Source organism: Schistocerca cancellata, chromosome 2 (genome assembly GCF_023864275.1).
Source record: "Schistocerca cancellata isolate TAMUIC-IGC-003103 chromosome 2, iqSchCanc2.1, whole genome shotgun sequence".
In the NCBI taxonomy this organism is placed as follows: Eukaryota; Metazoa; Arthropoda; class Insecta; order Orthoptera; family Acrididae; genus Schistocerca; species Schistocerca cancellata.
In genome coordinates this window covers 685,549,990-685,694,168 of record NC_064627.1, presented here as the reverse complement: position 1 = coordinate 685,694,168, position 144,179 = coordinate 685,549,990, and the positions used below count along the sequence as shown (strand labels likewise).

The 144,179-nt window shown below is 40.6% G+C and overlaps 1 protein-coding gene across 1 annotated transcript; it reads left to right on the top strand.

The window, feature by feature from the left end:
* Positions 1 to 49,461: 49,461 nt before the first annotated feature.
* Positions 49,462 to 112,137, top strand: LOC126162425 (translational activator of cytochrome c oxidase 1). Its single transcript, XM_049918924.1, has 5 exons — positions 49,462 to 49,687; positions 53,717 to 53,829; positions 59,163 to 59,296; positions 93,556 to 93,709; positions 111,642 to 112,137. Exons 1-5 carry the CDS (start codon positions 49,504 to 49,506, stop codon positions 111,840 to 111,842), a joined length of 786 nt encoding a protein of 261 aa, XP_049774881.1. The 5' UTR covers positions 49,462 to 49,503; the 3' UTR covers positions 111,843 to 112,137.
* The last annotated feature ends 32,042 nt before the right edge of the window (positions 112,138 to 144,179 follow it).

The window sequence follows — 144,179 nt, the reverse complement described above, 5'->3', positions numbered from 1 at the left end:
TTGGTGTTCTGTCACCCACCCAACCTACACTACATCCTAGTCCATCCCTATGCCACTCCTAATCCAGTCCACTTGCCAAAGGGATCATACCCCAATGGAAGACCTAGTTGCAAGACCTGCTCAGCACTTTCTATTCCATTCCTGTCATAAACTTGGCCCACTAATTCATCAGAAGCCAGGTTACCTGTGAAAGCAGCCTTGTGATATACCAGCTCTGTTGCAATCGATGTACAGCTGTTTATGGATGTAACGTAAACAAGCTGTTCGCCTTGATGAATGGCCACATCTCAACTGTGGCACACCACGCCTGATTTCAATGGCTGCTTCACAACCCAGGATCTGCATCCTTCACTCCACCACCAGCTTTTCTGAAGTATGGAGATGGGAGTTACCATTACATGATGTTTATCTGCCTCAACCTACAATAACCTACAACACCACTCTCTCCACTCAACAGCATTCATGCCCTCTTTCCACCACCTCCTTCCAATTCATGTACTCTCACCCCAATGTGCACTGCTCTCTGCCAACACATCCACCAGTGTTTTCCCCACTCCACTCCTTTTCCATTCCCTTGTCTTGTGATGCAGTGCCTGTCAACTTTGCCCTGCCGACTTCTAGTCACTAAATGCTCTGCCAGACAGCACCCTCCTCTCCTCCCACTCATACCCTGCTATCTCTCCCTTTCCCTGCCCCCTTCGGACTGCTGCTTCATTCAACCCAACAGTTGCAGTCTGCCCAGAGTGGCTGGCCAGAGATGGAAGTTCTGCACATGAGTGTTTGCATTTATGGTAAGTCGCAATAGGAGTAAGCTATACAGTTCTTCAATTATTAAAAAAACACAGGAAGCATTTGAGTTTAAATATTTTATTTTTTCAAGATATACATTCACTTTACTTCTTTCACCTGGAGACCTGAAACAAAGAAGAAATACAAATAAGTCTGTATACAATGGTTATGAAAGCGTCAAATTTTATCCTGAAGATCACATTTCAAGACCATGCCACATTCAACTTCCACAGCACAGCCACCAAAACATACAGCTACACTTGCAGAATAGTAACGCAACACACTTCATTACGTATCTACCAACAATAAAACTACTGAAATGTTAGTAGAAAACTATATCAAAATTGATTAAGAATCTGGAAATGCAGTCTCTAAACATATAACAAACTTTCATTTATCCCTAATCCACATTCAAATGAGTATCTTCCAGAAGACAAATACAACTGAACTTACTGCAAGGGATAGATTTTTTTTTCAACAATAACAAGAAGCAGTGTATAACTACAACTGTACAAAGGCTTTGGAGAGGACAGTCTATACCAGACAGCCAAACTGTGGTAACCTTTGTAATTGTTCTCCCTGTGACCTATGAGCAAGCTCTCACTGGAGAGTTTCTCTCAAACAACACAGGGTAATATTGAGGCACTACAGTTTTGCTACAGAACTGCAGTTTTACACTTTGAATGACAACAAAGGGAATGAAAATGAGTCTATCAGAATTGTGTAAACACCAATAAGAATCCAGCAGCTACACTAAGCATGATCTCAAGAGATCATTTTGTTGAACTGCGCAGACATCAAGTAAGTGGAATGTTTATTTCATATTCTGAATTAATCTCTTATAGTAATTACAGTGTGTACAACTTGAACGTGACTCTGGATTTGACACTCTTAAAACTCAATTACACAACAGATAAAGAGTGTGTAGCATTAAAAGGAGATGCTCTTAAACTGTAACTGCAATAACTAGTCAATAACACACACCTATTGCTTGAAATTCAACAATATAATTCAACCATTGAGTTATATGGTTAGAACGTGCTGGTGCATATATGAAAAATGAAGAAACTTCTTATTTGCATATCTCTGAATCAATTCCTGATAATACGAAAAAAAAAATTATATTGCTTTTAAGGATTCATGCAAACCTTGTAAATGAGTGGCAATTTGTAATACAACTGTGTGAAGGTATGTGAACAAAGCATACATCTCAGTATGTCTGCTGTGATTCCTCACACCTTGATATTCCTGTGCATTACAAGACAGCCACCAAATAAAATGTGGTGTCCCAAACAGCACAGGCACATTCATTTGCATACTATTATAAACACATACCAACAAACGAGGGACAACAGCAGCTTAACATCATTACATAAACTTCTTTGGAGATGTGCAACAACACTCAAACCTACTGTTTCTCAATAAGTACATTAGCCATGTATTTTTGAAAGGTAAAAGCAGAAGGTAATTACATGGGCAATAGTGATAGTGGTACAGACTGGAAAAAGCACATCGCCTGCAGAACATGAATACTGGTATGGAAAATAAACAGTGGCACTGCAGCAAAAGCATAGAAGTAGATAAATAATAAAGTACAGCATCAAACAAGAAGATCAATGAAACCTAGCTGGTAATTCAGTGTGTGTCAAAGAAGTATTTTATGCTCTAGAACTATATTATTCTACTGGAAAGGACTGCTGTGACTTTTCAGTGCAGATTCATAGCCTACCTCCAGGGGATGGAGCTGATCAGGTTTTAGTCAAACATTTGATTAGTTGCCATTACATACTGTAAGTGGCAATGAGGAAGGGGAGTTAACAGGTAAGTTATGCATACTAGAGGTATTTAGTGCCCAGCATTTTATATATAAGAGCGTAAAGTAATTGCAAACAGACGAAAAAATTTCAACTGCAGACTATCATCAAAGTTTGCAGTCACTGAGGTCCTAGCTTGCACTATCACAAGGAAGAGACAATGAACCCAAATTCAAAATTTTATTTTTCTGCTAGTGAAAGCATGGCAGTAATACAGTCCTTACTTCTCAACAATGCAAACACCCTAATTATTAACACTAGTTAGTGGTTGGTAATACAACAGACGTGTTGACATCTCCTTGGGACCTTTTCGTGAGTAGACCCCATACATTTAGTAAATGTATACTAAATGACCATATTATGTATCCCTAGTATTGGATCAAATGTCTACCAAACTCTTTTCTATGTAATGGGTTTTAGATGTAATGAACTGGTCACAAGGTGTGAAATACAATTACTGATGCCTCTTAGATGTAAATATATATTAAAAAACTGGCTATAAAGAGGATGTGAGATAATCATTGGAACAATTATGAAGACAGTTCTATGAATCACTTATTCTGAAACAGACGACTAAAGTCTGAGCATAGGATTTTTTAATTTAGCTACATCTTCCTTCTTACCAAAAAAAGCACAAACTTGCAGCTTTGATACCCAGTTGGGCAGTGTCTTTCATACAACATTTAACCAAAGAGTAAGTTTTAACTGTCTTGTGTACTTTTATCACATTTGCCTACTATAGACATCCTCTAACCTACCTTCTGTGCCTCTGGTAGAACATAATGCAGTAACTACTATGAATCTACTCACAAACTGCTAGCCAAAACAATTTCAGGTAATTTAAGTGAACCATAATTCAAATCTCACCAATTTTACTTTGGTGGTGTTTCGCACTTACTATGCCATGCAAATAAAAAAGAAATGAGACAGCTATATTCATATCCCATCAGCAATTTTTCCATATTGTTAAATGACTAATATTTAGTGCTTGAGGATCAAAACAAACTTTCATAACTTTGTCCAAAATGGATGGTCATGAGAATTTACTCACCTGGTGGTAACGACTGTTTCAGCTTCTCAGCCTTTTCTTTGTCTGTAATGACAAGGGTGTACAAAAACCTCGAGCATCTGACCTTGAACTTCGTGTTTTCTGGATTCTTCTTTATTTTCACAGCTGGAAATCAAGAGCACAATTTGTGGTTTAAGTGAGAGGTGCATAACTTTAAATATCCAAGTTCTATCACATACCATTTACACAAGCTAAAAATGTGAAATGACAGGGCAAAATTTTGGAACACAGACACTGCTTAAAAGGTACAGTTTCTCAATTGTAAGACATCCCACACTGTTGCTGCCGACAGAATAAAAGCAAGGAAGTTTGGTGATCTTAGCAGTTATCTCCAGTTGCTATCAAAGTTCGTTAAATACTGCAGGAAGAAGAATCACAGCAGCCATTGTGTGTTTACTGTGTGCTGCACTGTTTTCTTGTTGGTTAGTCTTAAACACATTCAAAATGAGTTAAAGGGCACTCTTTTCCATCCCAGGATGTCTTCTATAGGCTCCAAAATGGAATGTTGAAAAAACATCCAATGATGCTAGCATTGTGAGAGGAATTTGCTGTGATTTCCCTCTGCACCATAACTCTCCCACTTGCACTCTTAGTGGGCTGAGGCAAATGCTTTTGCTTCCAGCAGCCTGTGAATGAGAGGTCGTCTCATTCAGCACACTTTGTATGTTACGTACTACTAACTGCAATGAAAGCTGCATGAATGAACTGGAACAAAGTTCTTCAGAGCTGCCAGGGGAAAACATGACTATCAAGACATGGCAGAAAACTGGAAATTTCTTAAATACTTATAAGGTGGACTTTATAACCTATGGAAACAAAACAATGTCATACCCACAACAGCCAATCAAACAGGAGTGAAAGATGTCTGCACCATTCCCACACTATCAACTGTCTTCTGTCATGGTCCACACCTCATTCGACTGAAGTCCAAATCAAGGCAAGTGGCAATCACAGCCATATTTCTCTACTGCTCATAGGATGGCAACTCATCATTTTCACAAAGACAGTGGTATGATACTTTCAAGTAACCAATGACAGACAAGGAAAAAGAAAATGAATTTCTAGCATCAAAGTCTAAACCATTCTCTCCTTTGCTGTTGTCACAAATTTTTGACTTTTCTTCCGAATACATTATGAATTTAAAGTTCATGGAGTGTATTCTCAAATGAACTGGTAGACCATCTCCTCCCAATTGTTCAGCTACATGGATCAATTTCAATGTGGATTTCTCCCAGTAATATCAGCAACAGATCTGAGATTCATCATAAGGCAAATTTTAGGAAAGACAACTGAATCTGGGATTGGTACACTTCACCTTTTTATCAACTACAAATCAGCATACGACAGTATAGGTAACAATACTGCACCTCAACTGAACTACTAACACCTGGAAAATACTAAGGCTTGTGAGGACGACAATCAATGAGATACACAACGGTATGAAAACAGGCGGAAGGGTGTCAGTTCCACTACATGCACTAGCTTGCGTATAGCAAAGAGATACACCGACTCATGAGGGACGCTAACCTGCTGGGCACGGGAATGCTCTTATGAATCAATGAGGGTAATAACTCATGCCGACAACAGAACTATCATGGCCGTGGAAGTGACATTCACTACACTTTACCAGCCCAGTCGAAATATGAGATCAATATCAACCAACAGAAATCAAAATGTATGGCTGCTGCGAAAGCATGCTCAGAAAACATGTCATCCTGAATTACATTGGGCAATATACTTCTGAGAGTATAAATAACCGATTGACGGTCACTCACTCTAATCACAACTACAAAATTTAGCATGTAATAGTAGCCAACAGAGCCTATGTTGCATTAAAAACTATTTTGGCAGCCCATATCAATTCACGACGCAGGCTAGGAAAAAAATCTTACCTTCATAGTATCGGATGTTATTGAATTTAGCATATGCTAAAAATGAAGAACTCAATTAGGAAAAAAAATTCTGCTCTGAGACAGCCCTCCAAAGATAACATTGAGCACACCATTTTGAAGACGCAAATTTTGGAAAAAATTTTAAAATCTCTGGTATAGTTCTAAATATTTTGTTGTTTTTTTTATTTGAAAGAAAATTGCTTTATGATTACAAAGAAGTCCTCCATTTGGGCTTATTTGTTTAAGTTCTTTTACTATAGTGTTCTGAACTTTTTATAATTTATTTTTTTTAAAAATGCCAATCAATAAAATTTTGATTCTTTTTCTGTTGATTAGCACCATATAGTTCTACATTCCCTGAAAAGGAGAGCTTCCACTTTTATGTTCAACAGGTTTTATAAACAATCGAAATTTTTGTCATACATAAAACCTGTTTTACTATATTATTCCATAATAGAATCATAAAAATCAAAACCTAGCATTATTTAACATAATTTTAGGTTTGAAAGTTGAGTAAGAGACTCAATTTTCAAGCATTTTAAATTGTTCCAATATGTATGTGAAAGGTCAAAAGACTTAAAGGTTTCAATTTATACAGGGTGCAGCAGAGTTCATAGCAGGATATTAAAAACACACTACCAGGCAGTAACTTATTTATTACCGCTTATGTCAATTAATAGTTCAAGGTATGCCATTTACTAATGCGTAAGCCGTTGTCCACTGCGTGGGTTACTTTTTGAATGACTCCTGTCAAATGATGCACCCCCTGCACAACACATTCATCTAGATGGGGTTGGAAGCTTTCCATAACTCAGCATTAACGTATTCCATGGGACATTACCGACGGCAGTTCTGATGTGATCCTTCTACTCTGAAATGGTGGCACTACGTGTTCGGAACACTTCTTGCTTTAGGTAGCCCCAAAGGAAAAAGTACGCACATGAAAGGTCAGGAGAGCGAGGTGGCCACGAAATGTCACCAAAATGGGTAATTACTCTACCAGGAAATGTCTGTCGCAAGAAATCCATGGAAACTGTGGCCGTATGAAAGATCGTCTCATCGTGTTGAAACCATAATTGTTCCACATCCACATTGACCATACCTAAATGGGGAAGAACAAAGTCTTGCAGCACCTTTAGGTAGTGATCACTGGCGACAGTTACAGCCACACCGCTGTCATCCTCGAAGTAAGGGCCAATAATCCCAAAGAAAGCAACCCCACACCACACTGTGACAAGAGCTGTGCAAGGGCTTGATGTGCAGTTCATGCAGGTTTACTCAACTCAAATAACGCATGTTCTGTTTATTCACTGAACCACATAACTCTAAATGTGCTTCACCAGACATCAGAATGGCGTGCAACATTTGTTGATTTTGGCGAAGGAGATCACGCATAGTTCAGCAGAATGTTTTGTGTGAAACCCAATCGTAAGGCCTAATTTCCTGAACAATCTGCAGCTTATACGTGTTACAATGGAGATATTCGTGCAATATTATCCTGAATGAGCAATCTGACATATGCACAGTCTGCACAAGACGACGAGCAGATCTTTTTGGGCTACACAATAATGCAGCATGAACATTTTCCACAGCTTCTGGTGTCCACACAATTCTTTCACTTCTTCCCAGTTTGACATTACAAACAGATCCTGTTGTTCAAAATGCACATACCCACCTCACAATTATCCGTCCATCTGCAACTTTCCCGTGACATCCCAAGTTGAAATGTTGTTGAAATAGATACTGGGCAGCAGTAACAGAGTCGTTATTCTTGAAATAACTCAACGATGCTGTGCACTCCACCACTCCATATCACCGTGTCACACTTGAAATGGCAGCTCATGAGTACACGAATGCAGCACAAGCTGGCGCACATTCCTACAGTACGTCATTGTACTACGCAAGTCAAATTACACTATGAATGCTGCCACACCATGTACAACTTCTATGCACTATGTTTTGTACTGAAATTAGCCAGCCAATGAAATAAAAAGGTATTCCACTGCTTCAGTGCCTTCCCTCGAAATAGTTAGATGCCTTCCTGTTGAACCAATAGGAACTGGAGCACTTTTCTTCAAAACATTGTGAACAGGAAGTGACCACTGATGGTGTTGCTGCCCTCCATCAGGTTCCATTCTAGCAGTTGGTCCATGTGGTAGCTTCAAATTCACTACAATTTTGTTAAACTCATATCTGGTGTCTATAATCTCTGCAATCCACTAGTCACAGACAAACACACCCACATCACAAACTTCCCCCTGCTCAGGTTGTGAATCTAAATATTATCCTGCCGTTTCTGAAGTGTTGGCCAAACGAACAAAATTTCTTTCTTGCTCTTTTATGTGTGTGCAATACAACTTCACCCATCACTTTGACTCCAAAAATGTGTCCTCTGAATTCGTTTCACAGGAGTAGTTTGTTCGGATCATTCTTTTTCTGCTCGTGGAATTCTTCGATTTCCCCTTTGTACAAAAGAATGAGGGCTGTGGATAAGAAAGATTTCAGAACTCTCGTAAAATCCTCAGCATTCTGATTGCAGCTGTATCTGGTCTGGAAAGATTATGTTCTGTAGCATGGTGCCTCATATCAGGCCTCTTACACCATCACAAGGTCCCTTCCCGTGACCAGTAGCACTGCATACCCTGTCAATTGGCACAAGTGACTTACGCAATTCAAACAGTTGGTAATGATTTTTAAAATGACTAGGAGCACGATCAGAAATAATGGTGATCCTCTCTGCCCCTGTTTGCACTTGAATTCTGCATGTTGCTGGAAAAGCATCTGCTGAGTAATGTCCTGTGTCATCATTTACAACTGCAACACTTGTGTTCTTGTTTTGAAACTATGTTACTCCTGTACAAATTTAAACCTGGTCATTACTACAATAATACCCTCGTACTTCTTGTGGGAGAATTTCAGACCAGTACTCAGCTAATCACAGTCAAGCACTAAGCATAATTCTTCAGCCTGTACACCCTTTCACTTATGCAATGTGTTACTGCATTCACTGACCATTTACCAAGTTCACAAATGAAACTGTCAAAGACAACGGTTTTCTTAATTAGTTTATTTCCTCCCGTGTCGCATACGTAATTTCTGCAGTTATCTGCTATGTATTCCAGGCCAAGTGTCTGAAGACAGTCCTCTCTTTCTAGGGCAATTACCACATTCTTGAAACAAACAAGTCTCTCAATGTCACAGACTACTAATGACTTCACACGCCCTACCAAGGTGTTGTACATACGTCACATGCTCCAGTAAGTTGTTCTAAGTTAGGAAACAAAGGTCAAAATTTGCACAAAACACACAGACATCTCTAGGTGGGTGTCAGATTGAGATGGGCAGGACCCATGACATGGATGGGTGGCAAAAGTAATGAAGGATACAAGAAGGAAATCTAGGGGGCCAAGGAGGATGAGGTCTACCACTAATCAGATGGTTACACGGAATCATGCAGAAGCTGCATGAATGGGATGTAGGGGGTGGAAAATAGTGTTGAATTCCGACAGCTGATAGAGAATTGTTGAAGAGGTCAAGTTCCAGAGTAAACTGTGCAGTCACAGGAAGGAAAGGAAGCAGAAAAAGAATCAACTGGAACTTAATAGCACAGTGTTAGTTAAAGTGAAATGAGCAGCAATCAAATTGCCACAAATATCTATTTCCAAACTGGTCACTAATTATTAAGTTATGGCTGGGTTGCAAATTAAAATAATAATCTTGGCTGTCAAAATATTTGCTTAATTCTTATAAATGTGTTACAATTTTGAAGGTGGTTGTATACTGGTTGGCGAATGGGACAATATTCCTTTGCTTCTTACTTCGAAAGACATTGTCTGTCCACTGCTCTCTCATTGGCTGCATAAACCCAGCAGCTAGCAATCACCTTTTCTTCCCAGCATGCCTCATAGCAAACACTATCAGTACTCCCTTGGCCTTCATCTAGACTTGCCTCCCACTCACATTTATGTAGGGGACACCATTATGCCAAGACTTGAGTTCTTACTTCTAACAACTGTAAATCATTGTTCTTACAATAATATGCAGAATTTTTAGTAATTACATTGTTCAAAGTGAATTAACAAATTGACAAACAGAATATCTTTCAGGCAGAATCGTAATTATAAGTGCAAAGCAATAGTTCAATGACAACCACCTAAGGCGATATGTAACAAGATGTTCTAAAATACTGTGAGAGGATTAACGGAGCACAGAAGCAGAGCAGCTTTTCAATGCACGGGATCCTCACTTTCAGTATGCTCTTCCTGTGTGCATCAAGATGTTGCTCATATTGGAGCAACCTCTCAAATATCACAGGTTACTTTCCTTACTCAAACTCCCATGAGAAACATTCAGTGACTAACATTACAGGCAGTATAAAAAAGAACAGTATTCTGTCAGCCTAATGTAAATAGTACATGCATTTATGAGTTTTTGCAGCTTAACTATCCAGCACATTATTCAGACAGATCAACTTTAAGCATTCTCTGGTAATGTGGAGGGGTTACTGATGCCAACTATCGAAAACATGTACACATCTGGTACATTTTGTAAAACCCAAACGTAAACCTTGTAAGATAATCTTACCTCTCTTGTGTATGTTAAGTATGTGATGTGACACCATATACAAATATCAGATTGGAATATTTCAGTGTTACAGAGCTTGACCATTTTATAACATGCTGTAAAAACAATTTCTCACCAACTTTCAAGAATTACAAACTAAGCTAAATAATCAGCCACAAAAAATCAATAGGCCCACTTTTCTGAAAAAGCATGGCACGCAATGACAAAATTGTTAGTGGACTAGGGGACGACCTATTTTTAACAATACAAAGTTTTTTATCAGTAAGTGGACCTAGGACATAAAATGACTTTGAAAAATTCGTTTCTTGCTATTTCAAAAAATGTATGCTTTACCGACACCTGCATTATTCTTGCAGAGCTTTAAGTACTATGACCAATACTTTCTATTTGGAGAGAAACATGGCAAGAGATTAAAACATCCTTGTGTTCTGACAATCACATCGTAAGATCATTTCCACAGTCACTCAAGAAGCTAGTGACCTGTGTAACTGTATCTACACACCATTCAATTACTTATTTTCATGAGTTAGATTTGGTTGTGTATGGCTATCAAGTATCACTTTATCACACATTTCTAATATTGTGTTACCTAATGTCAATTGTGGTTCGCATAAAACTGAAACATGCGAAGTTTAAAGTACTCTGTTCTCAAAGAATAATGGTACGAGAATGCTGACTTCATGTCTACTTAAACCACTTTTTAATACCCATCACATTTGTCCTAAATAACTTATAAAATAAAACAGCTAACCAGAGTGACACAGCAGAATCCTGATTATCCTTTCACCAGATTAAAAATTCAGCTTCCGTTGCAGTGACTTCTGCCACAAACAAGGAAATTACAATTGAAGGGAAGAAAGGGTCACAGTACCAGAATTATATAGTACAGTATTAATATAAATACCCTAGTCATTTTTTGCCCCACTTAGTCATGAATGGAACAGGTCAGAAAACCAATGACGTAATAATCAGGTCAAGAGGAATGTTAAATATGAGTGTCGGCTTTGGACAGTGACAATGTCACTTATTGTTTACAACGTGTATCACATGTTTCCCATGTCTGGTCAAAGCCAACTACCTGTATCAAACATTCCTCTACAGCCAAATACTTTCTGGCATACATTGTACAATAGCTTGCAGGGTCAAAAGTTCATAAAACATTTTTAGTCCAGATCTATTACTTCTGAACAGACTTTGAAAGAAAGGAAAGACATGTAATGGGAAGAAAGTTTAGAATGGAATATAATACAGTGTGTGAATAATATTCACAACTCCCATTCCTAGGGACACAGTATTAACTGTACATTACTCTCCTGAATTTTGTGTGTAGCCCATCTTCAATGGCTGGTACAATATGGATGCCTGGAAATACACAAGCGTCCGATCCCGCCCTTCTGCTTTGACCCATGATGTCACAAATATGGTGGAAACACAAACAAACACACTTTCCACAAGAAGCCTAATGACACTAACGGGACAAGCGCGGGAAATGGGGTGTTCAGGGTGGGGCAAACTAAATATAAACAAATTTAGACGCCTTGCGTAGCTACAACATGTAAGTGAAGACAGCCATGCATGAATACCCACCCACCTCCCCAGGGGTCGTAACCCCTGCAACCCATAGAAGATAAAGATGCTTCAGTAGCTGATTAGTGTTTTTTGTCTTTTTTTAAAAAATCTCACGGGATAGAACGAACAGATCAGAAAAGTAAATAAAATAAAACAGGAATGGAGACAGCCACACTCAAACCAAACTCCACACCGTCATGACGTCACACTCGACAACACCCTTATGTCACGGGTCAAAGCCGACGCGTCAGATCGGACGCTTCTGTCGACCTGGATGCACTTACAATTATACATAAACTGACTTGGGTTTACACTGTGCACTGTGGTACTACTGACCAGATAGGTGACAACAAAACACTGTTCGTTGTTAGGTATAGAGTGCTGCCAGAAATCTGTCGTGTCAACTAATAAAATTACATGCTCCTTGTACACATTAAGCCGAAATACAAGTAGAGTTAAACTGTAACGAAATATACAGCAGTTAATAACCAATTCAACAGTGGCAATTTTAGTCAACAAAATAGAAGGGCATTAAAAATTAACTTACATTTTGCATCTTTCCTCCTCGCTTTCAAAAGGAACTCCTTGATTTCCTTTATTTCTCGTGGCTGAAACCGGAAAAGATATATTTGTGAAATAGTAGTGCAATTTTGAGGAAACTGTGCTAGAAGTAGTATTTTTCATCATAGTCATGTCACAGATGGGTAATGAATTTTTTCAAAAAAATGGTCCAAATGGCTCTGAGCACTATGGGACTTAAAATCTGGTCATCAGTCCCCAAGTACTTAGAACTACTTAAACCTAACTAACCTAAGGTCATCACACACATCCATGCCCGAGGCAGGATTCGAACCTGCGACCATAGCGGTCACGCAATTCCAGACTGAAGCACCTAGAACCGCACGGCCACACCGGCCGGCAATGAACTTTTTTCCCTACATTAGAGATTAAGCAAAGATGAGTATAACCAAACCAACAGTAAAGTGAGTTTGCTGCATTTTAACATATAGTAGATAGGCACTTTCACAAGACATACCTAGATACACAAATGTTTCTGTGTCAATTAACCGGAAATGCACCATGTTCGTTAAATTGATTTATAGCAGATACACCCACTATAAAGACAATGCAACAGTTCTCGTAACAGACATGATTTGCTAGTAGATAAAGTCTCTAGCACATCAGTGAATATTCATTACTGAAGACCTCAAATTTCGAACTACACTCTAACGCAGCTAAGTGACAGATGCTCTTCATAAACATTAATCATTACACACTGTCTTACAACTTTCTGTATACTGACAATTTTAACAACTTCCTGGAAGGAAGTGATACAAAACCTAAACAGTGAATGTTCTAACATCTATAAGCACAGGCATTACATTTCAAAGTAATTCCATTCCCAAGAAATAAGAGCGGCTTAATGATTCAAGTATTAACTGTGAGAGTTATGCATTTCTGTAGAAAATGTTCGGAATGAATATTTTAAAGTATTTTTAACTTCAATCAGCTGTCTTATTTTGTACTGACCAAGTTAATACTCTTCAATGCTTAATTTACTGCTTACCCCCTATCACAACGATAAACAATGAAAGATTTCGTTATACTTATTACACAACCTTCAAAGATTTCAACAAAGTCAGATTTGGACAAAATTCTTACAAACGCTGGCAGCAACAACTGCTAAACCACCAAACATGAACTATGATCACTGAGCAATAAGTAAAGGCAAAACTATCAATTAGAGCTACACGAATGAGAATTTTAGTAACATTGAAAAGCAGCACGATACTCGCAATTTAAAAAAAGGAAATTTAACTCACCATTTTCGTCCCAGACTACAGGACCAGTTGCAAAACACCTGTGACATAAAAAGACGAATCAGCCATGGTCAAACTTCAATACTTTGCATACCGTATCTTTCAACACGGGAAAACAAATCACGTAAGAATATTAACAACAGATGCTTACCGATTCTTCACCTATTCACAGCAGGCTGACCACGCCGTCGACACACTAACTTCCAAAGAAAACGGAAACAAAACTCCAAAGAGTTTCCCACCACCAGAAAGAAATACTTCCGGGTCCTGCGGTCAAAGATCAATACTTAAAAGTCGATACCTGAGCGATAAACGCCACTTGTCCAACAAAACAAATGAGAAACTAATGCAAAACATACTCAATGAAATTTAAAAAACACGAAATTTAAGAAATATACTACGAGGAAAGCATAGGAAATGGTGAAATCTGAAACCTGACTAAATATATTTCATTTTGTTTCCTGCAAACATTCGTTTACTTTGCAGGTTGAATGTGTCCTATATTTCAAGTAGTTTACAATACGTACAAATCCTCCTACCTTAGCCTATTTCAATTGCTCTTCATTAATACTTCTACATTGCGAAACTGGTCAGGCATTCTATGTGACTGCGTGTGACTTGATTGTCGCCTAACCTAGAACTACTAGCTGTTTTATTAGGCGTGGCTTGACAATGAACGTAGTATTTCGAAATTAGTCGGCAGTTTGATAAAACGCAGCTGCGATGGAATTACAATAAAGAATTTGCTATCCAATTTGCTGACCCTGCCCTCACTTCATGTTGGAAATACCGCGGGTACATGATGTATAGTTTTAAATTCCTGTAAGTGAACGTGTGAGAACTATTTACTCATTGTTTAGCGACACAATATCCTTTGGATACTTCCAGAGAGTGTACCATTATTCACATAGTCAGCTGCGTATTCTTGCGTCCCTTAAGGTTTTTTTGCTCGTGAGTTATTATTTTCAGGGGACTTTTATTTTAGGCACCTAATAGTGGCAGCTCACCTGAGTCAGACGATATAACATCCCCAATCTTCAGACTTTAGTTCAAGTTACAACCTTTTTTCATACTTATTAGAGAAGAAAGCAGCTACAACATTCATGTTCCAGCAATAGTTCCAATGACACCATTGTATTTATATGTGATTTTAATTATTTCAAGAGTAACTTTAACTCTCTGAAGGCACAAATATTTAGTATTTCTATTGCATCGTAATACTGACACTAAGTGACTAAAGCAAAAAAATATTTCATTCCACTGAAATTAATATACCTCTACAATATTTTTGAGGATATGTGATCAAGGTACAAGGGGCGTTCAATAAGAAATGCAACACATGTTTTTCGAAGGCAATTTCTGCTGTAAAAATACGGAATTTGTTGTGTGACATAGTGAAAAATTTTGCACTTAAGCCCTTTTATTCTGGCTAAGTTCCGATAGGTGGCGCTTCTATACATAGCTTTCAAAATGGTGTCTGTTATGGGCATGTGTTCCAAGCAGAGAGCTGTCACTGAGTTCCTTTTGGCGGAAAACCAGAGCATTGGAAATATTCATAGGCGCTTCCAGAATGTCTATGAAGACCTGGAAGTGAACAAAAGCATGATGAATAATTTAATCAAGTGTCTGTCATCAATGCAACAAGATCGTGCAAACCTGTCCAGTCTCCAGTGTGGCGGCCAGCTACATTATTGTAACTCGTGAAATGTTAGAACATGTGAACATTCTCATTTGAGGTGATCATGGATCACATTCAAACATCTCGCTGCACAATTGGATGTCTCTATTGGTAGTGCTGACTCACTCGTCTATTACTTGGGGTACTCAAAGATGTGTACCCTCTAGGTTCCTCCCTGCTTAACAGAAGACCATAAGAAGTTTTTGTCCGTTTGGCACAATGAAGGATTCACTCCCTAGGAAGTAGTATGTGGATGATGCAACATCTACTAGAAGGGTGGTGCCATGCAGGCATACAGGCCCTTGTAGTAAGGAGACATAAGGCTGTTGCATTGAACAGAGATTAGGTTAAAGATAGACTTCTGAAGTCAAAAGAGTGGGAAATAATATGGCGTATTGTAATCCTGAAAAAGTCCAACCTACTTCCATAAAAAAGTGTTGTATTGCTTATTGAGCCCCCTCGTAATTCGTATGTGTGTGTTAGTCGCAATGTATTGCATAGAATGTGATAGATCTCTCTGACAGTGTTCTGTACACAGAGTAGTGTTGTCTTGGAAATATTGGATTATGTACATGTTCTATGTACTCTTTAATCGTAAAATATAGTTTTCCTTATTCCTACAAATTAATTTTCGGAATTACTTATTTCACTGCACTAGTACAAACAGTTTATGGGCACAGAATGATTTGAGATAGGTATTCTGATACAGTAAAGAAGAATTATGAGAATGGTCCTGATTAAGAAAGTGTAGCGGAGGATATTGGGATGAGCTGCTTGTGTAGAAGTTTGTGTAACGTAATATTTCCCTTAATACCATTAAAGGTAATTGCGAAAAATGAATGTTGTACAAATAGCACAATTAATGTAACTTGTAGGTCACAAATCTGTTGTAAAAGCACACTTACAATTGGATGACTATGACAATGGGATGTTGTGGATGGTAGACTCACGCCCAATGAGAAAAATTACGCAAATAAGGGCTAGAAGGCAAGATAAGAGTTGCTACTATTGGACAGACTGTTATCAAGTTATTGTAGTTCTAGTGCTTCAATAAAAAGAAAATGGCACTTCACATAGTAGACACAGAACAGACTCCATTAACAGTGATAATAAGGTAAAAAAATGTACACAAAGGAATAAAAGACAGTGTGTCAGTTGGAAGGAGCAAAGATATAAAAAATCAAATGCACTAATAAGGGATTGTGCATCTATACAAACACATTACAAAATAATCAGCACAGCAAACCAAATTATGTAACACTCCCGCTCCTGTTTACTGATTTCAAAGAGAGTTAGTTGGTATGGAACTTGTTTTAGCTAGTGTTTCTGTAAACACATCTTCCACCTGGAGTTCTAAATTGACTTAGTATACAAGAATAGTGCCATCATTTATCTTTTCATGAGTGTAATGAAACTCAGCACATTTAATCATTGTATTATGTTCATCATCTTTTAATAATTTAAATGCAATCGACATAAAAGTTTTCTGGATAAGGTACCGCATCATAATGTATAAAACTAGTGCTGGTTTTTCTCCAGCAACAGTAGGTCTACACATCATGATGCGGTACCATACCCAGAAAACTTTTATGTCGACTGATTCTGGCCGCAGAAGCTTACGCAATTAAATTTAAATGCACTCTCGTTGTCCATGTTAACACTAAGTTCCTGCAAGAATGCATGAGGCCACATTATTTCAGCAGCTGAATCAGATGCTGCAACATACACTGCTTCAATTGTGAATCTGGCAACACATCTTTGCTTTGAGAGGGCTAGATAACAGGTCCACTGGTCAATATACTGACGTAATCCGTTGGTAATTGATGAGTGACAATGTCTCCAGTAAAAGTTAAAAGAATAAAAATTGATTCATACCTAACAACAGTTAATAAAGTTTCTCCATAATGAAGTCAGTGGTTCTGGGAATATCCCTTTGCACATAATCTAGCTTTATACCTCATTATACTGCCATCTGGTTTACGTTTCCAACTAATATTCTAACAATCTGGATATGGACACACTAAATCCCAGAAATTACTTATTGCCGATGAGGACATTTCATCTTTCATTCTTCGTACTGCTTTTGTGTCTCTGGATGCCAATGTGTCCTTGCAAATGTGTGGTTCATCACTGACTATTGTGAAAACCTGACAATTTTGGAAATGAACTCAAAGACGAAGTTTATCATGATTTCTAAGATTCCTTCCATGTTGAGCAATCTCCTCAGCAGCACAGGGTCATTGATCTTGCACAACTACATCTCCATTTTCCAGAGTTTGTTGAATTTTATCTTCTTATGCTTCTGTTGGGAAGCTGTATTTGCACTTAATGTTATTAGTCCTGAGTACTTTAGAATACCCTCTTGCATTTTCGTTGAAAATCACATCCAATGAAGTAGTTATTTTCTTTGTTATGTTGCACCACTGTAATCAACTATCACCCTCTTGTTTGATCTTCTTTGAAATTTGGATAGAAACTGTTTGAGAGTACGCATGAAACATTTGGCTTCAGACCTCCTCATATGCTTCAATGATGTTTTCTTTCCAAACAAGTTCTCAAAAGATATTTTTTCAAAAGTAGACTTAATTGGACAACAGTTTAATCTATTATCTCCCATGTTGACATCTTCAGCCTAATGTGTCTCTGGAAGACCAAAATAGCGTTACCATTCTACTCTGGTGTGTATGGATGATACCAGTCTTCTTAAAATGATTATGAAGTTTGATCATTAAGAAATTCTGTTCCATTGTCAGTTCTGATAACTTTAAGCCTATTCCCTGTCTGCCTTTTCACTAACTGTTGGAACTCTAAGAAAAGGAAGCAACATCCCTTGCTCTTTACAAAATATTCAGATCTATATGTATTACAATCATCTTTAAAAACAACAAAATAATTGGGTCCTCATAATGATGTGAGTTACATCTTTCCACAGAAAGAACATGAACATGAACAGATTCCCCAGAGTATAGGCAAGACTTGGCAAAATTGATCTAAATCCCTCTCTATTCAGTTTGACATACCGCCATGATACACAACAATTTTGCTAAAGTGTTTGGTTTTAAATTTGGAATCAAACTACAAGCAGCTATTTTCTTCAAATTTTCGAAATTTGCATGTCTTAACCTCTTGAATCGTAACAGAGCTAAGTCAGACAATGCAAAGTTTGATTGTTCAGTGTTTTCCATAGAAAACAATATTCTGTGATACTGATTTTCTGCTTTTATACTAGTTGCCACTGGCCTCTGACTATGAAACTCTATCTTCTTGTTGTTGAATATGATTTTTACACCTGTACTGGCAGCATCTCCCACTGAAACAAAGATATTTCTACAGACCTGCCTCATATAATGTGTCATCCGATATACTGGGTTCCCATACACCATTTCCAAGTGTATTTAACGTTACTGATACAATACCTTTGGCATGGACAACTGAATTATGTCGGATGTTATGTTACAAGTTTGTAAGGAAGCGAGGGAGTAACATTTTCTGAGGATAAAGAGCCATCATTGCTCAATTATGTGACAATACCAACAGCCACCATGTGGGAAGTGTAAATATTTCAACACCATCACTCGATCAGGAAGATGGCAACCACAATACTCTTGAGCGAGACTGCGACTGAGCTCAGCAGAAAATCATTTGAAGAGTTCAGACTGAACTTCCTTCATAACATTAGGTAAGAGACACTAAATAGGACACAATATCGCCCAGCATGTGTTTAGCAAAGCAGTAGAACCATTGTAATAAATTCGTTAAGCAAATACAGCAGACCTGAAGACTGTTGATGACTCACAATTCAGTCATAGAGTGGAGCCACTCCTGGACGACGTACAAAAGTTCATTCATCACCACTAACCAAGGGCAGGAAATCAACGGCACTGATAGTGTTCCTGTTGCGCGACTCGATTCTCTCGTTACGGTATGGTAACATCCTGTGTGTGAGATTGGTCTAATGTTGGTCTTACACTTGCTGCCTTACGAGATCAGCGGTCTGTAACCATCTATAATGAAATCCAATATCCAGTACTGAAATCAGAACAGGAGCCAGCGCTGATGGGTAGTCCAGAGGTCAACCAGTGTGGCTCTAGTCTAGAGCAGAAGCTGCCTTAATACTCCAGTGTTGTACAAGTCTGATGGCCTACCATAGATGGAGGCCAGGTTCAGCATTCAGCACATCAGAGCATCTGACATCACAGTCCACCAGATGGGACAACATGGGCAGTGACCTGGGAGATACTGAGTACTCCCCAAAATGGCTCGTAAATCAAACACACATCTGGTCGCCATCATCTCCAAGCAGGGTTACCGACAGAGCTTGCTAAAGTCGCCATCAAATTGCAATACAGCCCTATGCAGCTTCCTCAGCAGACTTGAGTCCATTGTTGGATTCAGCAGATACCTCTCTGGATTAAGTAGACAACGGCTGTCACAGAAGACATGACAAAGACTTTTATTCTGAGTATTAAAGGGAATGATGTTCAATACTGTTTTATTGTGAATAACAAGACCAAATGCATCCTCAGTTTGTATCCTGACAAAACTTTCGGTGTTTCCAGCTGGGTAGTGGGCAACTCCTACAAATTGGTGGTCAGAAGTGCTCCAGCCCAGCACCAGTAAGAGTTGGAGGGCAATTATCTGGCACACCAACATCAGCAACAATCACAGAGTGTGAGTCAAGAAGAAGATATTATTTGTTCTCAAAAGAAAAAAATTGTATTCTTTGCTACATACAGCTTACAACTCAAAGACTTCGAAGTTACATTGCACAGAGTGAGAGAATCAGGATATTTATTGCAACTGAAGGGAAATTGTCAGCAGCAGTATATTGTTTTGACAGTTAGTAAAACTTGTAATTTAATAGAGTGTAGTGCACTATGAGATAAATTTGTACCAGCAACATGTACTATGTGTAGGAAATCAGTCATATGGCAGACAATTGTTCAGAGTGTGGTTGGCTATGGATTAGGACTAGAAATTAGGCGTAAGGTAAATTGCACAAAAATGCTACAAACCCAGACAGCCACTATCTCTTACAGAGTAAACTTCCAAATCTGTAGAGGATAACGCACAACAGAAAGCACCTAATGAACAGCTAAGTCAGCAGTTACAAGATTTATTGCAGAGCATTAAATACATATCAGGTCTGGATGCAGTTAAAATGTACTAAATGTTACCCTTCATCGGTTGAGCCTTTAGGCAAAAATATGATAACCCCTTTTTCCGGATGATGTATTAGCCTTGGCTGTGTTAAGTAGCTAGGCAGTCGAAATGTGCTTGCAGATGGCCAAGTTACATATCAGGAATGAGGCAAAAACCTGCATCTGCCATAATGAAGTGCTTAATGAGATAACTATATTCAATGAGTTAGTGTAGGATTTGCATCAGAATTATAGAAACACGGAATAGAATAGTTTTTTTAGTGATAAACTCGATAGTTTACCCCAGAAGGCGACTGATACAGTGGAACCATATTCTGACAGAATATGCAAAATCAATACACAGACTTATGAGTTGATGCACAAGTCAGATGCAGACAGAGTCTTGCTCAAAGAAGTGGAAAATAGAGCGCTGGATAAGTTTCTCAACGGAGTCAACCAGATTTTTCATTTTGGGTGCAAATGGGATTTAGCCACAGCACTTCATGTTGCTATGTATTTACAGAAAGTGGATGGTGCATATAGGACGGGCACTAAACAGAAGATATTCACATCTGGTCACGAATGTTACCATTGTGGTGATCGGGGGTATTTAAAGGCGCAGTGTGGCAACCACAGTGCTATAATTGCAACAGGTGGGGCATAAGGCTCAGAATAGCGAATTTAGAGAATAGAGCATGTACAATGCGAAAAAGAAACAGTGAAACGCTAACAGGAATGTTCCTTCCTTTGGGACATTCCCAAAAATTGAGTACTGTGAAACTGTATGCAGAGAGGGACTGTTGCTTATTAGCTTGGCTAAATAAAAGGGTATATAAGGTTTTAGTTGATACCGTGGCACACATATCGGTTGTGAGTCTGGATCCTGGGGCCAAGAGGAGACTGAAAGTGTTGAGATATGGGTTTGTGTAGTAGGGGATAACACAATAGGTTCAGTGGGGAAAAGACAGCTCGGGTAGAATCCTATGATTTCAGGAGAAAATGGAAATGTTGCCAACTATGTGGCAGGGATTTTCTGCAGTGCTCACATTAAAATTTCTGGTTAGGCATCCTGCTAAGTTCGACCTTTGGCATCAAATAGCTGAAATCAGTGCAGATTCGTTTTCGATGGGCTGAGAAGCTGCAAATGTTTCTGTGTCACAAGGTACACTGTGAGGTAATGGGCTAGTTGTGGCGGCCTGGAAATATTCTAAATTGGGGGCAAGCCAAGCGACTGTAAAAAAGCGCAAGATGCTCATAAAAGTGATATAAATTTAGCAGTTCGTGACATCGCCAATCGTGTACGTGAGGGGGAGAAAGAAGTGGGCAATATTAAAGATAAAATAGAGTTCAGTATTACCAGTGAAAATGAATTCAAAAAACAAACTCAACAGATAAAAAGTAATTTAAATTCGTTGGCCTCCCAACAGGCAACGCCGGTTATAAATATCTCTTGGGCAAATACAGGATCTGTGATATGTTACACATATGACAGAAGATATCATCCAGTAAATTTCATGGCTGTGTATAGAGACGCTTTTGTTCATGGCATGTCGGACGAAGCTAAAATAAAATACGTTAAATGGCATTTGAAGGGAGACCCTAAGGCTTGGGCAAATGTTAAATGTAGTTCGTGCGAATGGTATAAAGAGTTCGAAAAGTGTTTTTCGAATAAATTTTGGAGTGAGGCAAAACAGACGCAGATCCAAAATGAATTCTTAAATGGGCTGAGTTACAGGTGCGGTAATGGGACTATGAGGGATTTTTGCAAGCGCGAACTTGGCAAACTTATACATGTGAAATATCCGTTGGGGGTTTTAACGGAAATCACCAGGTTAAAAAGGCGATTACCCAACGATTTGCAGTCGGATCTTGTCCATAGTCCATGTGATTCCGTGGACGAATTGCTAGAATTTGTAGAAAGATTAGAGAGAGCTTTGAAGTTCAAATCTCAGAGCAAACCAGGTGGTAGTTATCAAAATGGGAATCCAAATAATCACCACCAAGCTGGCCATGGTGGCCAAGCGGTTAAAGGCGCTACAGTCTGGAACCGCGCGACTGCTAGGGTCGCAGGTTCGAATCCTGCCTCGGGCATGGATGTGTGTGATGTCCTTGGGTTAGTTAGGTTTAAGTAGTTCTAAGTTCTAGGGGACTGATGACCTTAGAAGTTAAGTCCCATAGTGCTCAGAGCCAATCACCACCAAAACGATAGTCTTGAGAGAAATCAAAGGAATTCTCAGGTAGATAGTAGCTGAAGTGATCGGAATGGTCTGAGAACGAAAAGGAGTGATAACTTCCGTGAACGGGATCCAAGTAAAGAACCCAGATTTGATGGGGGAAATTTGCGCAAAGTGCAATTGCATAACAATGGGCCGGGAAACTAATGTTCGCCACATCTCAGGTCCGGGGAATGTGATCTGAACAGTCGATGAAAAGGACTGGAGATAATGGCAATGGTAGAAATGTTGATAGGTTTTGAGAAAGGCAACAAATATGTAATATGGAGTATGTTAAAGACGAAGGCTATATAGGTGTCTCTTTCAATAAATGCAGGTGCGAACGGCGGAAGCATAGATTTGTGAGAGATTTCAGTAAAAGAAATGGGTATCAATTTGCGGGGAATGATGTAAGTTATGAATGTGTAACTAATGAGTGTTTGAATGGTGATGAATAGAAAGATTCAGTGGCTCAGAAAGAAGTTAAAAAGGAGATGAATTTTGTGAAAGCAAATAGTGTGGAGAATTCTGAAGAGGTATTAGCAAATAGTCGCAACTGCAGTCAGGAAGGTGTCGTAGTAGCAAGTATTTGAGAATCGGTGAAAAGTTTCGATGTTATTGGAGGCTTTGGTCTCGCCTGCTGCAAGTGAGGGTGATTGTGTTTCGGCGCAAAGAGTCAATGTTACTAAGGGAGGCTTACCATTAGTCTCGCCAGCAGTTGAAGTTAGAAATGTATATGGGGAAGGCAGATGATTTCTTTTTAAGGGAACAGAGTAATGGTAATTTATGTAATTACGTAAAAGATACTGGTATTGATACTTTTGAGGAAGGAATTTACGCGTTTATAGTCACAAATGAATGTGAAACGAAACTTTTTGATGAATGTGTGGATCTACAACGTTTTTCAGAGTGTGAAAGTGAGAATGTACTATAAAGCAGGATCAGAGGTTAATCTGGATGAAAAGTGTGTATAAATGGCAGTGTGTGCTGATTTTTGTCCGATCACAGCGGAATGTAACAAGTCTGGAAGTCCCAAAATTGTACGAAAAGGTAGCAGCAATTTGTATAATGTAGCGACGGCGGATAAAGTTTTGTACGATTCACGTTAATTTGTCTACCGAGGAAAGTAAGGGTTCTGATGTGAATTTATGTAGTGATTTAAATGGTGTATCAGCAGGTAACGTTGCTGAGATGAATATTTGTGGTGATGATGGCTTAGACATCGATGTATTATTTCAGGAAGATAAAGTGTTTAGCAGTGAATTGACGTGTAATTTGGTTGAAGTTGCAAGTGTCGATATTTTGGAAGGGAAAACAGTAAAGTTGTGCATCTGTGGGTAGTGAATCGGCGAAGTGTGTGGAAGAACTAACAGAAAATTTAGAGAGGGCTGAAGTAAATAGTGTGGATGGGGATAGTTTGTGTAATGAAGTTTGTACAAACTGGTATATGAAGGAGGAGTGTGAGTCTAGTGAGACTGATTGGCGTTGGTACGGTAGAACATTACAGTCGTTGCTGCTGTATTTGTGGAAACGAGAGAAGTTTAAAATTACTAAGGGTATAAAGAGAAAGAGCAGAAGTGAAAAGCTGTTGTAATCTGTAATTAGTGGTAGTAATTTTGGAGGGATAATTTATATGTTTATTTGGGGATTCATTAGTAATTTGATAGTTTATTGTGGCACTGTAGTTGTACAAAATGGGGAAGTTTAGGCACCGAGGGTGCGTGGAGGTCAGTGACTTCGTGGATTTAAGTAAAATATGTATTGATTTATGCTTTGTATAGGAGTGTGGTAAGGAATTTAGTGGTCAGTTTCAAAGGTATTAAAATTGTAACAGTATATGCACACATCTTGTTTGCCATGTGACTTTGTTCCTAAAGTATATTTTCCCGCTGGAAGGAATCTTTATCGAGGACCCTGATTCGTTTTGGGAAATGGTTTGTTGACAATTCTATACTTTTGGTTTTCGTTATGACAAATTTGTCACAATAAATGGGGGAGCTTGGAATTCAGAGGCAGACACGATTTCTGTGAGGCACTTGGTCAAAAAAATGATGTGAGTTGATCAATACTTCGTGCTGAAATCAGTGTGAGTGTGTGAAGCGCGATGAAAAAATTAGTTAAAGAAGATACCTTAGTGCTGAATGGGTGGCACGATATGCAGAGGTGTGTTGGTGCATGTCAGATTACGGTTCATCGAGTAAGTGTGCAGACGTTCTCAGATGTGCTAATGGTGACTGTGTGTTGAAAATGGCTCAGAGAACACATATTGATGACGTTATGTGGGGTAGAATACTAGGGCGACAGGAGGCTGGTCAAACACAGCAGGTCGTAGCATGGACCCTCTGGGTGCCACAAAAAGTGATCTCAGGATTATGGCAACGATTCCAGTAGATGGGAAACATGTCCAGGCGCTACAGTACGGGACGCCCACAGTGTAAAACACCACAAGAAGACCGATATCTCACCATCAGTGCCCACAGACGGCCATGGAGTACTGCAGGTAGTTTTGCTTGGGACCACTGGAACAATCGTCTCCAGACACACAGTCTACAGACGACTGAACAGACATGGCTTATTCACCCGGAGACCTGCAAGGTGCATTCCACTGACCCCTGGTCACAGGAGAGCCCGTAAAGCCTGGTGTCAAGAACACAGTACATGGTCATTGGAACTGTGGTCCCAGGTTATGTTCATGGATGAGTCCAGGTATAGTCTGAACAGTGATTCTCGCCTGGTTTTCATCTGGCGTGAACCAGGAACCAGATATCGACCCCTTAATGTCCTTGAAAGGGACCTGTATGGAGGTCGCGGTTTGATGGTGTGGGGTGGAATTATGATTGGTGCATGTACACCCCTTCATGCCTTTAACAGAGGAACTGTAACAAGTCAGGTGTATCGGGATGTCATTTTGCACCAATATTTCCCCCTTTTCAGGGGTGCAGTGGGTCCCACCTTCCTCCTGATGGATGATAACGCATGGCCCCACCGAGCTTCCATCTTGGAGGAGTATCTTGAAACAGAAGATACCAGGCAAATGGAGTGGCCTGCCTTTTCTCCAGATATAAACCCCATCGAGCACGTCTGGAATATTCTCGGTTGACGTATTGCTGCATGTCTTCAAACCCCTATGACACTTCAGGAGCTCCGACAGGCACTGGTGCAAGAACGGGAGGCTATACCCCAGCAGCTGCTCGACCACCTGATTCAGAATATGCCAACCCATTGTGCAGCCTGTGTAAGTGTGATCATATCCCATATTGATGTTGGGGTACATGCGCTGGAAACAGTGGCGTTTTGTAGCACAAGTGTTTCGGGACGGTTTTCTCAACTTATCAGCAATACTGTGGACATACAATCTGAGTCATGTGTGTTCCCCATGTGCTTATGCTATTAGCGTCAGTTTTGTGTAGTGCCACGTTGTGTGGCACCACATTCTGCAATTATCCTTAATTTATGAACATGAGTGTAAATGGCAATGTTATGGTACCAGTAAGTCTCGATAATTTCAGAATGAATGAAGTCTTCTGAAGGGGTAGCTACACTGCAGATACTTGATGAAGTAGACATCGATGGATCAGAGATAGAGGATGATGTCAATGAAACTGCCAGAACATCTGCATTACATAACAAGATTGATCATTTGAAGGGTAACAATCGAATAGTCACAGAGACATTTCTGGTTTTGCATAGACATTTGTTTAATTCAGAAGGTTCTTTCCCAGCCACACCCATAATACAGCACTGTATTCCAGCAGGTAGTCATGCACCAGTGCGCTGTGAGATTATATGCTACCAATACATCTCCAGTTGTTAACAGAACAGTTCATAGATAAACATCTTAAAGAGGGCATCTTAGAGCACAGCTATAGCCCTTGGTCAGCAAGTATAGTAAATACGCCAAAGGAGTCACGTGACAGAACAAGAAAATAAAAAAATATAGATTCTCTTGTGATTACAGGTTTTTAAACAAATATACAGTTAGCAGTGTTCATAACATTCAAAATATAATTGAAACTTTGGACAACCTGTGGGAGTGTAGATTCTTCTCTATCACAGATTTAAGGAGCGTATATCACGATATTAAAGTATGCCTAGAAAATAGGCCAAAACAGCTTTTCCATCATCCAGTCACTAGCAGTATCGCCGAATGCGTTTTGGGTCAAAAATGCACCTGTAACCTTTGAACACTTATTAGTTGTAGTCCTTTGAGAGTTAAAACCAAGAAAATGCATGGTTCTTTTTGAATGATATCATCGTTTTTTCAAAAGATCAAGATGAGCATGCAGAGTGGCTGAGTGAATTGTATGATTAAGTGAAAACAACTCATCTCCCTTTGAGCACTGACTAATATCATTTTGCCCTGTCACTATTTACTTACTTTGGCCATATTATTAAAGAAGGTGAAGTAAGGACGAATCCTCAGCACACTTCTGCTGTACTTGGTTTTTCAGTTCCATAAACAGTTGAGCAAATACAATCATTTCTTCAATTGGCAAATTGTTACCAAAGAGTCCTTAGCAGCTTTGCAGAAATTGCACAACCACTGGCTAAATTATTGAAAAAAGAGTTATGTTTCAGTGGACATCAGTGAGTCAAACAGAATTTCAAAATTTGAAAGAGATACTGAATTCAGATCCTGAGTTAATTTTTGCTGATTTTACTAAAGAATTTATATATTTTATTTTGCAGAAATTACACAACCATTGGCTAATTTATTGAAAAAAGAGTTATGTTTCGGTGGACATCAGTGAGTCGAACAGAATGAAAATTTGAAAGAGATACTGACTTCAGATCCTGTCTTAATTTTTGCTGATTTTACTAAAGAATTTATATTACTATGTGATGCAAGCAGTACATCTGTTAGTATCATTTTAGGCGAAACTGCAGATGGACAAGAACATCAAGTGGCTTATGTGTCCCACTAGCAGAATAAGACTGAGTGCAATTATATTGTTACAGAAATGATGTTATGTTTGATATGTGGCATTTACTATTACTGTTGCTACCCATATCGCTGAAAATTTGAAATAGTTATGATCATGTATCCTTAGGATTAAAAGACCCTTCAAATCGATTAATAAGATGGCCACTGAAATTGAGTGAGTTTCAATACGAAAGAGTTCACAAGCATGGTATCAAGTAGACAACTGCAGATGCACACAGTGCGAAAATTGCAAGTATTGGGATTGCAAGTGTTGGGATTGAACCTAGTAACTCTGAAAACGGCACAAACAGTGGATACACAACGCCAAATCTATAGCAAACGACCACAGTTTCTTATGCAAGAAGGTGTGCTATATGAGTCAACTAAATGTGGTCCACACATCGTCATTTCTGCAATATTACCAGCTGAAGTGTTACAAGAAGCACATGGCCATATACTATCAGGACACAGAGGTAGGAGAGCTAGTGACAGACGAGTCACAGAAATATTTTGGTGGAGAACACTGTGTGGTGATGTGGAGCAACACGTAAAAAAATGCATTCCATGTGTTCAACGAACAGATTTGAATCACCATAAGATACAACTTGACAGACTACGAATCACAAAAACCTTTACAAATGATAGAAAAAGCATCCTGGGAGCGTCAAATAGAAGTTTAGCTAGTAATTTGTATGAACTGATTATGATCGATCATTTTTCAATATACCTTGTAATGATAGCAACACCAGATCAAAATGTGAGCACTATAGCTCAGGCCATGCCTAACCATTGGGTAGTTATATTTGATGTACCAGAAACTATAGTCACAGAGCAAGAACTAATTTCATGTGTGATATGTAGGACAGTTGTGTCGTCTATTGAAAGTATATAAATTGCATATCAGTCTGTTCCACCCACAACCTACAGGCATACAGAATGAGTCCCATCATATTATAGCCAAGACGTTAGATGATTACCTGAATAGGCAACATTTAGACTGAGATGTCTATTTAGGCTATGTTGTAACTGTGTTCAACTCAAAAATGCACAGAGGGGCACTCTTTCACTGTGTAAAGTTGTTAACAGGCGAAACATGGTGTGCCTTTTTGATTTAGTGCAACTAAAGACAGGGATACAGGATGAACATGTGAAGCAATTTGCAGATGTAGAGGACGAATTTTATCAAACCAGAGGGAAATTTTAAGTGACAGACTAGTATGGAAATAGGAGAGTAAAATTTTCTGATTTCGAATACCCAGAATTACGCAGTCGTGCAGAAGTATCAGCAGTGACCACTTGAGAAACATAAATATTTCAGCGTCTTTACTCAGTCAGAAAGACAACAATCTTGATACTCTTGAGTGAGACTGCAAGAAAGCTCAGCAAAACATCATTAGAAGAGTTCAGACTGAACTGCCTTTCTTAAGGTAAGAGACACTAGGTGCGATGGAACATCACACAGCAGCGGTTTGACTAAGCAATAAACTGTATCAAGTTCACTGAGTAAATGTAGTGGAAGTGAAGACCACTGACAACTCGAGAACAGCAGAAACGATTTGATCATTGTGAATGCCATTATAGAGCAGAGCTTCTCCTGGACGACATAAATTTTCCAATCCCACTAGCATAGGGCACTCAATCAGTAGATCGCTGGCACTCATGTCATTTGTATTCGTTTCTCTGGTTATAGTATGGTAATGTCCTGTATGTGGGATTGTTCTGGCATTGGTCTTACACTTGCTGTTTTATGGGAAGATCAACCATCATTAACCATGGATAATGAATTCCAGCACAGTGTACTGAAGTTAGCACAGCAGCCAGCACTGATGGGTAGTCCAGAGGGCTACCAAGATGGCTCCAGTCCACGGCAGAAGCTTCTTAAAACTCCAGCACTGCATGAATCTGATGCCTACCATACTGTGGACCAGTTTCAGCATTCAGCATAGCATCACGGCATCCACCATCACAGTCCACCAGATGGGAGAATGTGGGCAGTGAACTGGGAGGGATTGAGTAATTCCTGAACGGGCATGTGAATGAAATACACACGTCACGGTGACTGCTGTCTCCAAACAGGGCTACCGACAGGTTGCGCCTCCCTCGCCAACAGATGGAAAGCTGCCCAACCAACGTGTCTGCGATTTCTCCTCCAACCTGATGCAGCATCATCGGCACACTTGATTCCACCTTGGAATCAGCAGATTTCTCTCCAGATTACGTAACCACCAGCTTTTGTGCAAGTCATGGCAATCACTTGTATTCTGAGTAATAAATGGAATAATCTTGAACACTGTTTTATTACCTCTAACGATGCCACACAGTTTCTCAGTCCTCACACTGACAAAACAGTAGTGGTTCTAGCCCAGCAGTGGGTGATCCCTACACATATCTGCACAGGAACTTCCTTAGTAGTTTAAAGGATGGAATCCATTCCTTGTGTAGAGTCATATCTTTTGATGTAACACAGTCAACAAGCTTAACGTTATGACAATTAATAGCCGGTTTAATTTTTTATTTCTGAGACATTCTTTTCACAATTTGAACAGTCTCTTTTGCACTGAATCTTATATTGACCTTTCCTGTGACAAAAATAATGCTAAACATTTTTTTGTTCACAAAATTTTTTCTTGAGTTACTTTGCAAACATTGACTTAAGTGCTATTGACGTGCAGTTTTCGCGGAATGAATTGGTAGTCAGGGACTCGTATTGTTAGCCAATCAACAGAATGTAATAATACTTATAAAGCGTCTATTTTGTGCAAACAAGCACACACTAAAATATATATTTTGTGCAAACAACCACAAACTAAAAATAGGGTAAATTATAATGTCAGTGGTGTTTGTTGTGGGATTCCAGTGCGAGTCGTTTACAACATACCGTACATTTAAAAGTTCCCACTCTGACACTTGTACAATAAATGTGGTAGCACTCACTAAAGAACAACACAAGTGCTTACTCTAGTTATGTAGATTCTGACCAGTAACGAGACAACACACCACGCGGGTTGTGTTCGAAATGACGACCAGTGATACTGAAGTGGAAAGATGAAGGGGTACTTCCAGCACAAAAGAGTATAGCCGACCTCTTCCGTTGACTGACAGGGAACGCCGACGATTTAAGATGGTCATAATGTGTAATAGGCAGACACCAATCCAGACTATCACACAGGAATTCCAAACTGCATCAGGATCCACTGCAAGTACTATGACAGTTAGTGGGAGTATTGGAACACTGGAAGACGGCCCCGAAGTACCGTTATCCAAGATGGCGGCGATGTCGTCATCCAAGATGGCGGCTGTGTCGTCATTCCAGATGGCGGATTTTGGCGGGGAGGTTGAATTTTGGCAGGAAAGTACCAAGCCCCCCTCCCCCAGAAAAACGGCGTGTAGTTCAAATCCCAACAGTATAATACACCACACCATGCTTATCTCTACTAAGCAAAGAAAATCACTTGAAGGTAGGACACTTGGCCTTCCTCCACTAACCAAAGTCACCCGACCGCCAATTCCTCCTACCACATAGTGCCAAGTTTCAATTTTGGTGGGAACATTGGTCACTTGAGGTTTCGCTGCTGGCGTGAAAGAAAGGACACTTGTACTAACCTCAGTCGACTCCTCCACCTAAGGATTCGTTGTAAAAAAGCACTTTTCTTTATTATTTAACCAATTTTAAGCAGGTGTGTTCCCCACTGGGTATAGATTCCAACTGGCTCAGTTCAGATCACCACCAGCAGAGGGCGCTCTCAGGTCTTCAGGTGATGACGCAAGTACCGTTATCCAAGATGGTGTAACCCAGTGTGTCCACCAAGAGGTCCAGAGCCCAACTGGCTTCGTTCATATCGTCGCCACCAGAGGGCACTACTGTGACGTCGGGTCATGCCGGAAGTACCATTCTTCAAGATGGTTGCATACAGTTTCTTCACCATGTGATCTAGGACACACAACAACTGCAAGGTCCCATTACGTAACCCCAGATTGTCTGTTCTATCTCTCTCGCATCTGCAGCCCACAAGTGCAAGACTGCTGACGTCACAACCTCCAGCTTGCGCGTTCATATCCATGCCACAGATAGTCTTCTGCAAATACCCTAACGAATGTAACTGAACACATGTGGCATCCGCATCATGCATCTAACAGATCAATTAACTAAGTACTTAATTTCAATTCAATTTTAATTATATTCTGTAAATTAATGTACTCAATTATCAAATGAGAATTTTCACATTTTCCCAATAGGAGCACAATGCTCATTCATTCATCACGTAGCATCCCCCTCCCCCCCCCCCCACCCCTAGAATGCTGGGCTCCTCTTGGCTACTACATTAGCCATGTGATTCTACGTCATAGGGCCCCAGATGGTGATCTGTAGGGGGAAAGTGGAGCGAAAATGACTCAGGCTGTGCTGGGCTGCCGGAAAGAGTAAGGAAGCAGTGTACTCTATTTATTTTTAAACACTTTATTTATCACATACAATAGACATCCTTTGGGCCATGTCACACAGTCCAAAGACTCCTCCTGACTAATGCAGCACAGGGACGTGTAGACACGTTCATTACTCGTAAACTGTGCAAATAACTCATAGCACAGCCTACAGGCCCACTCCCAAAATAATGCAATCAACACGCGCAAGCACCCTCCGCCAACCCTTGTCCAGCAGAGCGCACAGACAACCCCAACTAAGGGGTTCGGCCGTCAGCTGTCAAACCATGCACAGGGCCCCGCTCGGGTTCCGCAAGCATGAGGTGGCCACATCCCTTTTCATGCTTGACACAAGAGAAACTCCTATCGCAAACCCATGTCTCACGTAGACACATGTTCTGGCGCGACCAGCCAGGCACGCACTCTGTCACACTGGCGAGGCGCCGCCGAACGCAGGTGAAAGTTGCCTGCCCATATTTTCGTGTATACACTCACGCTTATACTACTGACGTCAGCGAATTTCAAGACGTGCTCACACGAAGCACCTCTCAGGAATTGTATAGTGTCCCAGAAATAGTTAACGCTCGCTTTCTATATGTCTCAGCTTGTATGCACGGAAATTATTACCCTAACAGAACCTGTTTACGAAAATAACATCCACCTCACTCTTCCCAGCGCGCCGAACATGATACCCTTCCTACACTCAAGTTTCTCTATTCAAGCACATACTTGCATCTGATCACACCCTCAAGTGAATCATATTTCTCACTCTCTCATATCCCGAAACGAGTCACCTTCCTCGAACCTAGCGGCTATAGCAAAATTCCAACGTGGTTTTAGCTAGCCCCTACACATCTTTCACCGGATCCTATTTCTACAGCTTCGTGCTTGTTATCGTTACATTTTAAGTCGGAACTGAGCAGAAATTGGAGAAAAACACAGTGGTTCAAATTGCTCTGAGCAAGGGGACTTAACTTCTGAGGTCATCAGTCCCCTAGAACTTAGAACTAATTAAACCTAAGTAACATAAGGACATCACACACATCCATGCCCGAGGCAGGATGCGAACCTGCGACCGTAGCGGTCCCGCGGTTCCAGACTGAAGCGCCTAGAACCGCTCGGCCACAACGGCCGGCGAGAAAACCATACCCAGCACCTTCTGGAACCCGTGTACAAACAGAACGACCTGAGTTAGTGCAACCGGGCGATGTTTTGTCCATTCAACAGAACTGCATGGAATGTGCTACATCCCCAAACTACATACAAGTACTACAGATCTGCATCCATTCAAGTCAATCAGCCCAACATGCTATCATCCTTATTCTCTACCCCCCAAAAAGAGCAAAATTACGAACTACAGAACCTCCACTAACTTCATCCCATATATAAGACACCTAGACACCGATGCTGACTAAACTACGCAAAGCTGCGGTGGTGCTCCAATGTGGAGAAAGAGATTTCGCAATGCTCCCCTAGCATACCGCATCTTGCTGCCATCCACTCATCCCTAACTGTTTACCAAGTCCATCAACTGTTACTGCCTCTGCCACCTATTAAATATACAGGCACCGCAGACGCCACTTTAAAGTTTGATCACCTGTTCTTTAGGCGAATGATAGTATGAGATGCTCCCTCTGCTCCTGTTTATTTGCTTCAAACACTGTTTTCTAACACGCCTTTGTAAATGTCAAACATTTCCTTTTTTCTGCCACGACTTAGAGACGTGAGACAGATTCTAAACTGACGTTAAGACGTTCTGATCCACAGCCTCTCGTAGGAAACTAGACCTTGCACAGTGTAAATCATATTCTTACGGTGGATAGCATAACACTGGATGACTTTAAATAAAAGACAGTTACAACATAAGCAAATTGTAACAGTTTTACGGCCAAACTACAGTCCGAAGTTGATTCACGAGCTGTGCATTTAGACTCGTCTCTCACACTGACGGAATAGCTGACGACTCTGCGTTCCGTTTCGACTGATTCCTCATATTGCACTCATGTACACGATCATAGTTTCGTTGCTAGCAACCCTCCAGAAGTTGCTGCCCATCCACCAAAACTTGTTCCCCAACTCAAACAAGCGATATCAGTCACTCATTATGTGGTAACCAGTGCATGGATGGTATGGAAAAGACACCATCGATGTACTCTAATAATAAACATCACATTTCATAGCGCGAAGAATTTTACAATAACTTCAACACTGGTCAATCATGTTATAGCAAGTTTCCCCAATTTCAATATCATACACTACTGGCCATTAAAATTGCAACACCACGAAGATGACGTGCTACAGACGCGAAATTTAACCGACAGGAAGAAGATGCTGTGATATGCAAATGATTAGCTTTTCAGAGCATTCACACAAGGTTGGCGCCGGTGGTGACACCTACAACGTGCTGACATGAGGAAAGTTTCCAACTGATTACTCATACACAAACAGCAGTTGACCGGCGTTGCCTGTTGAAACGTTGTTGTGATGCCTTGTGTAAGGAGCAGAAATGCGTACCATCTCGTTTCCGACTTTGATAAAGTTCGGATTGTAGCCTATCGCGATTGCGGTTTATCGTATCGCGACATTGCTGCTCACGTTGGTCAAGATCCAATGACTGTTAGCAGAATTTGGAATCAATGGGTTCAGGAGGGTAATACGGAACGCGGTGCTGGATCCCAACGGCCTCGTATCTCTAGCAGTCGAGATGACAGGCATCTTATCCACATGGCTGTAACGGATCGTGCAGCCACGTCTCGATTCCTGAGTCAACAGATGGGGACGTTTGCAAGACAACAACCATCTGCACGAACAGTTCGACGACTTTTGCAGCAGCATGTACTATCAGCTCGGAGACCATGGTTGCGGTTACCCTTGACGCTGCATCACAGACAGGAGCGCCTGCGATGGTGTACTCAACAACGAACCTGGGTGCACGAATGGCAAAACGTCATTTTTTCGGATGAATCCAGATTCCGTTTACAGCATCATGATGGTCGCATCCGTGTTTGGCGACATCACGGTGAACGCACATTTGAAGCGTGTATTCGTCATCGCCATACTGTCGTATCACCCGGAGTGATGGTATCGGGTGCCTTTGGTTACACGTCTCTGTCACCTCTTGTTCGCATTGACGACACTATGAACAGTGGTCGTTACATTTCAGATGTGTTACAACCTGTGGCTCTACCCTTCATTCGATCCCTGTGAAACCCTACATTTCAGCAGGATAATGTACGACCGCATGTTGCAGGTCGTGTACGCGCCTTTCTGGATACAGAAAATGTTCGACTGCTGCCCTGGCCAGCACATTCTCCAGATCTCTCACCAATTGAAAACATCTTGTCAATGGTGGCCGAGCAACTGGCTCGTCACAATACGCCAGTCACTACTCTTGATGAACTGTGGTATCGTGTTGAAGCTGCATGGGCAGCTGTACCTGTACATGTCATCCAAGCTCTGTATGACTCAATGCCCCGGCATATCAGGGCCGTTATTATGGCCAGAGGTGGATGTTCTGAGTACTGATTTCTCAGGATCTATGCACCCAAACAGCGTGAAAATGTAATCACATGTCAGTTCTAGTTTAATATATTTCTCCAATGCATTTCTTCTCGGTGTAGTAGTTTTAATGGCCAGTAGTGTATTTCTTTGACACTGTACAATTCTCGAGAGGACTATTTGGCTCTTTTTTTTTTTTTTTTTTTTTTACAAAGCCATGTGACGTAAGAATAACATTGAGAACGTTTTAGATGGCGATTCGCCATGCAGACGTTTCGCGGCGAGGCGAGAGCCACGCTGGGTAATTAAGTATGATTAAACTGGTGTCTCATGTCGCGCTAGGAGCAATGCGCCCTGTGCTATTCTGTCATCGGCGGTAAAGACATCTGCTGCTCAGAAGTGTCACCTATGAACGTGTCTTGGAATTCGCTGACGTCAGTATAAGCGTGACAGTATACACAAAAATATGGGCAGGCAACTTTCAAAAAACTGTTCAAATGTGTGTGAAATCTTATGGGACTCAACTGCTAAGCTCATCAGTCCCTAAGCTTACACATTACTTAATCTAAATTATCCTAAGGACAAACACACACACCCATGCCCGAGGGATGATTCGAACCTCCGCCGGGACCAGCCGCACAGGGCAACTTTCACCTTGCAGATTAAAACTGTGTGCCGGACCGAGACTTGAACTCAGGACACGAGTTCGAGTCTCGGTCCGTCATACAGTTTTAATCTGCCAGGAAGTTTCATATCAGCACACACTTCGCTGCAGAGTGAAAATCTCATTCTGGAACTTTCACCTATATTCGGTGGTGGCTCATGACTGTGACACCCCTGGCCGGTCGTGTCTAGATGAACATGGGTTTGTGATAGGAATTTCTCTTATTGTGAGAGTGGGCCTGTAGGCTGTGCTGTGCGTTTATTTGGACACATCCCTGTGCTGCATTAGTTAGGAGGAGTCTGCAAGTGTGTAATGAAATTATTTAGGAAAATTAGAAGTTGTTTGAGTGTCAGGAGAGCATGATTTAGAAGTAGTTTACAGGTCTGTGGACTGTGTGAGATGGGCCACAGGATGTCGTTTGCATAAGTGTGATAAATAAAATGTTCAAAAATAAATAGAGTGCACTACTTCCTTACTCTCCCCAGCAGCCCAGCACAGCCTGAGTCATTTTCGCGCCATTTTCCCGCTACAGATCACCATCTGGGGCTCTATGACATAGAATCACATGACTAATGCAGTAGCTAATAGGTGTCCAGCATTCTAGTGGGGGGTGGGGGGGGTGGGGAGGGGGGGGGTGCTACGTGATGAATGAAAGAGCATTGCGCTCCTATTGGGAAAATGTGAGAATTCTCATTTGATAACTGAATATAGAAATAGTACATTCATTTATGGAGTATAATTAAAATTGGATTGAAATTAGGTACTTAGATAAATGGAAAGGTTAGATGAGCGATGGGTGTCACGTGTGTTCAGTTACATTAGTTATAATATTTGCAGAAGACTATCTGTTGTGCGGATATGAACATGTAGGATGGAGGTTGTGACATCAGCTGTTGTGCACTCCTGGGCCGCAGACATGAGAGACATAGAACAGACGATCTGGGGTTACGTAATGGGACCATGCAGTGGTTGTGTGTCCTAGATCACATGGTGAAGAAACTGTATGCAGCCATCTTGAATAACGGTACTTGCGTCATGACCCAACATTATGGTAGCGCCTTCTGGTGGCGACGATATGAACGAAGCCAGTTGGGCTCTGGACCTCTTGGTGGACACACTGGGTGGCGCCATCTTGGGTAACGGTACTTGCGTCACCACCTGACGACCTGAGAGCGCCCTCTGGTGGTGGCGATCTGAACTAAGCCAGCTGGAATCCAGACCCAGTGGCGAACACACCTGCTTGAAATTGGTTAAATAATAAAGAAAAGTAGTTTTTTATAACGAATCCTTAGGTGGAGGAGTCGACTGAGGTTAGTACAAGTGTCCTTTCTTTCTTGAAACTTGGCGCCAGTTCGTAGGAAGAATTGGCGGTCGGGTAACTTAGGTTAGTGGAGGTAGGCCAAGTGTCTATCTTCCCGCGACGTGGTTGGAATGACAGTTGAAATGAAACAGCACACGGAACTCAAGCACTGGGTGGAAGGCCCACACAGGTGTGTTGGTTCTCCTTAAACACAGGAAGTAGGAGATGGACGTCGTAACACCTAAGTGCTGGAGCACAATAGAGTCGCGACCGGCCGGTGTTGTAACAGAACCTAAACGATTATACTTCGGAAACTACTGAAATCTTGGACGCAGGTGAGAGGAACAAAGAAGCGGCACCTCAAAAACCATGCAGGATGGGCTATTTCCAAGGATTTTTACTCACAAGCTTGCCATTGTACGAGTATAGGTGTTTCCTCGCAAACTTTCCGCGCTGGACGACAACAGACTAAAATATGGTTGGTCGACGTTTGGAAGAATCTGCAGAGAGGGAGAATATTCCATGGTTTCAGGAATATGATTCGTTTTCGGAATGACGATGGTCTGGAGCCTTGCTGGGAAGACAGCAGTGGAGAGATGAGGTTTTCCGTTGTGAGCACCCATGTGTGACGGTCACACAATATCAGCTTTTGTTGGTACAGACGGACTTACTGTCTTTGCTCTCAGGAGAGTTTATAGTTAGGTACTGTACTGTTGCAAATCTATACGATTCTGGACTTCACCTCCAGGTTGGCAGTCGTCCTTGAGTACGCAGCGTTCAGTAATTGAGGGCTCTCCTTTTGCCTATACATACATTAAGACATTATGTGAACTCCGTCCTTGTGGCTGGGAGTTCGCGTTTCTTGTCTGTAGAACACAGAGAGGAGAAGACAGTATTAGTGTATATTAGTCAGAGAACCGCCTTCTGCCGTCCTAGTGTATAAAGGAGTTTTAATTTTTCGGCTGGAGTTCTGACATCGACGCAGACGTGTACTAGAACCAGCATGCCGACGCACCAGCCATACGGTGATATGGCAAATTGCTTCAGTCTATTAGGACAGTAAAAGTTAAACAGCTTAAACAGCTGTGATCACTTTGGTTTATTTCCACTGAGGTTCCACACCACTGTAGATCATCTTTGAAAGTAGCGTCTTCTAGTGTTTGGTATGTAGATGACGTCAGTCATTTCACGTTATTGATATTAGAACGTGCTGTCATAATAAGGGCCAGAGTTGGGCAGTTGATTAGTAATTTTGCTTAGGAAATGTAAACTGTGTAATATAAAAGGTTTTTTTAAAACTCTACAATAAATATATGTGCACCAACAATGTTTATCATTTAATAGTCTTAGTTGCCTTAATCATTCATTTATGTTTAGGTGGTAATTTATATGTTAAAGTCCAAAAAGTGATCCCAAGATCTGCTTCAGGGTGTAGTCAGACAGGGCCAAATCTTCATTTTAGCGTTTATTATTTTCCATTGTGCATATTCATTTTACAGCATCTTGGAAGCGAGGGTGGTAACATTAAGAGTGCAGCCGGGATTCCATTGTTAAATAGAGGACAGAGCGGATAGATAGAAAGAGTACATTGAAGGTCTGTATGAGGGGGAAGATTTGTCTGATGTGATAGAAGAAACAGGAGTCGATTTAGAAGAGACAGGGGTATCAGTATTAGAATCAGAATTTCAGAGACCTTTGGAAGACTTAAGATCAAATGAGGCGGTAGGGATCGATAACATTACATCAGAATTTCTAAAATCATTATGGGATGTGCCAACAAAACGAGTATTCACATTGATGTGTAGACTGTATGAGTCTGGCAGTATACCAGCTGACTTTCGGAAAAATACCATCCACACAATTCCGAAGACTGCAAGAGCTGAAAAGTGGGAGAATTATCGCACACTCAGCTTAACAGCTCATGCATCCAAGTTTCTGAGAAGAGTAACATACAGAACAATGGGAAAGAAAATAGACGATGTGCTAAATTACGACTAGTTTAGTTTTAGAAAAGGTAAAGATACCAAAGAGGCAATTCTCACTTTGCCGTTGATAATGGAAACAATGCTAAAGAAAAATCAAGACACGTTCGTTTAATTTGTCGACCTAGAAAAAGTGTTCGACTGTGTAAAATGGTACAAGATGTTCGAAATTCTGAGAAAAATATTGGTAAACTATAGAGAGATACGGGTAATATACAATATTTACAACAGCCAAGAGGGAATAATAAGAGTGGATGACCAAGATCGAAGTGCTCAGATTAAAAAAGGTGTAAGACATGGATGTAATCGTTTGCCCCTACTTTTCAGTCTGTACATTGAAGAAACAATGATGGAGCTAAAAGAAAGGTTCAGGAGTGGAATTAAAATTCAAGGTGAAAGGGTGTTAATGACACGATTTGCTGATGCCGTTGCTATCCTGAGTGAAAGTGAAGAGGAATTACATGATCTGCTGAATGGAATGAACAGTCTAATGAGTACAGAACATGGACTGAGAGTAAATTGAAGAAACAAAAGTAATGAGAAGTAGCAGAAATGACAACAGTGAGAAACTTAACATCAGGATTGACGGTCACAAGGTAGATGAAATAAAGGAATTCTGCTACCTAGACAGCAAAATAACCAATGATGGACGGAACAAAGAGGACATCAAAAGCAGACTAACACTCAAAAAGGGTATTACTGGGCAATAGAAGTCTACTAATATCAAACATAGGCCTTAACTTGAGGAAGAAAGTTCTGAGAACATACGTTTGGTGCACAGAATTGTGTGGTAGTGAAACACAGCATTGTGTAGAAAACTGGAACAGAAGACAATCCAAGAATTTGAGATGTGGTGCTACAGACGAATGTTTAAAATTAGGTGGACTGATGAGGTAAGGAATGAGGACGTTCTGCGCAGAATCGGAGAGGAAAGGAATATGTGGAAAACACTGACAGGGAGAAAAGACAGGATGATAGGACATCTGTTAAGACAGCAGGGACTGACTTCCATGGTACTAGAGGCAGCTGCAGAGGGCAAAAACTGTAGAGGAAAACAGAGATTGGAATACATCCGGCAGGTAATTGAGGACATAGGTTGCAAACACTACTCTGAGAAGAAGAGGTTGGCACAGGAGAGAAATTCCTGGAGGGTTGCATCAAACTAGTCAGAAGACTGATGACACAAAAAAGTCAATAGGTATTTTTCTGTCGAAAAATGTGTATGTTTGCAAAAAATATACACATTCTTGGTGTCATTACCAGGGATCACTGTTACAGTCTGTTGATTGTCTGACAGTATGAGCCCCTGACTACCAATTCATTCTGTGAAATCTGTACATCAATAGCACTTTTCATTTCCACAATATTTGCAGTGTAAGTTTTGGATGATCCAACTTGTATATACTATTATCTGTAATTCTGCGTTAATTAGGCTTTTCAAGAGGTTCTTCCTTCATGGCTGTTCCCTGTATCTTCGGAACAACAAATCGTTCTTAAAACTCCTGGTTTTGTACTCATGTACCCTAATGTGCCACAAAGCCAGCAATCATTTATACATTTCGGTGCACTCTAATAATAATGCTCTTTCGTCCTGTTTTGAACTCATTCTCTAAACAACAACAAATCTAACCTAATCTCCATGGTCTGTGCATGCAGCCACACATGAAATTGTATGCTTGACAAGCACGCTTGCACAAGTAAGTACCGAGTGGGGTGGCGCAGTGGTTAGACACTGGACTCGCATTCGGGAGGACGACGTTTCAATCCCGCGTCCGGCCATCCTGATTTAGGTTTTCCGTGATTTCCCTAAATCACTCCAGGCAAATGCCGGGACGGTTCCTCTGAAAGGGCACGGCCGACTTCCTTCCTCATCCTTCCCTAATCCGATGAGACCGATGACCACGCTGTCTGGTCTCCTTCCCCAAAAACCAACCAACCAACCCAAAACAACCAACCAACCAACCAAACCTAACTAACCTAAGGACATCACACACATCCATGCCCGAGGCAGGATTCGAACCTGCGACCATAGCAGCCACGTGGTTCCAGACTGAAGTGCCTAGTACCGCTTGGCCAAAGCGGCCTTTCATTTTATGTACCAATGATATGTTTGATCTGAGCCCAAATGACTTCAGTTACATTGAAATGGCAAGTAAGTGTGAGCAAGCATGCACAAATTCCTTGCATCTACACGTGGTTTAAGTATGCTTGTACAAGCAATAGTTTGTTTACAGAAAATGTCGAGATCAGACGACAATGTACTGGCTAATGCCAGTTCACACTGTCAGTCATGTAACATCACATCAGAACATCCTGAAATCCGTTTCAAATAGTGGCATCCACGCTGGCCAACCTGTACTGTCCCATCACATCACGCCACAGGTGCATCCAGGCTTCTCAGGAAGAAATTTTCGACAGCTGACATCTAGCATTAGTTGTTGATCACATAACTCTGAAGCTCATTTCCACCCAATACACAGCCATGCACAGATCTGCATATTTCGTTTCGACTAGGTTTTCTTGGTTGAAATAAGTCGTCTGTTGTTGGTTATTTGTTATAAACTTTTTGTTAATTATTTCTTTTGTTAAAATTATAATTTGTGATAAATGATGAAAGATTAATTGAAGCAATGAGACGGCAGTCTGAACTGTATGGCATGAGTGTACCAAATTACTTGCCATCTACTACACTTATAAAGTTCATTTTTATACATACCGGCACTGTGTTTAATGTTTTACAACAGGACGGATTGCAGTATGGTTGCAACTTGAAGTGAGAAACGTACTGTGGGTATAATCAGACTGATTTGTAAGTGGAATTTATTAGTATGTTGTCAGATACATGTGATGTTTCATAAAGAAATGGACTGAAACGTTCAGGCACTACGACTGTAGTATAACACTTCTTTTGTGAAGAAAATTACTAGAGTTGTTTGTTGAAATGTGTGTTTTTATCGTTAAGTAGCACACTGGACTTGTGTGAAACAGTTCTGCAAGCATCAGTGGTCAATATTTATGTGATTTCACTAGCTAATCTCATTATAAATGAGGTAATGAACTAGTAAAAGCCAAATAGAAGATGTATAAAAGCCTATATATCTTGACAGAAAATGTATTGTGGAAGAAATGACTACTTCACAAAAATTTGCACTAGACTGGCAACTAAACTTAAACTTAAACAAACACAGGGTGTGACGACAGCTGGTAAAACTGTGTTCTTTATAGTAATTATATCTGCTATTTGACGTAAAAAAAGAGAAACAACTGATGCTCAGAGTTCCTAAAATACAGGTACCTCTTCCTTGAGCTCTTTGTGTAGTGTGTAAAATTCCCCTTCTGTACCTCATAGTGGCGTCTCTTGGACTCACAGTTTTTTGTATTGTGTTCCACTTCTGTCTTCCTTCTGTAATATACTGTATAAGCTGTTCCTGCTAGCTACACTTCGTGCCTAAAACAGCTGAAAATCATCTTGCAAAGATCACAATTCACGCGAAAAAACATTTGAGGACATCCACGTGAGTTCAGATCACGTGACTTGAACTGACTTGATGTTCTGTGACTTGAGGAATGCACCTTGACGTAACAGTGTCGTAACGTGAGAGTGTCATGATGGGCAGTTTGAACTGGCCTTTGGCAACCTTTTGCTTGTGTAACAGAAAAAAAAGATTAAACGTGATGTATGAAGTAAATAGTTGTTATAGAAACGAAAATATCATTCCTGTATTACCTATTCATGGTAGACACGCTGTGGAAACTATAGTCCAATTCAAACTGTCCATTACGGCACTGTTGCATCATGGCACTGTCATGCCAAGGTGTATTCACACTGTCCGTCATGTAACGACACGTCACGTCAATGTCAACTCACATTGGTGCCCTCGACTATTCTTTCGCGGGAACTGCAATCTTTGCAAGTTGATTTTTAACTGTTTTTATGCGTGAAGTGCACATACAAACTCTGTAGCTTATATTCGTGGATGCTAGAGTTCATATTTGAACAAAAATGATATTTGTTGGAGTCAAATGATTTGGAGATTGCAAGGATATCTTCTATATTAGAGAAGCGAGACAGAAGTGCAAAACTACACAAAGAAAGTGGGTGGGTCAGAAAAAATGTCATTATGTGGTACAGAAGGGGAATTTTGTACATCATGCAAGGAGTCTGAGGACGAGGAATCGGCATTTTATATTTTGGAAAGTTGTAGCATCAATTTTTTCTATTCACCCATAATTACTGAAGAAAATAGTTACAAGCTGCCATCATCTCCTGTGAATAACTTGTTTGCTTAAGGTCCAATGCAAATTTATGTGCATTAGTCATAACTCCCTCAATACCTTTCCCTTGAAGATACATGTCTTTTCTTTACATATTATATTTGATTTTTAGCAGTTCAAGTACCTTATGAGTGTACAGGGGTTACCTAGCGAAACCACAAAAATATCGACTGCTGATGCTTATAAAACTTTTTCACACACAGTTTGGAAAGCTGCTGAGCAATAAATAGGCCTGCCACAAATACATATTTAAACAAACAACTTGCAGTGTCTGAAGGTTTCAGTTCATTTATTTTTCTAGCACTACAAGTGTCTAACGAAATACAAATAAATTCCACCTACTAATCAATCTGTTTCTACCCACAGTACTTTTTTCGCTTCAAGTTGCAGCCATATTGCAATCCCTTTCGCAGTAAAATATTAAATATGGAACTGGTATCTATAAAAAATCCCCTTTATAAATGTAGTAGAGAGCAAGTAATTTAGTATGCTCATTTCGTACAATTCAAAGTGCTGTCTAACTGTTTCAGTTCATCTGTTGTCATTTATTATGAATTTTAACACAAGAAATGACAAAACGAAACAATTTGTAGCAAATAACTAAAACAAACAACTAATATTAACCGCAAACTATGACAAAACGAAACATGAAGTTTTGCACATGGACATGTATTGGGAGGAAATGATTTGTGGGTCATGTGATCAGCAAGAGACAGATGACATGAGTCATCAAAACGTTCCTCCAGAGAGACTTTGACAGTACTATGACTTGACATGACGTAACAGATGGCCAGTGTGGATGCCGCCACTTGAAATATGTTGCAGAATATTTTGAATGGACAGGATGGGACATGACACAATGTGATGGACAGCGTGAATTGGCCTTATCACACGGTACTGTTGATTTTTCTTCTCTTTTCCTCCAATTAATGTTATATTCTTTGACTTGATTTACAGTTCAATACAATCTTTGTACAGAATTAATTTGACATCAGTAAACAAAAACTAAACAAATCATATCACTTCCAAATGCTTGTGCTGGCCTCCCTATTCTTGGTACACAAGTATACTTTGGCAAGCACACGATAAGCATATAGTCACTTGTGAGGCCGCCTTTTTGGATATCTTCAATTGGCACACAAATGGCACAGTATTTCCTAGGATACCATCAAAGTATCAGGGGAATAAAAAACAAAGTAGATGAGCTGTTAGTGTGTTTAGATGATCTCAAAAACATGAATGAGATTGATATAATTTGTATGTCTATAGCTGTGGGGATGGAAAGTGTCTGTATAAATAGGTGTAATTTAGCACATTGCACTTGCAGAGCTAGCATGGGTAATGGAGGTGTTGCCATTTATACAAAACAAGATATCAATACATAACTGTAGAAGTAAGCAAATTTTGTGTTGAGCAGCACTTTGAGTTTGTGCATGTGAACTACAGATAGATAATGTAGTGTTGATATTAGCAACAGTGTACATGTCTCCATTAGGAGATTGGGAACCATTCATAATTTAGTTTGACTCCCTATTATGCAGTCTGTCAGACAAAAAGAAGAAGTTATTAATCTGTGATGATTTCAGTGCAAACTTTCTAGCCAATTATATATACACTCCTGGAAATGGAAAAAAGAACACATTGACACCGGTGTGTCAGACCCACCATACTTGCTCCGGACACTGCGAGAGGGCTGTACAAGCAATGATCACACCCACGGCACAGTGGACACACCAGGAACCGCGGTGTTGGCCATCGAATGGCGCTAGCTGCGCAGCATTTGTGCACCGCCGCTGTCAGTGTCAGCCAGTTTGCCGTGGCATACGGAGCTCCATTGCTGTCTTTAACACTGGTAGCATGCCGCGACAGTGTAGACGTGAACCGTATGTGCAGTTGACGGACTTTGAGCGAGGGCGTATAGTGGGCATGCGGGAGGCCGGGTGGACGTACCGCCGAATTGCTCAACACATGGGGCGTGAGGTCTCCACAGTACATCGATGTTGTCGCCAGTGGTCGGCGGAAGGTGCACGTGCCCGTCGACCTGGGACCGGACCGCAGCGACGCACGGATGCACGCCAAGACCGTAGGACCCTACGCAGTGCCGTAGGGGACCACACCGCCACTTCCCAGCAAATTAGGGACACTGTTGCTCCTGGGGTATCGGCGAGGACCATTCGCAATCATCTCCATGAAGCTGGGCTACGGTCCCGCACACCGTTAGGCCGTCTTCCGCTCATGCCCCAACATCGTGCAGCCCGCCTCCAGTGGTGTCGCGACAGGCGTGAATGGAGGGACGAATGAAGACGTGTCGTCTTGAGCGATGAGAGTCGCTTCTGCCTTGGTGCCAATGATGGTCGTATGCGTGTTTGGCGCCGTGCAGGTGAGCGCCACAATCAGGACTGCATACGACCGAGGCACACAGGGCCAACACCCGGCATCATGGTGTGGGGAGCGATCTCCTGCACTGGCCGTACACCACTGGTGATCGTCGAGGGGACACTGAATAGTGCACGGTACATCCAAACCGTCATCGAACCCATCGTTCTACCATTCCTAGACCGGCAAGGGAACTTGCTGTTCTAACAGGACAATGCACGTCCGCAAGTATCCCGTGCCACCCAACGTGCTCTAGAAGGTGTAAGTCAACTACCCTGGCCAGCAAGATCTCCGGATCTGTCCTCCATTGAGCATGTTTGGGACTGGATGAAGTGTCGTCTCACGTGGTCTGCACGTCCAGCACGGACGCTGGTCCAACCAAGGCGCCAGGTGGAAATGGCATGGCAAGCCGTTCCACAGGACTACATCCAGCATCTCTACGATCGTCTCCATGGGAGAATAGCAGCCTGCATTGCTGCGAAAGGTGGATATACACTGTACTAGTGCCGACATTGTGCATGCTCTGTTGCCTGTGTCTATGTGCCTGTGGTTCTGTCAGTGTGATCATGTGATGTATCTGACCCCAGGAATGTGTCTAAAGTTTCCCCTTCCTGGGACAATGAATTCACGGTGTTCTTATTTCAATTTCCAGGAGTGTATATATATATATATATATATATATATATATATATATATATATATATATATATTTGTGTGTGTATAAGAAAAATAATTGGTTGTATCAGTGATCAATTTCGCTTCATGTATAGCTCAAGATCGTAGCACTCTAATAGACAAAGTATTTGTGCAGAAAGAGGGTGTAGAACTAAGACATGCTTTCCCTGTGATAAATGGACCACGATGCACAATTGATTCACTTACAAAATCAAGAAGAGTGTACAGTTCAGTACCATATAGTAAAAGTGTAAGGTTGCTCAACTGAGTATCTATAGAGCACTTCAAAGAAAGTTTAAGAAATGTTAATTGGGTAGATGTATATAATGAGCCAAATTCTAATGATAAAAGCAACATATTCCTTGATGAATTTATATTCCTTTTTGAACAACAAACAGTTTTCAAAGAAATCTTGGATTACTATGGGTACTAAAGTGTCTTCAAAAAGAAAAAGAAAACTGTATGAAACAGCAAGAATTAACAATTTTACACCATAAAAATTATTGTAACGTACTGAGAAAAGTTGTCAGAAAATTAAATGAATATGGGCTGTTGGTAGAAGGGAGACAGAAAAAGTAACCACTTGGGTAGGTAATATAACTATTAAAGAAAATGAGACCATCTTAACCAACAGTTAAGTAGCTAATATATTTAAAGACCATTTCTTAAGTGTAGGTGAAAAAATTGGTGAGAATAGTTTAAAATAAAAAGCCAAGCAATACATGGAAGAGTCAGTTTGTAGAAACCTTAGCAGATTAATTTCCGCCTGACAACCTCTTGTGAAAAAGGAAAATCATTAAATATTTGAAAAATGAATATTCTGTTAGAGCAGATGACATTTCTAACAAGATATTAAAACAATGTGGAGCAGTTACAGCTGATGTTGTGTGTCACATATGCAATGCATCATTAACTCAAGATATTTTCCCAAACAGGTTAAATATACCATTGTCAAGCCTCTCTACAAAAAAAGGGGGCATCACAGATGTCAATAATTACCAGTCAGTATCTTGCTTACATAGTTTTCACAAATCGTTGAGAAAGTAATGTATGCAAGAGCGGTTAGCCATCTTGACAGTAATGGGATTCTTTGTAAGTCACAGTTCAGATATCGAAAATGCTGTTCCACTGAGACAGCAATGTACAGTTTCACTGCCCACATAATAGAGTCTTTAACTGGTAAAATGTCACCAATAGGAATTTACTGTGTCTTATCCAAAGCTCTTAATGTTGCGAACCATGTCATTACATTACAGAACTTAAAATTCTATGGTCTAAATGGAACAGTATATGAGTGGTTTAAGTCATATCTACAGAACAGGAAGCAAAAAGTTTCTTTATGTGGTTTAAGTGATTTAAGGAAGTTTGCCACTTCATCTAACTGGGATGAAATTACATTTGGTGGTCCACAGTCCTTGATATATGAGAATGATTTCCCTTTTTATCTGAAACAAGAAACGAAACTGACACTGTTTTCTGATGATAGGAGCATCATTATTAATCCAGAAAAAGAAACTCCAATAGAAAAGGATACAAATAATGTCTTTGGAAAAGTTATTAATTGGTTTTCTGCGAATTGGCTCACTCTGAACTTTGAAAAAACACAGTACCAGTACATCCAATTTTCTGATGCAGGGAGTTCAGTCCTTTCAATAAATATAACACATCAACAGAGGTCAGTAGCCAGGGTAGAGCATAATAAGTTTTTGGATGTACATATCGATTTGAATCTTAATTGGAAATTTCATATTTTGGATCTACTAAACAACTAGGTTCAGCAGCTTTTGCAATCAGAATAACTGCCATTCTGAGGATATAGAAATTAGTAAGGTAACTTACGTTGCATATTTTCATTCTCTGATGACATACAGAATTATATTTTTGGGTAACTCAACACTTAGGTAAGAGAATTCACTGCTCACAAGAAAGTAGTTAGAATAATGTGTGGGGCTCATAGCTGCACATCTTGTAGGCATCTGTTTTTAGAGGTTAGGAATTCTTACGACAGCTTCACAGTTTATTTACTCAGTAATGACATTAGTTCTCAACAACATGGAGCAGTTTAAAAAAACAGTGACATTTTTGATTATAATACCAGAAGAAAGAAAAACTTGTACTATCCTCTACATAATCTATGTTTGGCACCGAAATGGGTAAAATAAGCTGCTGTAAAACTTTCCAGTAAATTACCACATGAAATAAAATGTTTGACAGACGGCGGTAATAGTTTCAAAAATAAATTGAAATGATATCTCCTTGACAACTCCTTCTATCCCATTGATGAAGTCTTGAATAGGAATTTGTAAATCTATACGTATAATATACACATTTTGTGCCATTTAATATAATGGGGTAGGTAACAAAACTTTTAAGTTTAAAAAAAAATAACCTTCATTCTTGTGTCCATTTATTATGCCCTTGGTACGTTCCACATCATAACGGTTACCGTGAGATTGATCGACGGAACACGTAACTAACTAACTATACTTATAAAGTTTTTTATGTTCTCAATATTATTGCACAACCTCTCAGTGTCACTACTAGACGGTCCTCTTTAAGTTATACGACTTTCAATTTCTTCATTTATTATACCAGCTGGCACGACAGTGAGCCAGTGTGATGGTGTTTGCAGTTTAGCTTATGTTGATGCACGATTCTAGTGCATGTGCATCAACGAGTTAATCAGTTAAATAACTCGTTGATGTGCATACATGACTGTTGACATCTGTAACAGCTTCGACCATAGATACCAATATCTATGGTCGAAGTGTAACAGCCATGTTAAGGTCTTTGTTCTGTAATGTAGTTGTTTACAAACAAAATGTATAGTATTTGTAGGTGTGTAGTGTTTAATGCTAATACAAAAAAAGCGATTTGGGACAACTGGCGGCGAAATGCTGGCCATAGCAAATGGCAAAACATTAAGCACATAAAGGCTTTGAAAGATTCACAGAAATCCGCTGTCTTCACGAAAATGTCACGTTTAATACGCGTGGCCGTACAAGGAAAGTGAGGTTGCTCGTTTTAACTGGATTATGGTCTTCCACAAGTAGTATGTATAGACACAAGATGGGCCGTATACGCACAGTTTTTGTTTAGTGTTGGTTAATACGTTACTGAGATACTGAATACAAAGTTTGTTCGAATTTACATTGCTACACGTCTGTGTAAATGGTAATCGAAGTTGGTTGTGTCATATTGTGTACCGTATTGTCAGATATTGAAAAAATATGTGTTGTGAGTAGACCTGAACATGTTAGTTCACCCGTGTTTGTAGTAATCGAAGTTGGTTGTGTCATATTGTGTATCGATTGTCAAATATTGAAAAGTATGTATCGTAGCTTTTATTTGTAGTTAAGTCACCAACAATTTCATTGTGATAATATTGTATTCTTTGAAGACAGCAATTGAACTGTTTTCACTCATAACTCCACTTTCATGCAGTTTGCTGAGAAGACAGTGTTGCAACAGGTTCTGGAAATCAGGAAATATAGAAAATTTCAAACACATTAGGGAAATTTGGAAAGAAAACCACTGGAAAATCTTGTTGTTGTCTCAGTAGATGAAATGGTTTGTTTACTGAGGTGTCACACATTGTCTCTTGCTGGGTGCAGCTGACTACGTTCACCGCTTCCCCACTCCCCTCATTACTACTGTTTCTCCCCTTCTTACCACTGCCCTCAGCTTTCAGTCAGTGCTGCCATCACTTCTTGCTGCAAGCCTACCAGCTGCCTATGTGACGCAGGGAGGCATGAGGAGTGGTTTGTTTGTTCTGATTTTCAGAGACTGTCGACGCAGTGGCCAGAGACAGGGGTCATGTGTGCATGAGTTGTGTCTAAGTGAGTGTGTGAATGTGTGTGTGCTCTTGTTTTCTGACAAAAGCTATGGCTGAAAATGTATTTGTCACAGTGTATTTGTCTTTTCCCCGTGGCTCTCTGCAGCTCAGCAATCATCTTTATGGTGAGTTGGTATCTATCCTCATCATTAGTGACTCTCAGAGTATTTGAACAACATATCTATTGCATGGATTGATCACCATAGTCTCATCTTATCAACGTGCTGCCTCTGGCTTGGTAATAGCTGGCCAAATGATTGAATTTCTGTGACAGGCCAAAACTGCAAGCTGTTTCTATGGGTATCTGTAATGGATTGGACCTGCCGATCTGAACCCTTTCGCTCCCTACTAATGTGCAGGCCCTGCCCATCACACCGATCTGCCCGCACGCAAGATCTGTTTGTGTATGGTGTAATGCTGTGGACTTTTGTGGTTTATCCCTGGATATAGGACTGTGGTGCTCCTCAGCAGGCCAGAGGCCATGGACAATGGATTCCAGGAATTGCAATGTCTCACCACAAGTCCATTGTGCAGTGTGGCGTTTTATAGACATTTTATTTGTTCTAGTACATTTTGGCACTTCAAAAGTAGTTTACATGTCAGAAAGTATGGACATTAAGAAGAAGAAAATTGTGTCAGTCACTGGCAGTTTGTATGCTATGTACTCATATATTTCTTGAAAGAAAAATCACACAATGCCTGTAAAATAATAGATATAATACACTGGGTAATATCCAACAATAACGAACGTAGTAGAACCAACATTTTATTGGCGGTCACCTACAGTGTTGGTTTATACAATTCTTCCTTGCGTTAGACGCTTCTTTCAAGAGGCCTACCTTTTTCCTGTGATTATTTATGAAATCAGTGAAGGTATTTTAAATCTGTCTTGTGACTCCAAGGAAATGCATATTTTTGTCGTGAATGTGTTTCATTTTATTGAACTAAAATAATGTCAGTGGTCTTAATGAAACACATATATCATTTGGCTTGCTTTCTCCATCTACCAGCAGTTCATTAGAAAAGATTTTGTGTTACTACTTAATAGTTTTGCCCACATCAGGAAACACCAGCTGCAGGCAAGCCTTTTTTTACATATTTCCTTGTTTGCACTATTGTTTCGTGTACAATAGCTGCAAAGACAGATTGTCAACTGGTCTGGAAATCAGGGAAATGTCAGGGAATTCCACTTGGGGAAGCTTGTGGCAACCCTAGAAGAGGAGTATGGTTGCTCATTTTACTTAAGACTCTAACAGTGGAAGCCTTGACAACATTTTGAGTACCATTGCAGGAAATCTTTTTAACTATTTAAAAGTGCATTATATTTTGTCATTGTTTCAGTGCTGTACAGATATTTCCGTTATTTTATGAGTTTAGTGTCGGCATGAAAATTTTGTGCAATAAACATATTGAAACAGAGTGAAACCAAATATTTCACTGTAACTTCTGCTCCAGGTGCATTAGTATAGAATTATTAGTAAGCTACACAGGCTTAAAACATTCATTGGTATCTCTTGATGCTGGAGTGGATATTTAAGTTGTTGATAATTTATGTTTAGTTTTTTGATGAATTTATTTGTATGAAAAAGATGTTCAACATACCATGGGAAATGTGGCCATAGATAGAGGTACGCATTATGTTTTAGAGAATTTACATGATAGATTGAAAATTGAATGCTCCTGTAATTACAGTGATTTCATGCCACAGAAACATGTGGATGAAGATCATACTGTGAATGAACAGAAGTTGGTAGAGGACGATGTCTTTGCCATTCAGTATCCAGTTTCATTACAATCATCACAACAGATTTGGACAAATGTTTCAACATTCTGGATGGTAGATGGAGACGTAAATGAGAGAGAGATTAGCTGTTTGACAGAAACTGGAAGAAATTTGTGTATGAAAAATCATAGCTTGAGGAAGCCCCACTGCCTACCAGAGAGGTGACAATTGCGTTATGAGTTTTTTTAATGTATTTGTGAATCAATAAAGAAAGACATTCCGAATCAAAACCAGAAAAATGTGATTGTGGTGATTAAACTGTGTCATGGGGACATGCAGAATCAAAAACAGAAAAATATGATTATCGTGATAAGACTCTGTCATGTTGCCTTTTGTACATGAACATACCTTACAGGAGTTAATTTTGCCCACACACTTGGGGCTTACATGCTTGGAAGAGATGCTATCAGAGAGAGATTTCATTAATGGCATAGGCTACGAATTTGGTGGGCTTACGTGCTTGGGAGAGATGCTGTCAGAGAGAGATTTCATTAATGGCTTAGGCTACGATTTTGGTGACAAATCAGCTTAGAAACCACTCCTCTGTCAGAATTTGGAGTTTGTAGTTGTTGTAAACTTATTTCACCTATAAGTGTTGTGGAGAGAGAATAGTGGAGTGGACAGGGGCTACTACCTATCAGAACAACTTACGCTCTGGTAATCTGAACTGCTGCTGCTGTATGTATAAAGTACATATTTTATTTCATTTAGAGCATCTCCACTAAAGCAGTAAAAACAATCCTCTGTTCCCACTCTGTGTTGTCCTGTCCGTAAACCAAGGAAGAAATTTGACGGCCAGCAAATTCTTTAAATTTTTCCAGCATGCCAGAAGTTTTTGAAAATGTTACCAGCTAGGACCAAAACAAGTCACTAATACTCATTCTCTTATATGGTGAAGCAGCTCATTGATGAAGTGCACTCTACTACCATCTTGCAACAGACAGGCAACAGAGACTGTAAAAGTGCACTAATTGCTGTGTGTGGAAAGTGTGTCGGTAAAATACAAATGCCCTATTTGGAATAGATTTAGGAGTTAGTAATGAGCCTGAAAAATGGCGTGATAATATTTTGTGCTGAATTATGTCTCTAAAATAGAAACCATGTGTTGAATGTGTGTCTAGTTTGTTCCAATTAAACATAATTATTTGTGAAAAACTAGCATTTAGTGTGCATGCTAATATAGTTACTGAATATTGAATACAAAGTTGGTGTTTCAGTGAACAAATTAAAATAATTTGACGTATAATATTCATGACTGTAAAACGTAAGTTGAAAATTGATATTACTAACATATAGGTAACCCATTCTAAATTCTTTATCGTACCTTCTGGTCTAATATTAATTTACATACATTAATTTTGACATTTTAATATTATTGACAAATATTTCACTAATAATTATTGTTTGTGTTTACAGAGGGGAAAAGTGCAGATCCAGAACACAACGTCCAGTTAGCGCAAGTAGTTGAAAGAGCTCGAAAGAACAACATGCCTGTAGCATCTATTGAAAATGCCATAAAAGCAGCACAGGTAATATATCATATTGATTACACATTTTAATTCTTCCATTTGTTATGAAACCAGTTAAACTATTACTTGGTTAGTGTGTGTTGCTGTACTCATCTGTGTTTAGGGTATTGCATACAATGTTGTAATGTTATTTATGTACCTTTGTTTATCATTCCTCATGTGCACTTAAACCAGTTCCCTCCTCCCTATCAATCCTCTAATCCCCTCTTTCTATTTCTGCCTATAGTTCCCTCTTTTTTCGCTCACCCTCGGACCATCTCTCATACCCTGTATTTTTGGGGTTCATTGATACTTTTGTTTTGTCAAAGAGTGATGTATGTATTGCGGTTTACACATTGAGCTCAACCATCCACAAGCAGGACATAATTGACAACTGAAATGGGTTTCATGAACCAATACAGAACTTTAATCTGTCTCTTCATATCTCCATTAGTTCTTCATTCCTTGGAGTCATTACTACAATGCTCGAGGACATGTATGTAGGGGACTGACACTTTAGGTTTGTAGCAACAGTGATTAATAGCAGACATTTAATGAAATGAATGATGGAGATGGATAAAAACTGTACACTTATGGCACATGCTGATATTCAGATCTAGTTCTGGTTTACAATTTTCCTAAAGAGTGCCAGTTCAGAAATACTCACCCAAGACTCAAATATTTCATTCAGAATATAATTCGTCAATGGGATTACCTATCCATTCAGCATTATCATAGCTCTTGTTCTGTGATTGTTAAAAAAACATTTACTGTATGTAATTACTTGTTCCACAAGAAATACCACATTTTATCAATAAGATTGTACATGTATTTCCTGACACTGTCCAACTGTGTTGTGCAAGTAGCGGGCACTGCATTTTGAGTCACTGTAACTGAATTCATCTGTGTACATTCTCTTCAGGCCATAGTACAGTGTCTAAAAGAGGCCAACAAACGCAATGCATCCTTCGTGGTAAGTCAAGGACAGCATATTTTTTACAGATGCCTTCTTAACTAGATTAGTATATTTAAAGATAAATTTTGCTTTAGTTTCTTTTTTAATTATATTTTCATCTTGTGGCGTAGTACCATTGCTTCTTTTGTTCGATTAATTATAAAATCCTTGGCGTATACAGAACCGAATGAGTCTTGTGGTGTGGCTGTGTTTTAGCCTTAACTGTTCTTCCAGATTTATTAAAAAATACAATCATTGAATACAGAGTGTTGATAACTTCAGGTTAACAGTCCATAAGCTGTAGTAAGTATGAAACCGCACTTTCATTTTCCTTGCAGTTCAACAATTTGTTTATTGCTCACTTTTTTGTCAGTGGATTGTATACAGTATTTTTAGATCATTACTTGATTGATCATTTTTTTCCATTGTATATTGAAGGAAAATCTTTAAAGATGTCTAGTAAGTAAAGGGGTACATCAGTAGAGAGAAGCAGCTGGTGACAACTAATTCTTTAATCACTAGTAACAATTAATTACTTTATATTATTATACTTAGAGAAAAGGTAGTTTAGGATATAATTCCATGTGAATGGTGAAGATATTAGAGATGAGTTACAAGTTCAGGTGTGACAAAGATTGGGAATAAAGTAGGCCAGCCTCTTTTCAAAGGATCGATATGAGTTTTTCCCTATAATGCAAAATCTGAAGCTAAATGACTGGATGGGAATTTGAACCCCACCTCTTAATATTTCAGTTGTCTGACTCATTGTATGCCCTTGCTGGGTTTTTACTCACAGAAGCTCTAAGTGAACAAAGTGAAACAAGCTGGGAAGCTGCTAGTTTAGAGGAGGAAACAAACCTGTAACTGCTTCCTGATTTATTCCAAAAAGCTTTTGTTGATTTACAGTTGCTTGCTTAATATTAAGTGACAATTGTGAGTATATGATTCTCCGTACTCTGTAAGAATGTAACTCCTCTTTTACAGCCAGTATTGTTACATGACATTATTTTGTCAAGAGTTTGTTGGCTTTTGGGTAAGTCATTAATTTTTTTTGAATTGTTAAGAGTCCTAATTCCTTGCATTATATCTGCCAGCAGTCTGTTGAAAATCTTTGTAACACAAAGGACAGCCCCACTGTGAACATTAGACAAAAAGGCAATACCAACATAAAAATTGCTTTCGTCTCTTGGTTGTGTAAATAACAGTTAATCTGAAATTTACCTTATTATTGACTTTAAATACTAAAAACGTGTAAACATGTTGGGAAATTAGTGTAAGAATTCAAGACCTCTTTGGCAATTGTGTGCTTATTTACTTTTCACAATATGGCATTACAAAAATGTCAGATTCCACCTATCTGATTCCACCCCATATGATGTCATCAAGATGGTGGACAACCGTATTTCCAGCATATACATGTGGTGACCGTAATGTCAATACAAACACATGTGAACAAAAATCAAAACAACATGCGAATAATGAAACTAATAAGAAAACCACAGGAAGCTGAGGGTTTAGCGTGGGCACAAGCTAAACATGCAATATGAAAAATAGCACCATCGCAAAAAAATTTTATCCTCAAAATAAAATAAATTCTCAACATATGGCATAACACTCCAAACACGAAAACCACAGGATTCTTACATTTAAAATACCTATTTAGTTCAGATGTAGCCCCTTGATACCAGACACAACTCCAAAATGTGGTACCACAGATTTCACTTGACCTATGTAGCTTAAACGAAACCATCAATACCTAGAAAATGAAACCAACAATACCTAGAAAATGAAACCAACAATACCAAAACCCAAAATGTCATTGACAAATAGCACTAGGTCGTTGTGGTTGCCCATCCTCTGAAGCAGCCCCCCCCCCTCCCCCCCAGCCCCCCTCCTCACCACACAAACCACTCCTCCATCGCCCTCCCAACTTCCTGCTGTACTTCACATACTCAGTGACCGAGCGAGGTGGCATAGTCGCTAGCACACTGGACTCGCATTTGGGAGGATGACGGTTCAATCAAGCGTATGGCCATCCTGATTTAGGTTTTCCGTGATTTTCCTAAATCGCTCCAGGCAAATGCTGGGGTGGTTCCTTTGAAAGGGCACGTCCAACTTCCTTCCCTGTCCTTCCCTAAGCCGATGAGACCTATGACCTCACCGTCTGGTCTTCTCCCCCAAACAACCCAACCCAACCCATAGTCAGTGCACACTTTTCTACAAAAAGAAACCCAGTCCAAAATGCTTTACACACTCACTCCTGTCTCATGCCCACAAAAATGTAAAGATGAATGATAACAGAAATAATATGTAAGTACAGCAATGTTGCTGATGGCCAACGTAGATAGCTCAAACCAGGACAGTAGAAGTGATCCACAAAACTACTGTCCACCTTGACGATGATTTATTGTAGAATCTTGGATTATATTCTGAGCTCAAACACAATGAGGTATCTTGAGCAGAATGATCTCCTCATTGCCATCCAGCATGGATTCCGAAAACATAGATCATGTGAAACCCAACTTGCACTTTTCTCACGTGACATACTGAAGGCTTTGGATCAGGGCAGTCAGGTAGATGCAGTATTTCTTGATTTCTGAAAAGCATTTGACTCATTACCCTATCTACCCTTATTGTCAATAAATTCGATCATATAGGATATCAAGTGAAATTTGTGACTGAGTTGAAGACTTTTTGATAAGGAGGATGCAGCATGTTATCTTGGATGGAGAATCCTTGTCAGGTGTAGAAATAAATTCAGGTGTGCCCCAGGGAACTGTGTTAGGAATGTTGCTGTTCATGTTGTATATTATTGACTTTGCAGACAGTATTAATAGTAACATCAGGGTTTTTTGAGATGATGCAGTTATCTATAATGAAGTAGTATCTGAAAGAATCTGCATAAATATGCTGTCAGATTTTGATAAGATTTCAAGGTGGTGCAAAGATTGATAACTTGCTCTAAATGTTCAGAAATGTAAAACTGTCTGCTTTGCAAAACAAAATAAAGAAAAACATAGTATTCTATGACTGTAATATCAATGAGTCACTGTTGGAATTGAAACTCATTCAAATACCTGGGTGTAACACTTTGTAGCAATATGAAGTGGAATAATCACATAGGCTCAATCACGATTAAAACGGGTGGCAGACTTTGGTTTATTGATAGAATACTGGGGAAGTGCACTCAGTCTAAAAAGGAGATTGCTTACAAATCAGTCATGGGACCTGCCCTAGAATATTGCTGCAAGTGTGTGGGACCATACCAAATGGGACTAACAGGGGTATTGAACGTGTACATAGAAGGCCAGTATGATTGGTCACAGGTTACTTTGATCCTTGGGAGAGTGTTACAGAGATACTGAAGGAACTAAACTGGAAGACTCTTGAAGATAAACTATCCCGAGAAAGTCTATTAACAAAGTGTCAAGAACGGCTTTAAATGGTAACTCTAGGAATATGCTACAATCCCCTATGAATCGCCCACACAGGGATTGTGTGGATAAGATTAGAACAATTACTGCACACACAGAGATATTCAATCATTCATTCTTCCTGCGCTCCATATATGAAAGAAACAGGAAGAAACCCTAATAACTGGTACAGTGGGATGTACTCTCTTCTAAGCACCTCACAGTTGTTTGCAGAGTATAGATGTAGACATAGATCCCTCATCAGTTAGACTGCCAAAGGTGACACCACCACATAACAGGTTCCTGGTCTGAGCTGGAATGGTAATCAGCTTTGTGATCTCATTACACACATGACACGTCAAGTAGTCAGCAGTCAAGCCAAACCCCTGCAACAATCTTATAGTCATCATCATATCATTGCCCACCACTTTCTGGAGCAAATAACTGTTAAACTTTCCCGTCATATCCATCACTTAAAAAAAAAAAAGAACTGTATTAAATTTCAGTCCATAGCAAAAACATGGCATTTATCGTACCTAAAGCAAACACGAATGCGTAAACCGCAAAACAATAAATCGGAATAACTCACTGGCTAGACAGCAAATTCTTCCAACGACTAATTCACAGAATTGTTATGCAAAGTCAAATGATCAAATACCACTTGTAACACAACCAACTTCACAAGAGCACCCACCAAACACTACAACACATCTACAAACACGTCCTGACTCAAAAACACCGTGCCACAATGATGTCATGTAACACAGCACATCCAAGTCATGGGTCAAAGCAGATGGATGGAATCGGATGCTTCCATTCGCATTGCACGATTATGCAAAATAAATCCTTTTTTCACTGAAACTGCAGCACAGACTATATGCACTGTTTGATTGCAAAAGCTGCCAAACACAACTATTTGATTAATTTGCAGAATTTGTATTTCAAGTTGGTAAATGTATATGTGTAATTGCCCTCTATGTTTGCAGAATTCAAAAGTGGCTAGCAAACCTGGTCTCTTAGAGTTGAAGGGTCCTGCAGGCTCACTGATGCTTGTCTCAGTGTTAACTGATAACTTGGCAAAAACAAGAACAGAATTACTGACAATCATAAAGAAGACAAGGTTAGTTATTAAATCTTGATGTACATTCATTCCGGCACATGTTGTCTTTTCCTGTGTTTTAATGTGACGTGTGATAAAGTTAAGTAGTGATAATCAATAATCTAAAAACTGTTGATAACAGCTGTGTGTCTGGATTTTTTATTTTTATTTTATTTATTTATTTATTTATTTATTTATTTTTGTAATAAGTACCTCATTTTGGATGACAGTTTAACTTAAATACTCTCTGCAGCATGAATTCATGTCTCTCAATGTGAGATCTGACTCACAGTGATACACAGAGTGAAAAACAACACCTGGAATTCTTAAATTGCGGCAGATAGTATCTCCAGGAGCAACACAATACCACCTGTTTATAAAAAAAAATAAATAAAAAAAATGCAACTGCCGTGATAACATAGCTTTCCATTACTAAATAAAGAAAAAAGTTCCAAATCTTTCTGTAGATATCTGTAAGAAACATCACACCACTAGAAATATTTTTGAATTATTACTTTATCAGTTTTTCGAATGCTGTTGGATTGTCAGTGTGTTGCACCATAGTACATTAGGTGGTAAACAAACTCTTTTAGCATTTTGGTCATTGTCAGGGGATTTAATTAGTGTTGGACAAGTCCTAGATATCAAATGGCTTCAAGTGAAGTTTTCTGTGTACCTCAAATTTATCGCTTTTCGTAAATCGTAAGTTTTAAGAAAGTATCAGTCGGTCCTAAAACTTTTGCCTGACACTTGCCAATGCTTTCATCTGTTACAAAGTTTGTTAACATGAAAAATGCTGAGTTGCAACCTGGTTCAGAATACTAATTAAAATGTAGATCCCCTATAACTGCCTGGGTAATTCAGGTCAAAGGTTGGAAGAAGACAACAGCATACCATCTCTAATGGAAATGCTACGTGGATAGGGCCTCCCGTTGGGTAGACCGTTTGCCTGGTGCAAGTCTTTCGAGTTTATGCCACTTCAGCGACTTACGTGTCAATGGGGATGAAATGATGATGATAGAGACAACACAACACCCAGTTCTTGAGCGGAGAAAATGAGAAAATCTCCGACCCAGCCGGGAATCGAACCCGGGCTGTTAGGTATGGCATTCCGTCACTCTGACCATTCAGCTACCAGGGGTGGACGCCATCTCTAATAGGACCTTGCCTAGTAAGGCACTGTTCTAATTGACCTTCAAGTTGATTACAACTTTGCCTATTTTAGCTGTAGCTAGTAGTAGATCAGTTGCTATTTAAACTGATGGTATAAAATATGTTATTATATGTTCATCTGAAATAAATGGAAGTAGGAAAAGATAATTCTTGATTCTTCTGTAGCTAGTTGTTGACGAGGATATAGTTTTAAAGAACATATACCTGACCAAACGTTTCCCAGTATCATATTTTTCTGGTCTACACTCTTCTGTGGTCTCTTCAATTTTAAAGCTCTCATCTCTCATACTTATTTGTTGTTTTTCTCTTCACATTTGAAGGCTCAGTTTATCGCACTCATTTCCTCCTCCTCCCCAGTTTCAAAGCTGCTAATATATTTTTCTCTGTAATATATATGTGTGAATGTTTTGTTGTGCTTTACACATTTGTCTCCCTCCTCAGTTGGTGGTACACTTGCTGCTCTGTGGTCTAAATACATCAGCTAAATGTCGTGTGAATGCCAGTCTGGTGCAAGTGTTTTGATTTGATGCCACTTTGGCGGCTTGCACCCCCTCGCTGTACTGTTTGGCAGCCAGAATTCTTCTTGTTGAAGAGTCACTCATTGGGAAACTGGTATGTGACTTGTGAGTTAAACTTTTATTGTTGGAAATTATGAATTCATTAATTGCATTATACACTCGTAAATATGAGATTTCCTACTCTCACTTGATTACTCATATTTTATTGTAATTTTGGGAGATGTATTGAGACTAAGGTTTCTGTGTATTGTATATTCTGTGAGGTACATGTAAAGACTAATGAATATTAAATTCATTTGTAGTTTAGTGGGAAAAATGCAGACATTGCTACTTGCAATGAGAAAAATAAGCACTTAGAAATGTGATTCATATACACTGAAGAGTCAAAGAAACTGGTACACCTGCCTAATATTGTGTAGGGGCCCGGCCCGTGTGAGCACACAGAAGTGCCGCAACATGATGTGGCATGGACTCAACTAATGTCTGAAGTAGTGCTGGAGGGAACTGACACCATGAATCCTGCAGGGCTGTCCATAAATCCATAAGAGTACGAGGGTGTCGAAATCTCTTCTGAGCAGCATGTTGAAAGGCATCCCAGACATGCTCAATGTTGTTCATGTCTGGGGAGTTTTTTGGCCAGTGACAGTGTTTAAACTCAGAGGAGTGTTCCTGGAGCCATTCTGTAGCAATTCTGGACATATAGGGTGTTGCAGTGTCCTGTTGGAATTGCCCAAGTCCGTTGGAATGCACAACGGACATGAATGGATGCAGGCAATCTGACCAGATGTTTATCTGTCACCTGTCAAGAATCATATCTAGACGTGGTCAGGGGCCCCATATCACTCCAACTGGATACGTCCCACACCATTACAGAGTCTCCAGCAGCTTGAACAGTCCCCTGCTGACATGCAGTGCTCATGGATTCATGAAGTTGTCTCCATACCCATACACATCCATCCGCTCGATACAATTTGAAACGAGGCTCGTCCAAGCAGGCAACGCTTTCCCAGTCATCAACAGTCCAATGTTGGTGTTGACGAGCCTAGGTGAGGCATAAAGCTTTGTGTCATGCAGTCATCAAGGATAAAAGAGTGGCTCTTCAGCTCTGAAAGCCCATATCAGTGATGTTTCATTGAATGGTTCACACACTGACACTTGTTGATGGCCCAGTATTGAAATTTGCAGCAATTTGCAGAAGGGTTGCACTTCTGCCATGTTGAATGATTCTCTTCAGTCGTCGTTGGTCCCATTCTTGCAGGATCTTTTCCAGGTGCAGCGATGTTGGAGGTTTGATGTTTTACCAGATACCAGATATTCACTGTACACTTGCGAAATGGTTGTACGGGAAAATTGCCACTCGGAGATGCTGTGTCCACTCGCTCATGTCCCGACTATAACACCATGTTCAAACTCACTTAAGTCTTGATTAACAAGTGCAGTAACAACTGTGCCAGACTTGTTGTCTCATATAAGCATTGCCGACCGCAGCCCTGTGCTCTGCCTGTTTATACATCTCTGTATTTGAATATGTTTGCCTATACCAGTTTTTTTGGCACTTCATTGTATATTAGGCAGTGATCTGTTAAATATTGTAGCTGTGTAACTGGATATGTAATTGTGAAATTCCATTTGGGTACTTGGGCTCTAGTCAGGAATAACTTTAAAATTGTGAAAGACTTTGTTGTATTGGTAAATCTTATAGTCAGGGAACCAGTGGGAAAACAGCAGAGTTATTATAAATTTGTCAAGTGCAGAGGTAATTACAGGTAGATGACAAGAGGAAATGGAAAGTAAGCAGTTTTTGATGTTTTGAGCAATAGTCATACAATATTTTTTTTAAAGGAACACACCACCATTTGAATGCTTTATTGTTTGTTTAAGTACAACCCAGATTTAGGCCTTTTATGCTATTTTCAAATATTTACTAAAAGCAAAAATTGTGTACAGTAAGACCACTTAAAATTTCAAAAGATGTAAAATGTCTTAAACAATGAATGAAAATTGGAGTAATTACGAAATATGTACTCACATTTTGTGCCTTTAACATATATTGCAGGACACTTAACATCTTGTCAGGCTCAAAGTTGGCTATGATGGACAGTTAGATAGTTATGTATAGTCTGAAGATATTTGACATTAATAGTCATATATCTATGATGCTTTGTCATTTTAGTATTTAATTGCTCTATTGGTCATACTCTTTGATTTCACTATCATTATGTTTTCAGGACATGTGCTAACCTTTTACTTACCAATGTAAGCCTGCTTTTATTAAATATCTCGTGCTCCCGTGGTTACTTACTTGTTACTAGATGGTGATTTTACATCTGGCATTTCACGGGGAGCCAATATTTTTCGTAATTTGTGGCCAACTTTGAGCCTGGAAACATGTTATTGTGTCCTGCAGTATTATGTTAAAGACATAAATGTAAGTACATATTTCATAATTATACACCAATTTACATTAATTGTTTAAGACATTTTACATCTTTTGAAATTTTATGTGGTCTTACTGCATGCAGTTTTTGTTTTTAGCAAATATTTGAAAATAGCCTAAAAGGCTGAAACCCAGATTGTACTTAAAGAAACAATAAAACAGTCAAATTGTGGTGTGTTCCTTTAAAAAATAGAAAATGGAAAGTTTGTGCAATGAGAAGTGCTTATGAACATGCATATGCATCCTCAAGCTGTTGTGAAATGACTGGTCTTACCTTCCTCAGTTTATAATATTGTGTTTTTGGTGAATTAGTAGCAAAGCGTAAATATGTGGAGATAGCCTTGAATCTTACGAGTGGCATTGTTTCAGCAAATATTGAGGTCTCAGTTAGTTTTTATTCTAAAAGCAAATCTTGTCCATTGTAGGCTGTATCTTGATATCATTTATGTTGTGCACGATTGACCAGTTTCGATGATCATGTCATTATTAAGCTCCTATAATAGAACATACCAACATAGAAGAGAACTACATTGCTTATATATATTGCTTACAGAGCTCACAAACATAATAATAACAAAGACTTAAATTAGACATAAGTTATCTTCTATACTTACATATACTTAACAGTGTAGACTATGTTGCAGGCACTATGGCATACAAATTAAATTATCAGTCGACATGTGATGCCACACGTGAAATAGTCTATATACATTAGAACTCAAGGATGGAAAAACAATCCTTTCACTATAAGGCCATCACCTGATCACCTGATGCCCTATCATGTCTTGTATTGCCAATGTATTTGTAATGATATTTGTAGAAGTAGGCACTACTTGAGATTGTAGACACACACACACACACACACACACACACACACACACACAAGCTGTACTTTGGTGCCAGTTGGACTACAATGCCGATGCTGTATTTCAGCAGGTGGACTGGTTGTCAGCTGGCATGGGCAGAGGAAGATGGCTGGGCATGGGTGGGTAGCAGCTTGGAGGGAGGCAGCCAGTTTACTGGTTAGGAATTCTGGTGCAAGTGGTAGGAGGTATATGGGCGAGAATGTAATGTATGATTGCTGGAGCCGGTGGGGAGTGGCGCAAGCTGAAGGTGACATGGCGACGTGATTTGGGTGTGGGTGAGGGGATTTCAGCTTTTGGCAACAGTTTTGCAGTGGTCATTCATCCTGATGGACAGCTGGTTGGTAATAATACTGACATAAAAAGCTGTGTAATGTTTACAGCAGACTTGGTATTTGATGGCTGCTTTCTCAGATGGCCTGACCTGTGATGTCCCAGGATAACATTGCCACAGGAGAGGAGTAGGAGGTTCCGGGTGTATGGATTGGGCAGTTCTTGCACCTTGGTGTGATACAGGGATATTATCCCTGTGGCAAGGGGTTGGGAGTGAGTGTGACATAAAGATGGACTAGGATGATGTGTAGGTTGGCTCGATGATGGAAAAGCACTTTAAGAGGGTTGAGAAGGACCATGGGTAGGCTGCCCCTCATTTCAGGGCAGGATGAGAGATAATCATAGCTCTGGCGAAGGATATTGTTCAGTTGTTCAACTCAAAAGTGATATTAGGTGATGAGGGGGGCACTCCATTGTAGCTGATTGTCGGATATGGTGGGAGGATTGGAGGTGTGTGAGGATGTGGCATGGGAAATCAGTTTGTGCACTATATTTGTGGGGTATTGCCTGTCTGTGAAGGCCTTCTTGAGGCCTTCGGCATACTGAGCAAGGGAGTTCCTTTCACTGCATATAAGTCATACACGAGTGGCTAGGCTGTCACAACAAAAAATCCCTCCCATACAACCTAGCAACCCGTGGATTACACATTTGCAGTCATGAGAACTTCCTTGCCCAATATGCCCAAGGCCTCATGAAAGCCTTCACAGAGAGCCAATACCCCCGAAACCTAATCCACGAACAGATTTCCCATACCATAACCACCAACACCCCACTCCACCCTCCAAAAAACAATTTTTTTTTTTTTTTTAAGTTGTCCTGCTACTTCTAAGAACCAGCTACAAAGGAATGCCCCCTTGTCACCCATTATTACTCTGGACTAGAACAACTGAACCATATTCTTCGCCAAGGCTTTTTTTCTCATCCTGCTCTGAAATGAGAGACATCCTACCCAAGATCCTTTGCACACTGCCTAAAGTTGTATTCCATCCTACACAACACACTAGTCCATTCTTATGCCACTCTTGACACCCAACCCCTTGACACAAAGACAGTACCATACGTCAGACCAAGGTGAAAAACCTGCCCAAACTAGACTCTCCTACTCCTGTCCTGTTACAGGCTTATCCTACCCCACAAGATGCAGGGCTACCTGAGAAAGCAGCCATTTCATATACTAATTCTGCTGCAAACACTGCTCAGCTTTTTATGTCAGTATGACTACCAAATAGATGACCACTTCGAAACTGTTGCCAAGAACAAAGTTGACCACCTTGTGGCACAATAACCAGCTGAACAAAACTTCCATGTTTCAATGGCTGCTTCATGACCTGGACCATCTGGGGCCTTCTCTCCACTACCAGCTTCTCAGAACTACACAGATGGAAGTTATCCTTACAACACATTCTCTGTTCCTGTAGTTGGCCCAGCTGCAGCATCAGGTAACACACTGTTCCTTCACTTTTCACCCAACTGTATCCTCTACCTCATGTTACACCCTCTCCACTCATGTCCCTACATTGATTTCAACATGTGCTGCTCCCCACTGACCCCTACAATTGTGCGTTCCGTGTCTGACCTATATACCTGCCAGTGCTCACTCTCACATTCCTAGCCGCCAAACCATCTGCCTCTCTGAGCTGCTAGCCACCCAATCCGTCACTCTTCCTGCCTCCCACCTCCATCTGCCTCTACCCACCTCACCAAAAATTACCCCCACCACATGCCTTTCTGTGAGTGGTCTCCTTTAATCCAGAAGTATTAATATTTACATTGCATTGTGATACTTGGAAAATATTTGTATGATAATATTACTGGTGACTGTGCCTGAAGTTCTCTTCCCTAGCAGTATGTAGGACATTCCTTGTAACATTTGGGATGCACATTATTATACTTTGTTATAAGTTACTTTTATAACTGTACTTCATAGATTTGAAAGCATTTGTAAGAGATACAACTGACATTCAGATTTTTAGGACTACGCTGATATCTCTCTGTGCCAGTGATATACGTATTGTAACTGGAGCAAGCAATTCGATAATGCCTGATCCCTCCTGATTTTTTATTTTTTATTATTTATTTTATTTACTTATTCGCCCATAGACCATTTAGCACATTTGTATTGGATGTGTCAGCTACATTACAGAAATAGGGTATACATATATAAATCATCAACAAAGTAGGGCAGGAAAACCCAAGTCAGGATGGCCAGATGCGGAATAAACGGCAGTCCTCCCGAATGCGAGTTCAGTGCATTAAGACTGGTGTAGCCACCTCGCTCTGTATATGATTGGAAGGGGAATAACAAACACATAATCTAAATTGTGATGCAACACGCACAAGAAGTAAATCAGTGAACAAGAGATTCTGAAAATGGAAACACTACTGAAAAAGTGAGAACACATGAACGCATTTCATAACACTGCTGAAAGGTAAAACATGCACAATAAGTAAATCATTGCTGTAGGTAAACCATGAAACTGTTATAAAACACCTTAGTAAAAGTAAGAACAAATGAACACATTATATAGCACTGTTGAAAAGTACGATGCATGAACACATAAAAACCTGCCGACATTGTATCTATCACAAAAGGGCTGGCACCAGATCCCTTCTCAGAGGAGGTGTGTTGCACTGCATCTGAAGTATTATATTGCATATGAAACATGGAGAACAAAAAATCAACAGCAGAAACATGCTTTGCAAAGACAAACATAGCATAGGTGGTACATCAGTTAACAGAATCGAAAGAATTAACTACAAATGAGGCCTAGTAATCCCATAAGATAACATATTCATTTACATTGTAGAGAACTTCTCAACAAGAAATAATTTTAATTCTGCTCTAAAAGCCATTTCCATCTGCAGCCTCATTATGTATGTTGGCAGTGCATTATAGAGAATGATACCAAGGTGGCTCACATGTGATTTGTGTAATACAGCCAACCGGTTGCACCAAGATCACATGTATTTGAGTATGGGGTGTTCTAACATTTTCTATATGGAGGGACTCTCAATTGCAAGTACGGGGGCAGTTCAATAAGTAATGCAACACTTTTTTTTTCTGAAACAGGGGTTGTTTTATTCAGCATTGAAATACACTAGGATATTCCCCAATCTTTTAGCTACACAACACTATTTTTCAACGTAATCTCCATTCAATGCTACGGCCTTATGCCACCTTGGAATGAGGGCCTGTATGCCTGCACGGTACCATTCCACTGGTCGATGTCGGAGCCAACGTCGTACTGCATCAATAACTTCTTCATCATCCGCGTAGTGCCTCCCACGGATTGCATCCTTCATTGGGCCAAACATATGGAAATCCGACGGTGCGAGATCGGGGCTGTAGGGTGCATGAGGAAGAACAGTCCACTGAAGTTTTGTGAGCTCCTCTTGGGTGCGAAGACTTGTGTGAGGTCTTGCGTTGTCATAAAGAAGGAGAAGTTCGTTCAGATTTTTGTGCCTACGAACACGCTGAAGTCGTTTCTTCAATTTCTGAAGAGTAGCACAATACACTTCAGAGTTGATCGTTTGACCATGGGGAAGGACATCGAACAGAATAACCCCTTCAGCGTCCCAGAAGACTGTAACCATGACTTTACCAGCTGAGGGTATGGCTTTAAACTTTTTCTTGGTAGGGGAGTGGGTGTGGCGCCACTCCATTGATTGCTGTTTTGTTTCAGGTTCGAAGTGATGAACCCATGTTTCATCGCCTGTAACAATCTTTGACAAGAAATTGTCACCCTCAGCCACATGACGAGCAAGCAATTCCGCACAGATGGTTCTCCTTTGCTCTTTATGGTGTTTGGTTAGACAACGAGGGACCCAGCGGGAACAAACCTTTGAATATCCCAACTGGTGAACAATTGTGACAGCACTACCAGCAGAGATGTCAAGTTGAGCACTGAGTTGTTTGATGGTGATCCGTCGATCATCTCAAACGAGTGTGTTCGCATGCTCCGCCATTGCAGGAGTCACAGCTGTGCACGGCTGGCCCGCATGTGGGAGATCAGACAGTCTTGCTTGACCTTGCGGCGATGATGACACACGCTTTGCCCAACGACTCACCGTGCTTTTGTCCACTGCCAGATCACCGTAGACATTCTGCAAGCGCCTATGAATATCTAAGATGCCCTGGTTTTTCGCCAAAAGAAACTCGATCACTGCCCGTTGTTTGAAACGCACATCCGTTACAGACGCCATTTTAACAGCTCGGTACAGCGCTGCCACCTGTCGGAAGTCAATGAAACTATACGAGACGAAGCGGGAATGTTTGAAAATATTCCACAAGAAATTTCCGGTTTTTTCAACCAAAATTGGCTGAGAAAAAAATGTGTTGCATTACTTATTGAACTGCCCTCGTATTATATCTGTGGTAATTGGAGTTTGCAGTTCACCAAGTCCAGCTCTTGTTATTAACACATTTTTATGTGTACAAGGTCATGGCCCCCTTCTGTAATGCAAAAATTTCATTTAATCGACTATTAATTTTACCCCAGAAAACTATTCCATAAGCTACAAAGGACTGGATGTAACCAAAATAAACCATTCTAGTGCCATTTGGGCAACAAACTTCAGAAATAATTCTCAGAGCAAAGCATGCAGAACTGAATCTCTGGGGGAGTTTAGTTACATGGTCTTTCCAGTTAGTCTTGGTCAACATACATTCCTAAAAATTTTGTGCATTGTACCCTTCCTAACACATCTCTTCCCAGTACCAGATGGAGATCCAGCTTTTGTTTTGTTGTTCCAAATTGCAAATAGTTTGTTTTCTTCACATTAAGTGTCAGCCTATTGGCACTGAGCAATGAATGCAAGGACTTGGGGACTTGATCTGTTGTAGTGGACATAGATTCCTTATCATCACTCACTATTACACTAGTGTCATCTGCAAACATAATGGTCTTGGTTGCATATTCTGTGGTGTGTATGTCATTTACATAAATACGGAAAAGAAGGGGGGCCTAACACACTACCATGAGGTACACCTACTTCGACTTTCCTGGCATCAGATGCTAATCTAATTTTATGAGTAGCATGAGCTGATGTGAGCTCCACAACCTGTGATCTATTTTGCAAATATGATTGAAACCAGTTGTTTTCTATTCCTGTTATCCCCATTGCTTCCAACTTATTTAAAAGAATTTGAGACTAACCGCATCAAATGCTTTAAAAAGATCTAAATCAAGTTCTGCAACAATATTATGAAAAGGATAGTTGCTACTGACCATATAGTGGAGATGCTGAGTCACAGATAGGTACTACAAGAAGATTATCACAAAATAAGCTTTCTGCCAACAAGGCCTTTGTCAGAAATAGATGACAGACATAAAAACACACACTCACACAAATGCAACTCACACACACATGACTGCAGTCTCTGGCAATTGTTCTACAACTTTATTGTTGTTATCCAGTACTAACTGTTTCATCAGTTAAGTCATTTATCACTGTTTCTGTACTGCTATCTGTTTGAAAGCAATGCTGATTATCATTCAGTAGGCTGTGATTGTTTAAGTACATGGCAATTCGTTGTTTTATTAATATCTCAGTTACTGTAGAGAATGTTGAGAGGAGTGAAATGGGTCAGTGATTTTAAACTTTGTGCCTATTCCCACCGTTGAATGAAGGTATCACTTTCGATAGTTTTGATCTCTGTGGGAACATTCCCTCTGTGAATGATAAATTAATAATGTGAGCCAAGAGCTTAGTGGTTTGTGAGCAGTATTGATTATAAGTGACATTGATACATCATCTACACTAGCTGAAAATTTGCCTTTGAGGCTTTTAACCACCTTTACTACTTCGTTCTCACTAGTTGGAACAAACATCATGCTGTATGCTGGTGTCTAAAACCTGGGTTTGTCTTGGTGTGTTAAACTTTGAGCTAAATGTTTGTCAAGCATTTCTAAAGTAATCAGTTATATAATATGGCAGGTCTTTTTTGCCAATGTTGATATCATCAACTTTTGTAAGTGTAATTTTCTGCTCTTCATGTACCTTCCTATCTCAACCTTACCTAGAATAATATGATGCACCCTTTATAATATAGATGTTGTGTATCATGCTTGGAACAGTTCAGAATTTGGGTTGTTTAATAGAAATGTACATAGATAACATTTTTTTCACTGCATATGAATACTGTCCATATGGTACAATGGGGTGTGTACCATTTTGACATCAGAAGAAATGTTACATCCCCCCTGCGGGTTGGGGGCTTAGAATAGGCCCACAGTGTTCCTGCCTGTCGTAAGAGGCAACTAAAAGGAGTCCCAAACATTTCGGCCTATATGTGATGGTCCGCTCTCAGGTTTGACCTCCATATTTCCAAATTCTTCTGAAGAGTGAGCCAATTGGGGATGGGCACCTTACATTGTGTCCATCGTGCATTGAGACCTTTAGCCAGCTTCCTTGTCGTCGCATTGTCATCCTGCTCATTCTCCATCTCTTGGGCAAGGATACATTCCTGGGTGCAATTTCCACCATGCACTGGGCAGTGTTGCTTTTTGTGGAGACGATGACCATGGACTTCCTTGCACCTAATATTCAGCAAGGTAGCCAGTCCATTGTGGTGGGGCTGCCATGTATCCTGTTGATTGTAGTCCCCTGACAACACAGGGATCGCTCTGCTGATGCCTGCACTGTTAACTCCCAACATATGCCAAGGAGTAGATGCCTATCTCCCTGGGGCATCAGGACTCCTGGCAATGGCCATCCTGCAAGGTGGCCCTTGCTGAGGCTGGGTGGCACCCGTGGGGAGGGCCCTTGGTCGGAGTGGGTGGCATCAGGGTGGATGACCCGCAATGAAGCATGGTACATCATCTCTTGCTGGTGGCCAGCAGCCAATAGTCTCCAAGCGTTCTCGGGCTCAATTCAAATATGATCCCAAATTGTTCCTCTCCCTGGCCACACCGTGGGAGGAGCGTAAGGCTCAGAATGGCAGTGACACTTATTCGCCCCAGTTCCTAGTTTGTACAAGAGCTGATGGGGAGTCTTTCATGTCAACAAAGCGTCAATCTTTTTTTTTTTTTATCATCAGTCTACTGACTGGTTTGATGCGGCCCACCACGAATTCCTTTCCTGTGCTAATCTCTTCATCTCAGAGTAGCACTTGCAACCTACGTCCTCAATTATTTGCTTGACGTATTCCAATCTTTGTCTTCCTCTACAGTTTTTGCCCTCTACAGCTCCCTCTAGTACCATGGAAGTCCTTCCCTCATGTCTTAGCAGATGTCCTATCATCCTGTCCCTTCTCCTTATCAGTGTTTTCCACATATTCCTTTCCTCTCCGATTATGCGTAGAACCTCCTCATTCCTTACCTTATCAGTTCACCTAATTTTCAACATTCGTCTATAGCACCACATCTCAAATGCTTCGATTCTCTTCTGATCCGGTTTTCCCACAGTCCATGTTTCACTACCATACAATGCTGTATTCCAGACGTACATCCTCAGGAATTTCTTCGTCAAATTAAGGCCGGTAATTGATATTAGTAGACTTCTCTTGGCCAGAAATGCCTTTTTTGCCATAGCGAGTCTGCTTTTGATGTCCTCCTTGCTCCGTCCATCATTGGTTATTTTACTGCCTAGGTAGCAGAATTCCTTAACTTCATTGACTTCGTGACCATCAATCCTGATGTTAAGTTTCTCACTGTTCTCATTTCTACTACTTCTCATTACCTTCGTCTTTCTCCGATTTACTCTCAAACTATACTGTGTACTCATTAGACTGTTCATTCCGTTCAGCAGATCATTTAATTCTTCTTCACTTTCACTCAGGATAGCAATGTCATCAGCGAATCGTATCATTGATATCCTTTCACCTTGTATTTTAATTCCACTCCTGAACCTTTCTTTTATTTCCATCATTGCTTCCTCGATGTACAGATTGAAGAGTAGGGGGCGAAAGGCTACAGCCTTGTCTTACACCCTTCTTAACATGAGCTCTTCGTTCTTGATCGTCCACTCTTATTATTCCCTCTTGGTTGTTGTACATATTGTATATGACCCGTCTCTCCCTATAGCTTACCCCTACTTTTTTCGGAATCTCGAACAGCTTGCACCATTTTATATTGTCGAACGCTTTTTCCAGGTCGACAAATCCTATGAAAGTGTCTTGATTTTTCTTTAGCCTTGCTTCCATTATTAGCCGTAACGTCAGAATTGCCTCTCTCGTCCCTTTACTTTTCCTAAAGCCAAACTGATCGTCACCTAGCACACTCTCAATTTTCTTTTCCATTCTTCTGTATATTATTCTTGTAAGCAGCTTCGATGCATGAGCTGTTAAGCTGATTGTGCAATAATTCTCCCACTTGTCAGCTCTTGCCGTCTTCGGAATTGTGTGGATGATGCTTTTCCGAAAGTCAGATGGTATATCGCCAGACTCATATATTTTACACACCAACGTGAATAGTCATTTTGTTGCCACTTCCCCCAATGATTTTAGAAATTCTGATGGAATGTTATCTATCCCTTCTGCCTTATTTGACCGTAAGTCCTCCAAAGCTCTTTTAAATTCCAATTGTAATACTGGATCCCCTATCTCTTCTAAATTGACTCCTGTTTCTTCTTCTATCACATCAGACAAATCTTCACCCTCATAGAGGCTTTCGGTGTATTCTTTCCACCTATCTGCTCTCTCCTCTGCATTTAACAGTGGAATTCCCGTTGCACTCTTAATGTTACCACCGTTGCTTTTAATGTCACCAAAGGTTGTTTTGACTTTCCTGTATGCTGAGTCTGTCCTTCCGACAATCATATCTTTTTTGAAGTCTTAACAAATTTCCTGCAGCCATTTCGTCTTAGCTTCCCTGCACTTCCTATTTATTTCATTCCTCAGCGACTTGTATTTCTGTATTCCTGATTTTCCCGGAACATGTTTGTACTTCCTCCTTTCATCAATCAACTGAAGTATTTCTTCTGTTACCCATAGTTTCTTCGCAGCTACCTTCTTTGTACCTATGTTTTCCTTCCCAAATTTTGTGATGGCCCTTTTTAGAGATGTCCATTCCTCTTCAACTGTACTGCCTACTGCGCTATTCCTTATTACTGTATCTATAGCGTTAGAGAACTTCAAACGTATCTCGTCATTCTTTAGTACTTCCGTATCCCACTTCTTTGAGTATTGATTCTTCCTGACTAATGTCCTGAACTTCAGCCTACTCTTCATCACTACTATATTGTGATCTGAGTCTATATCTGCTCCTGGGTATGCCTTACAATCCAGTATCTGATTTCGGAATCTCTGTCTGACCATGATGTAATCTAATTGAAATCTTCCCGTATCTCCCGGCCTTTTCCAAGTATACCTCCTCCTCTTGTGATTCTTGTAGAGGGTATTCGCTATTACTAGCTGAAACTTGTTACAGAACACAATTAGTCTTTCTCCTCTTTCATTCCTTGTCCCAAGCCCATATTCTCCTGTAACCTTTTCTTCTACTCCTTCCCCTACAACTGCATTCCAGTCACCCATGACTATTAGATTTTCGTCCCCCTTTACATACTGCATTACCCTTTCAATATCCTCATACACTTTCTCTGTCTGTTCATCTTCAGCTTGCGACGTCGGCATATATACCTGAACTATCGTTGTTGGTGTTGATCTGCTGTCAATTCTGATTAGAACAACCCGGTCACTGAACTGTTCACAGTAACACACCCTCTGCCCTACCTTCCTATTCATAACAAATCCTACATCTGTTATACATTTTCTGCTGCTGTTGATATTACCCGATACTCATCTGACCAGAAATCCTTGTCTTCCTTCCACTTCACTTCTTCATAGAACATTTAAAGGACAACTTTGGGGAGGTGGAGAGCTTGTCCAAAGTGCGCTCTGGGTCAGTATTAATAAAAACGGCATCTTCTGCCCAGTCACGAAGGTTACTTGCTTGTGACAAGTTGGGGGATGTTTCAGTTACCATCACATCCTATTAGAGTTTAAATATGGTCCAGGGTATTATTTTCCATAGGAACCTTCTTTTGCAGTCTGATGACGAGCTACGCACCAATTTAGAGTGTCGAGGTGTTCATTTCGTCCGGTGTGTTCATTGGGGTCCAAAGGATAATCAGATTGCTACCGGTGCCTTCATCTTGGCCTTCGAGGGTGATAAGTTACCGGAGAAGATCAAGGTGATGGTCTACCGCTGTGATGTCAAGCCCTATATCCCTCCCTCGATGTGATGCTTTAAATGCTGGAAGTTCGACCATATGTCTTCCCACTGTACTTCCAGTCTCACATGTCGAATGCTGGAAGTTCGACCATATGTCTTCCCACTGTACTTCCAGTCTCACATGTCGAGATTGTGGATGCCCATCACATCCCAGTACTCCATGTGCCCTGCCTCCCATCTGTGTCAACTGCAGAGAGCATCATTCACCTTGCTTGCCAGATTGCAGGATCTTACAGAAAGAGTGGAAAATCATGGAATATAAGACCCTGGACTGACTGACCTATACTGAGGCTAAGAGGAAATATGAATGACTCCATCCTGTGCGAATGACCTCCTCATATGCCGCCGCTACAACAAACATGATGGCCCCATCAGTTCAGCGAATTCCAGTTGGCTCACTGAACCATGTAACTCCACATGCCCCCGTGTCCATGGGGGGGGCACTACCCACCCTGTTGCTCCTGCACCACCTACCTCAGGACCAAACCCCCCCCTCCCCACCCCACCCCCCACCCATGGGGACATCCGTCCCTGCTTCTAAGCCAGAGAAGCATCCAACTTCTTTGGCTCCTCTCGCTCGCAAGGGGTCTCTTCGGTCCCTCCCTTCACAGGTTTCCACAAATGGGAAGGATGACTCCCGGCAGTGGCATATGTGCTCACAAGCAGCTGGTCGAAGGGTTTTGCGATCCTCCTCTGTCCCGGAGACGGAATCGATGAAGCCCTCCCAGCCAGTGAAACCCAAGGAGCAGTGAGAAAAGCCCAAGAAGAAGACCTCTAAGATGAAGGAACTTGTGGCACCCACCCCACCGCAACCTACAAGCTCTGCTCCTGAGGGCGAGGTAGAGATTCTGGTGTCCACTGAGGACCTAGATCTTGCTGGACTCTCAGACACAATGGATGTCACTCACACAGGTACTCTATCGGTGGCAGCAGGTGACCCAGTGGCATAATCTGCCTCTTCGGTCCCTTCATGCCTTTCTCGGCCATGGACAATGTCATCCTCCAGTGGAACTGCAGCGGTTTTTTCCACCATCTTGCTGAGCTCCGACAACTTCTCAGCTTTCACCCTTTCCTCTGCATTGCTCTTCAGGAAACTTGGTTTCCAGCGATGCGAACCCCTGCCCTCCGTGGCTATCGGGGTTATTATGGGTACTGGGCAACTTATGAGAGAATATCTTGTGGTGTCTGCATCTACGTCCTTCACTCCCTTTACAGCGTGTCTGTCCCTCTACAAACTCCTTTAGAGACTGTTGCTGTTTGAGTGTGGATGCCTCAAGCTGTTCCTGTGTGCAGTCTCTATCTTCCACCGGATGGTGATGTCCCAATTGCTGCCACGGCGACTTCAACGCCCATAACCCTCTGTGGGGTGGATCAGTGGCAACAGACTGAGGCAGCATCGTTGAGCAAGTATTGTCACAGCTTGACCTTTCTCTTTTAAATAATGGTGCCTTCACACATTTCAGTGTGGTGCATGGCACGTACTCAGCCATCAACCTTCCGATCTGCAGCCCTAGCCTATTACCATCTGTCCAATGGAGTGTGCATGGTGACTTGTGCAATAGTGACCACTTTCTGATCTTCCTGTCACTACCACAGCGTCACTCTTCTGGGCGTCCCTGCAGATGGGCTATGAATAAGGCTGACTGGGACTTGTTCACCTCCATTGCCACTATTGAGCCTCTTTCCAATCACACTATTGACGCGGTGGTTCAATCTGTCACCACCGGCATCATTACTGCCACTGAACCAGCCATTCCCTGTTCTTCTGGGTCCCCTCGGCAGAGGACTGTGCCTTGGTGGTCACCCGAGATCACTGAGGCGATTAAAGATCGCAGGCAGGCACTCCAGCGTCACAAGCAGCATCCTTCATTGCAACACCTCATCGCCTTTAAACGGCTCCGTGTGTAAGCCCGCTGCCTCATTCACCAACGCAAGTAGGAGTGCTGGGAAAGGTATGTCTCCACCATTGGCCTCCGTACCTCTCCATCACGGGTTTGGGCCAAGATTAGGCGACTCTATGGGTATCAGACCCCCATCAGCGTACCTGCACTTTCTCTGATGGAGCAGTCTGTACTGACTCCGACACAATTGCAAACCGCTTAGCAGAGCATTTTGCTCAGAGTTCTGCTTCTACGAATTACCCACTGGCCTACCGCTCCCTGAAAGAGTGGTTGGAACGTCGGAGCCTTTCATTTCACACGCACCACCCTGAATCCTACAATGCTCCATTCAGTGAATGGGAATTCCGAAGTGCCCTAGCCACTTGACCTGATACGGCTCCCGGGGCAGGTCGCATCCACTGTCAGATGCTCAAACACCTCTCGGTGGACTTCCAGCGACGCCTCCTAGACCTTTTCAACCGTATCTGGATCGAGGGTGAGTTCCCGTCACAATGGCAGGAAAGCGTGCTAATCCCCATGTTGAAACATGGAAAGAACCCACTGGAGGTGGACAGCTACCAACCCATTAGTCTCACCAACGTTTTTAGCAAGTTGCTCAAATGCATGGTGAGCCGGAGGTTGATTTGGCTACTTGAGTCTCGGGGCCATCTGGCTCCGTCTCAGGGTGTGTTCCGTTAGGGCCATTCTGCCACTGATAATCTGGTGTGCCTGGAGTGTGCCACCTGCATGCCCTTTGTCCACTATAAGCATCTGGTCGCCATCTTTTTTGACATGCGGAAGGTATATGATATTACATGGCGACATCAGATCCTCTCTACACTTCGTGGTTGGGATCTTTGGGGTCCGCTCCTGATTATCATACAAAATTTTCTGTCGCTTCGTTCCTTCCGTGTGCAAGTTGCGTCCTCCCATAGTTCCTCCCGAGTTCAGGAGAATGAGGTACCGCAAGGATCTGTTAATAAGTGTCTGCATCTTTTTGATTGCAATTAATGGGCTTGCTACGGCGGTGGGAACGTCTGTCTCATATTCCTTGTATGCTGATGACTTCTGCCTATACTATAAAAGCTCCACTGGCATTGCAGCTGCTGAACGGCAGCTGCAGGGTGCTACCCAAAAGGTGCAGTCTTGGGCTGTAGCGCATGGCTTCCAGTTTTCGGCTACCAAGACCTGCGTTATGCATTTCAGCCGGCGACGCACTGCTCACCCTGAGCCATGGCTTTATCTTGACGGTGAATCTCTTGCTGTGGTGGAGACGCATCAGATTTTGGGATTGGTTTTTGATACCCGGTTGACTTGGCTGCCCCATATTTGGCAGCTTAAACAAACATGCTGGTGGCATGTTAATGCTCTTCATTGCTTGAGTCACACCAGCTGGGGTGCTGATTGGTCTACCCTTCTATGGCTGTACCAGGCGTTAATTCAGTCCCATCTAGATTATGGGAGCCTGGCTTACGGTTCGGCATCACCTTCCGCATTGCAGTTGCTGGACCCCATCCTTCACAGCAGGATCTGACTCGCCACTGGAGCTTTCTGGACAAGCCCTATCAACAGCATATTTGTGGAGGCAGGTGTCCCTCCATTGCAGTTCCGGCACCAACGATTACTGGCCGCTTATGCTACACACGTTTGTAGCTTCCCTGGGCATCCCAATTATTGTCTCCTGTTCCCTCAGTCAGTCGTCCATCTTCCGGAACGGTGCCCGCGGTCATGGTGTATGATCACGATTCACGTCAGTGCTCTTCTCTTAGGGCTTTGGGTTTTCCGTCTTCCACCTCTTTTCCGGGCCCCTGTGCATATACCCCTGTGGTGTGTGCCCCACCTGTGCTTTCGGCTTGATTTGGCACAGGGCCTGAAGCACTCAGTCCCACCTGAGGCCCTCCGCCACTGCTTTCTTTCAATCCTTGCTGCGTTTCAAGGCTGTGACATTGTCTACACTGATGGTTCGATGGTTGCTGGTCATGTCTGTTATGCTCTTACTGTAGGGGCTCATTATGAACAACACTCATTGTCAGCTGGTTGCAGTGTTTTCACCGCCGAGCTGGTCGCCATCTCTTATGCCCTAGAGTATATCCACTCCTGCTCAAGTGAGTCCTTCATTATCTGTAGTGATTCCCTGAGCGGTTTATGAGCTATCAACCAGTGTTTCCCTCACTCTCCTCTGGTGATGGCTATCCAGGAGTCCCTCCATACTCTTGCCCGTTGCGGCCGCTCTTAGGTCTTTGTGTGGACCCCAGGTCATGTAGGCATCCCGGGAAATGAACGTGTTGACACAATGGCCAAACTGGCTGTCGGTGCACCAGCCTTGGAGATTGGCCTTTTGGATGCCGACCTCAGGTCAGTTTTGCGGCAGTAGATATTTTGCACCTGGGGTGAAGAATGGTGCGCCCTGCCTTTACCCAATAAACTTTGGGCCATCAAGGAGGCTACCAGTGCATGGCGCTCCTCCTTGCGGGTCTCTCGCAAGGACTCTGTTGTCCTCTGCTGGCTGCACATTGGCCACACCTGGATAATGCACAGCTATTTATTGCGCCGCGAGGACCCACCTTTGTGTTGCTGCAGGTCCACATTTTGTTGGACTGCCCGCTTTTAACTCCGCTCAAGCAGACGTTTGCACTGCCTGATAGGCTTCCTGCACTTTTTATCAGATGATGTTGCGATGGCAGATTTAGTTTTGAGTTTTACTCATGCAGGGGGGTTTTTATTGCTTGATCTAAGTGTTTGTCTTTTTTTTGTGTTGAGTCTGGCCTTTGGCCTACGATTTTAGACTGGGGTTTTTAGTGTGTTTCTTGGTGGTTGGCTTTTCCTTTTTTGTTTCTATGGTCGGCCAACCACTGTCACACTCGGTGTGATTTTAATTCCTTTTGTCTGGTCTCTGTCTGTGTCTTTCTTGTCCTGTGTCGTCTCTTGTCATCTCCATTGTTTTTTCTTATTCCTTGTGGGGGGTTTCAGGTTCATAGAGAAAGGGACCAATGGCCCTAGTAGTCTGGTTTCTTCAATTCCACAAACCAACCAACCAAGATGTTACATGTAATGTAAGATTTAATATCACTAATTGGCACTCCAGCAAACTACACTCCTGGAAATTGAAGTAAGAACACCGTGAATTCATTGTCCCAGGAAGGGGAAACTTTATTGACACATTCCTGGGGTCAGATACATCACATGATCACACTGACAGAACCACAGGCACATAGACACAGGCAACAGAGCATGCACAATGTCGGCACTAGTACAGTGTATATCCACCTTTCGCAGCAATGCAGGCTGCTATTCTCCCATGGAGACGATCGTAGAGATGCTGGATGTAGTCCTGTGGAACGGCTTGCCATGCCATTTCCACCTGGCGCCTCAGTTGGACCAGCGTTCGTGCTGGACGTGCAGACCGCGTGAGACGACGCTTCATCCAGTCCCAAACATGCTCAATGGGGGACAGATCCGGAGATCTTGCTGGCCAGGGTAGTTGACTTACACCTTCTAGAGCACGTTGGGTGGCACGGGATACATGCGGACGTGCATTGTCCTGTTGGAACAGCAAGTTCCCTTGCCGGTCAAGGAATGGTAGAATGATGGGTTCGATGACGGTTTGGATGTACCGTGCACTATTCAGTGTCCCTTCGACGATCACCAGTGGTGTACGGCCAGTGTAGGAGATCGCGCCCCACACCATGATGTCGGATGTTGGTCCTGTGTGCCTCGGTCGTATGCAGTCCTGATTGTGGCGCTCACCTGCACGGCGCCAAACACGCATACGACCATCATTGGCACCAAGGCAGAAGCGACTCTCATCGCTGAAGACGACACGTCTCCATTCGTCCCTCCATTCACGCCTGTCGCGACACCACTGGAGGCGGGCTGCACGATGTTGGGGCGTGAGCGGAAGACGGCCTAACGGTGTGCGGGACCGTAGCCCAGCTTCATGGAGACGGTTGCGAATGGTCCTCGCCGATACCCCAGGAGCAACAGTGTCCCTAATTTGCTGGGAAGTGGCGGTGCGGTCCCCTACGGCACTGCGTAGGATCCTACGGTCTTGGCGTGCATCTGTGCGTCGCTGCGGTCCGGTCCCAGGTCGACGGGCACGTGCACCTTCCGCCGACCACTGGCGACAACATCGATGTACTGTGGAGACCTCACGCCCCACGTGTTGAGCAATTCGGCGGTATGTCCACCCGGCCTCCCGCATGCCCACTATACGCCCTCGCTCAAAGTCCGTCAACTGCACATACGGTTCACGTCCACGCTGTCGCGGCATGCTACCAGTGTTAAAGACTGCGATGGAGCTCCGTATGCCACGGCAAACTGGCTGACACTGACGGCGGCGGTGCACAAATGCTGCGCAGCTAGCGCCATTCGACGGCCAACACCGCGGTTCCTGGTGTGTCCGCTGTGCCGTGCGTGTGATCATTGCTTGTACAGCCCTCTCGCAGTGTCCGGAGCAAGTATGGTGGGTCTGACACACCGGTGTCCATGTGTTCTTTTTTCCATTTCCAGGAGTGTATATAATATGCATGGGCATACATTATCAATAGACTCCTAAATTTTCTTTGAATGTTCCAAATTGCAACAGCTGATTACAACATAAGTTTGCATTTTGAGTATTTGTGGTTCCCATATTATATGAGGTCTTGTAGTGATAGGATGGTATTTTCATCCTTAAGTTATACTGCATAAGGAGTGTTTCATGTGTGGCTTCACATGACAGTTGATAATTTAATTTGAGTGCCACATTGCATGCGATGTAATGCATACTGTTAATGTATATGTAAGTAAGGAAAATAACTTATCCTGAATTTTAAGGCTTGGTTATTATTATGTTTGTGGCTTCTCCAGACTGTATAAAAGTGATACAGTACTCTTTTTATATTGATATGTGCTTGATGATAACATTGTTGTTGAAATTGGCCAGTCACATAACAAAAAAATGATATAGAGGTACAGCCTACAATGGGAAATCTTTCTTTTTATGAAATTTTTGTAGGCTGTGGTCCTGCATATGAACATGATTATCAGTTATTTTTCTTTTTGGCCATTTGTCTCTTATAGAAGGTTTTCATATCTGTGACATGAGGATGCAGAGAACAAAGTACACCTTCATTTCATCAACTGTTAGGAGAAACCAGCATATGTTGTTACTGCTTGAATTAATAGCCTTTTTTTTTTTCTACATAAGGATTTGCTTTTCTTACAATGGACTATAAAACTGTGTTGTTAGAAATTTATTTATGATTTGAATTTCTGTAGTATATTGTCCCAGACACTGTAGAACTGTTGCTTCTATCTCATACGTCACAGTGCAGATTCTAGTTTCAGGACGATAAGCTACACTGCCCCAGTCCCAGTGAGTTGCCTATGAATAGCCCGCAGCACACTTAGTTGTCACCTTGGCACATGTTTCTTGCATCACCATGCTGTGTTGTGTACTTCCTATTTCCTTGTCATTCAAAATGCTGTTGTTTTCATCACTTGATATATTGTGCAGAATGTCATAGTCCGCACTATTACTCGAATCACTAAAGTCACTTTCTTCCAAAAAATGCCAAATTCTCACTGCTTCTGCTTCATAGAGGTTAGGCATGTGGCACTTGGGAGAGCTCACAAAACACAGACTGAATTCATGTAAGCTCAAATTAATGCCGCAATTTCACAAACCTACAACTAGTGCCATCTATTGGTGTGGCTTTAGAACTATTACAGAAAGCTTCAAAGTACAGAAGAGTCACTAGTGGTGCCTGCAGCACAATGACAGCTGTACCATCATTGTACGGCAATGCACAGGATTGCTATGATGACATTACTCATCATTATACATGGAGAGAGAGGTGGAAATAGGTATTACAAATAAATGATAAAATATGTAGAAATTGAAGGTAAAAAAAAAAAAAATAAATCGCTCCAGACTGTGTACGAGATGCTTAGTACAGAAGAGAGCTATTATATGTTTGTTTTGCTTGTGTCACTTCTAAATGAAGGATGTGGAATGGAGGTTTCTTCCTTCAAGTTTTTATACATTATTACTCTCCCTTTTATTGGCTAACTTTATGTTTCTTATCTTGAATAAACTACTTAAAACTGCTGCAGGGGAGAAATATAGCTAGTACGGTAATTGACATAACTATTAGTCTTGTTTTAGTCTGCATTTCAGTGAATGGTAAGTAGATGCTCCATTATTCTCAAATATTGTAATATCTTGCTTAAAGTAAACAATAGTATGTAACAGCTCAAGTATGATTGGCATTATTAGTGTTAATACTCTTCATCAGAATAAAATTACATAAGTATACTTTTTGTGGTAAATATTCTCCATCTTCACACTTACAGTTATCTTCACCATCATGAGCCATTTGACATCTGCTGTTGGAAAAAGATGTCCTTTAGCCTTTTCCATTACTAAGTCTTCATATATGTGTACCCATGTTGCTCGTACATGTTCCCTGGTTGTATCTACCCATCTTCAATTAGGGTATCATCCTGGTCTTTGCTTGTCTCTTGGAATCCAGCAGAGAGTGTCCTTGGTCCACCTTCTGTCTGTGTTCATGACTACATGTCCTGCACACCATTGTGACCATAGGTACATTGTCCTCTCTAGTGTATTCACTGATTTATTTGTTTCATTTCCTGCCTCTCCCAATAATTCTCAGGATACATATCTCTGTTGCTTGTTGAGCAGTCTTCAGTTTGTGACTAGTTTTCGCGTTAAAAGTCCTTGATTCACTTCCACAAGTCAAAATTGGCAATGCACACTGACTGTAGGTTTCTTTTTTCAGTCAAATTGGAAACCTTGTTTTGGAAACACTGTTTAGTCTGCAAAAAGTCTTGCAGATCATTTTTACTCTTCTGTTTGTTTCTTTTACTGTCCATCCAGCAATTGTCTTCATCTACCCTCTTAGAAAAACTTGCAAACTGATTTAAGACTTCATTGTTTACTTGGACTACTGTCTTCTCACTGTGTTCATCAACACTATTTTTATCTTGCTGTAATTGATTTTCAGCCTACTTTCAAACTTGCTGTACTGTTTCCTGCCATTCAGTTTTGTAGTTCACCTGCACTTGAGGCAAACACTACTGTAACAGCTGTAACAGCGAGACTGAATGTGGCAGGTCTGTGTGTGTGTGTGTGAATGTGAGCAAAACTGTGGTGCTTAAGTACGTGGGAAGAAATTTAGGAGCACATTGATTTCCTTGCACAACTTGGTGTTTAGGAGTGCCCCATGAAAGAGTCTGCAAATAAGTGGTAAAACCTGTGCGCAAGTACATGCAAATGCATGGCTTGTTGATTTTTGTCTGTTCTAAAATCTTCATGGTGTATGCACTGTGAATACATTAGATGCAGTCATGTTCCATATGAAAATGTATTGAACACGTATTATTAGCGCTATTACAGCAGTAGGTATTGTAGCTATCAATTCGAACATATATCAAAGAAAATGTTGCACTGGGGCTAAGAAATATAGGTGCCCTCACAGTCATACTCCTTTGATTAAAGAGCATGAGGTAATTAAAGGTGTGTATATTCAATGTGTGCTAGATGTGCGCCGCATGCCCTGCAAAAATTAGTCCATTTAATGAATACAGTACTTCTATTTTGAAATCTTTAGAATATAGTTAGTGGATAGGCAGAGAACAGCACTAAATTCTGCTCTTTTGCTGGATATGAGAATGACTAATTGTGACCTGTGGCATTCTGCATGCTGAGGGGTGGCTGTGCTCTTGTGAACAGACTGTGGTTTAAAAGGGAACGGAGGGAACACCAGGAGCAGGGGAAATGTTGCCAGCCAGCAGGAAAGCTGGGCCTTTTGCAGGAGAAGCATTCTGTGGTGAGGCCACACACATTGTTGAGAAAATGTGGGCAGGAGGGGAAAGATAGAAAGGTGTGGGCGCATGCAGTTTTCAGGAGGGGATACAACTTGATGTCACTGAAATTGTGCCTTGAAGGGACCACACTGTTTGCTTCATCTGGCAAGGACACTTTCACAGTCCGCACCTCGGTATTGGCATTATCTAGACACATTCCCAGAGGTGTTTGTGGTTTTTCTTTTTAGCTGCAGATGTCTGTAATAATCTAAAATTCAGTGAAGTATTTTATTTCAAAAACTAAAATAGTTCTTAGTGTTTTTATTCCATTTCAAAATGACAACAGAAGTAAATACAGCTGTGAAACACCTGCTTGAAAAACCGTTTTCCACAAGAACACTTCAAGAGAAACTGGAAGTAGTTAAAAAAGGTAAGCGGAAGCCACCATTACCTAACTTAGTTTCAGACCATAAGAGCAAAAAAGAACACTACACCATACATTTTTCTGTTTCACAGTATGAAAGTGTTGACTGTTTGTGACAGGCTGCCCCGATTCAAATCAACTTTTCTGTTACCTGTGTTTGCTGTCTTCCTGAGAAAAATCAGTGTGGAATAATCACGACTTTTCAGATTTAAATCTCCTGTTGCTCAGCCAACAAATACATTCGAAATCACAAAATTGTATTCAGTCATTTCAGTTAAAAATGTGTGGGCAGGGTAGTTTTGACATCTTATTAAACGAGCAGCACTGAAGTAATATTAGCCAGCAGAACAAACAAGTTAAAAGGAACGGGTAAATTTTGAAGAGACTCATCCATACAGTGTCTTATTTAGCTAAACAAGAGCTCCCATTTCAAGGGCATAATGAGCCGAATGCTTCTGCCCACGAAGGACATTACCTGGAATTACTGAATGTTTTGAAAAACTATGACCCCTTGTTAGAAGTGCACTTGGGTACTTCTACAGTATTTTGAGGAACTTCTGAAAGTATACAAAATGACATTATTAAAGCTATTTCTGAGATAGTCAAGGGATCACTGAAACAGGAAATAGAAACAGCAGACTTTTTAACCACTATGCTTGATGAAACTTCAGACATACGGTGTAAATTGCAACTGTCCACAGTTCTGCGCTACATTCATGAAGGTGATGTGAGAGGAAGATCCATTGGTTTTGCTGACATCAGTGCAGACAGAACTGCTAATGGTTTGTTTACTCATGTTGAGCGCATAGTTTAAGAACTTTCCATCGCAAAGAAGTTGGTTGGCCAGACGTATGGTGGAACATCACTAATGAGTGGTCATATTAATGGCCAACAGAGTATGGTTTGTCACAGTATCCCTAGACTCTCTATAGTCACTGATATGCCCAAGTATTAAATTTGGTTTTGCAACAAAGCATCTCTAATATAAAGGAGTGTCAAATATTTTTCCAAACTCTGAGCAATCTTTCTTCATTTTTTTCCAAATCTTCCAACACAAATTACAAGTTACAGGAATTTGTTCATAGGAAGTTGCCATCACCTGCCTCAACTAGGTAGAAGTTCTCATCCAGATTAGTCAACACAGTGAAAGAACACAGTGAAAAACTGTGGCAGTGTTCTGGACAATAGTGATAATTGAGACAACAATGGTGAATTCTCGAGGGTTCATTAGCTTTTCTGAACAACTTTCAGTCAGTTTTCTTATTCGAAATTTTTTCTAAGTTGTTCAGTTACACAGATGTCTTGTATAACATACTGAAAACGAAAAATTATGATGTCATTTATTGCAGCAAGAAGATTAAGGAGCTTTCAGAACAGCTGCAATTTGACATGGAACACACTTTCGAAACTTTTTGGATGTTCTCTGTGGCTCAAAAATGTGATATAAATTCTAAACATAGATGAAACAGAAATGGACGTTTATTATCAACTGTATTTTGAAATAGTAAATTACGTTCTGTGTGAGATAAAACAAGGTTCTCTTCTTTTGATAAGCTGGAATTTTTTCACCTGCTTTACTCTCAGAACTATGAAAATTACAAACTAAAATTTCCTGACCATCTTTTACATAAATTGTCATCAATTTATGAACCGCTCTTAGATTATGTTGCTTTGAAAAATGAACTCATTCTACTAAACAGTTCATCTGAATTCTCTTCAAAGAATGTATACGAGGTAGTTTCACTAATGAATGAGCATGGACTGATCTAGGATGTATAAATTTTCGAATTTGATATTGACAATTTCGTGTACTACATCTTCAGTGGAACAGTCTTTCTCAGCTCTGAAAATAATCAACACATGTCTAAGAAGCACATAGTCACAGGAAAGACTGAGTGACTTAAATCTACTTTCAATAGAGAAGCATACCCTTACCACTCAGAGGAGCAATACCCAGTTTTTGACAGCATAATAGTAAAATTCTTGTGCTTGTCCCAAGAAAGAAGAATTGAACTTGTGTACAAGTGACTTTTTTGTAAGTAAATCTGCTGATTTTTAATTTTTTCTCAAAATGAATTCTTTAGTTTTAAACTGTTAGCAAAATGAGACAGAAATGAGTCATTTATGTAGACAGTAATTTAAAAGCAGATGTTATGATTCACAACTTGTGTATGATTCTACACTATGCCTGATTTCCTCAGTAGAGGAATTTTTATTTTCAATTTCAGACACTGCGTGTGCTCATCCCTACAGTGTAGAGATTAGCATAGCTGATCACTACTCTGGAAACAAGATTCTGTTCCCACTATCTCCAACAATTTTGAAAGGCTCAAATCATGCCTGCCCAAATGGCAGAATTAGAATGGTCTAGAGTTTTCCCTATTTTATCTGTACTTTAAAGACACATCTAAAGGCAGAAAAGCTGTGTCGTCAACAGACAGACTCACAAAAGGTACAGAGCTTTACTTTGGTAGCTTTCAGAATGGAATTCCTTTCTCGAATTGTAGAAGAAACATGCATGTGTGTGCCGCCGCCCCCCCCCCCCCCCCCACACACACACACACACGCACACACGCCTGCCTCCCAACATTGTGCTCATTTGACTGCCAGCTCTTTCCTGGCCCGCATGCGCTTTGTTTGTGTGTGTGTGTGTGTGTGTGTGTGTGTGTGTGTGTGCGTGTGCGTGCGTATGTACATGTGTATGTTTGTGTGTGTGTCTGTATCGTACAGCCTGAGAAAGTGATTCCATTCTGAAAGCTAGCAAAGTAAATCTGTGTACCTTTTGTGTGTCTATCTGTCGACAACGCAGCACTTCTGCCTTTAGGTGATTATTCTCAACCAGAACTTTGTGTACACTGCTTTAAAGAAACTTCATATTCTTTAGTTCTCAAACATTCAAAAGATGTTTGTTAAAACCTGAGACACTCCAGAAGCTAATACAACAGTGTTCGAAAGCTCATAATTACTTCTAAGAAACATATGTCTCTTCTAACATAAATTTTAAATGTGTTAGTACCTAATTTTTATTTCATGATATGTTTTTACAAACAGGGAAAGTGTTGCCAAATACTTACTCTGATTTTGGAAATTTTATTGCAGAAAACTGCCACTGTCAGTGTATAAATCACTTATTTTAAAAGTAGATGCCAATTCTTAAAGTGTATGTTTTATATTTTTTTCCTCAAGTGGTATTATTTGCTACAGGAATTTACCATTCGGTACTCGTATTGACTGAATGAACTGAAAGTGTTATCATAATTCAAAACACTTATTTAATAGGAACTTTGCTATAAAACTCTTAATTACACAATTTCAGCAATAAATAACAGAAAAATGTGTTTAAGGTTCACCCTAAATTTTCTTTTAAAACTATTATGCCAACGATACTGCTAATGCACACCATAAGAAATGTATTAATTAATTAGAATTGGAATTCCTAAACAGTTACGGCAAGGCAGTGGGTTAACAGGCACTGTTGAAGCGAGAAGTACCTTGCAAAGAACTTGCCACTTCATCGCGGACACCGCAGCGGTGATTAAAGGAGGCAACAATTGAGGCACGAATTGCTTCGCAACCAGTACAGCTGAATATTGCATCATCGGAACTTCTACTTTTGCAAAGCAATGCTTCATAGGAGAGTGTGTGACTTACTATCTGTTCCTAGTGGACAGAAAAACTGATCTATGTGAGAATAGGGATTAGGGAACACATGTTGCAAGGGCGCCCATACCTATGGGCAAAGGGGGGCCACACACCCTCCTGCCGCCCCCTCCCCTTCGACTGCCCCCCCCCCCCCCCCCGCCCCCGCCCCCACCCTCCAGACCTTAGCTCTAATGCAAAGGAAAAAAAATATAATGTAATCAGTTGTGTTTTGTTCAAGAAAATGATTTGAAACTCGGTATTAAGCAGATTTTTAACATGGTCGGTAATGAAACTTTCTTATGGCTACTTAAAAGTCACCATTTGTATTTCAGAACATTAAAAATACTTCATACCCCCCATACAAACTGTCATAAGGGGCCTTAACATGTTGTAGGGGTTCTTAAAAACCGAAAAGAAGTACAAACAGACTCATTGTCTAAAACGTCGATCGTTGAGTCAGATTTTTACAGTTTGTTCTACTCATTATAGGAGGTGATCATTGGACGAAGCGTGATTAAACTTCTGTGTGAAATTTTTACCATGGCAGATGGTCGTCCCGCCAGAACTGTGTGGCTCCTCAGCATTGCCTTTTGTGCGGTGCTCCCCCCCCCCCCCCCCCCCCCACACACTGACCAGCCCTCTCCCCCTTCCACTTCCGCTCTTCAATTTGATGAGAAAGAGAACCACATGTCAACCAGATTTGTTCATGAGACACCACTGGGTAATTACCCAGATGACTATCAAAACTGTTTAAGAATGGACAGTGAAACATTCACTATATTTTGGATAAAGTCTGTTGTATTCACTTTGACTCAATTGTTGCCTTCTTTGTCAATGTCATCTTCATCATCCTGGTAGTCATCACCCACAGAAAAATCTATATTAGAAAAACTTGCACTTAGCAACTCCTGACCCATGGTAAACAGTAGCTAATCAAAGTACCACAAAGTTTGAATATAAATTTCATCAAGAGGCCTGCCACTATGCTTACTGCCACAAAATTTCTCCACTTTCTTTCTAAACGAGCCCATTAAGCTTAGTACTTTTTGTTGCAACAAAGTCACAGTAAAACTGCTTTACAAATCACAGTCAACTTCTCATATGCTGTAGTCTTTTAAGTCTTATTTATGTAGTTCTTGGATTTCACTTTCCTCGAACTCTGTTGGTCTCCTTGTGTTTTTATTAACTTCGTAACAAAATCCTTGCTCCAGAAATGGGAAGTACTATGATCACTTCACCTACTGTAGGTTACTGACAAGAGTCGTTAGAGAGTGCACAATAATTGTGTTGCTTACTGTAGGCAACTGAAAAGAATGTAGTGGAGAGTGCTATACTCCCAAGTCGCTGATGACATCGCTGTTGCGCATGCATAATCACCAAACCTTCATTCCACATGTTGCCAAATTCCTGTTGCACACTCTGTATGCCTAAATGTGCTGGCATTCAAGTGTGGGGCACATCTGACTGGCACTGCTTCATGAAACTACATTCTTGCGTGCAGGGGAGTGTGATTGTTCTAAACTATGTGGCTAGGAGTGTCCGTGCAAGAGCCCCTAATGTCATCAGCAAGGGAAGGTGGTTCAGGTGTGTTCCAGTAACACAGGTTACTTCATTTTCACAGTTTAAGGATTTGAAAATGTACCCTGCTATTGCTGAGACCAGTTCTGGCGATATGAAATTTTCCTATTTGTTTTCTTTTCATTTTTGATTCTTTTCATATCCTGATGAAGTCAAATGGAAGCTTTAGTGATGACACATGTATTTTTCAGTGTTGTAACATTGATAAAATTAATTCCTTGTTTTTCTCATTTGCGTCTGTCTCAAAATCTTTTTCAAGACTTCAATGAATCCCAGTGGTATTTAAATACATTACTCTGTTCTGTAATTTTGTTCAGAATGTGCACGTGATCTTTTGTGCCATGCCCTCTTATAAAGCCAGGGTACTTCCTTGATTAATTAAGATATAATTTTAGAAACGGCAATACTTTCATGGTGGACAGCCATTAAATGTAGTTTACATGTAAATACAAACTTAAAATTCTCTTAAAATTGTTGTATCTGTGAGGGAGGAGGAAAAGTTATCTTTATTTGTTATAACACATACATTCTGTAAGAAGTAGCACTAATGGCATGTGCTAATACAATCTTTTGTATAATATATTCTTGTTTGCGGCATGATTTTGCATGTTGTTGATGACATTTTCTCTCACTACCTTAATATGGTGCTAACAACTATCAGCATCAAATTCATATGATTTGTTACTAAAAAAAATTATACAGCAATATTTAAAAACCTTCTTTAAAACAAACAGTAGCATAAAATATTATGTATGGTGTGTGTACCTACATTGTTAACACTTTAGTTGTTAGACAGCTTAGCTAACATTGAACTGGTCTTTAATTACTTTATGTTGTTACAGCTGTCACTTGAGAATGGCAGATCAGGTAGAAGAAAATGGTGCCATTTCTAAAATATTGCAGGACTGTGGTCTCTATTTAACAGGCAACAGTTAAAATCTAATGTTTGTTCCATGTCGTTGTTGCTTTCACTATAGTTCTTTTATGTCGTGTCCTCTTTCTTGTGGAGGAGAATAATTACGGCATTATTCCAGTCACTTTGTAATTTCCTTTTGTATAGCTGTTCCTTCACCTGCAATCATTTTTATTACATCATCATAATCTCTCTACTACATATCTATGTTTCTGACTCATTACCTGAGCTATACAAGCATTTTAAAAGATTAGGGAAAGACTGTATAATTTTCTTCTTGCCATCGTATCTTTTGAAATGTGATAAAGTATAAGTCTGATTTGTCTTCTTTATACTTCTATTTTTTGTAGTTTTTTAATGTATCAAATTTTTATTCTCTCCCATCACGTCTTGAAAACATTAATCTGATTATTTTGTTTTGTACCTATAATCATTCCCTTCTCTTTAATATCTGTCATGTTGTTCCATTTGATTTTATTTTGCTTTCATTGTGCCTGTAACTTAATTAGCTGTTTGTATAAGTTCCTTTACCAAGCAATATGTACACCTTTGACTTCTTTCCACATTGCAGAAATCATTTTTGTGGGCTCTGTGAATTTACAACCAATTTAATGAAATGTAAACTGTTTTCCATTTATCTATAATTTTATAACTTTAATTTTTAAGATACTGAATTTGTTGCTTAATTTAACATGGCTTAATTAATGATTCTTAAATAATCATATGCTATGTTTTCGACTTCCTGCCTAATGAGTCCATTTCTTTTCAATGTTGCATCAAGTTTTTACTCTTCATTTGAAGAGCCTGTGATCACTTGCAATTTTGACTTATTAAGGATTGTCACATCTTGTACATCTTAGCCCCATTTGTGAGGTTCATTTTTTGTGTATTGTTTTCTAGAGAAATGTATTAAGGGCAGATATTTTGTCCTCGGAAAATTGTACTAACGTGTAATGACTTATCATTTCTAGCATTATATTCAACATTCCACACTGTAGACATAAAGTTTAGTATTTGTCCAACTTTCACCTTAAATCCCTGATCACCATTTTATCATGTATTTCCTGTCACTTATGAACTTCTGAAGCTCAGCCTAGAAGTCTTCTACATTATAATAGAATGTGAGCATATTGCTGCATAGAACTATATGATTTCTATGGAATATCTTTTGTTTATTTTTCAAAAAGGTCTAGCTATTCTCTTCAAAATTCCATAGGGATCTATACTGTTGGTTTTAATTCACTTCTTACAATAATGCCTACATATCAATTCCTCTGTTTTGTGTTACCTTCTCTGTAATAAAACACATGGCCAGATTTGAATTATATTCGGCCTTCATTTTTTCACTGCAGTTCTGATGATAATTGTACTACATCCATTTTATCTTTTTTAATCCCTCTTTCAACTTGGCTAATCTGTCTGTACATCCTGAAGTTCTGCAATTTATTGACCCTAAGGAAAAAGCTGTAGAAGCAGTCTTGTTTCTGAGGCCCATATTATTGTCTGTTTAGCAAATCTTTTTGTAACAAAGTGCAGGTATAGAAGTAGCCAGACCTCTCTCATTGTCTGAAACCATTAATGGTACTTCAGATATACTGGCCAGATTCAATGCAATTTAAACCTCTGTGTGTTTTATACAAGTAAATATTAATGTACAAAATCTCAAAACAAATATTACCTAATTTTTATTTTTGTTGGCATCTGGTTTAATTCTTCAGCTTGCTGATTAATTTTGTGTGATTTCTATGGACCCCTAATAACAAAATGTTGGGCTACAGTCTTCTTTTTTGCTTATAATGCCACTTTTTGTGGGACTGAGAGTTCTTAATTCTAGACCAATAAAATGTTGGACTTTCTGGTAGATTTTTAATTTCTTCATGCAGTTTTGAGTTTCATCACAATATGCCCAACTCCTAGTAAAGACAGATTGAAGAAGCCTGTTCCTTCCCGACATGAAGGAAATGTCTTATTAGGAGCATGTTCTTGTGAAATATCAAGTCTGAAGATTACTTTTCATCTTTGTCATGATATTTGTTATCGGTATAGAACAACTGTTTTCAGTTCAAACATAGCAAGTACTGTGCTTAAATGTTACAAAGTAGCATGGCTATATCATATTTGATTAAAAATGAGTTTTTGATTAATTTTATGTATATGTTAAGACTGCATTTTCACAGTGCTAAATATTTAATGGTGGTCTTGTGATGAAGTTGTTATTTGCGGTCATCCCTTATGTAAAGGACAAGACAACAACCAGAAAATGTGGTAATATTTTATATGCTAATATTTAGGTGTGAATGCTAGATTTCACCAGGACATTTACTGATAAAATTGTCTTGAACTTCTATGTATGTCATATGGTTAAAAAGTAGTAAAGTACTTCACAGTGGCTGAGGAGCAGTTGGCCGAAAACCACTTGACATGGCTGGAAGCTCAAGAGAACTTTACCAGTTGACATTAATATTTGAACTTTTGTTAGTAGTTTAGAGCAACTGTAGTTGCAGGTCTATAATATATTAATCAACAAGAAATTTTCAGAGCTACTGTGAGTGATGGTGGTGGTCGAATGTTTGAACACAAGGGAGTGTTTGAAGTAACACCACCAGCAGGAGTTGGCTTTGATGTTGCTGAGGAACATGCAATTGAGGTGGGAGCTGAAGAGGTGCATCAGTTAGATGGGGATGTCTTGCAGGTAAATTATGATGCATTGACATGTTAAATTAGTGACCTTGTATGTAGTAGCTCAGAAGGATTTCTGTATTAGTAAACTCAATGTTTGAAGTGTATGAATGAATTAAAGTATAGATTTAATTTAAGGTGGTTGAAAAGGTATAATGCACATGAAAACTGTTTTTTTTTGTTTTTTTTTTTACTATCTTAAACTCAATTTACAATAACTGTGTAATTCACTTTCCTTGTGAACTAAGAAATTGGTGTTTTAGAGCAGACCTAAAATAATTATTAGTAACATCGTCTCAACTCTTGCAGATTGTTTATGCAGGGTATTATCTGATTCACCACTTCCATCTGTGTATTGTGTAAATTTTATAGATATAGCGAAGATTAACTCCTCTCTTTTTAAGTCAAGAGTACAGTGCAAGATTTACGTGGTAAATATTGAGATGCTTATACACTTTTTTTTTTACCTTTGCTGGTGGTTTGTTATCTGAAGTGAAACACCTCTTTTACACTTTTCAAGGGGCTTTAAAAAGAGGTGTAAAATGGAGGAAAATGTAGAAGGTGGGAAATTACTTTTTAAGCACATACTTGATTAAACATTTTAAATTGTACTGACCTGTAATTGGGGACCAGTAATCTTACAAATCTCTGGCATATGAACACATTTGTAGTTATTTTCCACAAAAACATACATGTTTCGAACATAAAATCCATATTTGTAGTCTGTTTTAACTTTTTATGGTGAATTTTTTTCTGTATGTGTTTTGATTTCATAAATAAAGTGGAAAGCTTTGCTGTCCACTACTGCAGCAGAAATATATTTGTTTATCATCTTCACTATTGTGTTTACATCTGTATTACAAGGCTCCCCACTTTCATGCTATTACTTTCACATCCTATGCTGTCACCTTTTTCTTGTATATGAGAACTGACCCACTATCAACAGTCACAACCGTTCATCAGCATGGAAGATGTCTTGCACTGGATGATCTAATTGTAGCTTTTCCCCATGATGAAGCAATAAGACTTTCACAATCATCGTCATATGGTAGATCAGATTCATATCTTTCATTTTTTTTTTTTTTTTTTTAAAGAAAAAACAACCTAGCTTTCCAGGAGTTGGAGATGGACACTGTTACCTCCATCCACACCTTTGTTATGTAATGCTGTGCTTGCAAAATCAAGACTATAAAATAGCCATGATTCTTTCGAGCTTCCTTCAAAGTTAATGCCTTACCACAATGTGGTTTAAAAGCATGGATAATGCCCAAATCCAAGGGCTGCAACATGTTCTGTAATTTGGTAGCATGTTTATCAAATTTACATTTATCTGATGTGCAGGGCAGCAGTCAACAAATAGGGGAATTTTTCTGTTGTGCGCTGCCAATTTTGTGTTCAGGCTATACAGCTTTTCTTCAAAAAGTTCTGATGTCATCCGTGCTTTGTGATTGGCACTGTAGTTTGTGGGCAGAGGTATCACATTTTTAAAACATTGTGGTTGCTTGATTTTCCAATCACAAAGGATTTCAGTTTTTCAAAACCATCAGCCTCGGTACCTACCATTACTGTAAGATGGATTCTGTTATGTTTCCCACCATTGCAATTTTCACTTTTGAAGGAAAGTGCTTGGTTTGGAAGTACAGTTTAGAAGAGTCCTGCTTTATGAATGTTTAAGATGTCCTTTGTTTCATAGTGCTGTGTTAAGTTCTTTCAACTTACCAGTCAGCCACTCACTAACAGTTTTTACGTTTATGCAATTTTTCTTCCCCACATATGGCTTTGTAGATCACATTATAGCTCTTATTGAATCAGTGCTTTTTACTGTAACATCACACAATTCACCAGGTTGTCGGATGCATGTGTTGTCTGAAACCAATTCCTTTATAATTCTTTCCAGTTTTGCATTTTTGAATACTGGCATATTGTTTTTCCTTTTTTGCATTTGGTTCACTGTCGTTTGAACTTTCCAAAATCAAATCCTTGGTTTTCATGATGGTATTATTTAATGTGTGGACACAGGAATACTTAAACTTGTAACACACATTCCATGATGCACCTCAACTTATCGAGAACTTTTACTTTCTCTGCCACTGAAAAAAAATCTTCTTGTCCCTCTTTGTAATATTCTCCATCTTAAAACTGTGCCAGAAAAACACTGTAATTCTACTTAAAATAAAATCTAACAACACAACAGTCCATTCACAAACATTATAGTTATGAGCAACAATACACATAATTAAGACTTTGCATGGTGGATTATAGGAGTAGCTGTATCAGTTGAAATCAAATGGTGCTGATAGATATCAAAAGCTTTCTCATTGCTCCATTTGCGAGTGGAACATGAAAGGGAATGGCTAGTAATGCAATGCACCAATGTTCCTTGTGGAGTATGTATGCAGATGTAGAGGTACATGTGAACAAGACTGGTCAATACCACAAGTGGCTTAATAATTTACAGTTTCACGCACCTTAACTAGAAGACAAAAATAACAAATAGGGTGGAAACCTCAAAAAAAGATTAGTGCCCATTAGATGAGAATTTAAATTGGAAAAAACACATTTTGAAACCCTGAAAACAACTTTGTTCAGCCACATTTTCTCTTTAGAATCATTGCAAATCTCGGGGAGAGGCAGATCAGTATATTTTCATTCAATAATGTCATATGGAATAATGTTCTAGGGTAACTTATCTTTAAGAGAGAAAGTACTCATTGCTCAAAAATGTGCTACAAGAATAATATGTTGTGCTCACCATAACCATCTTGTTTAAGGAGCTAGGCATTTTGACTCCTGCTTCACAGTATATTTCCTCCCTCATGAAGGTTGATGTAAATAATCCACTGCAGCTGAAAAGGAACAGTGATGTACATTATTACAATATTATTTATTACCCCACATTAAGGTTGTCTTTAGCACAAAAAGGGGTGCACATTTTTTGAAAATAAACTAAAAAATCATTTTTATTTAACTACTCCTATTCCCCAGAAGAATTTCTATTTTTGTAATAATGTGTAAAAGGCAGTGGGTAGAAGTTATTAACTGTCATATGGAGAAAAATGGTCAGCATGTAGCCATTCTTACAAATTAATTTTTGATGTTCCACATCATTATGATTTACCATGCAGGAGATCCACGTGATATGAAACTAGCTCAGTGTCTGCAAGCTATTAATGAAAATATATTATTAGCTTCAAACACTGTGTAGTGATTGTTGTCAGTATATGATCATAATCACAAAAGTTAACATGGAAATCATATGCCTTCAATAATGTTAGCATACTAGCTCACAGTATTATAGCTAATGTTGGTAGTGATTGTAAACAAGTGAATGTCAGTCTTGAACTCATATAATATCTCCTTTTGAAACAGTTATTCATGTCAGCCACCATGCAAAGAGTTTTCTTGTTATGAACAATTAATAGATATTACTAGGTTGGCAGTGACTACTAATTCCACAAATTCCACAAATTGTTCTGACTTATAATAACTAATACCAATTAAGATCTAGAGAGTAAAGAGCTCAGAGTGTAATGTTTGTTACCATTACTTGAAAACCAAATAGTTTTATGTGAAATGCTACTTATTTTTTCTCCATGAACACCATTTACTAAGTGAAAACCACAGCAAAAATTATAGATATATTAATGCAAAAGCAGATATAAATTAGCATTGTGAACATAGGACATTTAAGGAGATCGATAAAAAGTGTTGTACATAATGGGAAAATGTTAATTCCGGGAATGTAAAAGTGGTGTAACTTTATTTGTGGAAGTTTAAAAAGTTAGAATGTGTTTTCTAGTATTTTCTCTACATGCTTGTTTAACCATTTATGCTGAGTGTCTTCGACACTTATTTTCCCTTAAAATATGTGTATCTACAATGATATAGAAAACTGTACAAGTTGTCAAAGTCAGATGTGAGCATCATCAGGCATCCTGACTTTCTCACTTTCTACAAATCATTTTCTGCACCACATACTCATCTCATATTACCTTCATCTGAAGTTCTGTTGTCTCTCTCTCTCTCTCTCTCTCTCTCTCTCTCTCTCTCTCTCTCTCTTTTTTTTTTTTTGAAATATCATTACTTTTTTTTTGTGTGTGTGTGAAATGCCAAGGCCTACACAATTTGCGACTTTGCCTCGACTCACTTTATTTTGTTGCCCTATTGTACCCATGCGCCAAACTTTTTTTTTTGTATTTGGTAAGTGAACTGCATTTATTTTTAAGTAATTTTATTTTCTATTTTGAGCATAGTTGGGTTCCATTTACTGACTTGATATTTGTTTTCAGTGATTACAATAGTTTTAACTAAGTTTTGTTAAATGAAAAGTTGTGCTGTTGAGACCTAAGGGAACAGTGAAAACAGTTGCTTCTAGAAGTCAACAAATTGAAATTACTAACATTGTAAAAATATTTCGATGTTTCCAGTTTTTTGCTTCTTTTAATGTACAACCAAAAATACATTCATCAGTTTCTTTCATTTTCTTTTCAATGTTTGGGTTTAAGCTCATGACTCCCAGGACATGACATTAAGTGGAGCAGTGGTCCTCACCCAACCATGTTCAGTTTGAATGTAGTTTTGCTGCGCAAAATTTAATCTCACAATAATAACAGCTTATGGTTTTTGGGAGGATTTCAGCAGGAGGATGCAAAATGTCATGTGAGCTATACAACAGTTTTGGCCTAAGACAACTTAAAATTGATGCTAGTACCAATCAAAAGTAAATATTTGGATCAGATGCACAAAGTTTTATGCTCAACACACTTCTAGAATCTCAAGCCTATGGCATCACCATTCTTGTGCTACATAAGCTTGGGATAAATTCGTCATAACAGGTTTCCAGTCATTTTATGTTTACAACAACTTTTGAACTATAAGAATCTGTTGAGTGCCCTTTAGTAGTTCTACAGAGAAGTTACTAGCTCTCAGATTGCCAGATTGGAGCAGTTATTTGTAAGTATTCTAATCGTTAATGGAACATAAACATGGCATCAAATTTTTTTGTATCAAATTTGTGCATACTTTGATGTATATTACACGTATGTAAATTATCACCACATATTTTCTTAATTTTTTAGTTAATTAGAAACAACAGATGTTTCTGTGTCACAAAAGGTTATGTTTGTCTTGGAGTTCCTCTGGATGAGTTTAAAAAAGGAGCTTGGAAATACGACTGTGAAACATGTGCAGACTATCATTGTAACATGTGTTTTGTATAAGAGACCTAAATTATTTGTATATTAGTTACACATTTAATCTGAACATGAAGTACAACTTTTACAAAATGTTTTCATGTTTTTACACATAACAGTCCATTGAATGCATTTTAATTCTAGGCTAAATTTGCCACCCTTGATGTGTGGATGGATATGTGTGTGTGTGTGTGTGTGTGTGTGTGTGTGTGTGTGTGTGTGTGTGTGTGTGGGTGGGTGGGTGGGTGCGTGCGTGCGTGCGTGCGAGTGTATACCCGTCGTTTTTTCCCCCTAAGGTAAGTCTTTTCGCTCCCAGGATTGGAATGACTCCTTACCCTCTCCCTTAAAACCCACATCCTTTCGTCTTTCCCTCTCCTTCCCTCTTTCCTGACGAAGCAACTGTTGGTTGCGAAAGCTAGAATTTTGTGTGTATGTTTGTGTTTGTTTGTGTGTCTATCGACGTGCCAGCGCTTTCGCTTGGTATGTCACATCTTTGTTTATATATATATAAAGATGATGAGACTTACCAAACAAAAGCGCTGGCAGGTCGATAGACACACAAACAAACACAAACATACACACCCCCATACTCCACAAGGAACATTGGTGCATTGCACTACTAGTCATTCCCTTTCATGTTCCACTCGCAAATGGAGCAAAGGTCAAATGACTGTCTGTGCTCCTCTGTATGAGTCCTAATTTCTCTTATCTTGTCTTTGCAGTCCTGACAAGAAATTTATGTTGTTGGCAGTAGAATTGTTCTGCAGTCAGTTGCAAATGCCTATGCACTAAATTTTTCAGTAGTGTTTTGTGAAAAGAATACTCTGTAATAATCACACGGTGATTGAGCTTGCCACTAAAAATCTAGCAGAACACCTCTGAAATGCTTCAAACAATGGAAAATCCAGGATGGAATGTAACAGTACTATGAAAAGAATAGTTGCTACTCATCATATAGTGGAGATACTGAGTTGCAGGCACAACAAAAAGACTGTCGCAAAATAAGCTTTCAGCCAATAAGGCCTTTGTCAAAAACAGATGTGACACACACACACACACACACACACACACACACACATACACACACACAAAACTCACCATACACACAATTGCAGTCTCTGGCATTTGAAGCCAGATGGATTAGCTTCAGCTGCCAGAGACTGAGAGACTGCAGTCGTGTTCGTGTGTGTGTGTGTGTGTGTGTGTGTGTGTGTGTGTGTGTGTTTTGACAAAGGCTTATTTTGTGACAGTCTTTTTGTTGTGCTTATCTGTGAGTCAGCCTCTCCACTATATGGTGAGTAGCAACTATCTGAAGTGCTTCATTGTCTTTTAATAAAACCTGGTGGGGACCTTACACAATAGAACAGTACTCAAGAACAGGTTGTTGTAATGTTTTATATACAATCACCTCTATAGATGAGCTACACTACCTGATATTCTCCCAATAAACCATAGTCTTCCATTTGTCTTACCGACCTTAATGTGTTTGTTCCACTTAATTCTGCTTTTTCATTGTTACGCCTAGATATTGTCATGAGTGTGTCAAGTAGCACATCACCTATACTGTGTTTGAACATTAGAAAGTTATTTTCCTATATCATCTGTTTTAATTTACATTAATTTTTTTTCCGATTTAGAACGTGCTGTTATTCATCACACCTAATATAAATCTCGCATAAATCAGCCTGTGTTCCTATACAGTCACACAATGACAACACTTCTCTGTACACTACAACATCATCAACAAATTGTTGCAGTTTACTGCTCACCCTGTCTGTCATATCTAGGGTCTGGAAAAATTCGCATTTTGTGATAAATGCGAAATAGGTGTGAATTCTGCCCCAAAGTGCTAAAACGCGAAATTACTAGTCGCAATTTGATAGCAGATTGTATCCAGATGAACTATTTTATTAGAGATGGTTTGAAATAGCTTTATTTTCTGCATATTAATATTGAAAATGTAACCAATTTTCAGTTACTGGTGTTGTACAAAATCTGGTGAAGCCCAGTTTGGAACGATAATGTGCGTAAAAATATGTTTGCAAAATAAAAAGTGTACATACACGATGATGTATCAATGCGCTCAGTGATCTGGTGCATTGCCAGTTGTGGGCTGTTGAATGGTTTAGTTAAGATACACGACATTTTATGCAACATAGTACTCAGCCGTGGGACCTAACATATTACAGCAAAGAAACATGTAGTCTTATGCAACATAGTACTGAGCCATGGGGCCTAACATATTACAGCGAAGAAACATGTACGTTTCTTAGCTTAAACAATGTGGACACTCTTAGCGTGGCAAATTAGATGGTGAACGTTTTGAACCATGGTTGATCGGATACCACTAGAGGCCGGGCCTGAACTACGTCATTGACAATACTCTACTAAGCTCAACAAGCAGTTGTGCATTAGACGTGCCTGTGTGTTGCTGATTGTCTCCTTTTCTTATTTTGAAATAAGTGCAGCGACTAATTTTGGTCCATCTCAGATTTTGATTACAACCCTACAACACCAGAACAGATGGGCAGTCTCTGTGCCTCTGACAGTGTGTCATTTCTGCTCTAGGCGGGTGCCCTGAGAGAGGGAGCCAGGTGTGTTTTGTTGCCCTTCTCCTGTCCCCTCTGGTGGTCAAAATTCTATTGTGTTTAGCTTCTGACCATCTGCCACCACAGCCTATAGTGCCTGCACTCTGCACTATAGTGACTGGAAAGCAAAATAAGTAATGTTTTTCGACTGCGCCAAAATTCTTCCTGTAACATTAAAATAGAGTTACCGCACTTTCTGTCCTACTTCTACGCTAAGTGCCATGTCAGTTCTACCTGTAGTGTTGCCAAGTGTAGGTTGTATGGCTATACGTGCCCACAAAATGTAAAAATTAATAGTCTGCAGAATTTGTAATAACCAAAATGGGCAGGAAAAGACAAATAATGTCCAGAAACACCTTAAACCAGAGACGCATTCAGTTCACCCGAGGGAAAATGCTGCTGCTTTTCAACAGAACAATCCTTTTTGGAAGCGTAAATACAACCAAATGAAGAAAACAAAGGCAATTTTGGAAGAAAAAGATGTTGAAGTTTTTGCAGAAGCAGGCATTCCAGTCAAAAAGTTCACGATTAGCACTTTTTTTAACTGTCAGTTTCAAACAACTAAAGCTTTGTTTGCCTCCACTTATGTAGCATGATAACCTTATAAATTTGTGTGTCTAATCAGTTAAAAAAATGTGAATTTTTCCAAAAATGGATGCTACATTTTCCAGTCCTTAGTCACATCATTTATGTATATAGAGAACAAGAGCGGTCCTGTTACACTTCATTGGGACACTCCAGACAGTACCCTCATCTCTGATGAACGCTTGTCTTCGAGGCCAGTGTACTGGTTTCTATTACTTAAGAAATCTTTGAGCCATTCACATATTGTGAAAAGTGTTCCCTATGCTCGGACCTACATTAACAGTCTGCAGTGGGCACTGTATCAAACACTTGACCAGAAATCCAGGAATATGGAAGCTGCCTGTTGCCCTTCGTGCAAGGTTTTTAGGATAAAGAAGATTTATTATTTTAAAACGTAGAATATCCTTAAGAATTATGCAACAAACCAGTGCTGAGAATATTTATCTGCAATGTTGTTGGCCATTCTTCCCTTCCTGAATATGGGGATCACCTGTGCTTCTTCCTTTTATTTGGGACTTCATGCTGGGTGAGAGATCCATAATAAATGCAAACTAAGTAAGGGGTCAATGCCTAAGAGTACTCTCTGCAAAACTGAATTGGGGTTCCATCTGGACCTGGCACCTTATATGTTTTCAACTCTTTCCATTGCTTTTGTACACCAGGGATGTCTATTACTATGTCCTCCGGATGGGAGTCTGTGCGAGGGTCAAACAATGTCAGTATGATCCACCTCCATGAACAGTTTTTAAAATGTGAAATTGAGAATTTCAGCTTTCCTTTTGCTGTCTTCTGTTGCTCCACCAGACTGGTCAACAAGTGAAAGAAGAGGTTGTGTGGCACCACTCCATGGATTGCCTGGTTTGAAGTGAAGATCCCATGTTTCATCACCTGTGATGAAGTTCAACAAACAGTTGTCACAGTCAGCCTTGTAACATACAAGCAATTCTGCACAGATAGTCCTCCATTGCTTTTTATGATCGTCTGTCAGGAGTTGAAAAACCCGTGGCCACACACCTTTGAGTACCCTAACTGGTAGACAAATGTGTCAGTACAACCAACAGAGTTATCCAGTTGAACTCTGAGTTGTTAGATTGTGAACCATTGATTACCTCGAATGAGTGTATCTGCATGTTCCAATATTGCAGAAGTCAGAGCTATGTGTGGCTGGACAGCATGCACTTCGGACAGATATGCGCAATCTTGTTGCAATGAAGACAGGTGCCTTGCCCAATTTCTCACCGTATTTTTGTTCACTGCCAGGTCACCATGGGCATTCTGCAAGAGCCTGTGAATATCTGCAATGCTCTGGTTTTCCGCCAGAAGAAATTCAATGATAGCTCTCTGGTTGGAACACACCACCATTACAAATACAATTTTGAAGGCTATATATAGTGCTACAACATATGGGAACTTCAGAGGGGAAGCTAGAGGGGCTGAAGTGGGAATATTCCATGATGTCCCACAGCAAATCTAACATTTTTTTAAATCCAAAATTGACCAAGAAAAATTTTTGCTGCATTAATTATTGAATGCTTGTCATATTTTTTTCAAAATTTGATCTACTTTTTTTGAGGAATTCTTCAGGCTTTCCCAGCAGTATGTTGACATGTTGAAAAATAAGGTCTTCTGCTGGTTATTTGAGTCATTCTCTGCTCCTTGAGTTGATAGGGTCCAGCATTTGTACTTGGATGGTGCTAGGTGTGCCCTTTTCAGTCCGTGCTGTGTCAGGTGCTCCATCCATGGTCCACACCCACCAGGAGCAGCTCTAGTTGCCCTTTCTGCACTCAGCGTAATGCAGATGTGAAACAGAGTATTAGACAATGGGCGTAACATCAGAGGACGGTCAAGCCGGGTATGGATGGCAGTCAGAGCATCAGCAGCAAGAGAGGACAACTAGAGCCACCCCTGGCAGGTGCAGGCCACGGATGGAGAGCCTGACATAGCGCAGACCATGAATGGAGCACCTGATGTGGCATGGACGTAAAACAGAGTGCCTAACAATGTGCAGACATGTGTAGTGGACCCTATCCAAACAGGAGCTCGTCTGAGGGAGTACGTTTCTGTTTACAAATGAATTAGCATACAAATTTAAAATATTATAGCCCTATGTGCCGGAAGATAAAGCCTTAATGCTCTGAAACTGACTGGAAGGAAGAAAAAGTGATAATGTGGGAGTCTTTGGACCTGAATGTTGGCATTTGCAGAAGCTACATCAGTGTTTTTCCTAAATGGTCTTCGTGTGTTTTCTTCTTATGGCTGTGTTTAAGCTTTCAACAAATGTTTGTTTCTGTTGAGAACCAGGAACTTTTTCATTCCTCTGATTTAAGTTGTTTCTTGATATAATTTTACTTTTACCACTCAATTTGATAATTATAAAAGCTACAGAGTATTGATTTTTAACTTTCGCGGGCAATTCACATGTGCATAATCCCAACTTGACAACGCTAGAGATAGAACTGACATGGTACATAGCTAGAAGTAGGTACTAAAGTAACTGTATTTGCACATCAGGAGAAGATTTACGACATGACTGAAATACATTAACAGGATTTTTCCCCCTTCTTTTCTACTGCACTATAGTGCAGAGTGTGGACACTGTAAACTGACAGTGAGCCATGAATGTAAACAAACTACAATTATGAGTGTTAGAGGAGAGTTCTGCCTCCACCTTGCAGGGCAGTCAGGCTAAATCTATGTTCTGTCTTTCTGTGAAAGCAGGGCTTGACTCATGCTCATAGGAACCACTGATGACGTCTGGTGTTTTGATGGTCATAATCAAACTCTGTGATGAACTATAATTAGTTTCTTCACTCATTTCGAAATAAAAAGGAAAACAATGAGCAATGCATAATGCAAAGTGAAAGGGTAGTGAGACAGGATTAGGCTACATCTATCTTTTGAGCGGGTTTGGTTGGATACAAGGATCTGTAAGCGAAAAGTGCGGAACTATTAGATTTCCAAAACTTTATTATGACAACCCAAAAAAAGACATCATAGGAATGCATACATTGCTATCCCGAGCAATTTGTTATAATACTTATTTTTACCAAAAAACTAAAAATTCTTATAACACGTGCTGTGGTAGTACGCATGAACAGTTTATGCCCAAGAAACAGCCCTTTTAAATAACAATAATAGACTCAAGAACAGAGTTGGTGGAACTAGGTATATGACTTAAAGTAGGCAGTATACTTCTTAGGTCAGCGAGTTTTAAATAGCCCTCAGGATCACCGTTAACACTGTGTTGGAATACTGAGCTCAACAAAATTAAATTAAATTAAACAACAAGCAGTTTGGCACTTGTACATAACATTGAGCACTACCTCAGACAGGCAAGCTAACAGTACCAACCCACATGATTTAGCAACCAGTAGACAGTTTTTAAACATAAACTATTAATCGAAGAAATAGTGGACATAGTTTGCTGAAAATAATCAGATCAAATAGTCAGTAAATACAAACAGTGTGTTGCAGGAAAACACAAATGGACACTTGAGCTAGGAGCACTAGGCCACTTAAGTTAACAAATAAAAGTCAGTTAAGACTACTTGCTCACATGAATTAGCAAATTTGAAAGGCAGTTTTTAAAGCAGTAACCCTTAATCAATAAAATCATCAACCTAGTCTGCTGCAATTAATTAGGGATGTTTAAAAGGAAACAGCAGCCAGATCTGTTGCTATTAAAGCACTCAGGTTAAAACCCAGTAAGTTCAGATCTGTAGAATAGCAGATAAAGTCCTTGGCAGCTAATTATTGCACTCTCGCGGATAACACTAGCCTTTAGTAGAAAAATATTTAAATAGCTGCTCAAGCTAAGGATGATAGCCCACTTAGATTAACAACTGAAAATAACTCCTTTTAAAAGAAACAGTAAACTTAAGTCCATAGGAGGAGCACTAGCTCAAGTAAATTAACCAACTCGAAAGGCAATTTTTAAAGAGTAACGTCTAACCAAGATATAGAGCACGTAGGCCATAACCACTACTTAGAACAACCTGACGGGTAACTCTGACCCATTTTATGATACAAAAATTTTTAAACAATTGCACAGAAAAATTGAAATAATTTTAAACAGCAGTAATGAATTAGTTAGTGATGGACTTAATAGTGAACAAGTAGTCAGACAATCATGTCAACAGATAACTTAACCAGAAATAATAACAAAATTTTTGTGCTGTGCCAATAGTTTCTAGCAAATAAAACATTGCAGTGAACATTTTCTTTACATGCCAAGAATTCTTAGACGGGATGCATCACCTTATTACAACAATTACACAGAACTCACAGTTTACTTCATCATCAGCCATGCCAAGCAGTGTAAATAATGAGTGGGTGTTAGATGAACATTCTGCCATCAGCAGAGCAATGATAGGTGTGAGCAAGTATTCAACAAGAATATGATTCACAGGCTTGTATACCACAAGACTCATGTCCGAAAGTGAACTTACACAGCACCTTGACCTGTAAGTTTCTATAACCGTATAAAGCAAGTTCCTTAGTTCACAGAAGTAGAACAAGGTCTCAGTGTTTGAAAAGCATGCTCCGAATGAGGTAATTGACAGATAACCAAATCAACCTGTAAACACAAGTTCGGGCACAAAGAGATGAAATGGTTTTACTCAACTTAAAGCATGAAACAGTTACCAAGCAGCTCTCCTCATGGTTATTACCCACAGCTGGCTCTGGCCACTTGTGCCCAAACACCCAACTTCAAACTGTTGCTAGTACTGGCACAGCACAAACAGGATGAAGCACAAACACTTCCTGGAAAAATGGCTCTGGATAGATGTGTACACAGCATGTGATTCCGACTGTCTATGAGATCCACCTCTATTGTCCATGTCCTCACTCCAACTGCCTGCCGACTTGCACTGCCTAAATTTTTTTTCCTCGCACAGTGCACACTCCCTCTGTTTCCCATTCAGCACAGCACACTCTCTACTAATTGGGCAATGGAGCAGAGTCGATACACATGCCACATAAAGCATTTAATAAGGGCTACTGCACAATTAATTGCTGAGGTTGGTATTACCATTAACAAGATAGTCCAGGTCTGATCTCTACTGTGATTTGATGCAACCACAGTTCAAAACAGCTGCCACCTTATACTGCCATGTTATAAAGTTTCCACATTACATGAACTTTTGAACTTTAGCTAGCAGACAAATGTGTGCATTTCTTTGTTCTAAGAAGCTAGGTTCCACTATGGCACCAGAGCATCAAGCACACTGGTACCTTGCTGCTGTCATGCACTTTTTATTTTGTGTATGTGTTCTTTTGCTCATTACCTTTAGAAATTGGGCTTCAGTAGCTGATTTGCAGTACCAGTAACCTAAAACTGAGTACATTTTCGGTATTTAAGTGTAGATAACAAACTAGATACCTCTGATAAAATAGGTCCTCTGGATATATTTCACAGTGAAGTAGCATTTTTTAGATAATTCTGGTTTTTGCCCATTGTGGCAGAATTTGCTTAAATCTATGCATTTATTGCAAAATGCAAATTTTTCAGATATATTCACGTTGGTCATTTTATTGATGTACAAATTTCTACTAACTTCTCCCTATTGACATTTTAGCATCCGTTTTTGAACCAAGATGCAACTATCTGTGCTTTCTTATCATTTTCTGTATTCTGTTGCTAAACCATGGTGTGTCTTTTCCATCCTTAATACACTTACTTAGTACATACTTTTCCCTCTTTCCTTAGATGCACTGCATCCATCATATTTGAACCACACTGAGGTGACAAAATTCAGAGAATAGTGATATGCACATATACAGATGGTGGTAGTGTTATGTACCCAAGGTATAAAAGAATAGTGCATTGCCGGAGATGTCATTTTTTTCTCAGATGATTCATGTGAAAAGGTTTCACACGTGATTATGGCCGCACGACAGGAATTAACAGATTTTGAATGCAGGATGGTAGTAAGAGGTAGATGCATGGGATTCTCCATTTCAGACATAGAATTCAACATTCTGAGATCCACAGTGTCAAGAGCATGGTAAGAATACCAAATTTCAGCCATTACCTCTCACCACGGACAACGCATTGGCTGACGGCCTTCACTTAACAACCGGGAGCAATGTGTTTATGTAGAATTGTTAGCAATAACTGACAAACAACATTGTGTGAAGTAACCACAGAAATCAATGTGAGACATGCAGTGAACATATCTGTTAGGACAGTGCTGTGAAATTTGGCATTATTGACTTATCGCAGCAGACGACCGACGCGAGTGCCTTTTCAAACAGCACAATATCACCTACAGCACATTTTCTGGGTTTGTGACCCTATCGGTTGTACCCCAGATGACTGGATAACCATGGCCTGGTCAGATGAGTACCGATTTCAGCTGAAAAGAACTGACCGAAGCCATGGACACAAGTTGTCAACAATGCACTGTGCAAAGTTGTGGTGACTCCATAATGGTGTGGGAATGGCCTGGACTGAGTTCTCTGGTCTGACTTAACGTGTTATTAACTGGAAGTGGTTATGTTCGGCTACTTCGAAACCATTTGCAGCCATTCGTGGACATGGTGTTCACAAACAATGGAATTTGTATGTGCCGTGTCTCTGGACCACAATTGTTTGCCATTTGTTTGAAGAACATTCTGGACAATTTAATTGATTTTGCCACCCAGATCGTCTGACATGAATCCCATCGAAAATTTATGGGACTGTCGAGATGTCAGTTTGTGCACAAAATTCTCCACCAGCACACTTTCACAATTAGAAGACAGCTGTAGAGGCATCATGGCTCAATATTTCTGCAGTGGACTTCCAACAACTTGTTGAGTCTATGCCACATTGAGCTGCTACACTACGCTGGGCAAAAGGAGGTCTGACAAAATATTAGGAGGTATCCTACGACTTTCGTCTCCTGAGTGTAATTGATGTTTGTTCATTTTCTAAGTGGGATGCTACCAACTGCTTATCTGCTCTTTCCAGGATAAAAACTCTCCTAGCTCACTTGATGGCTTTATTAACTTTAGTAACTGTCATCATTATGGTGACATCATGATCACTAACCCCTGTCTCTGTACTAACTCTTGTCGATAAGGTCAGGCCTGTTTGTAGCTAGCTACAAGGTCTAAAATGTTTCCATTGCCCATTGGTTGTCGAACTAGTTGCTCAAGACAGTTTCTGGAAAACTTGTTCAAAAGTTCTTGACAAGACTGCCTGTCCATACCAACTGCAGTGAATCTTTAGATGTCCCAGACTACTCACCAGATTAAAATCACCTCAAACTACTATTGCTTGAACAGGGTATGTCCATGCCACTGAGTATAGACTTTCTTTGAATGATTTTGCAACTATTATGGTGGAATCAGGTGGTCGGTATAAATGTCCAATGATTAGCTTGAGTGGACTTAGGCTGGCTACTCATGTTCAGATAACATCTCTGTCAGATTCAGGTTAAGTCTCGATAAATATAATATTTTTGTTGATTGCAATGAACGCTGCCTCCCTATGGCATTTAAATTGTCTTTTTGATGCATGTTACATACCTTGGTAAAATATTTTGGATCATCTATTTCAGGTTTCCATCCAGCTTTTGGTTCCAAGTATAATTTGAGTGCGGCAGCTTTCCTCAGGGGCAGTAAATTCAGGAACTTTATCACAAATGGTTTGGCAGTTAGTGCTAAAATTTTGCATTCAAAGTGTCTGTACTTTGTAGCCAGTCTGAATTACACTCTGCATTCAACTGGGTGCATTCATCAGAGGACCTGAAGTTATTATCTAGCTGAAATAATGGTCATACACACTTCACAATTACTTTGTTACCTGAATAACAGCTGCTTCTGTGTAGTGCACCCCTACCTGTCAAGGGAAGCTCTACATTACAGGACTAGCAATCTGTAGCCAAGACTGTCATAGAATCGATGGAGCCTCTGGTTGAGGGTTGCTACTCGTGTCCAAACCAAAGGATCCCAGTGAGTTCTGGATACCATACTGCAAATTGTTAACTCTGTTTGCACTCCTTGAGCAAGACTAGTAGTCTTCATCACTTCCATCAGTTACCTTTTCAACTGGCGATGACCTCAGAAGTCAAGCAACGGATGTTACTGATGCTGACATGAGCCACAACTTACAGATAAGCACATTTTGCATCTTTAATGGCTGCAGGCTTGGATCTCCTCCACAACTTGGATGAGGTTTCTTGGCAGACATCTTCTTTCCAGCCTTGGACGCTATTTGCCTAAGAAGCTCCCAAGCACATCTCATTGGAGCTCTTGATAACTAGCAAACCTGCCAAGTCTCCCAGTCTCCCCCCCCCCCCCCCCCCGTCCCCTCCCCTCCAATCCACTCTTGCTCAGCCCCTGCTGAAGCAGCAGCCACTTGCCCACATACAGGGCGAATGGGTGAGACTAGGCGGCCAGTCCTCACATTGACCCTCCACATAGAGCGACGTGAATGCATTACCAACTGCCAATCACTCTTGTGGTGAGCATAATTGTCCTGCATTGGGTACACTGGAAGGTGCTTCACAGCAGTGCATGAGGGGAAAACAAGTGACCCTGAGGCATAACATGCAACATACCTGTTTCTCTACCAGCACCACACCTCGAGACAGCAGACAGCTGATTATGGCCAACAGCATCTTTAGTGTTTCATGAACTGCAGTGAGTTCCTCTTGCATCTACCTACAGCATGTGCACTCCTTATCCAACCTATAGTAAAAAAATTTGCAGGTTTAAAGATTTGCAGAAACTTACATTTTTTGCTTCATAGCATTTGGTAGATCATGTCATAATTGATGCAGTATATGCTGATCACTAGAATTTTGCTGTACAAATATATGTGGTGGCTTACACTCGACAGAAATTATGCTTTGCATACAAATTTTCACTTTATACATGGCAGTTCTGAGTTTTATGTAGTGCTGTGAATCTAATTTCTAGACTTTGACATTTGAGACTGGTGTATCCAAGATTTGATAAACTCGACTCTTTCTGCAGTTCGCATTCTTTATCACCATCAGCATGTGAAGCCATTGAGGAGAACGGAAGAGCAGAAAGTTTCTTGGCCACCCGATAAACATTCACATAGTTGAAGATATTTAATGCACCTGCTCTTGCTTTATCTAGACCACATTAGCTCTTTTAATGACATGATATGTTTTTGCAAAGGATTGCAGCAGTGCTTTTTCAGGAACTCAAACTGAGTGAGAAGCATGATTTCATCGTAGAAGCAGGTAATTTTGACATCCTGTATCGTGAAAATAGCACAGCCTTGAAATTTTTGTAATGTGTAGAGCACAAAATGTTATTCACCTGATCCAAATACTTCCTTTGGATTACTACCAGCTTCAATTTTAAGTAATCTTAAATTTGGCTAAAATTGTCTTCGAAGTTGCTCGATATTTTGCAGTTATTCACTGAAGTGCTCCTAAAACTTTGAATTTTTTTGTATCTTGGGCTCAGATTTTGCACAGCTAAATTTTATTCTATAATGAACTCAGCTCCATAAATTTTATTTGTAATTTTTATTTACCCCAAGTCTGCTTGTGTATTTGTTTTGTGACTTTGTCTCAAAGACTGAAATCCTATCCATTCTCTTCTTTTGTTTCAGTTTATATGTGCAGCTGAACAGTTCTATTCTGTCAAAAAGGGTCTGCAGACAAGACTGTATGATATTAGATATGCAGAACAAGAATACATTCCAAAGAGCCAAGTGACACTGAGTGATGATATTTTGGATGAACTGTCTTCTGTTTATCTGAAGCTAGAACAGCATCCAGATGTTGTTAGGATATATGATAATATTGTATGATGAAGGAAATGAATTATGATGTTTTCAGAGAATGTTGTAAATATTGCCATCAATACAAAAAAGACAACAGCCTTGTTTATGTCATTAAGTAACTGATACCAATTACCAACATCTGCCTCTCTCCTTGAGTATATTTGAGATACGTAGACAACTGGAACTTGTACTGTGTAATGAAGATTAACATTCACAGTTGTATTTGTTTATAGTATTGCATAAGATACAGCATATTACATATGTTCTTTCATTATCTTCCACAAGTGTCCCATGTTGCAATAAAGAAGGAGCAGTAATTCAAGATATATGTTTTGATTTCAATTTTTTGTCAATTTGATTAAAAGGTATGTTTGATTTCTGTTCATATCTTTTTGTGGTTAAATTTAAATAAGTTTCTTCAAATGCAGCCAAATGACAAAAGCTAATCACAACTTGCAAAGATAACAGACATTATTTAGAACAGAAGCCCTTTAGAGATTTTCAGTATAAGGCACAATGGGGAAAAAACAAGATTTACAAACAGTGGCTGTATCAGGAACTATAAATTATATGTTTCATCACTGCTGTGACAAACCTGAACTTAGAAAGCAAATATGTCAGAATATAGCTTAATTAGCAAATATTCTCATGAGTGTGGAAGAGTATTATGTTTTAATGAAGCAGATATTAACAGAGTTTTCTAATTCACTGCTGAATATTATTGAGAGGCCTAGTTCAGTATGTTCTCAATATATTATAGATAATTAGAAAAAGTGTCCGCCCCCAGTAGCTGAATGGTTAGTGAGACATTGTCAATCCTCTGGGCCCGGGTTCGATTCCCAGCTGGGTCGGGGAATTTTCTCCGCCCAGGGACTCGTGTTGTGCTGTCCTTATCATCATCCTATCATCCTCATCATCCTATCATCCTCATCAGCTGCAGGTCGCCGAAGTAGCGTCACATTGAAAGACTGGCACCCGGCGAATGGTCTGCCCGATGGGGGGGCCCTAGCCATATGATTAAATAAAAATTAGAAAAAGTAAATTGAAAAATACTCTTTTTTACTTTTTCAACACAAACTAAATTTTAAAAAAGTAGATTAGAGTTTGAAATATATCAGTTCAAGCATAGCCATTAATGTCTTTCAGAAAGTTTTAACCACCATGAAACAAATGGTAAACTGGCAGGTTGAGCAACGTAACGGAGTGAATTTCATAAAACTCATGGAATTCTGTGCTTTTAACATAGCATTGTAATTTAATTTTATTGAGCTTTATAAATCCCAAGTTACAAAATACTTAATGTATCATAGTGTACTACTTACATGAATATTATTCCAAATAAATTATTGAGGTGTAAGGCCAGGTGCACATGTTATCACCAACAATGTAAATAGAGCTCTAGGCCGTGATGGTCATAAAACTGCATACAAACTGAGCTTTAAAAGTGGTTTCAATACATGTTTCTGTTTGCTACTTGTGGACACTGTTTGGACACGTTTTGAAACACGGAAACAACTATCCCTAGCAATTTTGGTACAGATCAAAGGAAACAATGTTTCACACCAGCTATTGCATTGCACCAGTGCATGGCATTAGCACATGTTTATGTGCCACATAGTGTCTGGTGTACTACAGAGTTGTTTTGTGTTGTCTTTTTGGCTTCTTGTATTGAGTTTTTCTGAAATAATTGTAGTAGACAAGGCAGCAGGCTGCTGAGTTTTATCCCTGAACCAGGCTGAGGACTGCTTGTGGAATTTGTGAAGTAAGCAGTACAAAAATAGTACAAAAAAAAAGAAAAGAAAAAAAAGGATGCTGTGCAGAGAACTGCTGCTACATTTGATACTAGCAATGACCCTGTTGAAAAGAAAGGTTGCATGTCATTCAGTATTGATGGGAAAAGAGGAAGGTGGTAAACAGCAAAACATCGGACAGTGATGTGGACCCTGTTGTACAGCCTAACATGGTTCAACTATCTGCCCCCACAATTTTGTGATGATGTTTGCAAGCCAAAGGAAACTAGATCCTGTGGACAAAGAAGTACAAGAAGTAATGTTTGTTCCGCTGTCACATTCATAGGCAATCCGGAAACTGTTGACCCTCTTAAGGAAGTAATTTTTGATGATTTATGTGGAATCATACCAACTGAATAAAAATTTGATCATATGCATATTTAACAATGTTTTTCATGCAGTTACCTTCAGGACTTCACAAGTGCTCCACAAACTTCAAATACTATTTCAGATATAACTTGCTTCAAAATGTGAAATAAGTATGCATGGTTCTGAAATAAATCTCCCAAAGAGTAACAGCAAGTCTTTGGTTGACCACAATTGCTTTACTGAAATTTGACTTTTTGGTTTTTATTTTTAACAAATAGTACTACCACATTTAATAGAAATTAAAAATCAGTAGATGACATGTGAGTGAAGTTACCAAAACCAGAGCCATCTTCCATATTCAGCACCTATAGTAAATTGTTACTGCCAATGCTTCTGTAGTATGTTTTCATCCACTGACACAAATGAGGCCTTTCATTTTGTTGTGTGAACCTTCTTCGAGTATTAATAATGCATCATGTCATGTCATTACAGTTTCCATGTCACTAGACATGACATAGGAGACGATATGAAAACTATACGGCAAATAGTGTTACAGATGATCTGAATACACTGAAAGAAATGCTTGTCACCAGTATGGACAGAGACAGAGGCCAATGGCTTTGCTGCCATGATAACACCAGTTCCCATCAGATCACCAGAGTTAAGTGCTGTCGGGCTGGGCTAGTTCTTGGATGGGTGACCATTCGGTCTGCTGAGCGCTGTTGGCAAGTGGGGTACACTCAACCCTTGTGAGGCAAACTGAGGAGCTACTTGATTGGGAAGTAGCGGCTCCAGTCTTGTAAACTGACATATGGCCAGGAGAATGGTGTGCTGACCACATGGCCATCCACATCCACATTCAGTGACACCTGTGGGCTGAGGATGATACGGCAGTTGATCGGTACCATTGGGTCTGTATGGCATGTTTGGGTGGAGATTTAGATCGACAGAAACAGAGAACAGAAAAAAAGTTGGAAACATGTTACAAATACCACAGGAAACGTGTTTCCAGCATAAAAATGTTTCCTGTGTGTGTGTGTCAAAGTAGTGTAAGTATTTTGTTCTTCATTTACAGAATAGTAGCACTACAGTGTCTAATTTTGAATCTTTTATCAAGATATTTAAAGTGAGTCACCCAAATGAAAGGACTGGATTGAGCCTGTGCCTAGTGTACATACTTTAGCTTATTGCAGTGACTGCTGTAGCCAAATATCATTAAGTAATGTAGGACATCATTTGCTTTCTGGCCATATGAAGGGATAAAAGCATACATAATGTGCTTTAAGTAAGAGATCATCATTGTAAATTCATTTGTTTTTTCAGCCGTAAAAGTCATCTGCTACCCTGTCACCTATTACTTCTTAGCTACGCACATCAGTATTATCTTCTACAGAATTGAAAGTATTTGTATTACCTTCAACAGCAATTCGTCCATGCAGACTTGAAGAAGTTGTGTTAAAAGTTGATGTAATGACAGCAGAAATTCTGTCAATTTAATAATTTTCATTTTAAGTTGTCTTTTATCAGCCATTTTTAACCATTTTATTATAAACATCCTATAATAGTCTGTTTTATGCTAAACTGTAGCTACACACAACATTTTAAACTTTTTTTATGCTATAAAATTCTATCTGCTTGTAGGTGAGGACCATTACTTATTAATTTCTTCGGTCATGATATATGAGAAAGAAATGAATTTTTTCACATGGATATACTTTCCTGGAAATAGCTGGAAGTCTCAATGCCCCTCCCACCACCCAGGATTTTATCTCATAATTTCCTTCAGGAAACAATGATGGTTGTTCAGACCAAAATAGTTAGAAATTTAATAGTTGACGAGTTCCAGTTAAACAGCTAATACACCGTGGTTGGTCAGCATTGTGGGACAGAGACACCAGGGCTGGGAACTTAAATTTTCTGTTGTGGTAATCAGTGACGTGTATGTTGTTACTAGGTATATTCCTCATACTGATAATAAACAATTACACTTTTTAAATCTGGTACATTTTAAAACAACTGCTATTCTAATCAGTCAAGCTGAAGTATATAGTTACAGGGCTAAAAATAGAATGAGGCTGCTCAAATTAGTAAAACATTGTGCAAACAGATTCAAGTCCCTTGCAATTGTGTATGTTTACTTCTTAAAATAATCATCAAACTGAGGTGAGTACGAACTTCAGCACAGAAAAGTTTCCCATCAGATTTATTGCATAAGCTTAAGAAATAATGTTGGCATTGTCTTAAACGATGTTAATGCTGGCTGTTTAACTTGCAGACCCCGAAAGAGATTCAGTCGAGAGCTGGTCTTTACTTGTTGCATGTAGGGTATATCATGGATGTATCTATTTCCATCACCTTATTGGACTCTAAAATCCTTTCTCTGTGGAAAGTTGTAAAAATATGCATGGACACCACAAATTTAGACAGCCATTCAGGCGATGGAGATACAAGACCTCCTTTAGAAATCATCGCAGTCCAGCCGTGCTGCACAGTTTCATTTGCAGTAGGCTAACAATTTTCTGTTTGACCTCTTTGACCTCTCAGTGAATTGTCTGTGCTCTCACACCTGATGGCAAGTCAATGTCCTGTGCACCACATCTTCAATAGGAGTTGCTGAACTGTTAAAGTCAACATTTAGAAGCTAGCCCTCTTTACTTCTGTCTTTGGCATTGTTAAAACATGATTTAGTAATTAAATTTGCTCCTGGTTTCATGCATGACTGACAGGAAAGAATATTTTGGTTCACAGTTTCGATCTTTTCTGCAATGATACTCACATTAAGAGCTCTTTAACCAAAAATATAATTATCTGATGAGATGGAAGTATCCTTTGTCGTGCCATTCAATGCCCCAAATGAGGCTGAAACAACTTGAGTGTACCCTGGGGTTCTTAAAAGAGGTAACAAACATGAGTGGAGTGTAATGACCAAATGATGAAGGTTTGCCAGAAAAAAAGAAAAATCATCTAAGTATGAAAATTAGCAGTGAGTCTTGTAACTTAGGTAGAGACGTATAGTGCAACCTGCTTTCATCAGTCCATCAAGAGGTCATGCATGTTGGGAAACCACTGATTTTATGCTCATTGACCATGAATTGGAGATGAAAAGCATCAGAGTCAGGTACCATCTGTAGCAAACAGTCCCAAATGCTATACACAGAGGCCCTCAAGTGTCAATCAAGGCAGAGTTCCAGTGAGCATAAGAGCTCCAGTGAGCAGAATTCCCACCAGCCTCGGGTAAACAAGCCTGGAGCAGATATTATGCGAGTGAGCAATATATTCAATTAAGCTGTACGCTAAGAAAGACTTGGAAAGGTTGCCTATATGTACCTCTGGACTAGAGTTATTGGTTTCCATTGTACATTTGTCTACATGTGCATATGTCTGTATGTCACTTTCATTGAGAGGAGTACTTGAATTTAAGGATTCAATTAGAGCAGTAGAATCTGGCACTTCCTTGGTTCATGGTCTGTAGACCCATACACAACTGTGTACACCTGAATCTTAACAGCTGCTCATTTGTTCAAGTAACTAATTGGAGAATCTAGTGAGCCTCTTCTATGTTTTACACTTACTGAAGTTATAAACTAGTGTCTAAATGTTCATTGCTAACACACGAAGAAGCAATAAAAATCAAACCAGTAAGTCATCGAGTGCCTCATTTTCGTATTACCACATTAGTTGCCTCTTTAGCTTAACATATGAGCCATAGAGACTGGAACCATCTCAGCTTGAGCCCATTGCCCTTTCACTGCTGTACACAGGTACTCGTGGGCCAATAAACTGTTATGCTGGTAGTCTGGCTCTTCTTCTTTTGTCCTCGCTGGCCGGCCGCGGTGGCCGTGCGGTTCTGGCGCTGCAGTCTGGAACCGCGGGACTGCTACGGTCGCAGGTTCGAATCCTGCCTCGGGCATGGGTGTGTGTGATGTCCTTAGGTTAGTTAGGTTTAAGTAGTTCTAAGTTCTAGGGGACTTATGACCTAAGATGTTGAGTCCCATAGTGCTCAGAGCCATTTGAACCATTTTGTCCTCGCTGTCTGTGAGGTGTAGACTACCTTTGAGTAGTAGGTCCTGTTTTGTGTGCTAACATCATGTCGGATCTCCTTTTGCCCAGCATAGTGCAACAACTTGACGTGGCGTGTACTCAACAAGTTGTTGGAAGTCTCCTGCAGAATTTTTGAGCCATGCCCCTCCTTAGCTGTCCATTATTGCGAAATTGTTGCCGGTGTCATATTTTGTACACGAACTGACCTCTGCCAGTGATTAATGTTGGGTGATCTGGGTGACCAAATTGTCCAGAATGTTCTTCAAACCAATCACAAACAATTGTGACCCTGCAACATGGCGAATTGTCATCCATAATTGGAGTCCATGAATGGCTGAAAATGGTCTCCAGTTAGCCAAACACAACCATTTCCAGTAAAAGATTGATTCAGTTGAACTAGAAGACCTAGTCCATTCCATGTATATGCTGCCCACACCATTATGGAGTCACCACCAGCTTGCACAGTGCACTGTTGACCAGAATACCAGGTCACAAATTTTTTCAAACCAAGTGCTAGTCTGGATCAGGTGACAGAGGATTTAGGTTTACTCTGTAAAGGATTTACCAGGGAAGACACCATGGTTATTGTGGGAGGGCCAGGGAACAGCATCGACAGAGATCCTGGGTACAGTATAGAGTGTGACCTGGTAAAGATTGCGTCGGCATCGAGACACACCAGTGTTGAATTTGTATCTGTCCTGAGACGCCATGACCGGCCTCATTTGAACTCTTCTGTTGGGAGAGTTAATTTGGAGTTGGAACGGCTGCTTGGGTCGGGTGCGGGGGCTCATATTGGTGTGGTTCCTGTTGATTCTCTCAGTAGGTGGGACTATACCAGGCACGCCCTACATCTCAACAGGAAAGGGAAGGGGAAACTGGCTGGGGTAATAGCAGGAAATTTAAGGGGGGGAGGCACTGCCATGAATGGTAAAATACCAGTGGTTACAGGTGTTGGAGCAGCACCTTTTTTAGGATAGGTAACACAGAAAGATGTCAAGTTCTACGAGAGGTCAGGATTGAAACAAATCTTCAGTTTAGGAAAGAAATTAAACAGTACAATTCTAGCATATTGGATCACCAATCACAGCTGTCAATTATAAATTTTCACCAATCACCAGAAATTTTATCTCCACCAAGTTGTATCTCAGTCCTAGGTAATTGCATTGATGAATTAAAGTCACCCAACCCAGTTGACATAATCTGCCTCTCTGAACACCATGTGACCACTGGTATAGCAACTAGGCCAAAGCACAATGAGAAACTCAGACAGGAGAGTACTGCAAATGTTAGAATAAGGAAAGGTTCTCATAAAAGTATAATTAACAATAATGTAAGTATATTTCATCAAAATATTGGGAGTTTAAAGAATAAAATAGATGAGCTTCTGGTTTGTTTAGAAGATTTAGAAGCTGAGGATGAAATAGATGTACTATGCCTGTCTGAGCATCACATTGTTACTGATATGGATAAGGTAAATGTAAGTGGATATAAGCTCTCTGCACATGTAATGAGAGAAAATATGGAGAAAGGAGGAGTTGCCATATATGTCAAAAGTCATCATTGTGCAAAAAATATAGAAACAAAAAAGTTTTGTGCAGAGAAACATATAGAAGCATGTGCCTGTGAGCTTAAATTAAATAAAGGCACATTTATAATTGTAACTGTATATAGGTCCCCATCAGGAAATTTTCATCTGTTTCTGAAAAATTTGGACTCCTTGTTGTGCTATCTGTCAGACAGGGGGAAGCAAATTATTATTTGTGGGGACTTCAATGTAGATTCTCTGAAAGAGGGTAATAGGAAAAATGACCTTGAAGTATTACTCGGTTCTTTCAATTTGACACCTGTTATTGATTTTCCTACTCGGGTGGTAAAGGATAGCAGCTCACTGATAGATAACTTCTTTATAGACCAAGATAAGTTTAACCAGATAAATGCTCAGCCTGTTGAGAATGGTCTTTCTGATCATGGTGCACAGCTAGTTACAATATATGACATAGCTCCATTCAGTAATACTAAACAGTCCTCCAAAGTAGTACGTTCAGTCAACGATTTAACAATTGCAAATTTCAGGGAAAGCCTACAGCAGTTAGACTGGGATGAGGTGTACCGTGAACCTGATGCCAATTTAAAATATAATTTATTTCATGACATTTTTGTAAATGCATTTGAAAACTGCTTCCCCAAGAAAATACACTCCTGGAAATTGAAATAAGAACACCGTGAATTCATTGTCCCAGGAAGGGGAAACTTTATTGACACATTCCTGGGGTCAGATACATCACATGATCACACTGACAGAACCACAGGCACATAGACACAGGCAACAGAGCATGCACAATGTCGGCACTAGTACAGTGTATATCCACCTTTCGCAGCAATGCAGGCTGCTATTCTCCCATGGAGATGATCGTAGAGATGCTGGATGTAGTCCTGTGGAACGGCTTGCCATGCCATTTCCACCTGGCGCCTCAGTTGGACCAGCGTTCGTGCTGGACGTGCAGACCGCGTGAGACGACGCTTCATCCAGTCCCAAACATGCTCAATGGGGGACAGATCCGGAGATCTTGCTGGCCAGGGTAGTTGACTTACACCTTCTAGAGCACGTTGGGTGGCACAGGATACATGCGGACGTGCATTGTCCTGTTGGAACAGCAAGTTCCCTTGCCGGTCTAGGAATGGTAGAACGATGGGTTCGATGACGGTTTGGATGTACCGTGCACTATTCAGTGTTCCCTCGACGATCACCAGTGGTGTACGGCCAGTGTAGGAGATCGCTCCCCACACCATGATGCCGGGTGTTGGCCCTGTGTGCCTCGGTCATATGCAGTCCTGATTGTGGCGCTCACCTGCACGGCGCCAAACACGCATACGACCATCATTGGCACCAAGGCAGAAGCGACTCTCATCGCTGAAGACGACACGTCTCCATTCGTCCCTCCATTCACGCCTGTCGTGACACCACTGGAGGCGGGCTGCACGATGTTGGGGCGCGAGCGGAAGACGGCCTAACGGTGTGCGGGACCGTAGCCCAGCTTCATGGAGACGGTTGCGAATGGTCCTCGCCGATACCCCAGGAGCAACAGTGTCCCTAATTTGCTGGGAAGTGGCGGTGCGGTCCCCTACGGCACTGTGTAGGATCCTACGGTCTTGGCGTGCGTCGCTGCGGTCTGGTCCCAGGTCAACGGGCACGTGCACCTTCCGCCGACCACTGGCGACAACATCGATGTACTGTGGAGACGTCACGCCCCATGTGTTGAGCAATTCGGCGGTACGTCCACCCGGCCTCCCGCATGCCCACTATACGCCCTCGCTCAAAGTCCGTCAACTGCACATACGGTTCACGTCCACGCTGTCGCGGCATGCTACCAGTGTTAAAGACTGCGATGGAGCTCCGTATGCCACGGCAAACTGGCTGACACTGACGGCGGCGGTGCACAAATGCTGCGCAGCTAGTGCCATTCGACGGCCAACACCGCGGTTCCTGGTGTGTCCGCTGTGCCGTGCGTGTGATCATTGCTTGTACAGCCTTCTCGCAGTGTCCGGAGCAAGTATGGTGGGTCTGACACACCGGTGTCAATGTGTTCTTTTTTCCATTTCCAGGAGTGTAGTTAAATATACTCGTAAGAAACCTTGTAACAAACCATGGCTTACTAAATGTATAAAAATATCTTGTAACCGGAAAAGGGAAATGTATCTGACAGCAAGAAAGAGTAGTGACCCAGAAACTATCAAACATTACAAAAACTACTGTGTTATATTAAGAAAAGTTATTAAAAAATCCAGAAGTATGTGTATCATGTCTGAAATCAGCAACTCTGATAATAAAATTAAAACAATTTGGAATATTATTAAAAGAGAAACAGGTCAACCAAGAGCACAGGAAGACAGTATTACCATCAAATTGAATGAAAACTTTACGAACAAAAAGTCAGAAGTTGAAAATATTTTTAATAATCATTTTCTAAATGTTGTGGATATAGTAGGATCCAGGTGTTCATTAGAAGATGCTAGGCTGTTAATGGAAGAGGCCATACCTATGCAATTTGATACAATTGAAATCTCACCCACTTCTCCCTCTGAAATTAGGAAAATAATAAACTTGCTTAAAAGCAAAAACTCACATGGAATTGAAGGCATTTCCAGCAAAATACTAAAAGCTTGTTCTCAACAGATAAGTAAGATTCTCAGCCACCTGTGTAATAGCTCTCTGGAACAGGGCATTTTCCCTGATAGACTGAAATATGCTATTGTTATACCTTTGCATAAAAAGGGGGATAGATCTGATGTCAACAATTACCGTCCAATCTCCCTTCTAACAGCTTTATCCAAAATTTTTGAGAAAGTAATGTATTCAAGAGTAGCTTCACATATCTGTAACAAACAAGTACTAACAAAATGTCAGTTTGGTTTCCAGAAAGGTTTTTCAACAGAAAATGCCATATATGCTTTCACCAATCAAATTTTGAATGATCTGAATAACCGAACACCACCCATTGGGATTTTTTGTGATCTCTCAAAGGCTTTTGATTGTGTAAATCATGAAATTCTGCTAGACAAGCTCAAGTACTATGGCATGAGTGGGACAGTGGACAAATGGTTTAATTTGTACCTAACTGGAAGAGTGCAGAAAGTTGAAATAAGTAGTTCTCATAATATGCAAAGATCAGCACATTCCTCAAACTGGGGAACTATCAAGAATGGCGTTCCACAAGGGTCAGTCTTGGGTCCTTTGTTGTTCTTAATATATAATAATGACTTGCCATTCTGTATTCATGAAGAGGCAAAGTTAGTTCTCTTTGCTGATGATACAAGTATAGTAATCACACCTGACAAACAAGACTTAACTGATGAAATTGTCAATACTGTCTTTCAGAAAATTACTAAGTGGTTCCTTGTAAACGGACTCTCACTGAATTTTGATAAGACACAGTACATACAGTTCTGTACAGTGAATGGTATGACACCATTAATAAATATAGACCTTAATCAGAAGCATATAGCTAAGGTAGAATATTCCAAATTTTTAGGTGTGTCCATTGATGAGAGATTAAATTGGAAGAAACACGTTGATGATCTGCTGAAACGTTTGAGTTCAGCTACTTATGCAATAAGGGTCATTGCAAATTTTGGTGATAAACATCTTAGTAAATTAGTTTACTACGCCTATTTTCACTCGTTGCTTTCATATGGCATCATATTTTGGGGTAATTCATCACTGAGGAATAAAGTATTTATTGCACAAAAGCGTGTAATCAGAATAATAGCTGGAGTCCACCCAAGATCATCCTGCAGACATTTATTTAAGGATCTAGGGATATTCACAGTAGCTTCTCAGTATATATACTCTCTTATGAAATTTGTTATTAACAACCAAACCCAATTCAAAAGTAATAGCAGTGTGCATAACTATAATACTAGGAGAAAGGATGATCTTCACTATTCAAGATTAAATCTAACTTTGGCACAGAAAGGGGTGAATTATACTGGCACTAAAGTCTTTGGTCACTTACCAAATAGTATCAAAAGTCTGACAGATAACCAACAAGTATTTAAGAAGAAATTAAAAGAATTTCTGAATGACAACTCCTTCTACTCCATAGAGGAATTTTTAGATATAAATTAAAAAAAAAAAAAAAAAACAAAAAAAAATATTAATAAAAAAAAAATAAAAATAAAAAAACACAAAAATGAAAAAGTTGTTATATTAACTTAAGTATGTTGTTAAATTAACTTAATTATGTCTTGTATTGGAAAATTTGACTTGTTCCACATCATTACAAAATATCGTATTCATGATCCATGGAACTAGTATTAATCTAATCTAATCTAATCTGAGCATGGACAAACCAGGTGATGAGGAGCTAATTGCACTCATTATGCTTAGAAGTTTACCAAAAGTTTGTCTGCCTTACTGGATGGTTATAGAGTCCAGTACAATGGACAAAAATTTCAATTCAGAAAACATCAAAGCAAAGTTGCTTAATGGAACTGTAAGACTATCTCAAGCTCGACAAAGATGAGGGTGATAGTGCCTCAGTAACAAAGCAGTGTAAGAAATCACAACAGGCTTCCTCCAAAGACAAGCACAAAAAGAAGAAAATAATGTGTTTCTGTTGTTGGAAATATGGTCATTTCAAATCCAACTGTTCCCAGAAACATGAATTGTCAAAGAAGAATTCCAAGGGGGCAGACAAATCATCATTTTGTGCACTTAGTATGTCGGATTTCAACCAGAATGAGTGGATCATTTATGCGGGAGCATCATCGCACCTGACTTCAAGAAAGGAATGGCTTCAGGATTTTGTACAAAAAACTGCAAACAAAAAACTGTGATGTGTACTGGAATGTTGAATTAGTAAGTGAAGGGAAAGGAAATGATGATGTCAATTCTCCAGACGTTTGTTCAGTCAGGAATGTTGTTCTTGTCCCTGGCTTAGCCACTAATTTGTTGTCAGTCTCTTCTTTGGTTAAGTAACGTATAAATTTTTAGTTTCTGGCAAATATGGATGTAAAATACCGAAAAGTGATGAGCTACTTTGCTCTGTATTACAGTCAAATGGTATTTATAAACTGAAAAAATGCTGAACCTGTGTTGTCAGATAAGTACGTTCTTGCTGTTAAAAGATTTACTAATATGGAAGATTTATGGTATTGTAGACTTGGTCATGTTAGAGCTTACACTGGAATTAAATAATGTTTACAGTGTGGTTGCATAAAGTTGAAGTGAAGTGTTGTGAATCTGAACCTTCTGACAAGTGTACTTGGTAAGATGTCAAAACTCCCATTTCCTAAGAGTGCAGGACAATGTGCAACTGAGTTGCTTGACCTTGTGCATACAGATTTATGCGGCCCCATGGAACAAATGTCACATGGTATGGCTATTTTCTGTATGTACTTGTGGATGATTGTTGCAGAAGGCCGTTCTGTTAGTTTCTTAAGAGTAAAGATCAAACATTTGAATTTTTTTATATGTTTAAAACTTGTGCATAAAGTAGAGTTGGTACTAAGATTAAAGCAGTTAGATCAGACAATGGTAGTGAATTTGTGAACTCTTAAGTGTAATTCATTTCTCAGAGGGAATGGAATAGAGCATGAGCTTAGTGTGCCCTGTAGTCCAGAACAGAATGGTGCAGTGGAGAGGATGAACAAATCAATTTGTGAGATAAGATGGCATGATGCATGTTATTTGAATCTGCTCTCCCCAAGCAATATTGGGAAGAGGCATGCAATACAGCTGTTTGCATAAAGAACCATGTTCCTCGCAGAGAACTCGATGGTAAAGATTCCGCAGGAGTTTGGAAGGGAAAAGTACCTTGTTTGAACCATTTAAAGGTGTTTGGTTTTTGAGCCCTTCTCCATATATCAGATCAAAATAGAAGAAAGTGGGATGCCAAAGCTAAAGAACTTGTTTTTGTTGGTTACAATGAAATGACCAAAGGTTGCAGACTAATTGATCCACAGAACCTCAAGAAAGTTTTTGAAAGGATGGAGTGTTATTTTTCTGGAGAGCGAGTGCACGACTGACACACCAGGGCACCAGCTGTAAATAATGATGTTTATTGTATGTTCTCGCCAAATAAATGGTATGTTAAACAGGGAAAGCCAGAGGAACTGTTGCAAGTCAGCAGTGCTGGGTGTGACAGAGCTGACACCCATCAAGACCCACACTACATCCTGGATGCTCAGTCAGTGGCAGACATAAAAGGGACTGAGATGCAGCCAACAGGCACCGATGCTCCAGAAAAGGACCAGCCCAGGCAGAATGTCAGCCAGTGTACCTAAGCCCAAGGAGTTCCCAGATTATGTCACCTATTTGGTAAGTGATTTTTCCAGTTTGGAAGAAGACAATGTAAGCTTGGAGGATGCTGTGTCGAGGATTGGCAGAGAAAACTGGTTAAAGGCCATGAAAGAGGAAGTAAAGGGTTTCCAAACCATAACGTTTGGGAACTTGTGGACCTGCCAAAGAGTAAAACTATTGTAGGTAACAAGTGGGTTTTTGAGCTGAAAAGGAATGCAAATGACACAGCACTCTACTGTGCCAGACTTGTTGCTAAAGGATATACACAAAAGTTTGGTATAGATTATTGTGAAACCGTTTCAGCTATTGTGAGACATTGTACTCTTAAGAGTTCTCATTAGCTTAGCTGTAAATCTTAAGATCAAATTTATCATTTTGATACTAAGCCTGCTTTCCTGTATGTGGACTTGGAGAAAAGTATTCTCATGAAACAACCAGATCGTTTTGTACCAAAAGGGAATGAAAGTAAAGTGTACAAACCATCTAAGGTCATTTATGATTTAAATCAGTCAACTAGACAGTGGAATGAAAAAGCAGAAGGTGTGCTCTTAGATCTATGTTATGTTGCAAATACTGATGAAGATTGTGTGTTCGTTAAAAGGTCAGGTAAAAATCTTGCAAAATTGTTGCTTTGTGTGTGGATGATTTTTATGTCTCTTGTTATGACAATGATGAATGACAAATTGTGTTGGGGGATTATCTGAGTGTTTTGAATGTAAGATCTAAGAGAAGCAAATTCCTGTCTAGGCACATATACAACTAGAAACTGGGAGGAAGGTAGTTTAAAACTTGACCAGAAGAGTTATGTTGCAGATGTGCTAAAACACTTTGATATGTTTGGTACACTCCTGTTGGAACACCAATGGAAACTGGATTAAAACTATGGAATGTGCAGGGCGATAATGTTCAAGTGCTTTATCAAGAATTGTGGGACGTTTGTTGTATATCAGTACTAATACAAGACCTGACATATCTTATGCAGCTAGTGCTTTAAGCCAGTGTAATTTTACAGTTAGTAATGTGCATCGGAAATCAGCAAAAAGAGTTCTTCATTATCTCAAGGCTACTATGAATTATGGCATTGTGTTCCATGGAGGAGATTTAAAAGATCTGCATGTAATTGGTTTTGTTCACTAAAAACTACAGAGTTGTCATGATATGGAAGTTCTCTCCTGTTGAGGACAAATACAATTTCCTGCAAGAGCAAGAAACTGAAGTACGTTGCAATTTCAACTACTGAAGCTAAATATGCAGCTTCAGTTCTGCAGCCAAAGACGCAATGTATTTGGTATGGCTGAGAGGAGAATTTTTAAATTATGAGTATAAAAATCCTGTAATCATTTTCCATGACAGCCAGAGTTCTGATAGACTGTCACAAAACACTGTGTTGCATTCTAGATTGAAACATGTTTGTGCTAAAGGACATGTTATTAGACAGTGTGCAAAAAGAAGTGAGATTGTTGTTAAGGAAATGCCTGTTCACATGTTAACTAAACCACTTACTAGAGAGCAACACATGTATCTTGTCCATGAGTTGAAATTGTCACCAGAGAAAGTGGTAGTGTTGTCATGTTGATTATGTGGCTCTTTGTTTCATCTTTGTCCTTGCTGTCTATGAGGTGTGGACTATTTTCAACTACTAGTTCCTGTTTTGTGTGTGAACCATGTAATACATTCTCTATGAGTACAAGTATTATGAACTATATGATCATTATCTATCTTTGCCACCACAAACCTCACTCTGTTAATAGAAGAGGACGACCTCAAATACTGCGTCACCTCTGATCTGAGTGTAAGCTTATAAGAAAGTGTGTTGCAAACCACATCAGGTTACGACAAGAGTTGGAGCAGAATTTTTTAAAACCTTCAAGGAGGTATTTGTTCTTACCTTTGATAGAATGAACATTGATAGTTGAATAAGTTATGAATCCTATGCTGTTGTGTTACTTCAGGTGATGGTCTACAGCTTATTCATGATGTTGAAACAGCCATTATGTCACAACTCTGATATGACATTGACAAGCAAGTTCTTAGAAAGAATAATAAAAAGAACCAGAAGGCACTTGACTGCTCATTTAAGCTGCTTCTCACAACATGAAAGCCACATATTCAGAAAAACAAGAAAAACCTTAAATTGTACAGAGTGTGATAGTTTAGTGTGGATATTCTTAGTAGTTGCAGGGGCAACAGTCTGGATGATTGACTGATCTGGCCTTGTAACACTAACCAAAACGACCTTGCTGTGCTGGAACTACGAATGGCTGAAAGCAGGGGGAAACTACAGCCGTAATTTTTCCTGAGGGCATGCAGCTTTACTGTATGGTTAAATGATGATGGCGTCCTCTTGGGTAAAATATTCCGGAGGTAAAATAGTCCCCCATTTGGATCTCCAGGCGGGGACTACTCAAGAGGACGTCGTTATCAGGAGAAAGAAAACTGCCGTTGTACGGATCGGAGCGTGGAATGTCAGATCCCTTAATCGGGCAGGTAGGTTAGAAAATTTAAAAAGGGAAATGGATAGGTTGAAGTTAGATATAGTGGGAATTAGTGAAGTTCAGTGGCAGGAGGAACAAGACTTTTGGTCAGGTGAATACAGGGTTATAAATACAAAATCAAATAGGGGTAATGCAGGAGTAGGTTTAATAATGAATAAAAAAATAGGAGTGTGGCTAAGCTATGACAAACAGCATAGTGAACGCATTATTGTGGCCAAGATAGACATGAAGCCCATGCCTACTACAGTAGTACAAGTTTATATGCCAACTAGCTCTGCAGATGATGAAGAAATTGATGAAATGTATGATGAGATAAAAGAAATTATTCAGGTAGTGAAGGGAGACGAAAATTTAATAGTCATGGATGACTGGAATTCGAGAGTAGGAAAAGGGAGAGAAGGAAACATAGTGGGTGAATATGGATTGGGGGAGAGAAATGAAAGAGGAAGCCGCCTGGTAGAATTATGCACTTAATCATAGCTAACGCTTGGTTCAAGAATCATAAAAGAAGGTTGTATACATGGAAGAATCCTGGAGATACTAGAAGGTATCAGATAGATTATGTAATGGTAAGACAGAGATTTAGGAACCAGGTTTTAAATTGTAAGACATTTCCAGGGCCAGATGTGGACTCTGACCACAATCTATTGGTTATGAACTGTAGATTAAAAGTGAAGAAACTGCAAAAAGGTGGTAAACTGAGGAGATGGGACCTAGATAAACTGAAAGAACCAGAGGTTGTTGAGAGCTTCAGGGAGAACATTAGGGAACGATTGACAAGAATCAGGGAAAGAAATACAGTAGAAGAAGAATGGGTAGCTTCGAGAGACGTAATAGTGAAGGTAGCACAGGATCGAGTAGGTAAAAAGACGAGGGCTAATAGAAATCCGTGGGTAACAGAAGAGATATTTAATTGATGAAAGGAGAAAATACAAAAATGCAGTAAATGAAGCAAGCAAAAAAGAATACAAACGTCTCAAAGATGAGATCGACAGGAAGTGCAAAATGGCTAAGCAGGGATGGCTACAGGACAAATGTAAGGATGTGGAGGCTTATCTCACTAGGGGTAAGATAGATACTGCATAGCTCATAACTTAATCATAGCTAACACTTGGTTCAAGAATCATGAAAGAAGGCTGTTTACATGGAAGAAGCCTGGAGATACTGCAAGGTATCAGGTAGATTATATAATGGTAAGACAGAGATTCAGGAACCAGGTTTTAAATTGTAAGACATTTCCAGGGGCAGATGTGGACTCTGACCACAATCTATTGGTTATGAACTGTAGATTAAAACTGAAGAAACTGCAAAAAGATGGAAATTTAAGGAGATGGGACCTGGATAAACTGACTAAACCAGCGGTTGTACAGATTTTCAGGGAGAGCCTAAGGGAACAATTGACAGGAATGGGGGAAATAAATACAGTAGAAGAAGAGTGGGTGTCTCTGAGGGATGAAGTAGTGAAGGCAGCAGAGGATCAAGTAGGTAAAAAGACGAGGGCTAGTAGAAATCCTTGGGTAACAGAAGAAATATTGAATTTAATTGATGAAAGAAGAAAATATAAAAATGCAGTATATGAAGCAGGCAAAAAGGAATACAAACGTCTCAAAAATGATATCGACAGGAAGTGCAAAATGGCTAAGCAGGGATGGCTAGAGGACAAATGGAAGGATGTAGAGGCTTAGCTCACTAGGGGTAACATATATACTGCCTACAGGAAAATTAAAGAGATCTTTGGAGAGAAGAGAACCACTTGTATGAATATCAAGAGCTCAGATGAAAACCCAGTTCTAAGCAAAGAAGGGAAAGCAGAAAGGTGGAAGGAGTATATAGAGGGTCTATACAAGGGCAATGTACTTGAGGACAATGTTATGGAAATGGAAGAGGATGTAGATGAAGATGAAATGGGAGATATGATACTGCTTGAAGAGTTTAACAGAGCACTGAAAGACCTGAGTCGAAACAAGGCCTCGGGAGTAGACAACATTCCATTGGAACTACTGACGGCCAGTCCTGACAAAACTCTACCATCTGGTGAGCAAGATGTATGAGACAGGCGAAATACCCTCAGACTTCAAGAAGAATATAATAATTCCAATCCCAAAGAAAGCAGATGTGGACAGATGTTAAAATTACCGAACTATCAGTTTAATAAGTCACAGCTGCAAAATACTAATGCGAATTCCTTACAGGCGAATGGAAAAACTGCTAGAATCTGACCTTGGCGAAGATCAGTTTGGATTCCGCAGAAATGTTGGAACACGTGAGCAATACTGACCCTACGACTTATCTTAGAAAATAGATTAAGGAAAGGCAAACCTACATTTCTGGCATTTGTAGACTTAGAGAAAGCTTTTGACAATGTTTACTGGAATACTCTCTTTCAAATTCTAAAGGTGGCAGGGGTAAAATACATGGAGCGAAAGGCTATTTTCAATTTGTACAGGAACCAGATGGCAGTTGTAAGAGTCGAGGGGCATGAAAGGGAAGCAGTGGTTGGGAAGGGAGTGAGACAGGGTTGTAGCCTATCCCCGATATTCAATCTGTATATTGAGCAAGCAGTAAAGGGAACAAAAGAAAATTCGGAGTAGGTATTAAAGTCCATGGAGAAGAAATAAAAACGTTGAGGTTCGCCGATGACATTGTAATTCTGTCAGAGACAGCAAAGGACTTGGAAGAGCAGTTGAACGGAATAGACAGTGTCTTGAAAGGAGGATGTAAGATGAACAACAACGAAAGCAAAATGAGGATAATGGAATGTAGTCGAATTAAGTCGGGTGATGCTGAGGGAATTAGATTAGGAAATGAGACACTTAAAGTAGTAAAGGAGGTTTGCTATTTGTGGAGCAAAATAACTGATGATGGTTGAAGCAGAGAGGATATAAAATGTAGACTGGCAATGGCAAGGAAAGCGTTTCTGAAGAAGAAAAACTTGTTAACATCGAGTATAGATTTAAGTGTCAGGAAGTCGTTTCTGAAAGTATTTGTATGGAGTGTAGCCATGTATGGAAGTGAAACATGGACGATAAATAGTTTAGACAAGAAGAGAATAGAAGCTTTTGAAATGTGGTGCTACAGAAGAATGCTGAATATTAGGTGGGTAGATCACATAACTAATGAGGAGGTATTGAATAGAATTGGGGAGAAGAGGAGATTAGGGCACAACTTGACAAGAAGAAGGGATCAGTTGGTAGGACATGTTCTGAGGCATCAAGGGATCACAAATTTAGAATTGGAGGGTGCGTGGAGGGTAAAAATCGTAGGGGGAGACCAAGAGATGAATACACTAAGCAGATTCAGAAGGATGTAGGTTGCAGTAAGTACTGGGAGATGAAGAAGCTTGCACAGGATAGAGTAGCATGGAGAGCTGCATCAAACCAGTCTCAGGACTGAAGACCACAACAACAACAGCAACATTCTTAGATGTGTCCCATTTGTGGGAATTGCTGATAAATCACTAGATGAATGATTCATTTTTCCCAGATGGTACAACCATGATAAACAAGTTAATACATGATTTGGTGTATTATCAGAATCTTCATCTTTCAATTATATATCTTTTTTTAGAGGCGTACCAGAATATTACTGGCAGTGTGAGCCAAAACGCGAGAATGACTGCACAGTTACTTTCACTGCAGAAGCTGGAAAAAATGGTGAAAGTAATTTTATTGAATTGGTGAACTGTATATATTTAACTGAAGATACTCCACAGATGATATGGCTTTCCTAAGAAGCACATGTGATTAAATATTAAAAGCAAAGAGAATGTTTTAAGAAGATTTTAGGAAGATTGGTCACCTGTGAATTTAGGAAGAACAGCATGTCTCCTACTATTATGGAAAATATTTTCAACACCTGTGAGCTATCGTTAGTGATATTCAGTGATGTAAGAAATGTTGGTAGTATTGTTCTTATTGATTACTAAAGTGAAACATGACTGTATAGAGCATAATTTTTCCATAGTTTGTGGTTTTGGTACATTCTGCAACAGTCACGCAATGCTGAGGTTAAGAAAAAGGCCATTGTGGAGTTGCTGCCTCCTTCAGACACCACCTCAGGTGGCGGGTAGGGCAATGCCCCATGGGTATTGGGATATGGATGGTAGCGAGGAAGTTAAATACTCAGAGTGGACCAAAATTAGCAGTATAAGGGTAGATAGAACTCAAAAGTCTAGAAAGACAGTCAATATAAGGGAAGATACTCCAGGACTCTGCTTCAGCTCTGCAAAAGGATAATTTATATTGGTACTTGGAATACTCAAAGTTTGAGATAAAAGCAGATGGAAGTCTTACCTGAAATAAGTAAGTTAGAGCTGGATGTAATAATTCTTACCAAAACTAAGAAGAGGGCTCTGGAGAAGAGATTCTGGAGAGTTATCATATGTGGAATGAGGTACCAAAATCTCAATGTGCTGGAGAAGAAGTGTTGATACTAATACACAATAAATGGATGAAGTGTATATTTAATACAGAACAAATAAGCAAGAGGATAATGAAACTGGAATTAAATTTACACAATCAGAAGATGACTATCATTGGAGACTATGCAGTAAATGTAAATGTGCTTAATGAAATGAAGGAATCCTTTTTTATAATATGGGGGACGTGATGGAAGTACTAAATGAGTAAGAAGGAACGACAGTTTTCGGTGACGTAAACAGCTGGGCAGTAACACCTGAAGAAGAAACAGCATTTCTGGAGGAAGCATGTTAAATGACAGTGGAAGGATGTTAATCAGTCTACATAAGGAACAGCAGGGTGTTTAGTTTATCATCCTTTACATCTCTTACATGATATAGGAATTTTCATACTACTGTACAGCATATGCATAGCACAACGTTGTTCCATCGCAGTAGAAAGTACCATTAGCACTACATGTGATGTCGTAACGCATTGGAATGTAATTGCTAATCATGTTTATTTTGTGATTTCATTTTTATTCATTGGCTTTGATGTTCTATTTTTTGTTTTTCTAATCACTGACATTTGCACATGGACATTATAAATGTTGTTATTAAAGTATTCCTAGTAAAACACGGCATTTCTTTCAAATACTCATACCCTGATAACAGAGGTGCTGCTGGCATAGATAGATACTGTTTGTGTTACTGCTGTTAAAAGAACATTGTCTTGCTCTTCTATGCAATTCAACACGCCACCTTGCTGTTTCTGCAATATCTCGAACTGTATGTGGATTTGTTGTTGTTGCTGTTGCTGCTGCTGCAACACTCCAATAAACTTTGCATCTGCAATGCACTAATAAATAAATAAACTAATTATATGCAAGGGTTTGAGTTGTTCGATGCCACTTTCAAGTCGTAGCCTGACACAAACAGGGCAGCTATCTGCCATGAACCATGTAGCACAAGGATACCAAGAACAATGTGCCTATTCAGTTGCCAAAAATGTGGTAAAGAGTGAATATTGTGATTGCAAGTAATGTCAGCTCAAAATCAGTACCAATGGACAGAGAGAGCCAGTGTGACAAGCCTGGTCATCTAATGGTAAATCACAGGCTGGAAACTGAGAGGTCACAGGACTGAATCACAGCCTGACATGAAGTGTCACCAGGAGTGACACGTGGTTTGGATTCCATGTTAAACTGTAGGTCCCCTTTCCCCTTTCGGATAACTGAGGTATACTATGTGATTAAAAGTATCCGGATACCCCCAAAAACATGTTTTTCATATTAGGTGCATTGTACTGTCACCTACTGCCAGGCACTCCATATCAGTGACCTCACTAATCATTAGACATTGTGAGAGAGCAGAATGGAGGGGGGCTCTGTGGAATTCACGGACTTCGAATGTGGCCTGGTGATTGGGTGTCACTTGTGTCATACGTCTGTATGCGAGATTTCCACACTCCTAAACATCCCTAGGTCCACTGTTTCTGATGTTATAGTGAAGTGGAAACATGAAGGGTCATGTACAGCACAAAAGCATACAGTTCAACCTCGTCCGTTGAGGTGAGAAAACTTGGATTTCATAGTCAAGTGGCTGCTCATAAGCCACACATCACACCAGTAAATGCCAAATGATGCCTTGTTCAGTGTAAGGAGCATAAACATTGGATGATTGAACAGTGGAAAAATGTTGTGTGGAGTGATGAATCATGGTATTCAGTGTGGCGATCCAATGGCAGGGTGTGGGTTTGGCGAATGCCTGGTGAACGTCATCTGCCAGTGTGTGTTGTGCCAACAGTAAAATTCAGAGCTGATGGTGTATGGTGTCGTCATGTTTTTTTCATTGAGGGGGCTTGCACCCCTTGTTGTTTTGCATGGCACCATCACAGCACAGGTCTACACTGATGTTTTGAGCAACTTCTTGCTTCCCACTGTTGGAGAGCAATTTGGGGATGGTGATTGCATCTTTCAACATGATCGAGCACCTGTTCATAATGCACGGCCTGTCCATTGGTCCCAGAGAGTGAACAGCAGTAGCTATTCTATTTAACTCTACTTAGAGGAAAGCTTCCCTTAATGTGTGCATGCCTCACAGATGAACTCAGAGCTAAAGATATTCCACCAATGATATTCTATGTTTGCCTTGCAGAACTGAACCATTCCCTTGTGAAATTCCCATCTGTTTCTGATAGCAGTGATTGTCACTCAGTTTGAGTCACTTAACTTCTCTCTTTACTTCGATTTTAATGTAAGATGACAATGTCTATAGAGTGAACAAAGTAGGTGGTGATGCTCGCGTGTTGAAGATGGCAGGGAATACATTAATCACAGTCTGTCTATGATCACTTCAAACCAAAACCAATCCATATGACATAGAAAAGGCATTAGACTGTTTCATTGGCAAAATAGATTAGCCAATAATGTCTTAAGCCCCTTATTATATTGGGTCCATGTTGTAATATCCCAAGGTCCTGTCTCTGCTTGATCACTGGATTCTTCAGTTTCCCATCACCATTGTAGTCTCCATCACAGTGAGTGCTCAGAGAAGCCATAGAATTATTTGGCCACGAAACTGACAAATTCACATCCTCTACAAGAGCAGAGACGGTCATAAATATCCTAGCTCATACATACAGTGACTGCACTCAGTTCAGAGTGAGGTGTTCAGCTGTCTGACCTTGGTTCTTGTGCTGCCGTTAGCTATCAGGCAAGAAATTATACACTCAGAGACCTAATATGCAGTATATCTCACCACACTAGACTCTCAGAATACCGCCCAATGCCCAATCATGTGGGGTGGACTCTAATCTGCTATGCTGTTCTTCTAGAAAACAACTTCAGAATGGGATTCCAGTTTGGGCTATGTAACCCTATAATGAAGTTAAGCACTTTCATTTGTAAGTATAACCCTCTTTTTCCAAGAACCAATATTCTGAAGGTAGTACACTGATATCTCTCATGTCCTACAGTGAGGGAGTTTTGCAGCCGAGGGCAGTAGGTTGTATTACAATACCTGACAAAAAAAGTGAAGCATCCAAGAGACATTGTCAGATGTCAATGTAACTTTGTATGTGTACACATCATTGGTAGGTATGTATATTATTGGAACTGCAGTTCTCTGTCACAGATAGATGGCCACCAGAGTGCATTAGTGTTCTTCATGCTGCTTGGGTATCTATGATCAACAAAAAGGAGGTAAGCCATATTGTGCAGTAAGCATATGATAAGCCCTTCAAATCTGCACATGCCACCTGAAAACAAATAGTGGGCTCCTTATAACGTTCTATGTCGTCCCACACCACAAGAGGATACAACAGCTTTATGACATCCTTCCCAACCAAATCAATGCATTCATCCAGGCCAGATGGGGTCCAACTTCATACTAATATGTGGGCTCATACTGCCAACTTCTTTGTAAATTTGACTCGAGTTTGTAATCACTGAAATAATGAAGCTTCATTTCTTTTCCTCCTCCATTTCAGGGTGCTTCACTGTTTTTGTCAGGGAGTGTATTAACAAAACCAAACTCTTCAGTTGAAGTTCTTTGTAATACTCAATTTACAATCTATTATGAACGTATTTTCACAGTTTTCTGAATAATTAGTCATGGTGTGTTACTTGAGAGCAATTTTACTGTCACTGATTGCAATATAACATTCTGTTGTGATCTGAGTGTAGTATTAAAACAGTTCTTAAATGGTGGTCATCACCCAGATGTGTTTGCTTTCCCTGAATAAATGTATGATATATTGTTCCACTAATTGGACTACAGCTTTGTTGTGTGTGCCAGTGGTCTTGTAATGCAATGTATAATGTTTGAGGCAACTCAGTTCTCATATGGTTTTTAATGGTCTTTTTTCTATTTGCTGATTGAAGTGCAGCCATGATTTATTTAACTTTTAATATGCCTGTGATAACAGTTCCATGAAAAGCTATGTATTTTGGCAGCACAGTTCCTGACCTCAGTACAATGGTTCTTCCAGTGCTCTCTGAAATCTGTGTTTACATATGCGTTGTCTAGGCCCCTGTGCATCTCTGTAAGTATCATTGATTCCCAAGGTTTTCCTCTGTCCATCACTTTGGTGATTACGTAGAGATTTGTTGTGGATTTTTCTACAATAAGTGTATACTATAAACAGAGTAAATTCTGTGCAGGGAATGTTCTACAGAAACGCAGAGACACCATTCATGTATGAAATACATGAATGCATTACTGAAGAACTTAGTTGACCAAAAGTGATGCAATACGTTGTAACAGTTCAAAAGAACTGGAGGAATATTGAAAAACGATGGTATGATATGTATAATGAAACTGAGGGGAAAAGTTCGGGTCAGTTACACCAAACAATACTCCCATTTTGCAATAGTTCATTTATTCACCTCTTTACACAAGCAAGGCTCACAAAGAACTGACTTGGCGGCACTGTACAAAGATAATGTTTTGCTTAGTTCGAAGATGATACTCAGATCGATTCTGGTGTCGACCTCATCAGCGCCACATAGACACCGCCCCCCCCCCCCCCCCCCCGCCCCCCACAGTACGGAGTACTCTTGAGAGGCCGGGGGGGGGGGGGAGGATGACTATGGCATCAGCAAGGGTGGTCCGCGGGAGCCAGACCACAGTCAGCTCGACAGCGTCGTCGGGAGCTGTGTCGGTAGATGTTGTGAAGGAAGGTTCGGCCACAAACCTGGAAGTTGTTGAAGTGCTCCGGGCGTCGTGCTGGGCATGCTGGTCGTGCGGCGACAGGTGGGCTGGAGGTTTGCGGGTGGAATGGAGCGACGACAATGATGTCTCCAGAGGGCATGGCGAACACACAAAGCATGTCCAGGTCGACATCGGGCAAGAGGGGAACACATTTCACCAGGTGGCAGGGAATGGCGGAGGTTGTGTCATGAGCACCGGATGAAGGGAAACACACGACGAACAGTGTATCATCGCGCAGTATTATAGAGATGTCATGGATTATGTCCAGGGGAACAGGCACAAACACCTTGAGCGAGGGCACGTTCAAGATAGAGGGGTGTGAGAAACCTTGACAAGGCGAGGCAGGCGACGGGGGAGAGGTCGAAGGGACCGGCAAAGGGCCCGGTGGCAAGGGCGTGATCATAGGTAAGCTTGATGTGGGGAGCATGTGGTCACTCGACGGAGTGCGTGAGACTGGTGTAAAGGGTGAGGCCAGGGAAGAGCTCGACAATTGGAGCTGGAAGTCACTCGACCGAGTGTGTAAGTCCAACGTGGAGGGGGTGGTATGAGCGTTGTGAGCCATGACAGTGAGTGGCGCAGTCATGGCCTGAAGGAGGGTAGAAGCGGGCTCTACATGAGCAGGCTTGAGTCAGTTGAGAGAGACTGTAACAGCTGAATCTTTTATCTGGATGTCATAGGTGTTGGCTGAGCGCTGGAGAACTCGATACGGGCCGGTATATGGAGGTTGGAGGGGAGCACGGACAGTGTCATCTCGGAGCATGACGTACTCACAATTGTCCAGAGACTTCGGGATGTGAACCTTAGGGCGGGAATGGCTGGCGGGCAGAGGGATGTGGAGGTTGATGAAGTGGCATCTGACGCGGTCCGTGAAGGAAGGTAAGTCAGACTGAGGGAGAGAAGCGGAAGGGCTCACAAGTTCGCTAGGGAGAACAATGTTCTGGCCATATATGGACTCGGCTATTGTGCCTTTGAGGTCTTCTTTATAGATCGCACAAATGCCGAGTAGCACAAGGGGAAGGGCCTCCGTCCATAGAGAGTTGTGGCATTGAAGAACCGCCTTGAAAGTGCGGTGCCAGCGCTCAGCTAGCCCGTTACTTTGCGGGTGATATGCTGTGGTATGGATGCACCGGATGCCGCAAATGTTACAAATCTCGTTGAACAGGGCCAACTCAAATTGTCTGTCCTGGTCAGTCATGATGATAACTGGACATCTGAAACACGATACCCATGACTTGACGAAAGCTCGAGCAACAGTTTCTGCCGTGATATTGGGGAGGGGGACAGCCTCGACCCAGCGAGTTGTTCGGTCGATAGACGAGAGAACATAATGAAAGCCGTTAGAGGGGGGCAAGAGGGCCAACAATATCAATATGAATATGCTGGAAACGCCCAGGAGGGATCAAAAAGGCGCCAAGAGGGGGGGGGGGGGGGTGAAGTGTGCTTATGTACTTTGCAGCGTTGGCATGCGACGCAGGAGCGTGCCCATGGTTGGCAGTCCTTGTTGACATTTCTCCATACAAAGCAGTCCACTACGAGGTAGGCGGATGCACGAACACCGGGGTGGGCTAAATTATGCAGTGCGTGGAAGACAGATCGATGGAGTGTGGCTGGGATGAGGGAGCGTAATGTGCCCATACTGTTGTCGCACCAGATCTCACCAGAACTGCCAGGGAAGGTGGTGTGGACGAAGTGTAGTGAAGAGGTAGAGTCTGAAATCAGATTTTGTGTGTCCTCGTCAGCGGGTTGGAGGTTAGGCAGTTCAGAGAGGTCTAACAGCAAATGAATGGCGTCGACTCGTGAAAGGAAATCAGCAACTATATTGTCAGCACCCTTTATGTGTCTGACGTCGGTGGTGAACTGAGATATGAAGTCCATGTATCTGAAGCAGCGAGGAGACGGGTCAGCTGGCGGATTTGTAACGGCCGCAGCCAAGGGTTTGTGGTCTGTTAAAACATAGAAAGGGCATCCCTCAACGTCAGTCTTAAAATGCTCGATTGCTTCGTAGACCGCGAGGAACTCCCTGTCAAACACGGAATATTTCCGTTGTGCATTGGTGACCGCAGTGAAAGAGTCAGTCATAGCAGCGGTCCATGGAACGGGCCGAGATCCATAACTGTGGTTGCCTGCCAAGGCGTTCATCAGTGGAGCCTGAATCTCCGCAGCCTGAGGTAGATGTCAGCGATAATAATTAACCGTCCCCAGAAAGCGCCGGAGCTCTTTGAATGACAAAGGTCTGGGTAGGTTTAGTATTGTTTGTACTTTCTCAGGGGGCAGTGAAATGCCGTCGGCAGAGACCCGTAAACCGAAAAAAGTGACAGCGGGTTGATGTAGCTGCAAATTTGTCCTGGTTGGTCTTGATGCCTGCTGCTGCAAGAGTGTTCATAACAGTTTGCACATGTTGAATGTTATCATCGATGGAGGAGCTGAGCACAAGAATGTCATCAAGATATGCAAAGCAGAATTTTAATTTGAATAGCACTTCGTTGATGAAGCGTTGCCAGGTCTGCGTTGCGTTTTTCAGACCGAAGGGTATGAATCGAAACTGAAATAACCCGATCGGAGTGGTGATTGCTGTCTTCTCGATGTCTTCAGGTGCCATGGGGATCTGCTGGTAGGCCCATTTGCAATCAATGACAGAGAACATGGTCGCACCTGCGAGGGAACTGGTAAAGTCGGCAGTGTTGGGTATGGGGTAGGTGTCCATAATTGTTCGTGTGTTTAGTCGATGGTAGTCTCCCCACATGCGCCATGACCCATCTTTCTTGGGTGTCATATGTATGGGTGTAGACCAGCTACTGGCAGAGGGTTCAATGACGCCAGAGTTTAGTAGTTCAGAAATCTGTTTTTAAGGTCGGAGAGGTGCTCTGGACAAAGTTGACGTGGTTTACTGGAGATTGAGGGGCCTGGCGTGAGGTGAAGCTTGTGAACTGTGCTGTTGGTGACGACGAAAATGTTGCCAGCGACATGGGAGGCAGTTTGTTTACAATGTGTGGTGGGCGGGACAGACGAGACGTGGTCGTGGTGTTCGGAGCCACTCGGCGGATCCGATAGGAACCAAGGTGGCGAAGTGTCCCAGGAGTCAACGTGCCAAGATGGCCGCCGGTCTGAAGCAGTGGCACCGTGGTCGGGTGAGCTCGGTAGAGCACGTGAAACATTAGTGAGTTCATTGTCTGAGTGCGTGGCCTGTGGCAGCACGGTCGTGGGCGAAGCGCTAGGCGTGAGTGTACTGTTTGTGTTGTCAGTGCGGTCGCACGGCGGCGCGCAGGAGCCGAAGTTGCATATTTTGAGGTGCTGTCTGCGAGGGGAGGAGTAGGAGCTGTCAGTTCGGGAACACGTGACTCTCGTCGCGCATGCGCACTCGTGTCCAGCCGTGTGTCAAATGCTGCCATGTTAGAGGGGTGTTCTCCTGTGGAACTGTCAGTACACGTTATGGTAGACTTGATAGCACAGTTGCGAGGGGTAGCGGGAGGTAAGCACACAGAGGCTCGATTGCTGGGACTGCAAGCAGATTCAGCGCACTTACTGACCTTGCTTTGTCCTTGCTGCAGTGTCTGTAATTCCTTTGCTGCATCAGAGAGCTGGAGCTGTGTTTTGTGGAGCCGGAGGGAGAGCTCGAAGTTTTCCTTGCGTAGGCGAGCGACGTTTTCGAACCTGACAAGGCACTTATGCGTGGTTTCTTGTAACGTCGTCGACAGAGACAAGCATGTACGAATGAGATGAGCCTGGATCGATTTATCACAGGGGCGTTTGCTCGATAGAGCATAGGGGAAGTGAGTCTTGGACGGGTGATGAAACACGGTGTTTTGCACTAGGTCTGGTGAAAGTTTGTGGTGTCACAAGAAGTCAATGCCTAGCATAGGTTCGTAAATTTCGCACACAAAAAAAACCCCACTCCAGTTTTCAGTTTGCAGAGAGTAGGACGACATGTGAAGTTGAACCCGAGCATTGTAGTTTAGTTGAATTCACGGCTTGCAGTGAAGTATGATGAGGGCGGATGTTCGACGACGCTAAGGACGTGGGCAGCAGTGAAACATCAGCGCCTCTGTCCACTAGGAAAAGGTACTCTGACGAAATGTCTTTAATGTAAAGTCGTCCACAATTATCCAGTCGTTCCCAGACAGAATGTATCACTGGGGGGTGCCTGTCATGTTGTGCGCAGGAGGCGTTTGGGAAGTAGCAGGATGGTCTGCAGTTCCGTGCCGCCTCACCAAACTGTGTGTGGAAGTAACAGTACGGGTGGTGCGATTGCATTTCCTGCGAAACGTTCGTTGCCGGTGGCGGTGGCCAAGGTTCCGTGGTCGCAGCAGGCTCAGTTGCATGAGGGGGCGTGACCGTGGGCAGAGCCGGTGACGTCCCAGTAGCTTGTTTACTGCTTTCCGGAGCGAGCGGAACGGTCGGCACAATGCAGCCCTGGGGCCACGTCTGGCCGCAGGACGATGAGCCTGAACCTGAGACTTGTCAGGTAGGCAGTGGCTGGCGAAATAGAGCAGTGATGCATCGTGTAGCTTGTCAGCAATTGTCACTGTTTGCTCGAAAGGTTCAGGAGGCCTCTGAGACAGAGGAAAGGGGATGTGAGGGGAGAGTTTATCTGACCAGATGGCGAGGAGAGCTGTGCCAGAGAGTAGATCAGTGCTGACCAGGATGTGTAGCCGTCTCCAGAGTTGGGAAGGTTTGTCATTGCCTAGTTGCTAAATGTGGAGCACTTGCCGTATTGCTGCCTCAGTTGAGCGTGCAAGCCGACGTAGAACTGTCTGTTTGGCTAGAGTGTACCGGGTAGATGAGTCCGGGGCGTCGACCAGGTCTGCAATCAAGTCCTCCTGGTCTTGCAGGTGGGTGATGAGGCACAGAAACCTGGTTGACTCGTCGAGTTTGTAGTGGTTGAACACTTCGTCCACAATTTTGAACCAGGTTGTTGCTCTGTCGGGATTAAACGGCGGCAGCGTCGGTAAGCATTGTAGAATGTTTTGAAGAACAGGTTGAGCTGAATTCGTCGGGGCACTGCCTGAAACAAGCTCTTGTTGCTGTAGTATTCCAGGAGAGTGTGCCTCCCAGGTATGTGGCAATGACAGCTGGTCGGGTGGCAGCGTGAAGGTGACATGTTGTGGTTGAGCGCGATCCGTCGCGACGCGGAAGGCCTATGTGGGTCAGACACCGTAATGTGTTGATTGCGGTTGCAGAAGCTCAACACATTGCAGTTGTGTTTGGATTGACGTGTCGCGGAAGACCGACACGGATGAGGCACCGGGATGTGCCGAGAATGGTAGCAGAAGCTTGACTGGTGCCAGCTGTCCAGAAGCACAGTGTGGAAAATGATGTCGAACGTCAGATGGAATGTGTGAATGTTCACTGTTTGTAGTCACTCCACTCGAAATGGTGAGCAGATAAGGTGAATGTCGTGGCACAAAACACTGAGGCGTAGCAGTGGGATGGAGATGGAGGTCAGGCACAGATAACAAGTTATTGTTCCTGTTGCAGGCCGAGGTATCGAAGCAGGAAGGCATGTGGTGATGCTTAACCGAGGCAGGCATGGGCGTGGTTGGATGCTGAGGAGGTTGACCTGTGAACAAAGCAGTTCCGGACACGTGGCAGGAATCCACGTGGTACTGCACGGATTGCGGCGTGGCAAATCGTCCTGGCAGTGGTAGGTTGTCCAATGAAGCATTTGCAGAAATCGGCATCAGTCCCACACTGCAAAGAGATCCGTAAGAGGTAACTGCACTGTCGATGAGGGAGGGCACATGTGGCGGGAACAAAGGCTTCAGATAGCCGGAGTCATGCACACTCCTAACCTCACTTATTGTTGCAGGCTCGAAAACGTCCGGCGAAATCGGCGTAATCGTCGAGTGAGAGGCATCGTGTTGCAGTCCTGGCGGGTGTACATCACCCGCAACACGATGCATGTCGATCACAAAATCCGGCGTTAAGCATTGGGCCGAAGTCATTGTTCGAATGCTGTGTCGAAGTAATACACGCGAACATAACCGACACGGAGGCCACGGACACAGTAAAACGGCGAAAACGGAAGACGTTACAACTCAGGGTCACCAGTGAGGGGAGATGTTCGGGTCAGTTACACCAAACAATACTCCCATTTTGCAATAGTTCATTTTTCACCTCTTAACACAAGCAAGGCTTACAAAGAACTGACTTGGTGGCACTGCACAAAGATAATGTTTTGCTTAGTTCAAAGACAATACTCAGATCGATTATGGTGTCAACCTCATCGGTGCCACAAAACCTTGCTGACAAATTTTTCAACAAGACATAATAATCATTTGTATTACATATTTACACAAAAAATAAAGAAGTAAAAGCTGAAAATTATGTTGACTGATTTGAAAACAAAATTTGGAAATGAGCAAGTTGTGTTTCTGCATTCTCTTGTCTGTTTTAACACCAGATGTACCACAGAGAAATGATACTGATTGGTTTCCTCACGGCTTCCCTAATTTTTTCCCGTTATTAGGCTCCTGAAGTTTTCAACTAAACATACATCTGTCCCATCGATGCACCAAATACTTTTAGAGACATTTCTTTCATTGAAATGGCTTAGTATTCCCACAACCGACAAGGACCCCAACTCTGAGATTTTGATGTCAATTTGTGCATGTAACCTAAAAAGAGGAACAAAGCTCTGAATTTCACCCTGTATGTAACTTGTTAGAAACGCATCAGAACTCCAGCACAGTCGTCGTGGTCTTTCATTTTCAGTTTACACACTGAAGCGAGAAAAGTCAAGGGACAGTGATATGCACATTTACAGGTGGTGGTAGTATTATGTACACAATGTATGAAAGGGCAATGCATTGGCAGAGCTGT

Coding starts and splice junctions, on each gene's coding strand:
- LOC126162425 (XM_049918924.1), top strand. CDS start 49,504: ATGTATAGTATTTGTAGGTGTGTAGTGTTTAATGCTAATACAAAAAAA. Junction 49,688..53,716: donor AATACGCGTGGCCGTACAAG/GAAAGTGAGGTT, acceptor TTGTGTTTACAG/AGGGGAAAAGTGCAGATCCA. Junction 59,297..93,555: donor ACAATCATAAAGAAGACAAG/GTTAGTTATTAA, acceptor AGAAATTTTCAG/AGCTACTGTGAGTGATGGTG.